The 112695-nt window shown below is 41.1% G+C and overlaps 3 protein-coding genes across 3 annotated transcripts; 2 read left to right on the forward strand and 1 right to left on the reverse strand.

The window, feature by feature from the left end:
- Positions 1-7555: 7555 nt before the first annotated feature.
- On the forward strand, positions 7556-32526 carry LOC100926452 (lipase member N). Its single transcript, XM_012540646.2, has 10 exons — positions 7556-7653; positions 13712-13827; positions 14535-14652; positions 20721-20919; positions 22388-22497; positions 23766-23902; positions 28832-28978; positions 30084-30155; positions 31276-31347; positions 31771-32526. The coding sequence occupies exons 2-10, from the start codon at positions 13723-13725 to the stop codon at positions 32002-32004; spliced, it is 1194 nt and encodes a 397-aa protein (XP_012396100.1). The 5' UTR covers positions 7556-7653; positions 13712-13722; the 3' UTR covers positions 32005-32526.
- An 18959-nt stretch (positions 32527-51485) lies between these two features.
- LOC100926714 (lipase member M) lies at positions 51486-75373 on the forward strand. The gene is made up of 9 exons (XM_003758796.4): positions 51486-51830; positions 54887-55004; positions 56032-56230; positions 58079-58188; positions 61131-61267; positions 61776-61922; positions 66334-66405; positions 70410-70481; positions 71771-75373. The coding sequence occupies exons 1-9, from the start codon at positions 51708-51710 to the stop codon at positions 72050-72052; spliced, it is 1260 nt and encodes a 419-aa protein (XP_003758844.2). The 5' UTR covers positions 51486-51707; the 3' UTR covers positions 72053-75373.
- Positions 75374-77364: 1991 nt separating this feature from the next.
- ANKRD22 (ankyrin repeat domain 22) lies at positions 77365-105642 on the reverse strand. The gene is made up of 6 exons (XM_012540647.3): positions 105399-105642; positions 83401-83592; positions 81776-81883; positions 80630-80707; positions 78016-78114; positions 77365-77618 (listed from the first exon to the last, which is right to left on the reverse strand). Exons 1-6 carry the CDS (start codon positions 105417-105419, stop codon positions 77541-77543), a joined length of 576 nt encoding a protein of 191 aa, XP_012396101.1. The 5' UTR covers positions 105420-105642; the 3' UTR covers positions 77365-77540.
- Positions 105643-112695: the final 7053 nt, after the last annotated feature.

Consider the following 112695-nt stretch of genomic DNA (forward strand, 5'->3'; position numbering starts at 1 on the left):
TCCCCAAAATTGGCAACAGGAATGGTAGAGAGCCCCCAGTTAATGGCATATGAGGATCAGTTGCCTTTATTGAAGACTGAGAAGATTCAGGGAGGAACATGACAATTGCTTCAAAATTATTTGAAAGGGTACCTCATGGAAGAAAGATCAGACTTGTTCTGTTTGACCTCAAAGGTAGAAACAAAAATTAAGGTAAAAGTTATGATAAAAAATGTTTTTATCTTGATTCAAAGGAGACTTTTCTTACCTTGAGAGGAATCTACCTCAGGTAGTATTTGACTCTCTTCCTGGGGGTCTTCAAGTAGAGGCTGGATGACACATACTGAGTAAGTTGTAGGATGGCATTCTTGTTAGGTGCTGGTTGGCCTGGATGGTCCCTCTGTTCCTTTCCAGATCTGTGATTTGGTAAACTCCACCTAGGAAAGCAAATCAGAGGATAATCCAGCTAGGAAAAAAAGATTATCTCCCTGTCCAGTTAGAATGCTGGCACAAATCCTCAAGACACTGAAAACCTTTGGTCCTCCATCACTTAAAGAGTCCCTCTTGGAGATTCTGATGCAATCCTTTGTATTTAGGCTGCTATATCTTCTGGAATCAGGAGAAGGGCCATGTTACTTCTCAGAATCCTAGGTAGGAGCCAGATCTCCAAATGACTCAATTGGTCCTCAGAATGATGTTGTTTTAAAACCAGAATTTTCAATGTTAACATAAAATAAATGAGTTTCTTGGTATCCCTTGAGTGAAGCCCACTGGCCAATGTCATGTCCTCAGCTCATGTCCAAGTTAGGTATTGCAGACTTCTCTTATAAGTCATTAATATCCGCTACAAACCGTCCATTCTTATGAATTAGTTCTCCCAGAGAAAGCAGCCTTTTGAGTATTTGGAGACTTGATTTTCTTCTATAGAAATACTTCTTCCATAAACGTGCTTCTTGTTGGAAACATTTCCTCCCTTAATTGTATCCAACCCATCTCTCCCTTTTACCATGTGGAAGCCATCATGGCAGCCACTGTGTGGAACAAAGGACTTGAGCACCTGGCCAACCCCAAAGATGTGGATATTTTGCCCTCCAAAACCTCATTTTCCACAAGAGTATTTCATACTATGCTCGTGGATTTTTCCTCAGCAAATTAACTATGAAATCATTAACAGGATAGAGTGAAATATGTAAATGTCAAGACTTTTTCCTTTCCCCTTTCTAAAAAAAGGGAAATCCTGGAGGGCTGGGAGGGGGCAATTCTACCCCACCTCTAGTTCTAGTGTAGAGTCTAGAAAAGGTGGCCATTGAGTATAATTCCTCTGGTTATTTTGGGCCTCTGAGAAAGGAAGGGACAGCTTCTGCTTTTGGCCAGGGGTGAGAAGCAGACAGCCCAGATGTGGTGAGTTCTAGGACCTGGAAGGAGAGGCAGTAACTATGGGGAGTGTCTATAGCCCAAAAGAGTGAGCTGATGGTGAATGCATGGCCTGGAAGAGGGTATCCCACAAGGAAAGCCCTGTGTAGTCCTAGCTGGGCCTGGGCTTGTGTGTGTAAGAAGGAGCTTTGGTCTGGATGCTACTCCCTTCCCCACCTCCCATCTACATCCTCCCAGTAGAGCCAGCCATAATCAGGATCTGCCCTGGTACATTGACTGAATCTGGGACCCAGCCAGGCTCCCTCCAGATCTGTGTTTCTCTGGAACCCAATTGTGCTCCTCTCTGGGTCTGTGTTTTTCTAAGACCCAGCTGAACTCCACTCCATGTTTATTTCTGGAAGAGTCTGGAAGAAATGACATCTTCATTTCTATGCTCACAAGACTGCAGGGCATCCCTATTACCTCTAGGAAAGAACACAGAATCCTTTCCTGACTTTTAAGGCTCTCTGTGGGCTAGCTCTAGCCTTTTATCACATCACTCTCCTTCTTATAATACTCATGTAATCTACCTTCTGGGAAAATCACATTTCTAGTAGTGCATCTTCTCCCTTGTCAAAGATACAGAAACCAACAGGACCCGGGGAGAACTGGGGCTAAAAATGGGAAATCTGTGAGTTCTGGCAGTCCTGCTCTCACCCACCATCACTCCAAAAGCAGCCTGTCAGTCAATAAATATTTATTAAGCACCTACTATATGCCAGCCACTGGGCTAAGCGCAAGAGAACCAAAAAGAAGCAAAATATAGTCCCTGCCTTCAAGAGCTCACAGTTTATTGGAGGATGCTACAAGCAAACAAATTATATAAAGAGGAAATAAATATCAGAGGAAAGGCACAGAATCCCTCAGAAATTCTGAGGGATTAAGTGAAACTTCCTGTAGAAGTTGAGATTTTACTTGAGATTTAAAGTAAATCAGAGAAGTCAGAATTTGGAACAAAGGAAGAAGAATATCCCAGATCAGGGGGATATCCAGAAAAAAAAAAGTGTCCAGAGCTAAAAGAGAGACTGTCTTGTTTGGGAAGCAGTCAGGAAGGGTAGAAGTTCATAGGCATTGCCTTGGCTCACTGATGTGGCTGAACTTAGCTCATTCATTCATAAATCCATTAATTCACTCACTCCCTTATCTATTCAACAAGATTTATTAAGTATCCTTGGATGTTCAATAATCTGCTAAGTGCTAAGGATACAGCAAAAAAGAGGCAGGCCCTGCTTTGGCAAAAGTGCCATTCTAGTGGAACAAGTGAGATCAAGCAGAACAACATGATTAACATGGAAATGTGTTTATACAATCGTGTTCAACATGTTCAAATCATGTTTAACATGATTGTACTTGGATAATCCATATCAGATTGCTTAATGTCTTAGGGAGGGAAGGGGAGAGGGAGAAAAATTTGGAATTCTAAATTTTGTAAAAATTAATATTGAAAATTATCTTCACATATGACTAGAAAAAAATAAAATACTTGTAAATGGGAAAAACGAACATTACATTTTTAACTGAAAAAAAAATGGAATTCTAAAAGGGGATGGGGATATTCCTAAGCACTGTGCCTCTTGGAAACAGTCTCTTAGAGCTTGAGGGACAGCAAAATGGGGATTAAAGCCATGGTAAGGAAAACCAAGAGATCAAGGCCAAGATACTCCCGCCCCCACTATTGTGAGCTATTCAGTTAGTGTGACTCCTGTGAGAGAGAACTTGCCAGCTCAACAGCTACACATTATGCTTATCATCTGATCATGGTCCAAACCACATGGTGTCACTACAATTCTTCGGGTGATTGTGTGGGACTGTGGGAAAGATGGAAGGAGATTGCCCATGTAGACTGCCAAACTGTGCTTGCCTTCTCTTGGAGACTCCAAACCACAGTGAGGGGCAGGGACGGACATATTACCAGAGATTGTAGGATGATAGGACAGATTGGGTTGGATTTAGTGAGAGAAAAGGATTTCACAAGAATATTAGACTATCATCAAAATCCTTTTATCATTATTACCAATTACCAAGTTCCTCTATTCTTTTTTTTTAACAGAAATCAAATAGAAATAGTCCCAGAATAAGTTATTATCCTACTATTGTACTTTTATATTTAATTTTCTGTAGACTCTTGTATAGATAGATAGAATTGCTAAGATGGAAGGAAGTAATTACTGAACAGAAGCCTTGAAGAATAAGTCACCCCTATTTAGGTTTACTGAAAGTATCCTCCATAATTTTCCAGTAGCCCATAGGATAATAGGGGTAACATATATTTTATCTAATTCTAAAGAAACACACACACACACATACACACACATACCTTTTGACCCCTCTCTTAGAGCTCTACATCCAAAAAACCTTTATTTCACATTTTTTAATATTTCGCTTGGCAACATCTATGAGAAAAGTGTTGTCTAAGTTCTCCTCCCTCCTCCTATTGCTGTATGCTATCCTCCTGGTTTAATTTACTTTCGTTTCTAGATGCTCCCATTTAGGACAGTCTGTCCTGTGATAATCTTGTTGTTCTTAAGTTTTTAGGGCTCAGTATCATGTTCACTTGAGTCTATGACTGTGTTTGGCTCCAGTGTGATTTATTGAGTGAATTCTCTGGGATATTTTGAGCTCTTTATCTGTGGTAGAGGGAAAGGTCTTTTTCAGAAGGTGACACTTGGGTTAAATCTTGACAGAAAAAAAAGGATTCCAAGAGGAAAGGAAGGAGCACAGCTTTGTAGAGGATTTACATACATCCATTTGTATTTTTAGAAATTCTAAAAAAGACACAGAAGAGACATTTTTTGGTCAAAAGTGCATATTTAAAACCAAAAGCTAGTATCATCTGTAATGGTAAAACCCAAGAGGCTTTCTTATAAAGTGCAGGAAAAAGCAAGGGAATCCCCCCTCCTGATTCATTATCAGAGTCATAAATTCTCCCTACAGCATGAGAAAAATTAAAAGCATCATTTTTTCAGAGAGGTTATAAAACTGTCCATATCATAGAAACATGTCAATTTACTTAGAAAGCCTCTTATAATCAACAAAGATACTGAAATGATTAATAGCATCAGTAAAGTAAGAAAATGAAAAATAAAATTTAAAAATAGCATTTCTATATAATACCAAAGATTTAAAAAAGAAATAGAAAAAATATTAGAAATGGTTACAAAATGCGTAAAGCATCAAGGAGTTTGCCTACCTTCTGCTGATTAGTTCTTGCATAAATACAACCATAATACACTCTTGGCAGAAATAAATGACAACAAATAATTGGAGAAAGATTCATTATTTATTACAGGCATATTCAAACATAGCAAAAATGATCATATTACTTAATTTACATATTAATACATATTAATTAAACTTCCATAGAGTTACTTTATAAAATTATTCCACTCCCCAAATAATTCAACCATCAAAGTTAATAAAGGTCTTCAATCTCAAAGAAAACAGGAAGAAAAAGTAGGAATGAGATAAAGAGGGTATATTGTTAGCAAATTTAAACTGTATTATGAAGCACTAATAATTAAATTTTTTGGTGTAGGTTTTGTAAAAATGGAAAAGTAGATTAGTGAAATATTAGATAAGCAAGAGGCCGAAGCAATCAAGGACTGCAGTCAATCAACAAACATTCCTTGACTTATTATATTCCCTCCAACACATTGAAGTTCTGGGAAGACAAAGAAACACAATAACACTGGACCTCACCCAGGGAGTCATCTCCTAATAGAGGAGATGCCAACATGTCAATAATTATATATCTTCAACTTAGATACAGAGTAAATGAAAAGCAATCTCAAATAGAAGGCAGGGGTCCATAAAAGTCTCCTGGAAAAGATGGGATTTGAGCTCAGTCTCAAAGGAAGCTAATGGAGCTAAGGTAGAGGTTGGGAAGTCACCCATAATATTGTAAATTGCCTACTTTGATAGAAGGAATCCCCTCCTCTGGGAGTTCCTCATATCAATGAAATAATCATAGGTCCAATTCCTTTCTTATACCTTTAGATTCCACCATAAATCATGTACCTCAAGGACATAAAATATAGTAATTAAGACCTTCTATAAGCCAAAATGCCATTATGCTCACTGCAGCAATTATTGTGGTGGCAAAAAAAAAGCCTGGCCACAAAGATGGTGCCCATCAATTGGGAAACTGATGAACAAACTGTGGGATAGGAACTTAATAAATTATTATTTTGTAATAAGAAAGGATAGTTGTGAGAAACAGTAAGATTTCTATAAAAGGATGTTGAACGAAATTAAATTAAACCAGGAAAATAACACACTTGACTAATATAAATAACACTTAACGACAGTTGAATTCAGATTGGTTATAATGAGCAATCGCTATCCTAGCAAAGTGATGATATTTCATCTCCCTTTCTCAGTAAGGAGGTGGGGGACTACAGCTATAAAATATGGCTTACATCAGAGGTGGCAAGTTCATATGTACATCTGAAGCCACATTTAAATGTAATTTGGGGATAACTTAAGAAAATTAACAACAGTATAATAGCGCATAGATAACGTTAACATGTGGTTTTCTAAGTCAATATACCGCTGCAATGATCCCCACGTATGGTTCAGTGACTACATTTCTATTGGAGTCTGACATCACTGCTTTCCAGACATATTTAGTCAGACATATTTACTGTCTTTTGAGTTTCCTTAAATATTTTGCTCTATTTTAGGGTTAAATGAAAAAGGGTTAGATGAGAGGCAAGGAGGCAGGGATCCCAATCAATGTTGCTGACCTGGAGGCAGGAGTAACTGGGTTACTTAACATTTTTGAGCCCATTGACTCATCTATCAAATGGGGATAATAATAGCACTTAGCTCACAGAGCTGTGATGGAGATAAACCGAGATAATGTACAGAAATCACTTTGCAAACCTTACTGTACTACACGTTATTGTTCTTATTATGGGAATAGCTGTCATATAAAAATTACAATTAAGAAAAGATAAATGTAAGGTTGCTTGCCATCTCAAGGGGAAGGACAAGAGGGAGGAACAGAATTTGGAATTCAAAACTTTAGAAAAAATATTGAGAATTTGTTTTAACATGTAATTGGGGGAAATTTTAAAAAATTACAAAGAAAATTAATTAAATGAAATGAGGGGGTTAAAGTAAATGAATCAGCTTCTAGAGCTAAGTCTTATGAAGTAAACTATCTTTTCCTTTGCAGCATTTCTATGTCCCAAATGCATAGCTGATGTGCCATCGGTTTTGGAATTCCAGCTCCACCTGAGTTATAAATGTCAGATCTAATAACTCCCACACAGACAAATGACCATTTAAAAATGATCCCTCCCTTTGCCCCTGTGCCCAGATATTCCCCTCCATTTTTCTGTTTTTCACTGAAATGTATTTTAATATTGATGGTTTAAAAAACTGTTGGGGAACTAAGGGCTGATGGATCTTGTGATCTCCATAGCTTGACACATCCAAGAATGCCAATCATGACCTTTGTAAAAATATACATCAAGAAGCTACAATTTAGGACAATCTGCATTGCGATCGTGTTCCTCGGTTGTTTTAGTTACATCCAACTCTCTGTGACCTCATTTGGGATTTCCTTGACAAAGATACTGGAGGAATTTGCCATTTCCCTCTCCAGATCATTTTACAGAAAAGAAAACTGGGGCAATAGGGTTAAGAGACTTGCCCAGGGTCACTCAGCTAGTAAGTGTCTGAGGCTGAATGTGAACTCAGGTCTCCTATAGGGTTGGATAGTTATTTTATTAAAATGGGAGAAATCCACCCAGAAAGAACCAAAGGAAAATTATGGGATGTTGGAGCAATTCCTATAGGGTTGGATAGTTATTTTATTGAAATGAATTGAAGAATTACATTGTAAAACATATGCAAAAAGAGGTGACATCATCCCATGAGCAAAGGGCACACTCAGTTGGCCAGGGCCAGTGGGTGAGGCGGTAATGGAGAACAAGCTCCAACTTGAATTTCTGGCTACTAGTTTCACATGCCTAGGAGAAAAAAAAGTCACCATATGAATCTGCCCCTTGCAAGCATTCAAAGACAGGAAGATTCGGAAGTGGACTAACCCCACTTAAAGTGGGCCCATTGAGCAAGCGGTGAGACAGGTATGTATATCGCTGATGATCATTGGCTGAAATAAAGAGGTCATTTTCCTGCTTCCCTTCCTCTTATTCAGAAAGCATTAAGCTCTGTCACTATCCCTGGTCCTGCCGTCACTAAGACTAGATCTCATCGTGTGAAGCTGTCGGTACCTCCAGCTTTGGGAAACTGGTAATTATGATTCGTTGGCTTCTAGGAGACTTGCCTCTGAGTTAGTCAAAAAGGGGAGCCCTTCTAAAGAGCTTTGACGGCCTCGTTGCCAGAACCTTTGCTGGGTGGAGGGGGCCCTCTTAGAATTGAGAATGCAAGATGAAGTTCACCAGCTCCCACTTTTTTATTAAACTTCCCCATCTCGATGAGTAACTTAAAAGGAATCAAAGAGAAAGAAACAGACTAGAACTCAGGGTAATATTCTCCATTACAGTGGTTGACCCGTGAATGATAATGGTTTGTAATAATGACATGATGCTTCAGAGAGTCGATGCTTTTGTTGAATTGCATAATGGACAAAGAAATTAGTTTTTAAACATTAATGAAAATTCTTCTCTTCTGGGCATAAATATTATAAACAACCCTTTCCCCTCATGATCTGATATATGTTGAGTCTTACCGAGATTATGAAATTATCTTCCTTGCTTTCCAAAGAACTGAAAACATAATTTGTATTTATCTGGGGTATGTGGAGGAGAAGAAATTTTTAAAAACTATTATGTCAAATCTCTTCTGTTGTTGAATATAGAACATGAAAGCTCTCGCAAGTGTTTCTTTGTTCTTACTTGTACAATATAAGATTTTAAGTTTTATTTGAAAAGATGTGGGACTAGAAGATAAATTTCCTATTTTTTCATCCACAAAATTATCTGGAATTTGACTTCCACATAAGACGTGTTTATTAAGTAGCTATTATATGCAGAGTGCTGTGCTAAGCGATGGGGATAGAAACATCCCTACCCCCAGCAAACAGTCCCAGAACTCAAGAAGCTTATTTTATGCTGGTGAACAGGTGAGTACATGTGTGATAATCTGAGAAGGGAGAGAGAATACTAATGATTAAGGGCATCAGGGAAGGCAGCCTGTACCAGGTGGCACATGGTTTGAAACGTGAATGAAGAGATGCAAGTGAGGAAGGAGGATATTCCAAGCTTGAGGGCAGAGGAAGCATGGTCTGGTGAAGAGAGTACTGTACTCGAAGTCAGCGAGTCTTGGGTCTGGCTCTTATGTGACATACTTGCAAGCAGTGAGCTACTGGACAAGTCATCTCACTTTCCTGGGGCCTCAGTTCCTTCTTTTGTAAAGAGAATGACTAGATTTGATGACCTCGAAGATCCCTTTAGTCTCTAAATCTAACCATGATCTTTTGAAGTCCAGTGAGTAGGTGGTTGGACTGAAACACAGAATTCATGGAGATGAGGAATGATGCATAATCATGTACAACCATTGGATTAAAGTCAGATTGAGAAGGACTTTAAATTTAAAGCTGAATAATTTGTATTTTATCTTAAAGACATTAGAAAGTCAGAGATGGTTCATGAGTCAGAAATTAATATGGTCAGGCTTGTGCTTTAAGAATATTGGCAGAGGGGCAGCTAGGTGGTGTAGTGGATAGAGCACCAGCCGTGAAGTCAGGAGGACCAGAGTTCAAATCTGGCCTCAGACACTTAACCCTTCCTGTGTGACCTTGGGCAGGTCACTTAACCCCAATTGCTTCAGCAAAAAAAAAAAAAAAAAAAAAAAAAAAAAGATATATGAGATGATTGATAGATAGATAGATATAGATGGATGGATGGATGATGGATAGATGAATAGATAGACAGAGAAAGAGAAGATGGGGAGAGGAGACATTGAAAGTGGAAACCAGACATCCAAATGAGAGGCTGTTTCAATAGTTCAGGAGGAGTTATACATATCTGATGGAAGGTAGAGGCTACCTAGGTGGAGAGAAGGATATGGATGTGAAATGTCATGTTTTGGAGGAAGATTTGACAAGTGACCAGCTCTGAAGGAATAGAGGTTTCAAGTCTTTGTCCAAAGCTTTCATGGTAAAGACTCCCAATACTTTTAATTTAGCTGTCTTTGCCCCATTCGATACAGCATTTCAAGGAACCAAGTATATGTGGTAAGAACCTAGGCACTCCAAGAGACAACCCAAGGGAAGAAAGTATAAAAGGCAACAGAAAAGTTGATTTCCTCACGTATTTCTCCGAGTAGTTCCTTATGGCATCTGCTTCCAATGAGGGGGAGAAGACAAAAGCCTGTCTTTTAATCTTCAGAATATGAGAATGGGAGGATCAGAGATGTAGTTTTTTTTCAGTCATCTCATTCACCTCCTTTATTTGACAGATTAACAACTGGGCCCAGAGAGACTAAATGTTACCTCAGATTCCAAAGGGATAAGAGGCAGAGCTTGGTTTCAAACCCGAGTCTTTTACTTCTAAACCAGCGCCATACTGTGTCCAACTGAGCCCTTTCCAAGGAGTTGATGAGTCCAGCATTAGAAAGGGATGATCTGATTGAGTGAGAAGGACTCTGTTGGGTACTGAGGGAGTACGACATGAGTGGGATGTGGGGGGATTTCTGGACAAAAGAAACCTCAGAAGAGAGAGAATAGGGAAGTTAGGGCAACATGTTGTTCTACTTTCTTGGATGATTTTTAGTATTTGACAGTAGCAGAGGTCTTGCTCAGATTAGGAGTTTAATAAGTGCTTGTTATTGCATTGGATTGCATTGGAGTGCATTGAAGTGAGTTGAACTGAAATGAAATGAGAGCTGACAGAACTGGTCCTTTTTAACAACAAGATATCTAGTGCAGGAAAATGAATCTGGCCTTTTGCTTTGCAAGTTTGGTTGCCCCTCTATGCTCTCATCTGTAAAATGGGCACAAAACAGCTGCAGTATAGCTTTCACTGGGCTATTGTGGGTCTCAAAGGTATAAGTCAGGTAAAGAGTTTTGTAAATCTTAAGACAAAATTATTGTTTTTATTAAAACTTCTATTGAGCCTGTGTATGTGTGAGATAGTGTGCTCACCTATACACTGTATCAACTCAAGTCTCCATATCAGGAAAGCTTTAGCTCAGAGAATCATGGGGTTGGAGCTTTAATGGACCTTGATAGCCTTCTAGTCCAAGCCTTTCATCTTACAGTTAAAGAAACTGAGGGCACCCAAATGGTTCAGTACTTGGAAATGCTGCCTCTCTTCCCCATCCCTGGAATGAGTCCCATTCTTGCCTCTAGTTTTTGAATTCTCTGGTTGTCTTAGAGTCTCAAATCAGATTCTGCAGGAGGTCTTGCTGGTCCTCCAGTTGTTCTACTGGTACCATGTCACTTCCTCCATTCTGCATTTCCTCTCCCCATTCCAGTGTAGAGTCCCTGAAGGCAGAACCTGTTTCAGTTTCATCGTTGAATTCCCAGAATTCAGCAGAGACCCTGGCCCACAGAGGTGACTGAATGAAGACTTATTTGTCAGCTGATTGGCTAATTAATTGCCACTGTCATTTCCTACTCGGGTGACCTTGGCCATATCTCCTATCTTAGATATACTTTTCCAGGATTCCTGGGATTGCTTAGGGCTGGGCATGAAAAACCTTTCACAAAAGTACTTGCTAACTGATGTCATGTGATCACAGATTTAGAGCTAAAAGGCTTCAGACATCATCCATTTCAACCTCCCATTTTCCAGATGATCACACTGAGACCCAGGAAGGGGAAATAAGAAGAGCTCTGTGTGTTTCAAGTTCTGAATGTTTGTTTTCAAGATAAGATGGAGAAAACTTTGTGATGAGGGCAGGGAGAGCCCTACCAGGCATTTTCCCTTCTTTTCTCTTAGAATGAGAAGTAAATAGAAAAATAGATCACCAAACTTCTCAAGTGTAAGGAACCATTGACTTCTCTCTTCCTTTCTCCAAATTAGGCAATGAGAGACTTTATGAGGTAAATTTAATAATTGTCTAATGAATGTGATAACTACACACAAAAGGAATCAAAAAATTTAGACACGTTATGCTTCAAATTTCTATAATTATTGTGGAGATGTCTTGGCCCAATCCCCTGTATGAATCTATGAATCTTAATTTCTTCACCTGCAGGATGTACATTATTCCTTCATCACAGGGTTGATGTAAGATTGTAGATGACAAGTACTTTAGTAACATTAGGGCGGCTTATAAATGTCAGCTCTCACCTTCACATCCTCTAGAAATCAAAGAGACTTGGAGAGCATCAAATCTAACCCCCTTATTTTAGGGATGGGGGAACTAAATCTCAGGGAAAGGAAAGGGCTTCTCCAAAGTCACATACAGGTAACCAAAATCCCTTTCAACTGAAAGACACCTGGAGGTATTTGGGACTAATCACTTAAGCTTTGCCCTCAATCATGTTTGCTTAAGGTTGGGTTTCTACCTTGCAGTGCTAAGCTAATTTGGGGTGGAGGAAGAGCACACTAGCTAAAAATGGGTGACAGTTCTCTCTCTGTTCCTCTTCCTTCTCTTCTACATTGTTTCTAAGAACTGTTCTAGACACAAGACTAAGTGCTCACAACCTGATTATCTCCTTGTTCATTCTCCCTTTGAAATTAGATACTAACTGAGGCAGGGAGTGGCGCAGTGGGTAGAGCACCACAGTCAGGATGCTTACTAGCAATGTGGCTCTGGCCAAATCTCTTGATTTCACTGACCTTCCCCCCTAAAAGGAAAGAAATTACATACCAACCCCTCAGAAAGAAGAACATGATGGAGGGGTAGAGACAGCAGGGAGGTGGAACTGCAAGCTGAGCATCTTTGCAAACTTGATAAGTTTTGGCATCTGGCACAGCACTTGCAAAATATTGTTCCTTTGGCTACACAATATCAAACGTCTAGAAAAAAAATACCCAAACTGTTTATTTCCAACCATGGTGACCACCATTTTTTTAATATTGTGCATTATTATTCTTGGGGCATCCGGAGTAGACTCTGGCTGTGTTCTGTCTAGGCAAGCAGCAAAGGTGGACTAAAAATCACACCCTATCTGAAATCTAAAGAATTTATATTGAAATTCCAACTTTCTTTTTGCTATATTTGTGATCTTTGCCAGGATTTCTGAGGCCCTCAGTTTTCTTTATTTTAAATAATTTGAAAGGTTAAATTAGATCATCTCTAAGATCATCCGCCCTCAACATTTTCCTTCCCAATATCATTGGCTTGTAAATGTCCCTACTTTGTTATTTGTAGGTTGTTGCTGTTCAATTGTCATTTATTTTCTGTGATCCCATTTGGGATTTTCTTAGCAAATGTTTTAACATTTTCTTCTCCAGTTCATTTTCAAGATGAGAAAACTGAGGTTAACAGGGTTAGGAGACTTGCCCAAGGACATACAAATAGTGTCAGAGACTGGATTTGCACTCATAAAGATGAGTTTTCCTGATTCCAGGTCCATAACCCTAGGCACTGCCCTATCTAGTTGCCCAACTATCCCCATACCCACCTTCCTACCCTATAGGAAACAATGCAGGTTACAGTAGCAATGATTTGGTAATCCTTTGATCATTTAGAATAAACAAGTTTATGATATTAGGAAGACATTGGCTGAGCAAACAAAAGTCATCCATTGTTCTACATAAGTCCTCAGAATCATAACCAAAACCACAAACATTAGATGGAAAATAACTTTTGCTGCCCATGCATATCAATGATCCTATTTGCTCTTTATGGCTAAAATTTATTATAAAATCATTTTCTTTGCCCCCTATGGTGGAGATGCTACTTTTAACAACTAGATAAGGGCAAAAAGAACATATTTAGATGGCACAAGAGAAATCTTTTGCTTTCCGTGGCAGAGAGCATTTTGTCCCCAAAAGTGGCTTGGTTGGGTTCTGGGTGCAAACGCCAATTCCCAGCTGGCATCAAAGCCGGCTTCTTGGTGTGTCGATATCACCCACAACTTCTGGGATGTTTCCTGATGTGTCATCAACTGAAAGAGGTTGAGTCACACTGATGTAAGGTATGACATGAACCTGGTTAAACCACTGAATTCAGCATCTAATTTTCTTTTTTTCTAATTGAAAGAAGTCACACTAGTTCTTGTTCAGACAGATATCTCAGTGGGCCAACCTTTTCTAGCTCCCACCTCCATCTTGAGCAATATCTCTTTTCACAGTGTCTGCCACCAAAAACTTGGGTTAATTTTTGAAGGGTACCAGCCACTTCTGAAGAGTAACCATTCTAACCGATGTTAACAATCAGTATCTTGTTCTAGGTGACTGTGAGATGTGGCTCTTTGCAGTAATGATCTATTTCCTCTATGGAATTCTAAATGCCCAAGGATCATATGACTCAAAATATCCTGTGGAACCCGAAGTGTGGATGAATATCGTAAGTTATGGAAAGGGGAAGGAAATGTCAGGATTGGACTTCTAGTGCCTTCTCCCTCAGCAATCTTTTACCAAAGGCTGGGTGGTTGGATGGCCATTGATTCAGTGCGTTTCCAGAGGGAAATACTTGTACAAAGACGGCTGGGTCTGGATAGCTTCTCAGGTCTCCTTAGCACTCAGCTCCTATCTTTGATTGATTTCAAGGTGATGGATTTGGTGATGGATCTGATCGATCATCACAATAGGCTCAAGATTATGTACCAGATGAGTGAGGAGCTGAGAGAGGGGATCATGAAGAAGGACTCTAAACTGACATCCTAGAATTCAGGGGTCCTCAAACTTTTTAAATAGGAGGCCAGTTCACTGTCCCTCAGACTGTTGGAGGGCCAGACTATAGTAAAAACAAAAACTTTGTTTTGTGAGCCTTTAAATAAAAAAAACTTCATAGCCCTGGGTGAGGGGGCTGCATCTGGCCCTTGGGCCGTAGTTTGAGGACCCTGTAAGATGGTTCAAAGTGGTGATTAGGGACTACATCAGCTTGGAAACTAATGTAGTCCCTCCCATATCCTTTGTATTCCCCAGTGAATCCCAGTATGACTTTAACCAGAAAAGAAAGCCCAAGCCTGGGGACTTGTACCTCATTTCTGACTCCATCCAAGAAGGTAGGACCCAACTCCTCTCACTAAAACATTTTGTATTTTTGCACAGAGTGAGCTCATCAAGCACTGTGGCTATCCCAGTGAGGAATATGATGTCACAACTGAAGATGGTTACATACTCAGCGTCAATCGAATTCCCCATGGTCAAAGACCTCCTGAGAAAAAAGGTACACCTTGTTTCAGGATAGGAAGCAAGATTGGTGATCCAGGTGGGCAGGGCAAATTAAAGCAGGGATGAGTCGATCAATCTGCAAGTGTCCAAAGACAAATGTAAAGCAGCCTTTTCTTTCAGGGAGCTTACAACCTAGGCAAAGCAGACATGAGTCTATAGAGGTCTACACAAATAATTTGGTACTAACAACTTAATAAGGAGCATTAGCAGGTGACATGGTGGATGAGGAAAGGTTAAATTGAATTAAGGCTGCCCTTTCTGCTCCCGTGTGAACAGCTCCTGATGTTTAGGGGACTTTTCTTTTCTGAAAAACAAGGGGATTGGATTCAGTAGCCTCCAAGACACCTTCAAACTCTATAACTTTGATACCTCAACTTCTAGGAAAGATTGGAAATAATCTTTAAGGGATAAAGAGAGTGGTTTGTTCTCTTTCTCTCAGAAAGGTTCTCAGAGACAGAACCACCTTTGTGGTGTCAAAGGACGAGAATATTGATAAATGATAATAGAGATTGAATATAGACAATTGATAATAATAGAGAGGATCTATTGATAATAGATAATTGATAATGGAGAGGATGTTTGTTCACCCAAACTGTCTTTGTGACATCTATAAGGTATAAGGACAAAGAAGAGGCCTTCAAAGATAAGGCATTCCTGCTTATTTCTCTTTATAGGAAAAAATCCAAAACCTTGTGTTTCTGGAAGATTTATTTCTTTACCACTACTAAAAAGAGATTAGCTAAATTAAGGATGTGGATGAATCTAGGATTTTCATGGTATCCAGGATCAGTATAGATTGCAGAGGATTTCCTCACCTCCAGAATTAGGCCTTTCCCTGCCTCAGAAATGATCAAGTCATAGCATCCTCCTAGGGTAATAAGAAGCCTTTTTGAAGTATTTGCCTGGACCTTGAGGACTGAGGAAAACCAAAATAGTAAAAGCCTCCAAGTGGAGGAAGTGGAAAAATACTTCCATTTGAGTTTCCATCCTTCACAATCTCACTCCAGTCTACTTTACTAGTATCACTGCACATTATTCCCTATTATACACCTTCATTTTTTTTTTTTTAAGATTCAGCTATTAGTTGTTTTTGTCGTCATTTGTCCTTTGTTCTGGAAAAAGGCCATGACATCAGGCAGGTGATACCATGATGTGCAAATGAATTGGATTTAAGTGAGGGAGGGCTGGGAAAGATTATCCACCTCATTTTCCCCTCCAAAGCCATCTGAGTCCAGTGGCAAGACATAGATCAAAGACAGTTGGAAAAGCTCCTGGATGAAATGAGAGACTTTGGCCTTTTTTAGCTAAGATCTTCAATAGTTTGACTGAGGCTACATCTATTCAATAATTAAAGCTAGGTTGCAATTGAGGCAAAAAATTTTTAACCTAGTCAGAAAGAAATCTTGAATGTAAATAGCATCATTTCTACTTTGATCAGAAACCCTGAGGGTCTTCCCCTCCCAGATTCATTCTTTCATTTATTTATTTATTAGTGTACTGATTTTCCTTTAACCCTTTCATTTGTTATTTGTCATTTTTGATAGCTGTGAGATTTGTTTTAATTTACATCTCTCTAATCAATGTGATTTTAGAGCACTTTTTTCATATGACTATAAATAGCTTTGATTTCTTCTGAAAGCTGCCTGTTCATATCTTTTACTCTTTTACTAATTGAGGAATGGCTCTTGTTTTTATAAATTTGGCTGAGTTCCCTGTATATTTGAGAAGTGAGGGCTTTATCAGAGAAACTTACTAACATTTTTTATGTCACTTCATATTCTATGCTACTTTTGTCAATGCAGTTTACCTGCTTATCTCTTTTAATTAGGTTTCTTTTAGCTTTTTTTTGTCTGAGTTTATGATTGCTACCCCTGCCATTTTAAGATTTGCTCCAGCCTTTTATTTTTAATTCTTTGTGTTTCTTTCTATGTCAAATGTGTATCTTGAAAACAACATATTATTGATTCTGATTCCTAATCCTTTTTACTATCTGCTTCTAGTGATGGGTGAATTAATATTATTCACATTTACAATTATGTTTACTAATTATATATTTCCTTTTATCATATATTCCTCTTTTCACCCTTCTCTCTCTCTTTTTTATTCTGTACCTCCTCAAAAGTTCATTTTGCTTCTGAACACTGCCTCCGTTAATCTGTCCTTTATTTTATCCTCCCCCCTCCAAAAATGATTATCCCCTTCTATTTCCTTACTGAGTCAGAAAGATTTCTCTAGTACTTTTTCACCTTTGAACCAATTCCCATGAAAGTGAGATTCAAGCATTGACTACTACATACACCTCTTTTCTCCTCCCTTCAAAAGCTCTTTGTTGCATGTTTCTTTATGAAAGATAAACTTCCCCTTTCTACTTCTCCTTTCTCCCTTCTCCTGGTGCATCCTTTTTTCATGCTTTTTTTTTGGGGGGGGGGGGAGGAGATATCATATTGCTGTGTTTTGTATATTTGAATATTACACATCTTCTTGTTAATATTTTACTTAAAAATTGTATCAATATTCATTATCAATCTAGTTTTTTTCTCTGTTTTTGCTCTTTCTGTTTCAGATATTAGCACCATATTTATGTCACAAATTTATTACCTCTTTTTTCAGCTGGTTTGTGTTATATTAGAATTGATTGCTCTTTAAATGTGTGGTAGAATTCACTTGTGAATCCATCTGTTCCTAGGTTTATTTGTTTTCTTTAGGGAGTTCACTGATGATTTGTTCATTTTCTTCCTCTAAGATAGAGGATATTTTGTTTTTTCTCCATTTACATGTAAAAAAAACAATTTGTGATTTTTAAAAAAATTTTGAGTAGAAATTATTTTTCTCCCTCCCCTGTACTTGAGATGGTAAGCAATTTTACATAGGTTATACATGTTTAAACACATGCAAAGTGTATTTCCATTTTATTCATGTTGTAAAAGAAAATATAGACAAAAATTAAGAAAATAATGAAAGTGAAAAGTAGTGTGTTTCAAGTTACATTCAGACTACATCAGTTCTTTTTCTGAGAGTGGATAGTATTTTTTATCTTGGATTTTCATATTGCTGATTTTAGAAGAACTCTTTGCAGTTTTGTTGAGGATAGATAACCCATACAGAGCTGATAATCATACAACATTGTTGTTATTATATACAGTGCTCTCCTGAGTCTGCTCACTTCATTTTGTATGAATTCCTATTAGACTTTCCAGATTTTTCTGAAAGCATGCTGCTTGTTATTTCTTATAGCCTAGTATTTCATTAGAATCATATACCACAACTTGTGTGGCCATTCACCAGCTGGTGCAAATCCCCTCAATTTCACATTCTTTGATTCCACAAAAAAAGCTTTTAAAAATATTTTTAAATAGGTTCTTTCCCTTGTTGTTTAATCTCTTTGGGACACAAAACTAGTAGTGCCATTGCTGGATCAAAGAGTAAGCACAATATTACAGATTTGGGGGACATAGTTGCAATTTTTTCTATAGAATGGTTGGATCAGTTTATAATTCCATCAACGCATTAGTTCCCCAAATTTCCCACATGCCCTCCAACATTTATCATTTTCCTTTTTTGTTATGGTAGCCAATTTGATAGGTGTGAGATGATACCTCAGAGTTGTTTTAATTTGCAATTTTCTAATCAATAGTGATTTAGAATTTTTTCATTAGCTTTGATTTCTTCTTCTGAAAATTTCCTGTTCATATCCTTTGACCATTTATCAATTGACTTGATTCTCTATACATTTGAGAAATATGGCTGTAATCAGAGAAATTTGCTTAAAAATTTTTTTCCCAGGGACAGCTAGGATGCAGTGGATAAGACCAGCTCTGAAGTCAGGAGGACCTGAGTTCAAATCTGGTCTCAGACACTTAACACTTCCTATTTGTGTGACCCTGGGCACTTAACACCAATTAATTGCCTCAGCAAAAAAAAAACAAAACAAAACAAAACAAAAAAGCAAAGATTTCTGCAGTTTTCTGCATTTCTTCTGGTGTTGGTTGCATTAATTTTGTTTGTGTAAAACCTTTTTAATGTAATATAATTAAAATTATATGTTTAACAATCTGCAATATTCTATGTCTTCTATTTAGTCATAAATACTTCCTTTTTCCATAGATCTGACAGGTAAATTATTCCATGCTCCCCAAATTTGCTGATGGTATCACTCCTTTATGTCCAAAGCATGTACTTATTATGCTCTAATCTTGGTGTTATGTTGTAAGATGTTTGTCCATGCTTAATTCTGCCATACTGTTCTTAACTTTTCACTTTCCCAAACATTTTTGTCAAATAATGAGTTGGTATCCCAAAAGCTTGGGTCTTTGAGTTTGTTAAACAATAGATTACCATGATCATATTCTACAAAGTATTGTGTACTTAATCTATTCCATGGATCTATCACTTTATTTTTTAAACAGTACTATATTATTTTATAATTACTATTTTATAATACATTTTGAGATATGATATGACTAAGCCACTTTCTTTCATTTTTCCCCCCATCAGTTCCCTTGATAGTCTCAATCTTTTGTTCTTCCAGATGAATTTTGTTATATTTTTTCCAGCTTCATAAATTAATTTTTGATCGTTTAATTGGTATGGTACTGGAAAAAGTACATAATTTAGGTAGAATTATCATTTTTATCATATTGGTTCAGCTTATCCATGAGCAACTGATATTTTCCCAAATGTTTGGATCTACTTTTGTGTACAAAATGTTTTGGAAGTGTGAGGTTTGTCTTGGCAGATAGTCTCCCAAGTATTTTAGATTGTCTATAGAAATGGAATTTATCTTTTATCTCATGCTGCTGGACTTTGTTGGTAATAGACATGCTTGTGAGTTTTTTTATATAGTGTTGCTTTGATAAAGTTAATTATTTCAATTATTTTTATTTGATTCTCTAGGATTATCTAAGCTTATCTTGATCTTAATTTTTAAGGAATTTAAGGAATTTTTTTCTTTTATGATCTTTTTATCTTCTTTACAATTTGTCTAATTCAACTTTTTTTTTTCCACGAATTTTTGTATCTCTTTTCCCATTTGGGCAATTATGCTTTTTATTAAGTTCTTTTCTTCAATGAATTTTTATACAACCTTTTCCATTTGACCAATATTGGTTTTTAAGGTGTTTGCCTCTTCAGTGTATTTTTATGTCTCTTTTACCATTTGCCTATTTTGTTTATTAAGGTGTTTTTTTCTTCAGTATTTTTGGCACCTCCTTTACCAACCTGTTGACTCTTTTTTTATCATTGTCATTTCTTTCCCCAAATTTTCTGCCATCTCTCCTTTATTTGATTGTCAAAATCTTTTTTTTTTTTTTTAGCTTTCCCAGAGTCTTAGCCTAATTCACATTTTTCTTTGAGGCTTTGCATGTATCTACTTTTATTTCATGTCTTTGTGTTTTGATCTTTGCTGTCTTCATTATAACTTTCTACGTCAGGTTCTTATTTTGTAATTTATCTATTTTTCCAGTCTATTTCTTAATTTTTAACTTTATGCTAAAGTTAGACTTTACTCCATGGATGGAGAGAGCACTGTTCCAAGCTTCAGAATTTTTATGCTGTTGTTTACAAAGCTAATTCTAGGAGTGTGTAAATTGTCAGTTCTTTTAAGATCATATGATCTAAGGAGAGGTGTGATCACTGCTCTCCTGACCTGTGCTCTGTCTATGATAGACTAAGCCATCAAGACCAATTTTTCCATTGGTTTGGGATTTCATTCCATGTCAGTGAAGTTACACTAGGGACAGGCCAGATAGATCCTTCCTCTGCTACACTTTAAACTTCTTTTGTCCTTGTAACTTGAAATAAATGTGCTTGATTTTTCTGGCATGAAGGATTCACTTAACCCCTGTGGCCTTGAATGAGTTGTTTTCCACTTTAAAGCTTCACCTACTCCTGAGGGTGGGTGGGTGGGAGGATATATTTAAATTAGAAGAGCTCCAAAGTTCCTTCCAGCCTTGCATCCCATGCTTTTCCAAACTACCATTTGCCTTACTTTGTCCCTGGGATAATTCTCTCTGTACATTTCTCTTTCTCTTGTTTTATCTCTCTCTCTCTCTTGCAACATTTCAGGTCCAAGGTCTGTGGTGTATTTGCAACATGCCCTGTTTGCAGATAATGCCTCCTGGCTCCTGAACAAGCCGAATATGAGCTTAGGTTTTCTTCTAGCGGATGCTGGGTATGATGTGTGGATGGGCAACAGCCGGGGCAACACTTGGTCCAGAAGACACAAGACCCTTTCAGTAGAGCAAGAAGAATTCTGGGCTTTCAGGTAAATTAGGCTTCAAGAAAAGATCAGCAATTAAAGCGTGTGAGAGAAGTGAGAAAAAAAAGGGGGAAGGTTTTGGAAATCAGACTGCATAGGTTCAAATCTCAGTTGTTCTGTCCCTAACCCTGGGCAAGGCATTTGCCCTCTGTAGGACTCAGTTTCTTCATCTATGATCTGAAGGCATTCAGGGTAATAGCTCTACATCTAAAGGGATCTCAGAGGCCATCCAATCCAATCTCATTTTACAGATGAGGAAACTGTGGTATAACACTTAACAGATTGCCCAAGCTCACATAGGAAAAGGATTTGGACTCAGCACTTCTAATGTACCATATGTCTCTTGAAAGTTCCTTTCAGCTCTAAATTTTAGGAGGCCAAGTCCCTCTCACTTCCCTATGCCTCAGTTTCCTTATCTGTAAAATGAGGTGGTTGAACTAGACAGCCACTATTTTCTTTTTTCCTTCTAAATTATGATCCATAGAGTGAAGAGATTCTTGCCTCTGACATTTCCTAGATATGTGACCCTGAAAAAGCTACTGAATATTGCTGAGCCACTTTCTTCAAAAATAAGGGCAAAAATCATAATAATTAAGGATGATGAACCTCTCTCACAGAGCTCTAAAGATCTCAAATGAGATGATTTATGTAAAGTCCTTTGCAAATCTCGAAGCACACTATAAATGTCAAGTATTAGTGTGGTTTCAGTAGTGCCTGAAATATAGTAATGGGTACTAAATGCTTTTTCATTCATTTGACCATTTATTGCATCTGTAACTTCCAACTCAGGGCATTCTGCTGATCTGATTATAATGAGTTCAATGAGTTTTCATGAATCCAATGAGGTTCTTTACCCATTGTACTACATAGCCTTTCGATAACACTGGGATGGTCAAACATTCCATTCAATCTCCTTATTTGAGAGATGTAAGAAACTCAAATGGAAGCCTTGGACAAAGTCACATAGTTAGCTAATAAGTGACTGAGGCAGAATTTGAATGCAGATCTTTTGACCTGTAGCATCCAACTTCAGAATGTACTCATCTATTTATTTGTTTGTTTATTTTCTTATTTATTTATTTGTCTGGCTATTCATTTATTCATTTGTTTGTCTGTTCATTCACTCATCTATCTGGTTATTCATCTATTTATTGTTTGTTGTTTATGGAGTTGGGAATATAGATACTGGGGCTGGCAGTTTTGCCTTCCTTCAAGAGTAACTGGTCCTTGTGAATGGCCAAACAATTCACCCCCTCGGGTTACTGTTCTCATAATGAGTTCTGACTCACCTAGGCTGGGACCCAGAAAATAGAAACTCATAATCTCTTCCTGGGTCTATTGCACTGAAATAGTTGAATAAATAATTAAAGAAAATCTGAGTAGGAAGGCCTATTTTAGTTTGGTTTTAACAAATGTTCAGCAATCAAGCGCTCTGGATTCAAACTACAACTTTTCTCTCCTTTCTTTTTTCTAGTTTTGATGAAATGGGAAAGTATGACCTCCCCAGCGTGATCAATTTCATCGTACAAAAGACTGGACAAGAGAAGCTGTATTTTGTTGGCCATTCACTGGGCACTACCATAGGTATGCTTAGAAAAGACTGAATGAAGATCTGTTGGATGCTTTAGAGAGTTCTTCCCACAGGTCGGGGGCTGCTGGGTAGCAGGCACCATGGAGCACAGAAGAGGAAGTCTTGGGATCATGGACACAGAGCTGCAGGTGACCATAAAGGTTCTCTAGATCAAACCCCTTGGTTTATATATTCAGAAAAGTGCTCTGTCCAAGGTCACATGGTAATAGCAGCATCAGAATTCTAACCAAGGTCTTCTAACACCCGTGCATGATTCATTTGACTATGCTCTGTCATTTAGACAGTCAAAAATCATTGATTATGTGCCATATGTGCCAACCCCTGTGCTAATCACTGAAGCACAAAAAGAAGCAGGTAACAGTCCCACCCTCAGGAGCTCCCAGTGGAATAGGAGAGAAGATGTGGAAACAAGTTAGATAAACACAAAGTGTTTAAGAGAAGAAAGTAGAATAATGAGACTGGGAAAGGCTTCCTGAGAAAAGGTCTTGGGTAGGACTTAAAGGAAACCAGGGAGATCAAGAGGCAAGGATGAGGACGGAGAGCATTCTAACGATAAGGGAGCCACCCTGGAAGAATCCTCAGAGGCAGAGGCTCCAAGCTCCTGTTTGTGGATGAGGTGATTTTTCATTCATCTTTTGGGCCATTCCCCCCAAGAGAGTCTTATGTGAATATGTATTTGTCAAATATAATAGATATTTTCTTATTTATTTATCCATCTATTTATTTATTTGTCTGGCTATTTATTTATTCACTTTGTTTATCCACTTGTATAGATAGATATACCAATAGAAATAGAAATATATACATTTACCAAATATAAATATAAAATGACTTTATGAGGGGAAAGGATAAGGAATGACTATGAAGACCCCATGGCAAGGGCTGTGTCTAAGGTCCTGTGTTTAGGAAAGATCTCCCACAGACCAGCCCTGTGATCTGGAAGTAGTGAGTTCTTCTCTCAGCCCCTCATTTTCCTCTTCTATAAAATGAGGACTTGAGCTGATTTCTAGGAAGTGGGGTAAGGCAGGGAAGAGTGGGGAAAGGAAGACTTAGAGCATCTAAAGGATCCGCAAGAAAAGAGTCCCCCCCTTTAAAAATGAGGGGTTAGGCCAAATGACCAGGGTCCTGCCAGCTCCACACTTGCTGAATTATAGCTCATCAGTGTGTACCTTTCCCTTAGGGCCTAGACACCCAGTTATCTCCCCACGGATGAGACCTCAGGGCCCCTCCCTTCAGAAGGCTGTCTTTCCCTTTTTTCCAGGGTTTATTGCTTTCAGCACTAGACCAGAAATAGCTCGAAGAATCAAGATGAATTTTGCCCTGGGTCCGGTGGCATCCCTCAAACATCCCAAGAGCATCTTTACCAGTTTCTTTTTCCTTCCACAGTCGGTCATCAAGGTAGGCAGCTCCTCCATTCCCACCGCACCAAGGACCCCAAGTCTTGGAAGGTTTAAATTCTGTTAAGAACCATAAGAAAAAGATGAAAATAAAGCGACAAAGCTTTTGCATGACTGCTGGTATGTGTGCGAACATATTTAATCAATCATTCATTATATATGTACATGTACCCATACATGCATGTGCATCTTTATATGATGGCTGTGTGCATGTGTATATGCATTGCACTCATGTATGTGTATGCACGTGTGTGATTGACACGTGTGCATGATGTATACATGGGAACAAATCTGCATACGTGTACATGTGTGTGCAGCTTTATACAATGGTTTGTGTGCGTGGTGTATTGCACAGTGTGTGTACATGTGTGTAATGGCATGTGTGAATGAAACCATGTGTGCATGCACATGTATGTGCATCTTTATATGATGGATTGTGTGCATGTGTATATATATTGCACCCATGTATGTGTGTGTGAAGGGCATGTGTACATGATCTGTGCTGTGCATGTGTGTGCATGTGTATTCCAATTTTGGATTTTCACTACTGTTGGTAGAGAAGGAACTTTTAATACTGGAAATGTAAATGATATGCCTAAGATTCTCATTAGTAATTAGATAGTTCAAAAGAAATATTGGGATAGATCTGAGTATGATCTGATCCTAAGAAATAAAATGGTAGAAGAAAAGGTTAAAAAAAGTAATTATCTCATAGAAATAAAGCATAAAAGGAAGAATTGATACAGAAGAATCAGGTGGGAGAGGAGAACTGGTAGTTCTGAAACTGTACTCACATCAGATATGAATTAAAGAGAGAACAACATATATTTAGAAAGGTATAAAAGTCTTCTAAATTTATAAAGAAATAAAAGCGTAAGGGAACAGGAAAAAGGGAAGGCATATAATGATACATAGATTCATGGGAAAGGCTCAAATCTGAAATAATAAGTAGGTGGATGAGAGAGAAAGAGAGAGAGGGGGGGTATTCTAAATTAATAAAGAAATAAGAGCACAAAGGGATAGGAGAGGAAAAGGAAGGGATTCTTGGAGGGGACTAGATTAAGAAATAGGAGGGCATGGAAGCAGGTAGAAATAAAACAGAGGAGTGAAGGATAAGAATGGGCTAAAAAGGATTATGAAGGGGAAAGGAAGGAGGAAAATAAGCAACAATTATAGTTTAGAATGTGAATGGAATGAATTTACTTATAAAATGATAGATTAAAAATTTGAAGATAACAATTTGTAGCTTTTAAAAAGTACTATATAAATGAGAGATACACACAAACATAAAGGTTAGAGTAACATCTATTATGTAAGAAAGCAAGACTATGATTTCAGACAAAGTTAAAGCTAATATAGATTTAATCAAAAAAGAAAAGAACTACACTGTGTGTCAGCCTCTCATTCAATATTGTTGTAGATCATGTAAAATAACTAGACAATATTAAAAAAAAAAAAAAACAAACAAAGAGTATAACTGCCAAAATAGATATAGGAACTATTTGAATACAAACAAAAGCACTTAAGAAATGCTAATTTACTTGACTTGTGTGATCACGGATGAAACATTCAACCTCTCAGGCTGAGACCTTCAGCAACAAAATTGGGCTAGATTCTCCAAGGTTCCTTCTAGTCCTGCTGTTGTGAGAATGAGGTCATCTCTTAAGTTTCTTTCTAGCTCTAAGTTCTATGATCCTTTTACAGATGAAGAAACTGAGGTCTAGAGGGAATGACTTGCCCATGACTATATAGCAAGTATCAAAGACGGGTTTTTCAGACATCCATATTTCCTAAATCTAAAAATAACACCGGCATCACTGTAGGCAAATGACGATCAAAGTCTACTGAAACAATCCCAGGATGTTACAATGAGGCTCTGAAAGAGGGAAGGCTTCAATTATAGAAAGAAATTCCAGATGTTATAGGCAAGGCTCCCTCCAGGGCATAGTGCCAGATGTTGTTTAGTTTCATTGCCCTGTTCTTCCAGTTCAAGACTGGAGATTAACATCAGTAATAAAACTTAAACATGTCTTTCTGGAAATGAACCAGTTTTCCCATACAGATTGTAGCATACAGGCAGGTAAGGATCAAGGCAAAGAATGTGCTTGGCTCTTCCAAGATCTCCCTTTCAAATACTCTTAATTAGGGTGACAAGTACCCCAAGTGTGGGGGACCATTCACTTCAGGGTCCTACCTCGCCATTCCTTCTGTAGGCAGCACTTCCCATCCCACAGTTCCTCTATCCCAACCTTCATCCATTTATTCTAACTCTCAATAAATGCTTGATGATTGATTCCTTACCCTTGAGTAAGGAAGAGTATAATGGAAAGAATGCAGCCTCTGGAGTCAGAGAACCTGATTTAGAATCCTTACTTGGTTTCTTAATTTCCATGTGACTGGAATAGTCATTAGTTTCTGGCCATCTACTATCTATCCCAGTTCCAAGTCTATAATCCCACATACACCTCTCTGTTTGCAAGACACAGAAGATCTGGGCCGCCTCTGCTTTTTGCCTCCAGAGTGATTTTGACCAATCATGTCCCTTCTCTCTGAATCTCAGTTTCCTCAGCTGTAAAATGGAATGACCTTTAGAGTCCCTTTTGGATCCAATCCTGTGATCTTAAAATCCAAAATCCTTCCCTTTTCTCAACTTCTTTCCTCATTTATAAAACGAAGGGGTTGCAGAAGATGGTCTCTAAGATCTCTTTTAGTCCCAACTCCAATCTTTTCACAGATTAATAAAGAAAGAATGATTTTCATACCCTTTCAAAATCAATTGGATGTATTATTCTATTATAAGTTAATTTTTACCAATATCTTTGTTCATGATACCAGAATTTCTCCCAGTAACCTTACCTTTCTCTCACCCAGAGAGCCATCCCCCCCAAAATTATATTTTTTAAAGCACAAAAGAGAAAAAAAGAGGAAAAAATGAGGAATACCAACCAATATATCCCAAAGGCCTAAAAATATATGCAATCAATTGGGGAATGACATTTGGTTACATGTGTGTGTATCTGTTAGTTGTCTTATCAAAGAAATACAATATAATTTTTCCCCCATTCAGCTCCTTCCTTATGTAAGATTCATAAATTTTGTTTTTGTAAAAGCTTTGCATTTTTCTTGTGATCAAAGGCGTTTATTTTATTTTTTATAATTGTTTCTATGATTTTGGGGAGTCTAAGAACACATATCCTTCCAATAGCTATGGATGGTTATATGAACTGTTCCTTTTCCAATTTTCTGATAGTATGATATTTAATATAAAGGTCACATATCCTTCTGGAATTTATTATGCAATATGATAGGAGATGTAAATCCAAGTCTAACTTTTCTCGGACTTCTTTTGAGTTTTTCCAGCAGTTTCTATGAAACAGAGTTCTTTCCTAAGCAATTTATGTATGAACACTGGGATGTTAATTTTCAAATTTTTCCTCATTTTTCTTTGCCTTGTCTATTCCATTGTTTTTCTCTATTTTAATCAACATCACATGTTTTTAATGACTTCTGTTTTTAATATAGTTTGAAGCCTGGAAGTACTTTCATCTCTTTAATAACCCCTTCACCCCTATAAGGTTAAATACAACACTGGGCCTGAGTCAGGAAGACTTGAATTCAAAACCAGCCTTAGACCTTAATAGCTGTGTGTTCTTTGACAAATCATTTAGTCTTTGTTTATCTCAAGTTCCCTCGTCTGTAAAATGGGGATGATAGTAACACTCTCCTCCCCAACAAAGTTGTGGTGAAATAATTATAAAGCACTTAGTACAGTATTTGGAACACAGTAAGTGCTATATAAATGCTGGTTATTACTGTTGTTGTTATTTTCCCCCTTGATATTCTAGAATGTTTTTTCTCCAAATGAACATTTTAACAAGGCATATAAAATACTCCATGGATAGTTTGATGGTTCAATCATTACAACTATAAATTCATTTCAGTAGAATTGTTTTTATTATATTGACATGTCCTAGTCATGAACACTAAATATTTTGTCAGCTATTCAAGTTTTTTTTTTTTATTTCTTCAAGGATCATTTTGTAATTGAATTTATACAAGTATTTTGTATGCTTTGGTAGACAAATATCAAAATATTTTATGCATCTCTTTGCTATTTGGAATGAAATTTCCCTTTAAATTATTGCCTTTTAGAATTTGCAATTAAATAGACAATCCATTGATAATAAGCCTTTATTAAGTCTTAACTGTATACCAGGCACTAAGCCTTGAAAATACAAATATGAGTAAAAAATATGATAGCTTACCCTTGGCTTCAAAGAGCTTATATTCTAATTGGAGGAGATCATATATCGAAGAAAGCTAAAAAGTCAGGGGGGACGGCGTGCCATGGCAGGAAGACTCCAGGCTTTGAGAGCTGCTTCATGAGATGGCAAGTAAGGTATGGTGGCAAGGTCTTGAGACAGATGATAGAAAGAGACAGAGAAAAAGAGAAACAGAGAAGAGACCATCGATCTCTCTCTATTCACATACATGTAAGTCTACATTTCAAATGTCTTAGTGTAATATAAAGCTATTAACCAAATTATAGTTCTAATCCTATTAAACTTCAGCCTGTACTAAGATCTTTGGGACACTATACAGTGTATCACACAACCATCCAAACCTGTTTCTGCTGGAAACTGTAAAATTAGGCCACAAAGCCCGTAAGGTCTCCTGTAATTCTAAATTTATGCTCCTCCTCTGCCTCTAAATGTTTCAACAACCACAACAAAATGGGGGCAATAACTCTTACTTGTCTTTCTCCTAGGATTTTTTAGTAGGATACCATCTTCATGTGTCCAGGGCTTTGCCAACATGTCTATAGTTATTCTCCTTTGTCTTGAGTGAAATTTGAATTGTTGCAAGTGAAATGTGACCCTAAAAGTTATGTACCTTCTTTTTCAAAGCAAACTGTTTGCTGTGTTCACAGAATCTATGGGGAAACAAAGGTTTCCTATTAGAAGATTCGGTAAAGAAAGTACCTTCTCTTGAATTGTGCAACCGGAAAATCCTTTCTTGGATATGTTCTGAGTTTCTCTTCTTATGGGCTGGACATGACGCTAAAAATCTGAATGTGGTACGTAAACCTGAGGGCCTTAAGGGATCTCTATTTCTTTGGTTTCCTGGATACTGTTTCTGCACACACCTAGTTTTTAGGGGTTTATAAGCCCATGTGATCCAGTCAGGCACTGACAAAAAAATCAGATTATTCTATGTATCCATATCTGATATCCCAATATATGACTTCTCCCTAAGGTTCCTGACCATACTGGAGGAGAGCAGGTACCTAGCATAGAAAAAGGAACCAGGGTGGGAAATGGAGAGGGGGCCACTGCACCATCTTGCCCCATGGGTCTATTCTCTATTTTGATTGTTTCCCTTTCTAGAAGTCATACCCCCAAACTCCCCCTCCCCAATATCTGTCTTTCCAGAATACAAAAATCCAAGTATATCCCTCGAATATGTTTCCTTCCCCCAGGTGCTACATCCCAACTGAGCCTCCTCCACTTCCACCTCCACTACTTTGTTCCAGGTGTAATTTCCTTGGACCCCTGATCCTTAGAATCCCCCATCCAAAAGTCAGACAGGACCCAAAATAACACCACACCCATAGAACACCTTCAGAACAGAATAGGAAAAAAGCTGGAAAACCCTCTTCCCAATGGATGAAGCTACATGAGCTCTTCAGCTTTTTCCTGTAATCCAGAATTGTCATGATGAAATCTGGAGGGTCCTGGGGTGTAGGCCCTGACCTTACATGACACAGTAGTAGTCCACAGTCCTGAATTTACAATCCAAAGAAATGGGTTCAATCCCAGCTCCATCATCTAGTAGTAGTGTGTCCTTGGGATCACCGAGCCCCTCTGGACTTCAGTATCTTCCTCTACAAACTGAGGTAGTTCCTTTCTATTCTAATTTAGGAAAGTCTCATTCTTGGGCAGACTTTCCTGAGATCAGTACAGGCAGATTTTCCCACTGCTCCTAGTTCTGTCCTCTGAAGTCAAGCAGAAAATGCTTTGTTCTTGTTCTGCTTGAATTCAGCTCTACTAGAAGTCAAAGGTAGCTCCCTGCTTTACGATCTCAGCTCTAAATCTTAAGATAATTGTTCTCTGTTGAACAATAGTTGAGAAGAGATTCTCATCTCTATAAATGGCATTTGCTGAATGACTTGTTTCTTTCAGAGCCGAACTTCCATTTACTTTTCCCATTCTCCCACTGGGACTTCCATTCAGAACATTCTGCATTTGAAGCAGGTAAGAGAGATGACCACTAAAGTTCTTCCTCTCTCTTTCCTCTCTTCTCTATTTCCTACCTCCTTTCTCTTTCTTATTTTCTTTCTTTCTTTTATCCTCTCTCCTCTGTCTCTTTGTGCTTTTGAGTTTTGCTTTGTCTCCATTTGTGTCTCATTTTCTCCCTTTTTTGTTGTCTTTATTTTTATTTGATTTCTCTCCCTCTTTCTCCTCCTCCTCCTATTTCTCCTTTTCATCCTCTTCTTCCTCCTTCTCCTCCTCCTGCTCCTCTTTCTTCTCTTCCTCTTCCTCCTTCTTCTTCATCTTCTTTTTCTTCTCCTCCTCTTCCTCTACCTTCTCTTCCTTCTCCTTCCCCCTCTCCTCCTCTTGCTCCTCCTCCTCTTGTTCCTCCTCCTTCTCCTCTTTTTTCTCTTCCTCTTCTTCCTCTTCCTCCTCTTCCTCCTTCTTCTTCATGTTCTTTTTCTTCTCTTCTTCTTCCTCCTCCTCCTCTACCTTCTCTTCCTTTTCTCTTCTCCTCCTCCTTCTCTTCCTTCTCATCCTCTTTCTCCTTCTTCTCTTCCTTCTCCTTCCCTCATCATCTTCTTTTTCTTCTCTTCTTCCTCCTCCTCTAGCTCCTCTTCCTTTACTTTTTCCTTCTCTTCCTCCTCATCCTCCTTCTCCTCCTCCTTCTCCTTCTTCTCTCCCTTCTCCTCCTCCTCCCTCATCATCTTCTTTTTCTTCTCCTCTTCTTCCTTCTTTCTCCTTCTCCTCCTTCTCCTTCTTTTCTTCCTCCTTCTCCTCCTCTACCTCCTCTTCCTTTACATTTTCCTTCTCCTTCTCTTCCTCCTCCTTCTCTACCTCCTCTTCCATTGCCTTTGCCTTCTCCTTCTCCCTTTCATGCGCCTCTGTGTCTCTTCCCTGTGCATCTCTCTTTTTGTCCCTCTTTTTCTCTCTCCCCGTTCTCCGAGTATCTATGTGTGTGAGCCTCGATGCCTCTGTGTGCCTTCTAAGACCCCGCCACACACCACTGGAAGCCTGGGTTCTTCTTGAAGTGAAGTCATGAGCGTGCGCGGTGCTCTCTCCTATAGAATGCTTGCCTCTGAAGCTCCTCCACCGGGTACTTTATCATGTTTGTCCATTTCAGCTTTTGCAATCAGACGAGTTCCGAGCTTACGACTGGGGCAGCGAGGCCGAGAACAGGCATCATTACAACCAGGTTAGCTCCTCCGCAGAGCAGACAGTCATAACCCAAGGGGTCAGAGTTCGTCTGCGGGAAGATCGTGTCTCAGGGAGGCGAGGGTTGGGCTCCTCCAAGTGGATTTTCTCGTCGGTCAGGAGGATAGATTCCAATGAGCAATTAGCCCCCAGTGCCAGACCAATGTGGCTTGGTGAAAGATGAGAGAGTAAGGCAAAACATAATGAATACTCTCAGCAGAATGAATCCTTAATGGTTAAAAAGGGGGCTTGGGTTCAAGAGCAAGTGATGTTATGAGCCATGGAAAGATCTTAGCCTCAGTTTTTTCCTCTGTAAAGTTAGGGGGTCCCCATCAAGTCCCTTTCAGTCCTAAAAATGTTCAGCTTTGGATGGTTATGATACCAACTTTCTTCTGAAAAAAACCCCTTGTTTCCTCCTCCACAGAGCCTCCCCCCACTCTATGACCTGACTACCATGAAGGTGCCCACCGCCATCTGGGCTGGTGGGAAAGACCTGCTTGTCGACCCTATTAACATGGTCAAGCTGCTCCCCCAAATCAAGAATCTCCGTTTCTACGAGATGCTGCCAGACTGGAACCACATAGACTTCATCTGGGCCCTTGATGCACCCCAACGGGTTTACAGTAAAATCCTCTCTCTGATGAGACAGAACCTATGAAAAAGGGTCAGTCATCTTGGAGGTTCAGAACTGATGAGCCCATCAGGCACACACTCTATCAGCAAAGAGGCAGACTTTCCTTTCAGCCCCCTCACCTCTTGCACAGTACCCATTGGGCTAGCCCAGTGGTGCCCAAGCCTCCTGGAGGCCCCGTAGCCTCCTTTCCCTTCCTCTGAACTTTTGTTGGCTTGAATCTCATGTAAGATGCTCCATGAGATAGCAGAATTGGTGATCAGAGAGAAGTCATGTAGCCTCCCCAGTGAAAGAGGAAGGAAGGAAACAAACACTTCCACAGCACCTAAATGGCAGGGTTGAATCAAAAGTCAGGAAGACCTGGTTTAAACCTCTCCTCTCTACACCTGGCTGTGTGATCCTGGGCAAGTGACCTAACCTCTCTGTGGCCCTCTCTCTAAGATTTTAAAAGAGTTGCAGGATTAACATTGGTAAAAAGATCTCTGATGAAAGCACAGGAGGGAGTGAGACAGAGACAGAGAGAGAAAGAGAGACAGACAGGGGTGGGGAAAGAGAAAGAAGATGGGAGGGAGGGATTAATAGTAATTACTAAGGGAAGAAAATAAGCATTTATATAGCACCTACTATGTGTTGGGAACTGTGAGGAAGTTTACAAATATTATCTCACCTGATTTTCACAGCAACCCTGAAAGGTAGGAGCTATTATTATATTTGGATAGCACAGTGTCCCACTGGATAGACCACTGAGCCTGGATTCAGGAAAACTCATCTTCCTAAGTTCAGATCTGGCCTCGGACACTTGCTAATTGTATGATCCTGAACAGGTCACTTAAACCCTGTTTGTGTCAGTTTCCCCATCTGAAGAAACATCTGGAGAATGAAATGGGAAACAACTCTAATATCTTTGTGAAGAAAACCTCAAATAGGGTTACAAAGCATCAAGAGTATCTGAAAACAACTGAACAAGATTATCTTCATTTTACAGATGAGGAAACTGAGGCAAGTAGAAGTCACACAAATAATAAATGTCTGAGGCTGGATTTGAACTCAGGTCTTTTACTGAATCATCAGCTGCATCCTCCTCATCCTCCTATAATTTTATCAAACTCTTTTCTCCAGTGCTAATTCTTGTTGTCATCCAATCATTCAATCACGTCCAACTCTCCGTAACTCTGCAGACCATAACACAGCAGGTCCTTCTATTCTCTTCTATCTCTCAAAGTCCCTTCATATTTATGTTCATTTTTTGCATGACATTCTCTGTCTATTTCATCCTCTGCCATCCCCTTCTCCTTTTGCCTTCAATCTTTTCCAACATCAGGGTCTTTACCAATGAGTCTTCTCATTGTGTGACCCAAGTATTTAAGCTTCAGCTTCAGTATTTTACCTTTTAGTGAATAACTTGATTTAAATTTAATTAAAATTTAATTATCAACTGATTTGATCTCCTTGCTGTCCTAGGAATGCTCAAAAGTCTTCTTCAGCACCACAACTCAGAAGCATCGATTCTGTGGCACTCAGCTCTCTTTATAGTAAGATTCTTGGGGCAGTTAGATGGCACAGTGGATAGAGCATTGGTCTTGGAGTCATGAGAACTTGATTTCAGATCTGATCTCAGACATTTGACACTAGTTGTGTGATCCTGGGCAAGTCACTTAACCCCAATTGTCTCATCAAAAAATAAGACTCTTACATCTATGCACTGCTCCAGGAAAAATGATAGTCTTGATTATATGGCCCTTTGTCAGCAAGGTGATGTCTCTGCTTTTTAGTCTGCTGTCCAGATTTGCCATTGCTTTCTCTGCAGATACAGAGTCTTTTAATTTCATGGCTTCAGTCACTGTCTGCAGTGATTTTTGAGTCCAAGAACATGAAATCTAACTCTGCATCCATTTCTTCTTAATTTATTTTCCAGGAAGTGATCTTAGATCACTCTGACAAGTTCTTAGCTTTTTTATGTTGAGCCTTGACAACTTTCACATTCTCTTCTTTTACCTTCATCAAGAGACTTCTTAAATCTTCATTTTCAACCATTAGACAATATAATTAGCTGATTTGATAATTTTGTCCTAAATTTCTAAAGGATAGAGGAGATGTCCCCTTTTGCTCCTCTTTCATAGTGATCAGGAAACAAACCCCAACTTCTGCTGCTTCAGTCAAAAGGATGACTCTTTGGAACATTTCATACCATATAAGAGGTCACACAAATAAAAAATGTCTGAGCCATTAGAATCCATGTTCTAGACATTGGAGGCCTTTCCATCATATACTGGAAAACATTGGATCTGGAGCCAGGAAATTCAGGACAGATTGCTTCCTCACTCATTCACTCTCTGTGTGAACTGTAACAAGCAACTTCACTTCAGTCTTCGGTTTCCTCATCTGTAAAACCATTTCTCACTTTCTGATGTCATGATAAAAGTGGCTCTTTTCAAGGCAGCTGTCTTCTGTATGCATGAGTAGGGATGGCTCTGCCTTTCAGAGTCCTGTAATTTGTCTTCAGTAATAAACCAGTATTTCTATTTTCAGTGAAGGGTGATGATTCATAGGTTACATACCTCATTTCCCTGTTTATCATGGGGCCCTGGGAGGAGAGCTAGATTTGTAACCAAAGGTTGTTATTGAACCATTTTGGTCATGTCCAACTTTTGATGGTTCCATTTGAGATTTTCTTGGAAAAGACACTGAAGGGGATTGCCATTTCCTTCTCTAGCTCATTTTATAGATGAGGAAACTGAGGCAAATAGGGTGAAGGGACTTGTCCAGGATCACACAGCTAGCAAATATCCAAAGTCAGATTTGAACTATCTCCTAACTCTGGGGTCAATACTCCATCCACTATGCCAAAGACTTGGGTTCAGATCCCCAATTTGTTATTTACTGTGTGACTTGGAGAAGTCTCAGTTTCTTCAAGTGTTGAATGAGGGATTGAACTCAGTGGTCTCCGAGGTCCCTTCCAGCTCTAGATCTATGATACTCTGGTGCTTTTTTATCCATGTTCTCTGTGTCTATTTTACAAGTTTCCACAATAGTTGTGTGAGGGGATGAAGAAAAATCCAAATTGTGAATAACTGGTGGGTCCATGCAGACTCACCTCCTACCTTTCCACAGGTATCTATGTATTCAGCTGTAACCAGCAATTGCCACCCTTTGAGGGGACTCAAAAATGGCAAGAAAAGAAAGCATAGTCCCCAACTCTAGCAAGTTGGTCCTCTTTCTCCCAGAATCCTTTGTGGATTGTGGTCCCTGTTCAACTTTCTCTTGTCTCTCATAAGTCACTCTTTTCTAGAATGCATTTTCCTTACAAGGTAATGTGTCACAAGATGTTTAGTGTCTTGGATTCCTACTGCACGGTGACCTCCACGAAGGCCGGATCTCTTCATCTCTCAATTCTGTGTCTCCCAGAGCATCCACATGATTTTATAGATTGTAACCCCAGGAAGGCAAGGACTGTTTGCTTTTTGTCCTTGGTAATGGGGGTCTGCAACCTGCATCCCCTATCTCTGGGGAGAAGGGAAGGAGTCTGCTTCTGGAAAAGTTGGGGCTCAGTCCTATCTGCCAACCACATTGCAAATGAGAGGTTTTAGGGCTGCCTATGTGACTATCCAAAAGGCTTTGATGGACCTCGGCCATCTCTCTTGTCTCTTTGTTCATCGTAATTGAGCTCTGGGTGTCCAGTGAGACGCCATGCTAAGGAAGGAGAATTCTTCCTTCGGGTCCCCCAAAACCGAACTTCAGTCTTTGGCCTCTGTGTTTGCCCTTTTCTGTTTTAGGTGAAGGAGATTTAGTTGAAGGGCAGAAGAGGAATCCAGGGACAGGAGTCCAGGCTTGTATTTGCAGCCTGATGCACGTGGGCTTGTCAAGAAAGCTTGACAGATAATGTGGGAACAAGAGGGGCCCCAAGCTGAGAGCAGAGACAACCCCACACTTGGGAAGGTATCTCTGCATTAGCATGGTTCTTGTCTGCTATTCCAGTTCTGGCAAGCAAGTGCTCTCTCCCAGGAAACTCCCAAATGGGATCACAAAAAGAGGGACGTGACTGAAATGACTAAACAGCATTCTCTGTCGTTAGGCGATATTAGCCTTTAGTCCCTCAGATTTAACTTTAATTTTTCTACAGGGGCAACTAGGTGGTGCAGTGGATAGCACCAGCCCTAAAGTCAGGAGGACCTGAATTCAAATTTGACCTCAGACACTTAACACTGCCTGGCTGTGTGACTCTGGGCAAGTCACTTAACCCCAATTGCCTCAGCAAAAAAGCAAAAAAAAAAAAAAAAAAAAAAGATTTCTACAGGTGCCTGGGTTGCTCTACACTCAGATCCCACTGACTAAGGATGTATACACAATAAGGAATAAACAAAATGTCTATTTTGTCTACACTGATGTAGATAATTAGAACCAAGCCAAAAGAAAAGAACATTAAAATTGCAGAATAGCGTTGAAAGACAATGCCCTCTTGTGGTAAAAGTGAACTTCCAAAATTCTTATCAATGGGGTTATAAATCCAGTCTCCTTAATTTTATATGCAATCAGTGCATGGCATGCTCTTTTGAAAGAAACCAGGGCTGGGAATCAGATCCTTTTGATTCCTAATTCTGACACAATGCATTCCCATTATTTCTCTAAGCCTCACATGATTCATCTGGGAATGGGAATAAATCAAGTCAATCAATTCAATATAATTGTGTGCCAGGGGCTGTGCATTGTGGAGAACACACAGACACGTAAAAAGAATTCAAAATAGAAACAAAATAATCCACACCAAGCTGAGAGTTGCTGGAGCGCTGCAGTGAAAGCCCATGGTATCCAGAATGGCCCACATGCAGCAGGTGTAGCCTGTGGAATCTGAAATGACTGAGGAAAGAAAGGACTGAGCTTCTGAGAACAGGGATTTATTAAGCAACATATTGTATGCCCAACTGCCAGACTTTGCAAAGCAAGGCACCAGGCCTCCTTAACTTGACACTGGACTCTGGATACAGGAGAGAGAGATTTTGATGGATTAAAACAATTCATCAAATAAGATCAATTATTTTGGATAAATATTTTGGTTTTTTAATAAACCATAAAGCAGCAAAATGTACAACATGCACTTTGCTTGTGCCTCCTTCTCCCCCAAGTGGTGATCATAGTAAGAAATTTATGTACAGTGAAATTGTTTTTGACATCAAACATTAGATAAATCAAAGAGTGATTGTTGGGCACCAACTTTCATATAAAAACAAAGTTTTTCATCAATTGTTGGAATTACATTAGTTAAGACTCAATAAAACCTAGAAAAAACTTTGAAAACAAAAGTGCTGCAATTGTTTCCATCCATTTCCCTAAAATGGATCTGTTTTTTCCCTTTGTGGCTAAATGCACAGAAGAAAAAAAAGAAGCAAAAATAGATTTTGCCTCTAATGTGTAAAGTATATACAATTCTGGTCCAACCTTCAAATATACCAGGAAGATAATAACTCTTCAAGACAACTATAGTCTGAGACAGATTAGAATAAGCTCTGTATTTCATTAAAATTGGTGGCAATATTGTTTGGTTTGGGGAAATTAATTGCTTATCTAAAGCCGCATGAAAGGTGTGAAAAGAAGGGAAATTAGGATTGTTTGATACTGTCATATAGTTAAAATAAGTGTTCTCTAGTGCTCTGCTTGTCTGCTACTGAAGACCACCAAAGTAATATCATAGAAATGCTATTTCCTCTGGAGACTCAGAAAAGTTGAGAGAATCTAGGGAGAAAAATATTAGGAAGAAAATTGGTAGCTATTGCAATCTGTTCTTCCTAGGAGAACTCAGTTTCTTTCTGAACCCTGGGGTTGATGCTAATGGACAAGGAATTATTCTGATGACCTAATATGGTATTTAATCATCATTATAAAAGGTCGATATCCACACTCCCTAAAGCATTGGTTGTTTCTTTTTTAAATGTTTTTGAGTATTGTTCTGTTCTTTTTTTGTTTAAGTTTTTAAATTTATTTTAAATTTAAGTACAAAATAAGAAAAGGGAAAAAATGCCCTGAATATAGCAGAATACAAAAGAGGATTCACTATAAAGTCATAAATTTCCAATTCATGAAAATCTACATAATAAAGACTATACATTGTTTTCAAAGATGTCCAGTTTTCCTTGCTTCATATAGGTTTTCTTTTATTCTCTGCTGTACATTTTTTATTTTATTTTTCCCTCCCTTTCCCACCCCCCAAAGAAGATTGCAATTAGGCACAGACATATGTATGTGTCTGTATACATATGTATGTTTATATGTTTACATATATACATTTACATACACATGTGTGTAAGATCAGACTATGATTATTCCCATTTGTCATCTATTTCTCTGGAAATAGATAGCACCTTCTTTCATAAGTCTAAGTCTTTCTAAATCAATCAGCTCAATGTTAATTAGACACAGCAATATTCTAACCCAATCACATTCTGAGAGATGGTCCATGAAAGTTCTTTTTTCCATTTGTCTGCATCCCTTCTATTCTTGGCTGCATAGGTTTTATTTATACAAGAAAAAATTTAATTTAAAATAATCAAAATTATCCATTTTACACTTCAACAACGTTTTCACCTTATAATATGGTTTGAAGTCTGATACTACTGAATCTGCTTCATTTACATCTTTTTTCCCGTTTTTTTTTTTTGAAGTTCTTGACCTTTTGTTCTTCTAAATAAACTTTGTTATTATTTTTTCTGTCAGTAAGATAACTTTTAGTAAATTGATCGACATAACATTATAGAGCTATGTTAGTTTGGTAAAATTGTCATTTTTTATTTTATTGGCTTTTATTTACCCATAAACAAATATTATTGCAATTGTTTAGATCTTACTTTATTTGTATAAAAAGTGTTCCATGCTTATATTCATATAGTTTCTGTGTCTATTTTGACAAGAATGTACTAGATTTTTATTAATACTGTGTAGTTATTCTAACTGGTCTAAAACAATATTGAATAATATGCCTGACACACAATATAGCTTCCCTATTTTTCTCTTTTGATTAAATCTGTTTTAGCTTTAACTTTGTCCAAAATTATGATTACTATCCCTGCTTTTATATAATGAATTTGACTCTTGACCTTTATTTTATGTTCATGTGAATCTCTCATTTTTATAACATTTCCTGAAAGCAGCATATCTTTAAATTTAAATTTTTAATCTATCAGTTTCCATTTTATGGGTAAATTCATTCCATTCACATTCTAATTTGCTGTTACATATTTTTCTCCTTCCTATTTTTCTCGCTATTTTTCTCACCCTATTCCCATCTCTCTTCATTCCTCTGTTTTATTTTTACCTGCTACCATTCCCTCCTATTTCTTAACCTACCCATCCCTCCAAGAATCCCTGCCTTCTTCTCTCCCCCCACCTTATCCCCTTAATCTCTTAGTTCTTTCTGAATTTAGAAGGCTTTTATGCTCCTCTAGATTCATATGTTCCCTCTTTCACCCATTTCCTATGACAGTAAATTTTTAGCACTACCTACCCCCCCCACTAGCTTCTTTTGTATCTACTTTTCCTTTTTTGCCTCATTTGTATGAGATGATTGTTCCTTTTTATCTCTTTCTCTGCCCAGTTATGAATATAGATATAGACAGATAGGTATAGAATCACCCCATTGTACTCATTTTAGTCCAAGCCTTTCTTTCAAATTACCCAAATAAAAGTGACAGTCTTAAAAGAATTGATATATAAGAAGTAATTATTTGACTGAATTGTTGATGAATTAATATATAAGAAGTAAGTCATCTGATCATATCAAATCCCTTATAAGTGGTTTTAAATGTTTACTTTATATTTCTCCTCAATGTTATACATTGAATTTTCCCTTAAGTTCTGCTGTTTTTGTCAGAAATGTCCCACAGTTTTTCAGTTTGTCAAATATCCTTTTTATCCCATTTAGGGTTATATTTAACTCTCCAGGGTAAGTTACCCTTGGTCATAATAACACCTCTTTTGCTCTGTGGAATATAGTACTCCAAGACCTACAGTCCTTGAAAACAGTAAGTGCTAGGTCTTCACAATATTTAAAAGATTTTTTTCCCTTGGTGTTGCCAATATTTTCTCCTTAACCTGAAATCTGGCTATGATATTCCTGTAAATTTTCTTCCTGAGATCTCGTTCAGGTGGTGATAAGTGGATTTTTTTTTTCTCTATTTCTGCTTTGCCTTCTTGTTCTAGAACAAGTTAAATTCTAATTAATACTGTATCAAAATTCCTTTTTTTTTAATCATAATTTTCAGGCAGTTAAATTGTTCATGTTACTTCTTGATCTGTCCTCTAGATTGTCCATTTTCTGATGAGTTGTTTCACATTCTCCTATTTTTTTTCATTCTTTTGATTTTATTTTATTTCTTGGTAACTTAGAATGTCATTAACTTCCCTTTGCCCAATTCTAGTTTCCAAGGAATTATTTTCTTAAGTTTTTGGTTTTCTATTCAAGTTAGTTGACTTTCTTTTTATAATTTTCTTGGATTGTTTTTGGTTTTTTTTCTAATTTTTTCTCAATCTCTTTTATTTGATATTTAAAGGTTTTTTTTATTTCTCTAAGAAATTTCTTTATATTTGGGGCATGTGATGTTTCTCATTGAAAAAAGGAACAGTCTTTTTAGCTCCATTATCTTCCTCTGAATATGAACCCTGATCTTCTCTATCTCCATATTAGGTACATATGGTACAATTTTTATTTATTTATTTTTGCTTTATTTTATTTGTAGCAGCTATTAGTGTGATCAAGTTCCAGTCTGGAGGGATGGGAAATGATTCCTTAAGCCTCAGGTCCTTCTTATTTTTATTCTCTGAATTCTGTCCCAGGGTTCAGAAACCTTGGCTAATCCTCTCCACTCCTAAGTCATGGCTAGGGCCCCCAGCCACACTATCCAGATGATGATCTTACTCTCTGTGGTCCTCATGTGGCTGCAAACTACAATTGTCCTCTCTTCCCTAAACTGAAACCAGGGACTCTGCTTACCTGCAAGTGCCCACAGACTACCCCCTGCTCCTGTAATCACACGCAGTGGTACTGTGTAGGATACAGTACAGCAGTAACTCCTTCTCCCCCACATTGGCCACCCAACCCAGGACCTGTTTGGTCAGCACAGATGTGCGTGGTGTCCCTTGACAGTGGAAGTCCTTCAATCTTCAGCTCTATTGTCTGGCCCCGATACTGTCCCTGAGATGAAAGTTTCTAAGACTGAGGTTACCTCCCAAATCCTCTTCCCCCAGGGCTTGTTGTTTGCTGAGTCTGCAGAATTGAGCTGAAAGTGTCTGCGCTTCACTCAGGCTAAACCCCTGCCCCTGGAAATCTTTCCTAAGGTCTTCTTAACTTATTTTATAAAAACAACTGCTTAGCCTGACTTTTGTTTTTTCCAATGCACTGCATTCCCTCTGGGGCAATGTTCTGGCTTTCTGTGGAGGAAATTTGGAGAGTGGAAAGTTGTCTGAGCCCCTCTACCAGCTTTCTAGAATCCTTTCCAAGATCAATTAATTAAAAGAAAATGATTAACATGGTACAAATGAGATAATCTGATTTCTAATTGAGGGAAAAAACAAAGGTTTTTTGATTTGGGAGGGAGAAAGTCAATAGGTACAATTCCCTAAAATCAGAAAGAAGAGGCTTTCCCCTCTCCTTCAAAGGCACATGATCAGTATGGAGCAAGTTTTCAAATAAATTGTATAGATATTGTATTTGACATATATACTTTAACATATTTAACATGTATTGGACTACCTGCCATCTAAGGCAGGGGGTGGAAGGAAGCAGGGGAAAAGTTGGAACAGAAGGTTTGACAAGGGTCAATGTTGAAAAATTCCCCATGCATATGTTTTGTTAAAAAAAAAAAAACACTATTAAAAATAAATTTTATAGGTTGCTTGAGATGTGTAATTTCTGGTCAGCATAACTCAGATCCCTAGTTAAGGGTCTCTAAACTATGGGTAAAGATAGTCCAGCTTCCCAGCCATGCAGGTCTAGGTTCAAACAATGCAATAAAATTATACTAAAGATAAAGTAACAAATTTCCATTATTGAATAAAATTTTATCACAAGGCAGAGATTGGACTAGATTCCTAATTGCATAGAAAAGAAATCAAGCTAGATTCAGAATTGAGTCATTCAATGGTGTCAGCGTGGTTGGCTCAGTTCCTCCTTTTGACTGATGAGGGAGGGGCCAGCCCACTCCCTCTATGGATAACTTATCTATAAACCAATATATCAGTTTTTTTCATAGATTCATTATCCAAATTATGCAAGTCAGGCTGCAATCAAATGAACTAATCAGAGGGCTCATTTTGAGAGGGGAGATTCACACATCACCAAGGTAACCAAGAAAGCTTAGCAAATACAGTATAAACACCATGAAACAAAAGGTCAAAGCTAAATGACAGCAAATCTCCTTGTATCCTAGTAACCCACTCCCGACGTTCATTAATCAGGACATTTTGAGTCCTGGCTGTCTCGTAGACTCATCTGGTCCCGGAAAAGGTGTCCATTTGGACAGTCTGGAATAAGTTTTATTTTCAAGACAGTTCTGAAAGGAACTCTGCTTCTCTGCTTCCAAATCACTTGTAGAGATTCCTGGATAATTCTGATCAAAGTTGCCGATGATCAAAACAATGCAATTTTGGACAAGTATGTAAATTGCTTTCCAATAACTAATTCAGGTAGTGAAAATCAGGTCAAGCCTTATGGTTCTGAACCTATTAAGAATAGAATTATAAGAAAAATATCACATTCGGAATCGATAATGCACCTGCAGTTTCAAAGACTTTCAGTTCTTAAATATTCCATGCATGCTATGGTTATTTTTAGCTACACCTCCTTTCAGACAGGCAGGATACTGGATCCTTTTTTTTTTTTAGTGGAAAAGTCACTTCTTGGGACCAATTTTGGGACTCATTTGAATTTTTATAGATTTTATCACCATTTGAGAGCTCTATTAGTCTCCCCTTCCACTCCCAAATGGGAAATTCCAGGTCAATAAGAATTTCCTTAAGGGAGTGGGATATCAGTTTTAACAGCATGCTCTTCCCCTGGTCTCATGCCAAAAAGAATATTTTATCCCAAGGGGAAATTGTTCAGTATTTTACTATCACTGAAATCCATCCTTCCCTTAAAGGGAGTTATTCTTTCCCAGTCTTCAAGGTGGGAATAAAAAGTGCCCAGTAAAAAACCTTAGGTGTGAGAAAAAATTTGTGATCAAAAGCAGGAGTCTGGTCTCTGGGGGGAAAGTCCCTCGGTGAAAGATTAATGGAGTACTCTGGGGCAAAGCTCCTTAAACTGTGTCCCATATGGAGACATGCAACTGAGTGTTAGGGCCACAATAGGACCAGCCCTGGGGTAGGAGGGAATGGTTATCCTCATTTGACTTGTCCTAACTGTTGTGTTCACTGACCAGGGAAGCAATGAAGTGAGACATTGAGTCAGAAAACCTGAACACTGGTCCTACTGCTATACTTGCTCATTGGCTGACTTAGGGCAAGATTTTTTCTGGTCCTCAGTTTTCTCATCTGTAAAATGGAGAATCATCAGCGTTGTGTCTTTCTCTCAGACTTTTGAGAAATGAGGAGTCACTCCCAGAATGAAGAGTGAGAAGTCCCCTTCTGCTGCCCCAGACCATTCTAGGGCAGTGTGCAAAACATCTGACTCGCAGCAGCAGCAGCGCATTTATCTTGGGCTGGGGCTAGATTTCAGGCAGGTAGAACAGGCCAGATCAGCAGGAGTGGGCGAGGCAGCCATTCTTCCCACCTAGCTTGGTTATCAGTAGAAAAATGTCCTGGGTCAGCAAAAATGAGTCAATTCATTAATTAAGTGAAGTTTTTGGAATCAGGGCAGTTGGGTAAAAATCCCAGCATTTGCCTTCATGTAGTGAGGGTGAGTGGTGGATAGAGCCATTCGAACCCAACTCCAACACTAACTAGCTGTGTAACCCTGGGCAAGTGAATTATTCTGAGCCTCGGCTCCCTCCTCTGTGAATGAAGGCACTGAATGGAAGGAACTCCAAGGTTTCTTCCAGCTTAGGATATAGGATCTCACAACCTTGTTATCATTCACTCAGTTTGGTCATACCTGAATCTTCATGACCCGTTTGAAGTTTTCGTTCAGATACTGGAATGGTTTGCCATTTCCTTCTCTAGTTCATTTCACAGATGAGTAAACTGAGGCAAAATGAGTGAAGTGACTTGCCCAGGATCACTCCTCTAGTAAGTGTCTGAGGCTAGTTTTCAACTCAGAAGATTGTCTTCTTGATTCCAGATCTTGCATTCTCTCCATGATCTCAGAATTACCTGTGGCCTCTTCAACAATGAGATGAACCAAATCAGTTCCAATAGAGCCGTAATGAACTGAACCAGCTACACCCAGCGAAAGAACTCTGGGAGATGACTAAGAACCATTACATCGAACTCCCAATCCCTCTATTTTTGTCCGCCTGCATTTTTGATTTCCTTCACAGGCTAATTGTATACTATTTCAGAGTCTGACTCTTTTTGTACAGCAAAATCACTGTTAGGACATGTATACATTTATTGTATTTAATTTATACTTTAACATATTTAACATGTATTGGCCAACCTGACATCTGAGGGAGGGGGTGGGAGGAAGGAGGGGAAAAATTGGAACAAAAGGTTTGGCAATTGTCAATGCTGTAAAATTAGCCATGCATATAACTTGTAAATAAAAAAATTAAAAAAAAAAAAAAAGAATTACCTGTGGGACATTGAGCAGATGATTTCTCTTTGATTCTTAATATCTTATGTACCAAAAAAAGGAGATTGGACTGGAGAACTTCCAACATGTTCTCCTCCATCTAGAGAGAGATCGAGGATCTTACTATAGGTATAAATGGAACTTCCTTCAGTTCTGATTCAAAATTTAAATTATACAAATACAAAATTTTTGACTTGCCTTGAGAGTCATCCAATGAACAAAAATCCAGGACTTTTAGTTGACCACAAGCTTCACATGAGCCAATAGTATGATCCCGAATGACTTCTGAAAGCCAGTGAACAGTATCATAAGTAGGGGCACTTTCTCTGGCTCTACCCCCGGCGCTTTAATGCCTCCCCACATTTTGTTTCTTATAATCCTTGTCATATTTCCCCACAAATACCCTACTCGGTCAATACACTAATATTACCCCAAGGTACTGGAGGTTTTCTTGGGGTCTTTTCACTTTCTTTGTATGTTATGGAAGCTCTGGGGCTGCTTAATGTTACCTATTACTCCTCCTGTGGGATCAGCCCCCCTCCTTTTCTGCTTCTTTGGATCTTGATGATAACCTATGCTATTTGTCATCCAAATCATTTTGGCAATCTAGCTGCCAAAACACTGGCTGCTAAGACAAAGCTGCACTCAGAGAAGTTCGAACCCTGGGGGCCTGTGGGAAATAACTGTACAGCTTTCCAGCCTTCTCTAGAGCACATCTCAGATCCCATTGAGAGTAATGTCTCCAGTTTACAAGACCTTAGGGTTCTAAGCTTGGAGCTGGATGTTGTCAGAGGCCATCTAGACTAAGCTCTCGTTTTCACAGATGTAAAATATAAGAGCTGACTGATGCTAGTCATTTTGATGTAGGGAGTAGATGGCCCAAAGACCACCTCCCCCACCCAACCCATAATGTTTTATTATGTCATAAGGATGTGGTCAAGTTCAGAAATTCAGAATTGGCAGAATAATGACATCACGATCTACCTTGTCCATAGCTAGAAGGCTTTGTTATAAGGCACAGAGGGATATACACACATGCTTTATAAAAGTAAATTAGAGTTAATCTTGTTTTGAGACTTCTCAAGATACTTAAGATAGCTTGGAAGGGGGACAACTAGATGGCGCAGTGGATAGAGCACCAGCCCTGAAGTCAGGAGGACCTGAGTTCGATCTGCTCTAGACACTTAATACTTCCTAGCTGTGTGACTCTGGGCAAGTCACTTAACCCCAAGTACCTCAGCAAAAAAAAAATAATAATAATAATAATAATAGTAAGAAAAAATATCTTGGAAGGTTTCAAAATTAAAGGTAACAAGGATGAATGAAACCAGAAGTTGGTAGGGAACATGGGCCTCTTGGTCCTACTTTCTCCTTCTGGTTGACAGCCTTTGATGATCTCTATCCTCCCCATAGCACATTCCCTCATTCCAATTCTGTCTTCTGGGTGCACATCTGGCTCCCTTCCATCCGACAATTCCCTTAAGGATCCCAAGGGAATTCTCAAGTGTGCCTTGATTCTTCTCACCTCCCGTTCCCACAAATGCCGAGCCTCCCATTATCCGGCTGCCTCTGTGGTCATTCTTCTTCCTCAGTGTTTTTCAAAAAGCTGTAGAGCTTAGATTTGTAGGTCAGTGCAGTGAAAACCCATTAGATTTGCTGTCAGAGACCCGGCTCTTTTCATCTGTGAAAACGAGAGCTTAGTCTAGATGGCCTCTGACAACATCCAGCTCCAAGCTTAGAACCCTAAGGTCTTGTAAACTGGAGACATTACTCTCAATGGGATCTGAGATGTGCTCTAGAGAAGGCTGGAAAGCTGTAAGGTTTTCCCCCTTAGGCACCCGGGGTTTGAACTTCTTTGAACGCAGCTGTCTGAAAACAGCAAAAAGCTCATGAAACCTTCTTCTTCCTTCCTCTTCCTTGGCTACTATTAAAACCATCTCAATTTACTAATGGCTGGATTTCTCTGAATGCCAAAGTCTGTGTCCAGCTGAACTAAATGAAGGAATTGGGGGTCCTTGGACTGAAGGGAAAACGTGAGAGTGTCTCCAATGACTGAAGGGTAGGTGCATGCAAGAGGGATTGTTCTGTTTGGCCCAAGAGGACAGAACACCCCAGAGGGCCACCCCCCAATGGGCAGAAGCTAAAGAGGGGCAGACTTGAGTTTGAGGGCAGGAGAAACTTCCTAACACTGAGCTGGAATGGGACTGTCTCTGGAGACATTGGATTCTTCCTTCACAGGAAACTACTGCTAAGCTACCATCCAACTCTCAGCTTCGGTGACAGGCTCCAGGTAGACTCAGACAGACCTTGGCATCCCATCTGCCTCTATATCTTATCTTTAATCACTGTGGCAAAGTTCACTTGTCTGTGACCCGATGAGAACTTATTATCAACTATCTAAATGCATCAGCACCTGTTAAATAATCAGCAAGGAGTCAGATTTAGGCAGTGTGACAAGGGACACGACGACAACGAGCATCGCTCAGCAGCCATGTATTAGGTACCGTCCAGGTCCCAGGCACTCTGCTGGGCACTGGGGACACAGAAGTATAGGGAAAAGAGTCTCTGCCCTCAAGGAGACTGCATCTGCTGGGAACGCTGCAAGCAAAGAGATAAGTAAATATGAAATAATTCTAGGAGGCTGGGAATGGTATGCTTGGGGAAATAATGAAATCACTGAGAATATCTCAAGTTTTGAATCCTGGGTAATACTTTACAATGTTTGCTTCAGAAGAGTTTCTTTCATTGAGTAATTATCTGCTTTTTGGTGAGTTCTTGCCTGGAAGGGAAACATGAAATCATTATTAGTTTTAGATTTCCTATCACGAGGAGATTGCCTAGTGCAAGGTAAATATCACTCACTTGCCCGGGATGCCTGGGTTCAAATTCTAACTCTGTTATAATGAGCTTTGTGTCCTTGGGTAAATCATTGCCCCACCCCAAGTCACAATCGTCTCATTATCATATAGGGTCTGGGGATTGGGATTGTCTCTAAAGTCTCCTCCATCTCTGACATTATGTGCTCAACATTCTATGTCTTGGAGAGGCACGAATAGCATGCTGGCCTTGGAATGAGGAAAATGGTTATTTGAAGTCACTTTTCGTGCATATTATCCACGTGGTCATGGGTGGGTTATTTAATTTCTTCAAACCTCAGTTTCTTCAACTGTAAAATGGGATTAATAACCCACACTAACTACTTCACAGTTGCTTGTGAAGCTCAAAAAATGTACGTGAAGCATTTTTCCAATCTTAGATCACTTCAAAAGTTGGTGTAATCTCTTAATGAGGAAAAAATATGCAAGATAGAGACAGAGTAAATACAAAGTCATCTTATAGGGCAAGAAATCAATAATCCCAAAAGAGGTCTATGTAACTTAGGTTCAGATCTGCTGGATGAAAGTGACTAATATTTTATTGTATTTGTCCGATCTGAGGGAAGTCCCAAGCAAAGGTCAGCTCCCCCCACAGTACAGTAATTAATTGTAATTAAATACAATATAAGTGTACATGTCCTAACAGTTATTTTGCTGTACAAAAAGAATCAGATTCTGAAATAGTGTACAATGAGCCTGTGAAGGAAATCAAAAATGCAGGTGGGCAAAAATAGAGAGACTGGGAATTCTATGTTGTGGTTCATTAACCTGCTATTTTGTTACCCAAACATCCCCAGTGAACTGAAGTCTGCCTCAAGCACAAAGAAGCTAAATGTAGCTAAAGATAGTTACAAATTAAAATGAGGTAGGAAGGCCTATCCTCTGCCAAATGATTTTCCTAACTGGGGGCTCAGAGCTATTGTGACTATGTATATAACTGCTTGTCTAAATAAAGTCCCATGTATACAGATATTGTATTTAACTTATACTTTAACATATTTAACATGTATTGGTCACCCTGCCATCTGGGGGAAGGGATGGAGGAAAGGAGGGGAAAAGTTGGAACAGAAGGTTTGCAGTTGTCAATACTGAAAAATTACCCATGCATATAACTTGTAAATAAAAAGTTAGAATTAAAAATAAATAAAATGAAGTCCCTAGAATCAAAGAGTAGGCAAGCACATGGACATTAAGGACCATTCCATTGCTCATTCCTTTAGTCTTAAAATGGGCTAATTATCATTATAGGGCGTTGAATTACTGATTACTAGTGACAAACAAAATTGTGGGATCATATGGTCATGGAGCTGGAGCTAAAGCACATGTGATTCAATCTCTTCATTTCATTGATGAAAAAAAAAACTGAGTTTTGGATGGAGTTGACTTCCCCATTGTCACACAGGCAGGATTCGCACCAGGTCCTCTGGCTCCCCAGCAAGTACACCCCCTTCTCTTTCTCCCCATCATATTCCTTGGCTTCCTGACCACACGGATGTTCCAAGGATTGGACCCTTGAGGATTTGGGTCCCCATGAAAGCAGTTCAGAAAGAGGCACAACTGGGTTATTCAGTTGGCAAGAACAAGTACTCTGGCAAGGCTTCTGATCATTCCAGTTTCAGGCTGGCCCCTTCCAGAGCAGCATTCCAGAGGCAGGGCTAGCATGTCAGCACACCTGCTCCTGGCCCGGGCTTGTCGACAAGATGTCCTCCCAGATTGTTGTAAGATAAATGCACCCCGAATGGGAGATGCTTCAAGGAGCTGTCTCTCCTGTTTGGTATTGACTACCGAAAGCACACACACACACACACATATACACAATCACACACACACAATCACATACACACTCACACACACAACCACACACATTCACACATACACACACATACAATCACACACAATCACATACACACTCACACACACAATCACACACATTCATACACACACACTCACACACACACTCACACACACACTCACACATACACACACACCATCTATAATTTAGTCCATGATCTTTGAAAGTTATTCCACAAAAGCATTTCCCAGGGACTAATTGTGGAGAGGTGGCCCAGAGATTACCCAGAATGCTCTTCAGAGGATCAACACTCGACCCTGTCCCCTACTTTCCAGCTTGCTAGTCCCAACATGGTACTGGCAGAGAGGCCTGATAAGGCATTGAAAGTGGTCTCTATATAGTATCAGCATTTTGTCTTCCCTCTTCAAATTTAAGCTCCCGGAAGGCAGGAGCTCTTTTTGCCTTTCTGGGTATTTTAATCACTTAGAATGGCTGTGTATAGTAGGAACTTAATAAATGCTCATTGATTGATTTATTGATTGGATTAATTTTACCTGTCTTGATCAGTTCATGGAGCATTTATTAAGAATCTACAATGTATCAAAGGTCTGCTGGGTAGTGTAGTGGATGCAGTGCCAGGTTTTGAGTCAGGAAGACTCATCTTCTTGAGTTCAACTATGATCTCAGACACTGACTAGTTGTGTGACCCTGGACAAGGGCTTCGAAGAGGTGGAAGGGAAGAGGGAAAGCATTCTCAGTATGGGGGTGAATCTCAGGGTTAGAAGCTGCCTCCATGGATAGCATCTTACTGTGACTGAGCCCCTCAGGAACCTGGCTGCTCTGAGTGACTCATTCAGGATCATGTAAGGAACGTGTGTCAGTGGTCAGATTGCAGTCTCGGTGTCTTGCCGGAGATTGGAAACCTAGCCCGTCTGGTAGAGGACTACTCCAGGAGCATTCCATTAAATGTACTCAGGTGTAAAGGACTCTGGGCCGAGAGAATTCTCCCGCTGCCCACTGCCTCGGATGGTTCGGATGCTTGAAATCGTCAGCATCCCAACGGGCTGACCTAGTTATCCCAGGCTCCCTAATGATCAAGTAGCCTCCAGCTGATTCTTCTGACACAGGTCAGCCAGTTCAGCTGTCCCATTTTTCAGCGAGGTAAACTGAGGCCCCAAGATGAGGGATGACTTGACCAACATCTGGCATATGGGTAGATCAAAGACAAGGTTCGAACATGGATTCCCTGTCCCTAGACTCTCCAGGAGTCCATGAAAGGTCACAGAAGATCAGAATGTAAACAGCTGGTCAATAAACATTAATTAAGCATTTACAGTGTGACTGTGCTAATAGTGAGGGCTGCAAAGAAAGGAAAAACAACAATGACTAGTGGCTGATGGGAGATGATGGTGGAATTAAGCTGAACCATAGACTGAGGGAGAAGGCATCAACAGCTGGGGTGGGGGCAGGAAAAATCTGCCTGTAGAGGGTGAGGTGTGAGCTGAGCATTTTTCCTTCGGCAAGCTATGTGGTCTAGTGAGGTGTTGGACTTCATCAGCAAGACCTGAGTTTGAATCCTATCCTCAGACACATGATAAACAGCCCAGAGTCTTAGTTTCCAAATCTGTGAAATGGGAATTAGAATAGTGCTGACTCTTCCGAACTGTTGTGAGGCTGAAATGAGAGTATAAGAATATAGAAAAAGCTGTAAGGGACTTCAGGGGTCATTTAATCCAATCCCCTTAGTCATACCTGGGGAAACTGAGACCAAACTCAAGTGATTCATTCAAAACCACAAAGATCAGAGGTCTTGGAACTCCCACTTAGAGTTGTACACCCCCCTTCTCCTGCCTAAGCTGCTCAAAGTGTGCTGCAGAACCTTAAGGTGTCCTACAATATCAGTGTCAATCTGTTGTCCCTCATGAGCCCTGGATTTCCAGAAGGGACAATAAGATAGGGGAGGTTAGTGTGAGGGAACCAGCTCTGCCCAGAAGGAGAGGGGAGGGCCAGGCACCGGCTTTATGGGTTGGGTACCAAACCAGGACTCCAGGTGACATCAAAGCTGCTCTCTCCGCCCACCCACTGATGGCTTGGGGACTGCGGGGGAGACAGCCAAGCCTGACCTAGAAAAGCCTCTGACTCACTCTGCTTCTCACTCCCTTCAGCTCGGTTTCTCCTGACGCGAGCAGCACCGGCACGAGTTTTGTCTCCAAGATCTGGCTCTGGAAGCCTGCTGAGCTGCCATCTCTCCCCAAGAAGAATCAGTTGGTGCTTTAGGAAAAGATCTCTCTTTAAAGACAAGAGTGGGGTCAGATGCTGCGCTAGCCTGGAGCTCTGCGCTGGACAGTGGATGACTTGGCTCTCTGGGACTAAGATGTGGAGGCTTATTGCCGTGGCCTGGCTGCTCCAAGGCCATGCAGATGCCAGGCTCATCGGGCCCAAGGCCGTGGACCCCGAGGCTTTCATGAACATCGTGAGTTGGACTTGTCCATGATAATCGGGGTGGAGTGAGGGATCTGGGGGCCTTTCTATGTATCTCTGTCTTCTTTGATGTTTGTGAATGAGTGTGTGTGTGCGTGTATGTGTGTGTGTGTGTGTGTGTGTGTGTGCGTGAGAGAGAGAGAAGAAGAAGAAGAAGAAGAAGAAGAAGAAGAAGAAGAAGAAGAAAGAAGAAAGAAGAAGAAGAAATAACAAGGAAAAGAACAAGAACAAGAAGAAAGAAGAAGAAGAAAAAGAAAGAAGAAAAACAAGAAGAAGAAGAAGAAGAAGAAGAAGAAGGAAGAAGAAGAAGAGAAAGAAGAAGAACAAGAAGAAGAAGAAAAAGAAGAAGAAGAAAAAGAAGAAGAAGAACAAGAACAAGAACAAGAACAAGAACAAGAAGAACAAGAACAAGAACAAGAACAAGAACAAGAAAAGAAAGGGGTCCTTCCTGACTCTTCTCAACAATAAGCTACTCAGGTCAGTTCCAATGGTCTTGTGATGGAGAGCACCATCTGCACAGAGAGAGAGCTGTGAGGGTTGAGTATGGATCACAACATAGTATTTTTGCTTGCATTTTGTTTTCTTTCTCATTTTTTCCCTTTCGGATCTAATTTTTCTTGTGCAACATGATAATTGTGAAAAAATTTATATATAGAAAAATCACACATATATTGGAGTAGTTGCTATCTAGGAGAGGGGGTGGGGGAAGAGGGGGGAAATTTGGAACATAAGGTTTTGCAAGGGTCAATATTAAAAAATTATCTATGCATATGTTATGAAAATAAAAGGCTTTAATTAAAAAAAAAAAAAAAGAAAGGCAACCTTGTTCATATAAAGACATTTTCCAAGGGCACCAGGCCTTTTAAAAGTTTTTAACTATTTCCCTCATCATGTTTCACTCAGTCCTCTGCCTTCCTGCTTGGTCAGTGCTCTCCAGTCTCACTAGAAATCAGATGTGGGTTGGGATACTGGCTATCTCTGCAACCCTGGGCAGGCGACATGTCTTCTCCAAGCCCTTGTTCCCCTCTTTCAAAACCTGTTAGACTAGAGGATCCCCAAGGTCCCTCCTGCTCCAGGATCCTCCACTTCAGCTAATCTTTTAGGCACGTTTGCTATTTCCAGGTCCACATGGGCTAAGCCCAGGCAGGTGATGCTTATTTCATAACCAGAGTTACTCTAGAATGGTCCAACAGGAAGATACTGGTTTTGTGGACACAGCCCTGGGGCTAAAGCCCTGACTGTTAATCAACACTGCTTTGACTTGTTATTGAGTGACTCTCTGAGTATTATTGTGAGCTCCTTGAGAGCAGGGAGCAGAATGGTTCCCCCCCCCCTTTTTTTTTGTTCCCAGCAAATAGCAAAGTGCTTGGCAAATGTTGCTATTCAGTCTTTTTAGTCATATATTATTCTTTTTAATTTTATTACTTTTTATTACAGCTTTTTATTTTCAAAACATATGCACGGATAATTTTTTAATATTGACCCTTGCAAAACCTTGTGTGCCAAATTTTTCCCTTCCTTCCCCACCCCCTCCCCTAGATGGCAGGTAGTCCAATATATGTTAAACATTTTTTAAATGTCATATCTTATTCTTCATGACCCCACTTGGAGATACGGGAGGGGTTGGTCATTTTCTTCACCAGCTCATTTTAAGGTGAGGAAAGTGAGGCAAACAGGGTAAAGTGACTTAACCCACAGTTAGGAAGTCACACAGCTAACATGTGTCCGAGGCCAGATTTGAACTTTGGATAATGAGTCTTCCTGCCTCCAGGCCCAGCACTGTATCCACTATGTCAACTAATTGCCTTGGCAAATAACAATAATAAACACTTTTTATTCATTCCCTCTCTTTTAGTGGATAAAGCTCTGGACATGGAGGCAAAAAGACCTCAGTTCAGATCCAATGTGTGTGTGTGTGTGTGTGTGTGTGTGTGTGTGTGTGTGTGTCTCAGAGAGAGGAGAAGAAAAAGAAAGAGGAGGAGGAGGAGGAGAAGCAGGAAGAGAAGGAGGAAGAGGATGTGGTAAAAGAGAAGGAGGAGGAGGAGGAAGAGGAGGAGGAGCAGAAGCAGGAGGACAAGAAGGAGGAGATAGAAGAGGGGGAGGAGGAGGTGATGGAGGAGGAGGAGGAAGAGGAGGAGGAGGAGAAGAAGCAGCAGCAAACTGGGAGCAATAGTAATAATAATTTCATAGCACTCCTGTATTGCCCAGTTTATTAATGTATGCATAGTGCTCCGCAGACCTTATGGTGCCATAGAATGTAAGCTGTAATTATTAGCTGGGAAATAGAGAGCTGGCCTACGTGATCTCTACAGCTCCCTCAAGGTCTGTCCCAGGACCCGTCTTCTTCCTCCTATTTCTATAAAATTTTACGTTTAATAACCCGTGGGTGATCTGATGGTTAAGATGGTTAGAAGATTGTCTAAAAGCATTGTGCAGGTTTCTAACAGTCTGCAATCCCACAGGGAACAGATGGACAAAGAAACTCGAGTCCACATCCACCGGCTCTAACGCCAACACACTTTCCACCTGGCCGGGCTTCATCCACAATGGAGACTCGGCCCCAGTTAGAAATGCTGGTGGGGGTTGAAACAAATGCACATGCACACACACTCACACACTCACACACACACACACACACACACACACACACACACTCACACACACACCAGTGTTGGAGCTGGAATGCTACCTGCCACATACAAGCTTCCTATTTTAACTAATCACTGTTGCTATGTTGCCAACCTTGGGGTTTTTAAACACTGACAGTCTCCTAAATCTAGGACCCTTAAGACAAAGTGCAGATCACTCAACCTTAGTTACAATTCTGAAAAAAGGAAGTCAGTTTAATAGCCAGAAAGGAACACAGAGATATAGTTTAACTTTCCCATTTTGCAGAAGGGGAAACTGAGGCCCAAGAAAGGAAAAGAGTTTCCATAACATGGGCAATTCTACCTGGCAAAAGGCAGACCTGTGTCCTCTGCCTTTGAAGGGGATGGGAAATGTTATTTACAACAAGCCTGAGTGGAAAGTCCTGCTTTCTTTCCGCAGAGCGAGATCATCCAGCACCATGGCTACCCCTGGGAGGAGTATGAGGTAGCCACAGAAGATGGCTACATCCTGACGGTCAACAGGATTCCTTGGGGCAAAGACACTCATGAGGACCCAGGTAGGAGACGCCTCAGATGGTGCTGCTGGGGACGCTGGAGGGAACCCAGCTGAGTGAACCAGATGTGCTCTCAGAATTCTATAGAACCAGAGAACCAGACTCTCGATGGAGGACATCCAGTCACTGGTCACTCTTGCTAAGTAGTATCCTAGTGGAGACAGGCCTGGGTCTGGAGGCAGGAAAACCTGAATTCAAATCCAACTTCAGTGTGTCCTGGGGGGAGAGGGAGAATTCACCTAACTCCTCTCTACCTCAGTTTCCCCATCTGTATAAAAGGAGATAGCACCTACCTCCCAAAGTTGTTGTGAGGATCAAAGTATACATTTGTAAAATGTGTAGCAAAATGCCTGACACCAGCAGGTGTTGAACAAATTCTTTTTCTTTGCTTCCTCCATACTAGGCAGACACCCTTTAATCATTTTGAATATGTTTGAAAAATACACTTGTGCCCTTTATGTTGGGCTCATGATAGTTTAAAAAAAAAAAGGCAGCATTATTTTCAAGTATTTCAAGAAATTTACAATTTCTAGGGTTGGGTTTTGGGGGTTTTTAAGATTTGTCTGGCCAATCTAAGATTATAAATATCAAAGTCCCCCTTCCTACATTTGATGTCACTCCAGTGTCCAGTAGTCATATATATATTTGAAATCAAATTTCACGGGAGTAAATTTAGGTCTCAATCAAGTTCAAAGTCCCAAGTTGGGCTACAATGCCCCTGGAACAGATAAGAAAAATCAGCTGGATTCAGTTAGAAGTTGTTATTCTCTTATTATTTTTTTTTTTGGTTTGTCCCACAAAGACACAATCTTGGTTTATTTCCCTAAGATTTAAGAGGATGACCCGAATTGCCTGGCAAAGGGCACGACAGGCTAAACTTGCTGGGCTTTCAAGCCGCAAATTCTAGAGTCACTTGTCTTGTGGCCCAGCATCATTTCTCAGTTCTCTCGTGAGACTGTGAGACTCAACCCTCCCTTACGTCCTCCATTATGGTGGCCATTGGTGACGTCTGAACTTCTTTCCCTTCTAGGGCCGAGGCCCATCGTCTTACTGCAACATGGTTTGCTTGGTGATGCAAGCAACTGGATCCTGAATCTCCCCAACAACAGCCTGGGCTTCATCCTGGCGGATGCCGGATATGACGTGTGGATGGGGAACAGCCGAGGAAACACCTGGTCTTGCAAGCACAAGACCCTCTCGGTCGAGCAAGATGAGTTTTGGGCTTTCAGGTAGATGGGGATGTTGGGAATAATGGTGGAACACTGGGAATAATGGCAGAATATTGGGAGTAATGGCAGAACATTGGGAATAATGACACAACAACCTACTGTGGAAGGAGCCGGCTAGCTAGCTAAGAGTCAAGAGTCAAGAGAGTCAAGCAAAGATCGTTGACTTCTCACTCATTTGAAACATTTATATGGGTAGTCCTCCCAACCCCACATCAACTATAATGACTATTAACTTCTATTACCATCCTCTGCCCTCAAGGAGTGTGCATTCTAATGGGGTAATGGTATGCAAATAACTATACAAATTATGCATGTTCAAAATGAGAAGTCATCCCAGAGGGAAGTGAGGGAGGGGCAGTGGAGAGGGTCTCCCCAAGAAAGCGGAATTTGAAGGAGCCAGGGAAGCAGAAGATGAAGCTGAAAATGTTCTAGATATGGAGGACTCTATGGCAAGCGTCCTCGACCCAGACAAAATAAGTCATCCTAGTTCTAACCTTCAAGTGCTCTAAGAACTTGGTGAGGCTGGAAATTACAGAGAATTTATAAGACCGGGGATCATAACATAAGGTCTGTGAATTTATTTATTTTTGATATTTTGATAACATCTTTAATAGAATTGATTTCCTTTCCAACTCTATATATTTTATTTTATGCATTTAAAAATGCTGTTCAAAGATGGGGTTTCACATGCTTTTCTAGAGTAGGACTTCTTAGGCAGCTAGATGGTGCATTGGATAGAGTGCTGGTCCTGAAATCAGGAGGATCTGAGTCCAAATCTGGTCTCAGACACTTAACACTCCCTAGCTGTGTGACCCAGGCAAGTCACTTAACCCCAATTGCTTCCACACACACACACACACAAAAAAAAATTAAAATAGGACTTCTTAAACTTTGTCCACTTAGGACCCCATCTTGAATCTTAGCCATGGTGTTTCTGGCAGTGTTCATGCATGCACAGTGCAAAGTGCTCAGGTTGTGTATTCAGAACTAAGGCTACAATGAAGTTGTGCAATGCAACATGGGCAAGCACTGTCAAAACCACTTTGGATTCATTTGGGGGAGTTGCATTATGAAACCTTTTGTTGTTGCTAAATTTTCCGTTCACATTCAGTTACACAAACCGATATGTTTAAGACGCCCATGCTGCGTCTTTAATTTAATAATTTAAGAAGCTTCATTGTAAAATACCAAAGGACTTCCCGACAGCCATGTGAAAAGCTAAGAACTCCGGGTATATGGAATGTCCTCACCTGTAAACCAAGGAAATTGGTGACCCAGATCCTAGCCCCAGCCCTTATAACAGTCACTATGATGATGCTTTTAGTGAGTCTACAGAAGACTCAAAAAAATAGTCATTTCATCTCAGCACCAAAGTTTGTAGAAAATTAAATAATTCTTCATAGTAAGAATTCTGTGACTTGTCTTCAGGCTATTTCTCTCCGGATGCCTCCAAAAAGACAGGAAAGACAGGACAACAATAACAGCATCTATTTGACGCTTTAAGACAATAATGTCAAACTCCAGTAGAAATAAGAGCCACAGTAAGAGGTGCTTCCTACCTCAATGGGGTATGGTGTGTGCTGTATAAAATAGTCTCACTGACAATTCATGATGAGAAGATGAGACAAGTTGGGGTCTGGGTCAGTTCTGTAGATGTAGCCAGATGCCCGTTCACTTGAGCCATCAGTTGAGATGCTTCAGTGACTAAGAGCCAGGTCCAGTCCATGAGAACTGACCTGTTCTCCCGTCAATACGCCTGTAAATATCGCTTGTGTTTTGTTTTTAATGATGCTCTGTTCCCAATGCAGGAATGGTAATCTTTACATAAAACTTTCTTTCCCCTTGTAGTTATGATGAGATGGCTAGGTTTGACCTTCCAGCAGTGATAAACTTTATTTTGCAGAAAACGGGCCAGGAAAAAATATTTTATGTCGGCTATTCACAAGGAACCACAATGGGTACGTTGAATGGGGTGCCGGTCTGTAAGTTAATCACCTCCATAGACACGTGAACCTATCTCTTCTCCCGTCTCATCTCTCCAGCCCTTCCTTATGCTCCCCCATCCATCCTACACAACCTGTAATTCCTTAAATAAAAGAGGGAGGATGACAACTTTGTGCAATTCTGCCTCACTTTAATGCAATTCATACACAAGTCAAGGTAGCAACCAGTGATATCATCGATCCTCTTAAAAATGAAGAACGAACAAACAAACAAACAAAAAAAGAAGAAACAAAAAAAATATTCTTTAAATATAAATCTGAATTGCCATGCTCCTTACTCAGAAACAATCAGCACATCCCAGGGGCCTCTAGGTTGAAATGCAAACCTGGAATTAAAAATCCTCTGCTGTCTAGTTCCCATCTGCTTTTACTGACTTAGATCACTTTACTATAATCTTTCACACACTCTCCGTTCCAGTCAGTCTGACCTACTGAATGTTCATAAATGACCTCCTGTTCCTGGACTGTGCTCATTCCTTAAGGACCCATTGGCTTCTTTGGAAGTACAAACAGCTCAGATACGTGTTTATGTCAATATAAATCATTGGTGGTTCTCTATATTTTGTCTATACTTTTTAAAAATTATTTTGAGAAGGAGTCCATAGAATTCAGCAGACCAGAAGGGGGCCTTGCTTACCTAGACCATCACTGCCCCCATTTGACAGATCTACAAACTGAAGCTCTGTATTTTAATAAGTCTTTGGTGGCTCCCCATGGCTTATTAAATGAAGTCCAGACTCCTACATTGATTCTCGGGGGCCTTTGATGATCTGGCGCTTCTGAGGCTTTCTGTTCTGACCTCATATTCTCTTGCCAACACCTTCATTTTACCATGGACAGCGTATCTCAGAAAGGGGAATTGGCTTGCCTAAGGTCATGTCTCCATCATGGAGTAACAACAGCTGAGGCAAGATTTCCCAATCTCACCTCCCCTTTCTTCAAGCATCAGGACTGGCACAGCCTCCTGGTGGTCTGTACCCCTACCCCCCACCCCTCTGGGCTGCCCATCCCAGTTGGGGAGGATTTGATGTCGAGAGCCCAGAAGCAGTCAGCCCCCCAGGGTAGGCCCCATTCAAAGCCTCTGCAGCTTGGTCAGATTGTCAAGATACTGGCTCATCCGGCCAATGCTTCCTGGCCCTGAGTCATCTGGGTGCCAGGATGAGGCATCGAGGGTTTAGAAAACCCATTACACAGGAGCTGCCTAAAGCCACAGAAGGAGGCTGCCTGAGCTGGGGCTAAAATTTAAGCCTGAGAGCTTCACAAATCAGGAAACAAATCATTTTTATAGAAGACATAGCCCCGGGTGCCTCAAGCAGAGCCAAGTGTGGGATCCTCTTCTAATTAGCCCTTTTCCCCAAACTCAAAAGTGAGTCAAGGTTTTAATCTTCTCTAAATAGATTTGTGCCTCAGTTTCACAGCCAGAATGATGGGATCACCTGCAGGCTTTGCTCAGGTGGGCACAGGACCCTTAACCAGGGCACTGTCCCTGCAAGGGATGGTGAGCATCCAACACAGCTGTCTCAAAAAGACAGGAAATCATTAGGTCACCAATATGGAACTGGCAAAATATCCTTAGAAACCATCCAGTTCCTACATTCCCATTTTACAGATGAGCAAAGTGAGGCCCAAATTGGGAAAGGGGCCTGCCCAGGACCACATAACTGGTATTTGAGGCAAGATTCAAAGGGAGAATTTCCTCTTTCTAAGCACTGACCTCCATCTACCCTCCGCCATTCCGTGGGACTTTCTTGGAGCTTAGAAGGGACAGTTGGGTTTTGTCTTTGTTCTTTGTCGTTTTCTCTGTCTTGGTTTGTATAAAATGAAGTGGGCAAGAGATCCTGGCGAAGGTATAGGAGCCACTTGTCAAAGGTATGGGCCCTTGGCAGATTTCCATTAAGATCCTAAGCCCACCATTCCTTTTCATTAAAGGGGATTTTAGAAGCTAATAATTGGTAGGAGGCATCACACAGTGGCTGGGGAGTTGGCCTTAGAGTTGGGAAAACTTGGATTTGAGTTTCCTTTCTACCATATCCCAGCCATGGGAAAGAGACCACCTCCCATAGTTCTAGATCTTCGCAAAGTGTCTGGCACTTGATAGGTGCCTAATAAATGCTTCTTGACTGAGGGGGTAACTCTAAGATGAGAAGTTGCAAAGGAGTTTCTCTATTTGATAGGGAAAATTATTTCTTGGGAGTTCCCATAGTAACAAAAATCATGTGTCCAATAAAAAATAAAAAGATAAAAAGTTAAAAACCTGAAGAATTTAGGGCATCTAGACGGTGCAGTGGATAGAGCACCAACTCTGAAGTCAGGAGAACTTGAGTTCAAATCTGCTCTCAGACACTTAATATTTCCTCGCTCTGTGACCTTGGGCAAGTCACTTAACGCCAATTGCTTCAGCAAAAGAAAAAAAATTGTTAAATAAACTACTAAAGTATTTCCATCTGAGTCTCATTGATGATGCATCTATGATAGAAATTCTACAGATATTCTGAACCCTCTTTTACAGATGAGGAAACTGAGGCTCAGTGAAATGTGAACTCGGGTCTTCTGGACTCTTAAATAGAGTTTTTACTCTCTACCCTACACTGCCTCTCAATATCTGACAGAAGATTGGCTAAAACCTTTATTCTAATTTGTGTCCAATTCCAGCCCAGAATCCTTTGTGAAACCCACCCTTTCATCCCAGACAATTGATCAAGACAGAGAATGGAGGGGATGCAGGCTAGTTCATCACCTTGGGCCCTACCTGTGAGGGAGGGAGGGGAGAGTGGGAGCTCCCAGTGCAGACGGGCTAACCAACCTGGTGCTCCAGGGGCACTGAGCCTGAGAGGTGGGACGGGGGTGGGGGGTGGGATCCCCTCGCTCCTCCTCACTTCTCTCTTCTGCCCCCTCAGCCTTCATAGCCTTTTCCACGATGCCTGAGCTGGCCCAGAGAATCAAAATGTATTTTGCTTTAGCTCCGATCGCCTCCGTCAAGCACTCGAAAAGCCCTGGGACCAAATTCTTGCTCCTGCCAGAGATAATGATCAAGGTGAGCAATAACTCGGCCCATGGTCCTTAGCAGGGAATTCAGGCAGAAGCAGGGAGTGTCCCTCATGGGGACAAGTGTCTTCACAGCTGCTGAGACCTGCCCAACTAGAAGCAAGAGGGCGGGCGGGTCTGTCAGGCTCTCTCTTCTCCAGCCTAGCTCCCCGTCCACCAATGTCAAGCTGATGTTCTTAACACACCCAGCTAGCTCCAGCTGGGTTACTCCCCTCCTCAACAACATCAGTGACTCTTTGTGACCCCCTAGCAAAAAGCTGAAAATCCTCAGGCCTCCACAATCTCTTTCCAGGCTCGCTTTATTATTTTCCCCTTCATCTGCCCTCCATTTCCCTTAGCTGTTCTCCAGGAAGGATATCCCTTCCTTCCCTGCTAGGTCTTTCTCTGTCCCTCCCATCTAGAAGGAGTCCCTTTTTGTCTCCCTGGCTTAGTGCAGTAGCAGGCACACAGTAGGTGCTTAATAAATGTTTACTGATGGGTTGATTGACTTGTCCCAGAGCGTGTTTGGCAAGAAGGAGTTTCTTCATCAGCACAAGTTTCTCCGGCAGTTTTTCATCCACTTCTGTGGCCAGATCATTCTGGACCAGCTCTGCAGCAACATCATCCTGTCCCTGGGAGGATTCAACATCAACAATCTGAACATGGTAGGAGACTGGGCTGTCCCGATTGGTCCCCTGAAGCTCAGGTGGGAGGTCACCAAATGGAGGGGTGGGGTTTTCAATGGTAGGAGGCTGGGCTGTCCCGACTGGTTCCCTGAAGCTTAGGCAGGAGCTTAGGCAGGAGATCACCAAATTGGGGGGGGGGGAGGGTTTTACCCTCTGTGTCCCACCCAGACACGATGAGCTAATCTCCATCCCAAATCTGCATGTAAAGATCCATCCCTGATAACACACTGCAGGGGACAGTACCTCATTCGTTCAGCCAATATTGACTCCAGTGATGGGGAGTGGGATGTGGGGCCAGAGGGGGAGAGACAGAGATGGAAATATCATGAGTATTACTTCAAATGAAATAATAGCTCAGTGCCTGGTATACAGTTGGTGCTTAGTAAATGCTTAATCCCCTTTCCTCTACTAGAACTAGAAAGGTGGGCTTAGAATCAGGATGTTATTTGGTCGTTTTTCAATGATATCCAACTCCTCTCGACTCTATTGGGGTTTTCTTGACAAAGACACAAAATTGGTTTATTTCCTTCTCCAGTTCATTTTATAGATGAGGAATGGAAGTACACAGGATAAAGTGACTTGATCAAGGTCACACAGCTAATCAGTGTCTGAAGCTGGATTTGAATTCAGATTTTCTTAACTCTAGGTCTGGGGCTCTATCTACAGCACCACCTAGCTGCCCCTTGAATGGGGAAAAACTGGGCTCAAATCACAACTTTGACATTTGCTGTGTGATCTAAGCCTCCTCCTGCTGTGCTCTGTTGGAGGAAAACATTTCCTAAATAAGTGAAGATGAGTACATGTTAGGGGAGGGGGGTAGCTGGGTCTGGAGTCAAAAAAACTCAAATTCAGATTCGACCTCTAACCCCTTATGGCCAGGTATCAGTTTTCTCATCTGCAAAATGGGACAATATCATCTTCTGGCCCTACACTGCCCATGGCCAGATATCCTTTTCTCAGGGTGCACTCCCTGCCTCCCTGTAATGAGACATCAAAGGAAAAGAGGCTGAGGAAATCTTGGAGAGCTGGGGGCTCAACACCCACCAGCCTCAGGCCTCTTCCTCCTAGCTCTAGCCCCAAGCATTTCTTAAGCACTTGCTTTATGCCAAATACATATGAGAGAGGGGAGAGACAAGGATTCCTGATAAACCGTCTGCACTCAAAGAGCTTTCATTCTGTTAGAGGAAACTTAAAAAGATTTTACAGAGACAGAGAGAGAGACAGAGAGAGAGACAGAGAGAGACAGAGACAGAGACAGAGAAACAGAGACAGAGAAAGACACAGAGAGAGAATGTACACACACACAAACACACACACACACACATATATATATATATATATATATATATATACACACATACATACATACAATCACACACAAGCCATATTGATTTGGGCTGGAGTCAGGAGAGGGGAAGAATGATTAGGAAAAAATTTCCTACAAGAGGAAACTGGTACAAATTATTTAGGTCGAGCTAGATTTCATTTGCACCCTCAGAATGTAATCTAGTGTCTGGCACACAGTAGGTGCTTACTCAATTCTTGCCAATTGATCATTTGGGGAGCAAATGGGAATGGGAAAGCAGCTAAGCTCCTTTCTCCTGGTCTCCCATGCTGCTTCCTTCCTAAACCAGAGCAATCGTGACCCCCGGGGGACCAGCGAAGTCACTAAATCATAATGTCCAGGATTTGGGTCACTAAGGGGAATTATCCTTTTTTTTCCTTTTCTTTTTCTTTTTATTTAATAGCCTTTTGTTTACAGGTTATATGCATGGGTAACTTTACAGTATTAACAATTGCCAAACCTCTTGTTCCAATTTTTCACCTCTTACCCCCCACCCCCTCCCCTAGATGGCAGGATTACCAGTAGATGTTAAGTACATTAAAATATAAATTAGATACACAATAAGTATACATGACCAAACCGTTATTTTGCTGTACAAAAAGAATCAGACTCTGAATTATTGTACAATTAGCTTGTGAAGGAAATCAAAAATGCAGGTGGGAATAAATATAGGGATTGGGAATTCAATGTAATGGTTCTTAGTCATCACCCAGAGTTCTTTCTCTGGGCATAGCTGGTTCAGTTCATTACTGCTCCATTGGAAATGAAGGGGAATTATCCTTGCAGCTAGATCAGCCAAGTATCCTTCTTGAGGCTCAGAGAATCCCTGCTTGAGTCTCTTGGTCAACATGGTGGGAATTGGCCTGTGGCTCGTCCCACTGTCCTCACTCCCTGGGACCTGGAAAGATGGAGGGTGATTCTCCTATATGGTGCCTACATTTACAGAGGCTGGGAGATGGCTTTTATCCCAGTTGGGGCAGGTGAGGGGTTTCCACAACCTTTTCCGTGGCACTTTTTCCAACTGAGCCAAAATTTCTCTGACAATTTAAAAATGGCTCTTTTAATAAAGAACTCTATGAATGCCATTATTTAAATCATGAATAGTACAGCATTCAATAATTAATAGCATTGTTATTCTAGTATTCAATAATTAATAGTATTATTTAAATATGATTTTCAGTGGATCATTCTAGATAGGAAATGGATAGAAGATAGGAAATGTAATAAGAAGAGAGAGAAAGAAGAAAAAAGATCTCATCCTCACTGGCTGTGTGCCCCCGGGCTAGTGCCTTAATTCCTCAACCCTTTGGAGAGCTCTGTGGGATTTTGAATAGAAGAGGCCCCATCCGCTTGCTTGGGGAAAGGAGTTTCTCAATCTGGGAGTTGCCTCTATTGATGAAGTCATAAATCTGGTCTCTAATCCAATCCTATTTAAGGTATTTACATATTAAGGCATTAACACTCATTATCTAGTTTGTTCTTCTTACATCCCTGCCATTCCCTATGAGGACTGGGCTACGGATGTTATTCTCCCCATTTCATAGATGAGAAAGCTGAATTTCAAAGAATGAGATGCCTTGCTCCGGGTAAACCAGCCAGCTCTTGTTGGGGGTAGACTTTGATTGGAGGTCCTTCCAGATTCCAAATCTAGGGCCTTTCCCACTATGTTACACCATTAGGCAGCTGGGAGGTGCCACAATGTGCAAAGTACTTGGCTTAGGAAGACCTGAGTTCAAATCTTACCTCTGACCGTTGCTAGCTATGTGACTTTGGGCAAGAGATTTAAGATCCTTGACAAACGAGCACTGGAGGACCTCCCCATCTTCGGGGGATGGCTTCTCCATGTGGATCCTGCCCAGGGTATTCCCAATAGAGTGGCAAACCCCTCAGATCATCACATGATCAGACTTTGGAGATGTTTGACATCATGGTGGAGACAAGGAGGCTCAGAGGAAGGACTCTATACATACACACAATCTGGAGCAAATCAATCCAAAAAGCCTTCTTGAAAGGCTTGCTGTGCTGTACTAGGCACTAATGCTATAAAAACACCAATTAAGTTATCCTTATGCTCAAGCACTTGGATTCTATCAGGAGTTACCGCATTGTGGAGAGATGTGTCTAAAAGTCTAGTCATTCCAGATCTCCGGGGTCTATTCCAACAGCCTCCTGCAGCTGGCATGTCCATGCAGAATGGCTGTTGTGAATCAAAACATCCACATCTGCTCATTAAGGATCACAGATTCAGGGCACGAAGGAACCTCAAAATCCTTCCAGCTCAAATATCATATTTTCCATATGAGGAAACCAAGGCACATGGAGAATAAGGGACCGGTCCAAAGTCACACACACAGTAGCACCACATTTCAGGCTGACCCTGAATTCTCTCATCTCATTTACACAAAATCATGATCAGGGACCCAGAAATGGTCAAAGGAAGCAAGAATCAAAACATTAAGAACAAAAAGTTTTCATCATCAAAAGTCAGAGAAAGTGAAATGACAATTGTGAAATCGTTAAATTTCTTTTCCCTTAGGCTATAAAATAGAGGTTCTTTAGCCTGAGGTCCAGAAACATGTTGTTCAAAACTATTCTGACAACTGTATTTCAGTGTAATTGATTTCCTTCATAATCCTTTGCATTTATCATATGCAACATGTATGTAATATGTGAAAAGTATTATATATTTATTATACTTCGGACCATTATTCCATGAAGATTTCCTGAGACTCCAGTGCCTAAGATCCCCAGGGGTCCAGGACATACCAAAAAAAAAAAAAAGGTTAAAAAGCCCTTTGCTTTAGGGGGCCTCTTTTACTAATGATCTTCCTCATTCTTCTTTTTGTTTTCCTCTCCTTTGATCGGTTGCTTCTATTCCTTACCTGGGGAGAACCTTTTCATACACCAAGATCCTCCTAAGGAGAAAAGAGTAGCCCCAGAGATCTATGCGGCAGGGCCCCTGGCAGAGAGGATCCAGCCCAGCTCCCTGTGCTTGTAGCCAATTAGTCACTTGATGATCTAGCCTTCCTTCCTGCTTCCTTGCAGAGTCGAGCCAATGTCTATGTTGCCCATACTCCGGCTGGAACATCGGTACAGAACATACTGCACTGGAGCCAGGTAAGACTCCATTACTGCCCCAGGGCTCTGGATAGGCTCTGGTGAATGTGTAGGGGATTGAATCAAATGATGGCCTTTGGAGAGCCTGAATACTTTCGTATTTCTGTGGATGTATGTGTAGATATATGCCTATGAATATCCAAAGGAGACTGAGGACACACTCACCATCACATGGCATTACCTTCAAGTTTTGCTTACTAAATGCTTGTTGACGTGACTTAATCCGCATTAAGGGAAGCCTTGTGCTCAGGATGAGGGATGTGTCAATCCATCAGACCCTGCCCTCCGCAGATCCCATCTGGGCCATGATGACCACTTTTGGGTGCCATAGTTTTAGGACATTCTTAAGTCAGAGTATCCAAATGACAGTAGCCATATTGTGGAAAGACCTTGAATTCAGGTTGTACAACACATCGTGGGCATTTAATAAAAACTTGTTAGTTGACTAATGGGCTGATTAACCAGTGGTTGGAGCTGGGGCTTTGAGCCCAGAAAAAAAAAAGTCTCAAGAGAGATGTGGTCTCTGTCTATTTGAAAAGCAGGTACATGGGAAGAAGGTTCGACTGGTTCTGTTTGAACCCCAAATGAGGGACTCAGGAGCAGCAATGGAAGGAAGCTTTAGAGCAGTCCAAGCAGAGGGGGATGGACTATTTGGAGAGGCAGTGGGTCCCCCGATTGGAATCTTCACACAAAAACTGGCTCACCAGACAACTGGGTTCCTTTAAGCTGGAGGAGTATTTTTGACAGATGGGTCGGCTATTCAGCTTCTATGTGCAAGGAGAGTGAGCTGGACATGGTGGATATGGCCCATGAAGTGATCCGTACATTGGTCTAGAATGGGGATATTCTCTTAGTGCCCAGCCCTGGTTCCCTTTCCTTGAATACATTCGTGTGAGCTCCCTAAGAGTGCCTTGGGAGCCAGCCAGCCATCAAGTACAGCCCAGGGCAGTGTGAGGGCCTTATGGGGGAAGCAATTGTGTGTGTTTCCAGTTCCCATAGAGATGCTAACAAGTACACAATAGTTTTGTACTGGAGCTCCTTTTTGAAATTGCTTTTGCTTCTCAAGATTCATTGTTCTCAGTGGTCACTTTGGGTGGTTTCCTCAGCTCAGATTAAGATCTCATGGAGCAACAATAGCCTTTCCTTGAATTCCCTTCCAAAATCAGTGAGAGCCATCAGACCCCCTGACATCACTGCCTCTCCAGCTTGTCTTTAAGACTAAAAACATTATTTAACAACAGTAAGTTATTAGATACTCTCAATGTCCCTTTCAGCCATGAAAAAAAGTTGAAATTCCAGCAGATTGTCCATGCAGGTCCCAGCCTGGAACAGGGGGGCAGGGAGGGCTCTGGGACCAAGAGGAGCCCAGGAAGCCCATCCTTTTTGGTCCACTCTAGAATGGTGACCACTGTCAAATTGCATCTCACTACCTTCTGAAGCATAGTAGGCTTTCTTAAAAAAAAATAAGTAAATATCCACGCAGTGGATAGAGCACTAGCCCTGAAGTCAGGAGGACCTGAGTTCAAATCAAATTCAGATACTTAATACTTCGTAGCTATGTCACCCTGGGCAAGTCACTTAACTCCAATAGTCTCAGCAGAGAGAGAGAGAGAGAGAGAGAGAGAGAGAGAGAGAGAGAAAGAAGGAAGGAAGGAAGGAAGGAAGGAAGGAAGGAAGGAAGGAAGGAAGGAAGGAAGGAAGGAAGGAAGGAAAGAAAGAAAGAAAGGAAGAAAGAAAGAAAGAAAGAAAGAAAGAAAGAAAGAAAGAAAGAAAGAAAGAAAGAAAGAAAGAAAGAAAGAAAGAAAGGAAGGAAGGAAGGAAGGAAGGAAGGAAGGAAGGAAGGAAGGAAGGAAGGAAGAAAGAAAGAAAGGAAGGAAGGATTGTGACAAGGCTTCTGGGAGCTCAAGTAGTTACCATTCTACTAAACTTCACTAACAAGTGATGGAGAGAGCTCCAGTTTGCAGAGGGTTCTATGTTTGTATATTTTGTTCTGTTTTGTTTTCACTTGAGCCTCAGAAAGGAGAAACTGTGTGGCCTAGGGGATGGAGAGTCAACCTCGGGAGCAGGAAGAGCAGGATTCACGACCCATCACTGATACATACTGACTGAGTGGGCCTGGACAAGCCATTTGATGTCTCTGCGGTCCCAGACAGCTCTGTAGTTGCAGAGAAGGAGCTGACTTGCATTGCTAAAGAGAGCATCTTTACAATTCCCTAAATCAATAAAATCAAAGGTCAAGTCCCTAGTTGTTAAAGCTCTGGATGTTGGTACTGAGGATGTCATTTTGCCCAAAGACAAAGAAATCGAGGACCATAAAGGTTCCATCCAAGTCACCAAAAGTTTCTTTAACCTTATTACCTGTAGAAGCAAATATAAATGCCTGTGTTTGGAGAATGTAATGCCCTTTATGACTTTGGAGCTTCTTCCCTTTCCAGACTTAGTATATGTCACTCACCTGACCCCACTGAAGATCCGAGGCACTGGCCTCCTTGCAGTTCCTTACAACTGACATCTCATCTCCGGTCTCCATGCCTTTGCCTGGCTATCTTACATGCCTGGAATGCCCTTGCTCCTTGTCTCTGCTCCTTAGAATTGGGAGGTGTCTTTAAGATTTAGCTTAAGTACCATTACCTACAGGAAAATTTTTGATTTTATAGGCTACCTCCTCTATAAAATGGAAGCTAGTGCAGGAATATTTCAGCCCCTACTAATTAGATGGAAGAGTAACTTCATCAAGTTACTTTAATAAGATTTTGGTTTCCATTCCCTCCCCCCCCCCTTTCCAAGACAAACTTGGAAATGAATACGATTGTACAAATGTAACCTCTATCAGATTGCTTGCCATCTTGGGGAAGGAGGAAAGGAAGGAAGGGGGGAAATGGAAATCAAGATCTTATAAAAGTCAATGTTGAATATCATCTTTACATGTAACTGGAAAAAATAAAATATTTAGTGGTTAAAATAATTTTAAGAATTTAAAAAGTCAAAGAATCATAGAATCTAGGAGCTGGAGGCAACCTCGGAGGGCATCTGGCTCCATCTATAGGTGAACAAGAATTCCACCCATCACACACTGTTCTGCCTTTGTTCCCAAGATCAGGTCAGGACACTTGGGGACCATGATGAGAAGCCCTACCGTTGTTTTCATATCTTATACCCATTGTCTCTAGTTTCTTCAGTCAGTCCTCAGGTGGTGTGAGTTGGAGGCTCTTTATCATCTCACTTGAAGCCCAGAAAATCAATATCCTTCCTACATGTGGTCAGCCCAGAATGTAACAATTCGGGTGTGACTCAAGCAGGACACAGTGCAGGGGGCCCTATCACCATTCGATTCTGGACCCCATGACTCTCTAGCAGGGTTAAGTTTTCTAGCTGCCATCTCACACCACAGACTTTCTTTGAGCTTGCAGTCCGCTGAATTGCTCAGATCCTTTTGATCATCATGCTTCCTCCATCTTGCCTTTGGGAACTTGCCATTTTTTGAACTAAAGAATAGAGTTTAGATTTTCCCCAGTAGATTTCACCTAATTAAATTCAGCCTGTCAAATTCTTTATCCATCCTGTGGCTCACTGTGTTGTCTAGCTTTCACAGCTTAGCATCATCTGTAGATCTGAGAAAGAGTTGTTAGAAAAAGTGTAGTACAAGACCAATGCCAGATCCTTGAGACACTCCACTGGAGACCACTCTACAAGCTGATAGCAAATCATCAAGGGAAATGGCATTTATGATGCACCTGTTATGCCCTGGCCACTACACTGAATAAACTAACATTTCCATTCATCCACTGTTTCATCTATTCAATGTCAGGTACTGACAGAGGAACATAGCTGAAAAAACTCACGTCTCTCACCTTCAAGGAGCTTGTAACTAGGAAAGGAAATTAGATCTTGGTTTCCTTATTTGTTTTCTCTCTCGATCTATGCCTATCTTATAGGGAACAGATTGTACCCCATTTCCAATCAAGCATTTTGTGCTGATGTTACCTCCTTCTTCTTCCTCAAAGGCAATGAATTCTGGAGAGCTCCAAGGATATGATTGGGGAAGTGAAACCAAAAATCTAGAGAAATGCAATCAGGTAAGAAAAAAATACCACTTCCTGAAAGGATGTCAGTCATCTTTGGAAAGTTATCCAATTGCAAGATCTTAAAGAGAGGAATGGAGCCCGAAGGAGTAGGGATACTTTGTGTTTGACTCTAGTGGAACCAGCTCAGATAGATCCATTCATCTGGGCTAACCGGTCTCTGTACCCCATCACCAAGATAGACGAGAAGGCTTTGCTGCACTTGGAGGAGGCAATAAAAAGTAGTATCTGAGGTCAGGCTCTTCCACTGTCCAAACTGGAGGGAACATTGGAGTCTACTGAATCCAACCCCATCTTTTACAGAGGAAGAAAATAAGGAACAGACAATTAGAATAATCAGGACTGAAGTGAAGTTCCATCCTGGTTCCAGATTCAGGGTTCTACTCTTCCACACTACCCATTTTGAATGAATCTCTCCTGTTCATTTTGCTTTATTTAAATGGGGGGAAAGTCATCCCATAACTTGAATACAAGTAAGAAATTCCAGGTAATTGAAGAATCTGACTAATTGAATTCCTACCAATTAATTTGTTAGTCAATCAACTAACATTTATTAAGCTCCAATCAAACACCAGCTAAGCATTTGGGATAAAAAAAAAAAGCAAAACAACAACAACAACAATAGTGCCTGCTCTCAAAAGAGCTCATTCTATAGCTTTAGTTATAATGATTTCTGGAGAAAGCTGATGAGATAGAAAAATGGGAGAAGGAAAAAAAATTGATGTCTCATGAGTTCAAAAATATTTTTTAAAGAAAGAAGAATCCATACCCAAAATTATTTTTCATGTAATTTTTTTTTGTTACGGGTGGATAATTTATGGTCATTTACAAAGAAGTGTGTGATGGGAATGAACAGAATAAAGCATGGGGTAAATGGAGAATTATAGAGGAGCTTTGGTGTAAATGATGTTGTCAGAGGAACAGTTGATTTGGGAAACTCTGAACTGATCATGGGATAACAGTTGGACAGTCTTTATGTTGATGGTTTTCCTTCAATGAAAAGAGAATGCAAAGACTAACACTAGCACCTTGGTCAGCAGCCAAGTAAATTTATGGTAAGACATGGACAAGAGTTGGATGGTACAGGTAGGTATGAATGGATTGTGACTTACATTATTGGAGGGAAATGTCTACATCGATATCGGAGTATTGGACAATAATTTTTTAAACTAATTAATAAATTTTAAATAATTTTAAATATAAATTTGCTAAGCTTTATTACTGTTCTTTGATTACTTTTATAGTTTGTAAATGTAATTTGAGAATTTTTTTTTTTTGCCTAGCCAACCCCTATGAGGTACCAGATTAAAGACATGACTGTCCCAATAGCAATGTGGTCTGGAGGCCAGGACTGGCTTGCGGATCCTGATGATGTCAGCATCTTGCTCCCTCAAATGACCAATCTTGTCTACCATAAGAACATCCCAGAATGGGCTCACGCAGACTTCATCTGGGGACTGGATGCACCCCAGCAGTTGTACAAGGAGATCATCGAGATGATGAAGCAGAAAGAAATGAGCCTTTCCCTGGAAAATTCTGGGACGACCCCGATGATGATGCTCTGACCTGGGGAAGCCCAGGTCCATGGGAAACTACGGATGGGAATGGTGGGGGGAGGGAGCTATAAGAAAAGAGAGGAAAGAGGACTTAGTCTATCTACTTTCCTTGATGATTTTCTCAATTTGATACTCGAACTGACATGAGCATGGTTCTGGTGATAATAAAATTATGATTCGGCTTGGGGGGAAAATATAGCAATCCTTGAACTTTGTTATATTCACATGCCTGAAAAATGTGGATGTTCAAAGTAGCCTGAGGGAAGAATCAAACAAAACAACAAGTAGATCATGTGTGAGGAAGGCTGTGTTGTTGCCTCAATTATCCTGATGTTTTAGGGTGAAAGTGTCTGGGGGGCCTGAACCAAGGGCAGATAGGAACTGTTTAAAAAATCTGTCTCTCTAGAAAAATGATCATTCTTACTAAATCTATTCATTGAAAAGATCAGATCAAGAGAAGCAAGTTCAGAGGTCATCTCCTCAGGGAATACTTAGGCTTCTGACCTCAAGAGGCCTCAGAGATCAACCCATACCTGAACGAGCCCCATATCACACCCAACCCAATGGCCATCTACCTCAAGGCAGAGAATTCTCAGAATCCTGAGGCAGCCTGTTCCATTCTGGGATAGCTCTGGATGTCTGGTGGATTTGGTATCTATGCCAACTTTGGGCAAAAAGGGCAGTTGGGGGCACAGAGAGCTGGACTTGGCATCAGGATGCTTCATTGTCCTAAGTTCAAATCTGGCCTCAGACATTTACCAGCTGTATGACCCTAGAAAAGTCCTTCACCCTATTTGTCTCAGTTTCCTCTTGTATAAAATCATAGGGTATAAAATAGGGTCATAAAGGGTCAGACATGACTGAAAAAACAAAACAAAACACTGAACAACAGTCCAAATTTGTCTTTGCTGCTATTCCTCCCTACTGTTCCTATCCTGGTCTACTGGGGCCATCCAGAACAGGCTGTTACAATCTCCTCATTTTATAGATGAAGAAACTGAGACCCAGGGATAATGTGATTTGGCTCAAGACCCAAATATGGCTTCCCTGACTCCATCTTTTCTGTTCTTACTTTGCAATGAGGCTTAAGCTCTCAAGGATGATTGTTAATACAATAAGCAAAGCAGATTAATCATTGGAGATAGAAGCAACCTCTGAAAATGGAACTGACAGTAATGATAATCATGCTTTAAAAAAGTAAAGTCAATTTTTGATTTGCAACTAGATTGTAAAGCTCTGAATACAAGGGTCTCCTGCCGCAGATATTTAACAGATATTTGTTTATCTAACCCACAGAGAGGTCATATGGTATAGGACAGAAGTTGTTGGATACCTCAAGTTTAAACTCCATATCGATGCTAGTTGTCTGGGGTTTCTGGAAATTAGACAGCTCCCTAAGATTGTCTCCTGAAGTTAAAGACCGGTCACGATCTGTGTCAGCAAAGACTATACAGTAACTTCCACATGAACAAAGCGAAGAATGGAAGCCAATGGTCAAACCTCTCTCCTCTCTGGTCAAGTTTGGCACCGTTATCCAGAAATTTCAAGTGTATGTGTGTGAGAGAGAGAGAGAGAGAGAGAGAGAGAGAGATACAGAGACAAAGAGACAGAGAGATGGGGAAGGGGCAGAAGAGAGAGATATGGTTGACATTATTCAGGTTAAATATATCATTTCTTTATGTGGAACCATCTGAAGAGGTGAAATTACAAAGATATATTAAAACATGGAAGATAAAAACCTTATAATTTTCTGAGATTTTGTTCAAGGCGTAGAGACACAGGAAGTACATTGGTAAGAGCCCTTGCTCTGAAGTCAGAGGATCTAGATTCAAATTCCACCTCCCCTAGCTGCCTATGTACACCAGACATATACTAAGAATTGGACATACAAAGAAAGACTAACAATAATAATTGACTCTGCCTTTGAGGAATGTCAATAGGAACAAAGGGACCATTCAGACAGTATCCAGGGGAAACGAGAAAGGGAAAAGACTTCAGCTGTAAAGATCTGGAAAGGACAGAGGGAGAAAGTGACCTAAGTAAAATCCTGAAGGAAGAGAGTGATGAGAAAGGAGGTGGAACCAGGAATCCGGGATGGCCCTGAGCCAATGCCCATGTGCCAGGAACATCAGGACACAAACAGGAAGATGCCAGACAGCCTCGTTTGGTTGAAATCTAAAGTGCAAAAGGAGGGGGAACATGAAATCAACCTGATTGGGGATGATAAAGCAACTGGTGGAGTGCCTTCCACAACACTAAAAACTTCCTATTTATCCAAGTACAATCAGGAGTCAACAGATAGTTTGAGTAGGAAAGAAGGTCAGACCTGGAGACCACTTTTGACAGTTGCCTCACTCTCCCTTCCAGCCACACTGGACTTCTCACTCTTAGCTACGCTGATCCTGTCAATTCTCCCCTTTGTACAGGCTCCTCCACCTCCTAGCACCCCTCGTTTCCTTGGCAGCTTCCATGTATCTCCCACAGGACACTTTCCCTATAGCTTTAATAATCACTACTCTCTCCCTAATTGTCAGGTATATACTTGTCTGTCTTATCTACCTCAGCCCGCCCCAATAGAATTCAAACTCCTTGGATCAGGGACAGATTTTCTTGTTTTTTTTAGCCTTGGTAATTGAGCAGGAACTTCAGATATTATAGTGCTTGGATTGGAGTCAAGGAAAGCCATTACAAGGACACTGGTACTAGGGAGAGGTGATGGAGGCCAGCCCCAGGATGGTAGCTCCAAGCACAGGGCTGGGAAGAGCATAGTAGAGGGAGAATGGTTAGAACTTGGCAGCCGCCTGAATGGGGGGTGGTGTGAAAGGAGCACAGGTGGTTCCTGGAAAGCTGGGAGAGTCTGGAGATGGTGGGTTTTGCTCCAGTTCCACCATAAAAAAATAAGAACCCAGTGGCTTCTTGTGAACATGGAGCCCAACAGTGGAGTTAGTTTGTGACAGATCATTGTGAGCGGGTCAAAATCAGTCAGCCACTTGTTTCACACATCTCAATTTATTTCATTAAAAAATGCTGTCCAGCATTTACACTCAGAACTTCCAAGATGACAAAGTAATAAATTAAGTGAACTGTGGGAATCTGGGAATCTGGGAACCGCACATCAATCGGCTAAGAGGAGGATGCGTCTCTGTGACTCCCACAGAAGTCCTCCAGGGACTGCCAGTTGCCATGGCAACATCATCATCTAACAAAGAACTAGCAGTTAGAGCTGGAAGAGGCCTGTGAGAACTTCTTGTCCTATCCTCTCTTTTATTTTTTATTTTTTGCTGATGCCATTGGGGTCAAATGACTTGCCCAGGGTCAAACAGCTAGGAAGTGTTAAGTGTCTGAGGCCAAATTTGAACTCAGGTCCTCCTAACTTCAGAGCTGGTACCCTATCCACTGCACCACCTACCTGCAGAAGGAAACTGAGGTACATAAAAGGGAAGTGACGTGGCTAAGGTTGCCCAGTTTGCAAGTGATTAAGCTCAGAATCAAAACCAGGGCTTCTGATGCCAAATCAAACGCTCCTTTTTTTTTTAAATATCAACTACTACTCAACAGAAATAGTAGTAGGCATTTATATAGAGAAGTTTTTCCAAGGGCTTTACATATATTAACTTTGAATCCTCACAACAGCCATGAGAGGTAATTGCTATGATTATCCCCATTTTATAGATGAGAAACTGCTCCACTAATCAGTGTTAATGCAAGGGTAGCCACACTGATGTAATCAGGGAAGAATCTCGGACTCAGGGTCAGAGGATCACAAACTTCTATCAGTAAGGGTATCCATCCCTCTCAGTTTATAAAGGAAATTGAGTCCCAAGGGAAAGGAAGTTGCTCAAAGTCACACAGATTTTACAAGGCCCAAAGTTCTAGCCTAGGTTCTCGCTCTCCCAATCTAGCATTTCCCTCCTGGCTCAGACACTTCCAGCTAGGCATCTTTGGGCAAGTGACAGTTCCCAATTTGCTCATCTATATTCCTTATAGCAGCTTCTCTGACCCCCAACAGAAAGTACTTTGTAACCTTTGATAGATAGAAAACTGTGTCCTGAGATCATTAACATGCCCCCTTTTCCTTCCTTTGACAAATAAACTCAAGGCCCATCTGGAACTTCAGCCAAGAATGGAGATCTGATTAACAACTAGGGCCAAGGGCATGATGGGTAATCGGGATGCTGGCTTCTCAGGGATCCCCTCTGACTCATGTCATGGACTGATGAGCGTTTGTTTGTTCCTAGAGGTTGAGCAGACCATCCGTGATTCTTCTGGCCTAGTCTGAGGCTGCAGCTGGAGTAAGAGCAGAAACTATAAATTTGTGTACCTGGAGCAACCACCAGGAATGTGCTGGACAAGAATCTCTTAAATGGAAAAAGGACAAAAGACACTCCCCTCATCCTATGGTGTAAGACAAGAAGCCAGAAATCTTAAGACACTAGCATCAGGCCAGTGCTGGAGAGGCTATACAAGGGAGAGTAATGGAGAGCATTTAATGGGGCAAACTAGGGGAGAAACTCACCCTGGTTTCCCATAGAGGTAGCTTCTTATTTTAGCTACTTATTCTTGCCAATCAGGCACCAAGCTCTGTTTTTTCCATGTGCTGGGGAGCTGGAAATGCATATGGCACCTTTACAATTCAGTGTCCTCTAAATTAAATACAGTTAAAGCTAAGGTCCAGTTGCCCCAGCCTAGTTACAGCTCTGGCTGGTGTACCTTTGTGGCAGTTTGACACTACACTGTGCTCGCCCTTCTCATAACTTGGTTGACTGTTACTGGGTCTAAAAGACCAGGAAAAGCTACCCCCAAGCCAGGTGGATGTCAGACAATTTTAATACTTCTCTTGTATGACATTTTTTAAAGAAAAGCTCTTAGGAAGCCATAGATTTGTAAGCTGCCCCAGCTGCCCCCGCCACAAACGACCTCTTTGGAAGACCCTCAGTCTCCTGACAGTGTTCTAGGGCTTTGAGTCACAACCTCCCACGAGCACTGATGAACCCAACCTGTGGGAAATCCAGAAGACAGAGGTAGGTGGGAATGACTACAGCACCACCACAAAGGGTGGCATGTGAAGGGGTGGCTCAAAGGGCATCACTGGGGACTTGCTGGGGCTGAATGGTCATGGAGGCAGGCAGGCAGGCAGGGGATGTACCATGAGGGAAAACAGATGCTAGTCCCTTTGTTTGGTCTGTTCCTTTTAGAACAGCTGAGTGAGTAAAACTGAGAAGCCAGCTTCATCAGGTAAAATGTGACTTGGGAAGAGTTTGACATTAGTCTTGGAAAGAGGATGGTCACAATGAATCCTTCAGGGTGAACCATCCGTATGAATAGCAAACATATTATGTTCATCATCCCTGGTGACAAAATATCCCCTTTGTACAGATGGAGAAACTGAAGCACACACACTGAGGTCTGACATCAGATGGTGGAACCAGAGATGAACACAGGGAACCAGCCAGAGTCCTTGATCTTAGTCCAGTGCTCCACAATGACGCCAGGAGAGTTAGGATGCTTTCCGTAACATGGTTTCAATCTGAGAAAACTTTAATCTCTGCACAATGTCCAAAGCACTCTCGCCGTGCTGGGAAAGGGGGAAAAGGCAAGCGTTACTTCCTCTGACTGAATCATACAGACTCATCAGCAAAGCTACGGTTACTCCTTACAACAGACATGTACTAAATACCTGCTGTGTGGAGGGATGTGTCAAGGGAGGAGGGAAGGGGCACTGTGCCAGGTCCAAGGGATATACAAAGGAAAAGTGACCCAGAAGCCTCCCTCCAGCAGTTTGCATCCTTCAGGGGATGGAGGAAAGGTATTCAGAAGACAATAAGTAACTGCCCTGTGAGCTGTCCTAGGTGCTGCCCTTGCCAATATAAATATGTCCCTCCTGGGAATTTCCAAACTACCAAGCATCAGCCCTAAGTTCTAAGAGAGCCATTGATGGTGGGACTCGTGGATAGTCTATGATGTGATCTCACCTTGTTCTTTATGGTGGGGTCTGCATGGGCATCCAGAAGCAAGGGGACGATGCTTTGGTTTTTCATTTCACACGCATAGTGAAGAGCTGTGCAGCCAACCTGAAATGGATCCAAGCCATCAGTTGGCAGCATTCATCAAATGTGCACAAGACATTTTCTTGGTAACACAAAGAGAATAATCAAAAGGCATAGTCTTTTAAATATACGCTCTCCTTAGAGCTTCCCTGAGAGATAAAGCTTGCAGACATTTTAACAGCATTTTACTGGAGAAAGAACTGAGGCTCTAGGCAGGGAAAGGGCTCATCCACTTTTTCATTTGCCAAGAAGTGTGAGGCAGGATATGAATCCAACTTTTTCCCATTTCCAGTCCAGCCACCTCTTTATCTGGTCACATGTGGCTCTTTATATGCCAGCCTCTCCCTTCTTAATCCCCCCTTTATATGAGAGGGCTCCAAGAGCTTCCAAGGGCCTGGGATCCCCGACTCAATACGTTAGGCAAGCAACAATCCTTTCTGAAGCTCTCACGCTGGGCATCGGAATCCAAAACCAGAAAACAGAGCCTCCCTACTTCCAAGGAATTTACTTTCAACCAAAAAGCCCTTGTTTTCTCTTCTGAAAACAAAGAGCAAATGCTCTAATTAATTCAACTCAATTCAATTGATCAAATGCTTAATAAATACCTATTATGTGCCAGAAGCATTCAGAACATGGTCTGTGGATATCAGAATGATTTATTACCTGTCAATATTGTTCTCTGAAGACAGGTTGGCTGGCCAGAAATCCAGAACGGCTCTTCCTATACTTGGATTGTATTAGCTTTTATGTGAAAATTCACAATTTGTTTTTGAAATGTCAGCTTATTGGTTGTAAGGATTCCAAATTCATCTTTATTCTGAATGACTAGTCTACGTTTTATACATTTGCTTTGGGTTTTAGATCACAGGATCATAGATCAAAGCTGGAAGAGACCTTAGAGGCTTTGGAATTCAATTCTTTTATTTTGAGGATACTGAGGCACAGGTAGGGAAGTGACTTGCCCAGGACTGAACAGCCAGGAGGTGTCTTGGGCATAATTTGGACTTGGATTTTCCTTGACTCCAAGTTCACCACACCATCTAATTGATTTCAGTGAGTCACCGGCCATTCGTGTATCCTTCTAATCCTCCTCCATCCACGATAAATCAGTCAGTTATTATTTATCAGGTCACATCTTAGAGGGAAGGATCTAAAGTTGGAATCCAAAGTAACAACCAAAATAAAAAACCATAAAACCCTAAGTCTAAAAGCCTTCAGGACTAAATGAACTAATAATAACTGTTCAGAGCTCTTCAGTTAGCTTTTAATTAAGTCTTCCAATGCTCTGGTCTGTTTGGGATAATTGTGGCTACCTAGTGATGGGATAAGAGGCTTCAGGCTAATATACTGCACCCAGAGCTCTATTAACTCAAAAGCCGATTGCTTCAGGCTGGATGAAAGGAAAGGAAGGTCCATTCCTCATCCCTGGACTACAAAGGAGCCCAAGTAAAACCAAGTGAAAGGTTTTTTCTTCTTTGATCTCCCCACATCTGAGTCATTCTAAGTCCTGCCTAAATGTGCCCATTGCTGTGAGTTCAGAGCTCAAGCACACCCCAAAGTGCAAGAACAGAGAGGTCTTCAATGCACGGAAGTTTGCTGGCTTCTGCTCTAACGTGCATAAGGGCTCCCTCACCTGAATTTAAAACATTACAACTTTATGGCTTGTCAGAATGACCTGGGAGTTAGCACATCCTGCTGGGTGACTCTAAATGACACTTACCTACCCACTGTCCTGGGACACCACCAAAGACTAAGCATCAGAGCAAGGGAGGATTGCCATTGGTCAAGAGTTTCCTCCTTGGGAGTTCTCCAAAATCCATAAAATCTCCAATTTAGTCCAAAGCCTTGTTTTTTACTTAAATAAAAGCAGGTGAATGATTTGGAAGTCAGAAGGTAATCTTTGTGTACAAAAATGATGCTTTTGTCAAACTAAAATACTAGACATATGAGTTCTTCCTATCTATAGCCAATCAGCTTGTGCCAGAAGACCCCTTTATTGTGGGCTTCAGGCACTAGCTAGAGGCTTCTCCATTGGAGTTGCCATAGAAGGTGTTCTTTTGGAGGGATGGGCTAGACTTCTAGCACAGCCTCTAAAGTCCCTCCTTCCTCTGGATCTTTGTGATTATGAACTACAGAGGGGCAGTTTCAGTCCTGACATCAAACAGCAGAAAGCTACCTAACAACAGGAGCTTCCCAGGGACCCGGCTGTCTTCCAGGTGCTGGTCATCCCGCCCAGAGACATCCCCAAGGGAAGGCAGGATAACCCTTGTCTGGGATGCTCCAGAGGGAGGGGCTTCCTACTCTGTCTCGATGGTTCCAAGGCACCCCCAGCTCTAAGATTCCATAACAAGGGCTCCCAGCCTTCTGGGGAAGGCTTTTGGCTATTCTCACTCTATTAAAATACTCTCATTAAATACTTGAAACAAGCTGTGTCCTCTGGGTCACTCTGGTTAGCCTCCTTTAGTTCCTGTCAATTCCTAATTGCTCCCTCGGATCATTTCAGGGGTAGTTGCCTTCCATTTGGGGAACGTACACTTACATAGTCTGTGGCATTAACATCCGCGCCGGCCCGGAGTAACATCCTGACGAGATTCTCGTTCTGTTTTGTCTTTGATATCTGAGTAACAAAGGATGAGTCAGTAGATATTAATTTAAATGTTTTCCCAGCACACAGATCTGGGAGGGGGACGCTGTGGTGTGACATTAAGACATATTTGTTTATAGAAACAATTTAAATAATAAGTTACATCTTCTCATGCACAGTGGAAAGAGCTTTGGGGATGGAGTCAAGAAGACCTGAATTCTAATTCAGCCTCAGACATTTACTAGCTTGTGTGACCTGTTTTTCTCAGTTTCCCCACCTATAAAATGGAGATAATAATGGAACTTCCCCTAGGGTTGTGAAGATCAAATGAGATTGTCTATGTAAAATGCTTAGTAATCCTTAAAATATTATAGAAATGTTCATTGTTATAGTTCCCATTCTATCTCTCACCATCCCTCCTATTTCTCTTTCCCCACTTTTTGGTTGTCATAAACACTAATCTCCATATTTAAATGGAGTTCAGATTAACCAAGCATTTTCCCCTCAAGGAGGAGTATTATTATCTCCATTATACAGATAAGAAAACTGAGGCACAGGCCCTTTGAGTAAGCTGCCCAGCATCACCCAGCTAATTGGTCCAGAGGTGGGATTCAGAGAATTCCTGATCCTGCATCTTCTAGCTACACCAGGAAGAAAAACCAGATCCGTAAAATGGAGGGAGGGGTGAATCACTCCTCAAATAGCATTGAGACATCAAGTATGTGTAGGGGACAGCGCACACCAAAGCAAATGAAAAGTCCTGGAGCTCGGACAAAGGCTCAGGGTCTTAGAAAGCTTCACTGATGGGCCAACACAAGGCCACGAGGAGCTTCATAAATGTCGTTCCATTTGAAAACAGAATCATCACCTTGTCTCCCTGGCTCACCCAACAGATGTAAGCTTGCAAATGGAATAAATAGCCATAGTAAACTGCGGGCTCTGTCCGGAACAGAGATGTGCCCATCCCCCTTTGGCCGAAGTTGTCACAACTGGCGGGGAAGTGGGGCGGGGTAAAGCATCCTGCTCGAGCTCCCACCACCAGCCCAAAGCCAGCAGGGGTCTGGAGAGCCCCCAACTCTGCCTTCTTTCTCCTCTACTCACCATCAGGAAATAGCCAATCAGAAGCACGGGCATCAAGAGAATGATGAGCAGATAGTCAAGGAAGGTGAACCTTTTCCTCACTGCATAATGGAGGCTTGTTCTCTCTTTCTAGGAATAAAATACATTTAAAGAAGAAAGTCATCTTCTTGCCATTTAGGGATACACATTTTCTTCTCATATTTTACAGTTTCTAAAGAACAGATATGGACGCTCTTCACACTATCGGAAGGTCATTGGGCAGCTTTCTGATCTCTGAGCTACGTCTGTTAGCCATTTTTGGCCTTAATTGCAAAAAAGTTTCAATCCCAGGGCCATTTCCCCCTGTTCCCAAGCAGTCGGGCCCTTCTCCAGCTTGTATCCTTAGCAAATGAAAAGCCAAAGCAGACCCCAATTAGGGAGGTAAACCTGTACTCCCCAAATGGACGCTCCTGAGGGCAACTCAAAGCCTGGGAGGCTAGTTGCAGCCCCATGCACATCCCAAGAGCAGGATGCAGAGGAAGCCATCGATCTCACTCTTTCAGCTTGGATTCAGATCTTTGTTCTGGTTCATTGACATATGACACACAAAGAGACTCAGGGGTGGGAAGCCGAGAACAGTATAAGTGTTCATGCTGTCTCCTAATGGAGTGTGCACTTGTGGAAGTGGGCTCCCAGCCTTCTGGGGAAGGCTTTTGGCTATTCTCACTCTACTAACTCTCATTAAATACTTGGAACAAGCTGTGTCCTCTGGGTCACTATGGTTAGCCTCCTTTAGTTCCTGTCAATTCCTAATTGCTCCCTCGGATCATTTCAGGGGTTGCTGCCTTCCAACAAACCACAAGTACTTGTTTGGGTCTGAGGCACTGATGTCCGCCACAGCCCCCAGGATCCTCGGGGCTCCCGTGGAAATGAACCAGAGCAGACATATGATTGAAGTCAAGAGGGCAAAATCATTGTCTCTCTCCTGGCCCACTTTCCTGGCTGTGTAATGAATAGATGGCTGGTAACCAGCCTTCAGGCTTGGCAACCCCTTAGACTTTAGCATCTGCTTTTTGGGGGAGGGGGCAAGTTTCCAAATCTCAGCCTGCTGCTCTTCTCCATCCCAGTCATCATGATCTACAACAGATCAGAAATGATCATGGCACTCATTCTGCTTTACGGCAGACCAGAAACCCATGGTGCTAGAACCGGAGGGGACTTAATCCACCTTCATTTTAGAGAAGAGGAAACGGAGGAATGGAGAAATGATCAGAATTTGCTCATGGGGAATAAAAGGAAGAGCCAGGATTGTTCCCCATGTCCCCTGACCATAAAACCAGTGTCATTTCCACTTTAGTATAGGAAGCCATGTGGTGATCACGAAAGGGCCCTGACTCTGGAGCCAGCAGGACCTGGGTTCAAATCTCACTTTTGATGCTCACTCCCTTTGCATAATTCACTTGGCCTTTGTGGGCCCCAGATCTATAAAAGGAGGAGGAGGAGAATCATAAACAAGGACTTTGGCCAGAGGACCTCGGGGGTTCCCCTTAATTCCAATGGACAATCCCTTCAGCCTAGAGGAGATGAGCCATTCATCCAGTGACCTTCATCGGGTCCGAAGTGAGACAAACTTCCTCTACCCTGCCCACTCTGCTAGACATTCTCACCTTATTTTTGGCATTCACGTTGGCATTTCTTCGTAAAAGGAACGCAACGATCTTCAGGTGTCCCCGTCGGCAAGCGCAGATCAGAGGGGTGTCCCCGTTGAAGCTGTCTTGAATGTTCACATAGCTGTTATCTTCTCTCACCCACCTCCAGACTTCAGCAAAGTCATTCTGATAAGCTGCTTGGCAGATGGGCTGAGGAAAAAGGTGGGGAAAGCACATTTTAAAGATTTTGATCCCAGTGCAGTGCCCTAGATTCCATTTGGAGCCAGAAATCCTGGGTTCAAGCCAGAGCTCTCCACTACTACATTCTGGGGCTAGAAAGAAAGGCAAAAATCACCCCTGGATTGAAGAAGTTTTCATTCTATTTAAGGAGACAATATTTAATACATATGTACATACGAGATGCCTGCAGAACAGGAGAAAGGTAGCCTTAAAGGAGAAAGCTCCAGAAAGACTTGGGAAATGCCTCTTCCAGACTGTAAACCATGAAGAAAGCCAAAGATTCAATATTTAGAGTTTGCAAACCTTGAGGCCATCCAGCCCAACCCCTTACTTTACAGATGAGGAAACTGAGGTGCCATAGGTTTTCCTACTCAACAACTTCCAAAAGAAAATGGACTTATGGGGAAAACAAAAACAACAACAAAGTTGGAAAATTTTAATATGCATTTAAGAATTGAAAGGAGGCAATGGTTTGTAAACTATTCAGAAGGTTTATGTCTGTGAATCATGAGTATTTTCTTCAAGAAAAGTCATGGAAGGCACGAGGAAAGCTGAGAACTGACTAGTATCATCTAAAGCAAATTAATACTGTACCAATGCACAGGAACTAACTTAGGAATCATTTCAGAATCAGGAGGAATTGTTTTCAGAATCAGCAGTTTGACTATATAAAAACTCATCATTGATTAGTTGGAGCAAGGGTCAAAATCAATGCCAATTTACATGGCATTAAACTATAGTAGGCAGAGAAAATGGCATCATGAGCAACTAAAAAGGAATCAACCTGACTTAGATAAGTAAGTATTTGACTATGAAAAGATGAAGAAAGGGTTCAAATAAATTGATTCTCTCTATCACCATTTTTCAAGAAGTTTAATCAGTTGCTACAGCAAGGAGGCAAAGTAAACCAAAGATCATACCAACCTTCAAAGACTCAGTCATTACAAGGAGAGAAACATGTCAATCCAAGGACAATCTAAGGTTTAGCAGATAAGGCCATTGGTAGGACAATGTGTTATACAGTATTGACTCACAAAACAACCTAAAGCTGCTGAGGTGAAGGATGCTATAGGAGTTATGATGTAAGATTCAACTAAGCCACATCATGCAAAGAACATTTAGAGACGAAACTAAAAGGAGGAAAACAATTAAATGGAAAGAGGAACAGACTGCCCAACATTTTTTGGGAGGGCTATTCTCATCATCGACAGCAATGGCACCAACCCATCTGAATTCTGATCTCCATAATTGCAGTAGGAAGAACTAAGAATGGTGTGTAAGAAGATAAATAAGGCAGAATGATGGACCCCAATACAGAATGAACCTATTTGAAAGTGCTGCAATTTCAACGTGCTCAAGGATCAACTTTTCAAGCTATCTCAGAGGCAGATTCCTTTTTCAGATCAAAAGAATGGAGGAAAAACTCATAGATGCTATCAACTAAAAGAAGGGATCAAAGAGATATTTATAATTAGCAAGTCATATGTCTGATTTTTTTATTTTTCTAAAACATATGAGAATGATGTCTGTCTAGGAGAACTGATAAAAATATGAGAAGGGTCAAAGAAGGTGTTTTTTTTAAGACAATTCACTACAGTAGGCAGTGAAATTGTGATACAAAGATTGAATGAAATACTCTTTTCACTCGTTGAGAAAGGGCAACTGAGAAGAATCCAGAGGAACATAGGGAAGTGTATATTATCTGAGATTTAAGTAGAGATGTGAAGGGGGAACTATGGGCATTGAATGTTGATATACTTTTAGACATAATCACTGTGCTCTTTGACTTCATTTAATTGCTTCTCTTTTAGAAGGGGGAATATTAGGAAATAAGTTATATAAAAATCAAAACCATCAATGAAACTTTTTAAAAAAGGGAGCAAGAGGAAAAATACAAAGGAGAGGCAGTCCAATTCAGGTTTTCTGTACTGACCAGCAATGAAACACACTTTCTGACTATCAACAAAGATGTGGGGCAAGGCAGCTGTGAGTGAAGAACTGTGTAAGGAAATTCTAGATATGGTTACTGTGTTGATTGGATTTGATTCCCTGGCTTTTTTAAGGCTCAGTAGAGGTGGGGGTCTATGAGGAATTGACTGTGATGTGAGAAACAAAGGCATCAATAATATTTTTAATAGAACACATTGGTAAGGAAACACACTCACTACTTTTTAGAGTATGAATCACCAGCCACAATTGTTTCCTGTGACTTTCTCAAAAGTAACCTTTGAACTTACTTGGTCATGTATTCTAGGAAATGGAATCCATATCCCACAGTCCTTTTTTTTCTGATGATTGTCAGACCTCATTCTTTTACTCTGGAAGTTTATTTATTTCTTTATCAGACTATCAGTGACAGTCATATAAGATCTCAAGAGGAGGTCTGCTTGTTGGGTATTATACTGGACAACTATGGCCCGTGCACTTGACTCTGGGGCCTAAAGAGATGGAAGGTGGGAAGAGCTAATGAGAACTGGAGAAGAAAAGAGGAAGATTAGGGAAGGCAATGGGGCTCATCTTTTGAATGGATGAAGGGGACAATTGACTTGGATAGGGGTGCCAGTACCCTAGGATGTTGGTCATCAATGTCCCTTCCTCATGATTATGGATAGTGTGTTTGGAGCTAGAAAGACCTTAGAAATCACCTCAAAGGAAGGTGCAAAAGAAGAGACCAAGGACCTGAAGGAGGGAAGTAGCTTGTGGAAAGCCCCCTCCCCAGCTGTTGGCGAGCCCTCTGGGGCCAAAGCCGGCACCCTTTCCTCTGCTTGCCATGGGCTCCCATGGGCTTCCTGGCCCCATGACCTCTGCCATAACTCACGAAATATAAGAAATGACTTGTCACAGTCTAAATGAGAAATGTCCGTGACTTGTTTCCCCCTTGCAAGCTCTGCTACAAAGGGGTTGGACTATCGTCTCTGTGCTCCAACTCTGACATCCGGGTGCTTGTGACAAGCCATGCAAGAATTACAGATGGCCACCAGGGAGCGCCCAGCTCTAAGAGTTGGTCCTCTGTGTGTCTGGCTCTGGAAGAGCCACCACATCAGCAAGCTGACGCTAATGAATTGGATGTGAGGGAGGGAGGGCTGTGCGAGGGCGCCTGCCTCATTTTCCCCTCCAGAGCCTGGGTCCAGGGGCCAGAGAGAGATCAAGATGACTAAAAATAGCGCTGGATGCAGTGAGAGGCTAAGATCGTCAACAGGTCTCACAGTGACTGAGGGCAATGTCCACTCAGTGGCTAAGGCTAAGTAAGAAATGAGGCAGAGAATGACCACTTTTACCTCGAGAAAAAAAGGGAAATAAAATCAATCTAGGAGGGGAACATCTGCAGGGTTCGGGCCAAAGCATAAACAATTACTATTTGCTTTCACTCTGAGGCAACTGGAGCCCAAAGACCAAGTAAGGCTTGACTGGGACGTTTTCTAGTCAGCCAGAGCCAGAGTAATTTGGTTTTAAGGCTGGGTCTTTAAGAAAGAAAACTCCAAAATGTCTTATGAGGCTTCGGCAGTCAAAAGTTACATCCCTTTGGGCAGAGCACTTGAAGAAAAAGGGGAGACAGAAAGAAGAGGGAGGGAGAGAGGAGAGAGGAGAGAGAGAGAGAGAGAGAGAGAGAGAGAGAGAGAGAGAGAGAGAGAAGCTGATCACCACCAGGGGGCAACCTAGCCCTAGAACTGGTACTTCTACATTCTAACTAGAACACCATCTGCAGGACAGATAAAGTGGTTCTTTGCTAGAGAGAGAGGGAAGGCCAGTACCAGCAATGACTTGCCCTGATCAGTCTCCAGTTTCTGACAACTAGAGGGATTTGATGTTTAAAAGGCAGCAAGTCAAGAAATCATTATAATATTAACTGTTGTTGAATTGAATTGTTGAACTGATACACTGTCTGCCATCTTCACTTGCTCTGCTCCCATTTCTTTCTTAATCTATTATAATCTAGGTTCTGCCAGATCTATTCAATGAGATCAACTCTATTCAGGGTTATCAGTGATTTCTGGCCTCTTTAACAGCTGATACAGTTGTTGGACAATCCCCTTCCTCTAGATAATCTTGTAGGAAGCAAAGAGGTGTGAGTGTTGAGTATGTGTGTGTGAAAGAATATGTGTGTGTGTGTGTGAGTGTGAGAATATGTGTGTGAGAATGTGTGTGAGTGTGAGAATGTGTATGAGTGAGTGTGTGTGTGAGAACATGTGTGTGAGTGTGTGTGTGTGAGAATAGGTGTGTGAGTGTGAGTGTGTGACTGAGTGTGTGTGTGAGAATATGTGTGTGAGTGTATGTGTGCATATGAGTGTGTGTGTGTGAGTGTGATAATGTGTATGAGTGTGTGTGAGAACGTGTGTGAGTGTGTGAGAATATGTGTGTGAATGTGAGTGTGTGACTGAGTGTGTGAGTGTGTGTGTGTGTGTGTGTGTGTGTGTGAGTATGTGTGTATTTTTACCAAGATAGATAATGGAGGGCTGTTCTTGTTTGAAATAACTCTCTGGCCTCCATTGGGATGAAAATGTTCCTATCTGTGGATGACATTGCTCAAGTTTCCCAAGCCCCAGAACACTCTATCATCTCTTGGAAGATGCTATAACCACTTGGAAAAAGTCTTCTAGTTTAATCATTCACATGGAGGGACCAAGTGGATTAAGAATATCTGTTATTCCGATTATGAAATGCATTTAAATGGAAATCTTTAGAGCCCATCGAGCAGGGTTTACATGAGGGACAGATAATACAAGTGGACAGCAGGTTAGGCTGGGACTTGAAGAGAAGGAGTTGGAGAAATTACAAACTTCCTTAACTAATAATTCCCAGAAGAACAGACTCTTTTTTTCAAGTTTGCCTCTCTTTATGTTGCTGTATGACAATAAGATGTGGAACACAATCGACTCCAAAGAATTAGCCTGAGTATCACTTTGACAGCAATGAAGAGACCCAGTGGAAGGGACACAGAACCAAGACTATACTTCAGAAAGCAAGATGTCGTCAAGGGGGGAAGAGATCATTTGTGAAGAATTTCCTTTTTCCCCTCCTTCATCTCACCTCACTCAGATGTCTTTCCCATGATCTTCTACTTCACCTCGATGCACATGAAGAGAGAGTGCTTCTCATCAGGTCAGTCCTGTAAATGCATCCTTCACCTCATTCCCTCCCTGCTTTTCAAGAAAATTGTCCTACCATTCTCAACTTATTCAACACTCTTCGATGGCTCCCTATTAGGGAAGATTAAATATAAAATCTTCCTTTGGCTTAAAGCCTTTGGCTCCTTCCTTCATTTCTCATCTTCTAAATTCCAGCCATACTGAGCTCCCAAGGTGCCAGTCCTCCCACAAGACACCCTGGCATCTGACTCCATGCTTTTTTGGGACCCTGGTCATTCCAATATCTGGAACCGATTCCTCATCGCTACCTTCTGGTACCCTTCAAGCCAGTTAAAAGCTCATCTTCAGCAAGAAGTCTTTCCTGTCCCTCTGATTGCTGGTGCCTTCTCTCTGCTGATTATTTCCAGTTAATCCTGTCTGTACCTTGTGGGTATAAGACAGACACTGTTTAAAAGACTGTGAGCTCCCTGAGGGCAGGGACCATGTTTTTTATTTTGTGTCTCCCAGAACTTAACACTGTGGTACAGAGTACATAGTAAGTGCTTAATAAAAGCTTGTTGACTGACTCTACTCAATACTCCAGGGGTTTGCCAAGAGAATATAATAATCCAGATATAGAGATACAGTAGGACATGAGAGTCCCATGCCCAAAAGCTGAGTCAAATATTGCCTCAGATATTTGAGAGCTATATGTCCACAGAGAAATAATTTCACCTCTCTGGATCTCAGTTTGCTCACCTCTAAAAGGAAAATCATAATATCTATAGTACCAACCTCCCAGCACTGGCTAAAGATCAAATATTAAACCAAGATAGAGGCAGGGCAGATGGGAGATCTTTTTAACATTGGGTGCTGTGGGTCCAGCCCTGTAGGGGAGGAGTCTTATGACTTTTGAGAAATAGTTTGAAGGAGAAGGTGGGGAGTTAGGTGGGGAAAAGGGTTAAGGAGGGAGCTGGCAGTAAGGAGAGGGAACAATGGGTAGAGCTACTTGTTGGAAAAGTCTGGCAGGGAAACATGAAAAGGAAGGAGGAAGGGAGGGAAAGAATGAGTCAAGCAAAAGTGTGTGTGTGTGTGTGTGTGTGTGTGTGTGTGTGTTCACCAAAATAATGAAGGGCTGCTCTTGTTTGAAGGCAAGAGGGCTGAGTCACTGGAGAGAGCCACGAATGGTGAGAATTCAGCAAAGTCTAAGAGGTAGTTTTAGGAAGAAGCAGAATCCAGAGGGTGAGGGGAGCAAATAAGTGTAGACCAAAAAAAGAAAAAAAGAGGAGAGAAGTTTTTTCTTCCAAATCTCTGAGGAAGTAGGAGAGAACATTCGAGGCAGAGGAAAGATTAGCTCAGCAATGGCCAGAGAGACTGTCTCCAGAGGGCAGGTGGTCTGCTGAGAACCCACTCTCCAAATCTCTATTAATGGCCAGCCCTGCCCACTGTGCCATATTCAGCCCTAGAGATGCAAAGGAAGTCTGCCCACAGAATGAGGCCTCGGTGGAAATAGGGTGGGTAATACTGGGACTTTTAGCCCAGAGAGAAGAATACTTGGAGAGAAGTGAAGTTATCTTCAAATTTCTATGAAAAAAAAACTTAGTCTTATTTTGCTTGGGACCAAAACATCTGGGAGGAATGGGGGGAAAGAGGTAGATCTGGGCCATGGTTCCCCAAAACAAGGGCTGTTCAGGCAGGGGGTAGGTTCCCCCACTTGGGTTCCAATGTCACATTTACTTAGTGACACTATTTACAAGGCCTTTACCCCCATGATCCTGCTTGGTCCTCACAGCAGTCCCATGAAGTCTTAGATTGTCCATACAAGCATTACTGTTTCTGTTTGATTAATGAAGAATCTGAGCTTGCATTGGCTAAAACACATGCCCCCTGCAAGCAGCTCCCAAGTACCTGAGATGGTTCCTTCTCGCTCCAGAACCAGACCTCTCAGCACCACACAAAAGCCAGGTTTGCTCTAAGGCAGAGACTTTTTCCTGCTGAGTCCAGAGTAGATGGACTTTTAAACTCTGAGATTCAGATTGAGGTGACTGACCATGGCATCCAAAGTGGACAAAGTCCAGTGTAGACAACCAGTGGACTGGATGAAGAGATGGGAGTCTGGGATACAGAGGTTCCAGGGCAGCACTGATAGATGCCAAAGTGTGGCATATGGGGGGCTGGTGAGAATACCAAGTTTTAGGTCTTAGAGATAGAATCTAAGGCCCAGATACGGTTATTCAGGGGCAGCTAGGAAGACTCATCTTCCTGAGTTAAATCTGGCCTCTGACACTTATGGCCTGTTTAACTCAGAGCAAGTCACTTAGCCCTGTTTGCCTCAGTTCCCTCATCTGTGAAATGAGCAGGAGAAGGAAATGGTAAACTGTTATGTGTCAGAACTCTAAACTTGAAACAAGGATTTATATACGGTGTTAAGTCAGTGGAATTGATAAATACAGTGGTTATCTAGTTTAGCATGGTGCTTAATAATTCTCTAAGTTCATTATGATTGATTTAATCTTACAACAAATGGTTTCCTAGTGATATAATGATTGGTTTATACTCAGTGTTGAGCATATAAGCTGAGACAAACTCAGCCAAGGGAAGCAGAGATAGATTAATTCCATTGTCCACCTTTGTGATGTCTGGAGGCTAAAGCAAAAATCTCTCGGAGCCAAGGAGAGCCAGATTCACTTACTCCATCTCACATCACCATAGTGGCAGGTCTGGCTTCCTGCACTTCCCACTGAAACCAAGACTTCTGAAAGGTTCTCAAGAAAGGTAGCTGTGCCCCAGGCAAAGAAACTAGATTGTAAAGAAGACAATAAAGACTTTTTGACTTTAACATCTGGCTATTCTTGTGGTGATTACTGAACTGAAACGAAGGCTGCTCCAAGACCTCCAGAAAACAACTGACAACACTACATTTTGGCGCCCAACGTGGGGCTGAGAACCTACATCTGTGACCCAGAAATCAGGGTAAGTACAAAAATAGACAAGAAGGAAGCTTTGTAAAGGACTAAACTAGTATTTCAGCTGAAATGGGATAAATATTTAGAAAGGAGCCTTCTCCACTGCAAGAAAAATGTGTAGAAAGCATGGTTAGACTGATAAAAAAAAATAAGATTTGATTGTAACTTGGATGCAGATCATTGAACTCTTTGAAATATTAAAATACACATCTCTTTGGTTCTCTAAGAAAAAATAATTGGATCCAGATGAGTAGAAATTAGTAGGCGAGCAACTATGTGAATATTACAATGATAACGGCCCTGATTCTATTCCTAAAGAAACCATCTATACATATAACTTAACACAATTGACTTTAAGGAATTATATAAGTATTAGAATAAGGAAAAAGAAGAAAGTGAAGGAGGGGGACAATCTAAGTGAAAAGGATGAAGAATTAGACAAGAAAGGAGTTAAGTACGATTCTTATGCAATTAAGGAGTGTGGTGTTTCACAGCAGGAGCCATTAGGGCATTCCCCTACCTCTGACCTCTGACCTACCCCCCTCAATTAACCCTTCATGGGTGGAGGGAGAAGGAGTAAGAGCAGGGACAGTGACACAATCAGGACCACTTATGAAGCAGCCTCTGACAAGATTACAAAAAGCATTAGTTAAAGCTAAAAACGAAGGACAGGATATATGTGATTTAATAGAAGCATTCCCTGTGATTGAAGAATTTGATTCTTCAGGTCAAGCCAGGAGAAGATGTACTTCTTTTGATCTGGAAATTATCAAAGATTTGAAAAGGGGTTGCACTCTTTATGGGGCTACATCATCTTATGTTAAGATGGTATTAGATAATTTGACTTATGAAATTTTAACTCCTAGTGATTGGAAATCTATAGCAAAGACATGTTCAGAATCTGGACAAAACTTATTGTGGCTTTCGGAGTATAGTGAATTATGAAGGATACGAGCCACCGAAATAGGCAAACCTGAGTTAATATGCAAATCACCTTTGACCAACTAGGAGGTAAAGGTCAGTATGCAGACACTTCAGTACAGATTAATTAGCCTTTGATAGCATATGAGCAAATTGCTTCTGCTGCTATAAAAGCTTGGGGCTCCCTCCAGGACAAAAAGATGGAGGGGAAACCTTGACAAAAATAGAGCAAGGTCCAAATGAACCCTTTGCTGATTCTGTGGGATGTCTGCAAACAGCCGTCACAAGAACAATTGGTGAAAATTCAGCAATAGGAATTATGATCAAATAACTTGCTAAGGAAATGCTAATGAGGTTTGTAGAAGAATTATATGGGGACTACACAAGGATGCTCCTTTAGAGGAGATCATAAGATGCTGTGCCCCAGTGGGCACAAATGCCTTTAATAGTAAGGCTATGATGCAGAATATGGGAAGATAGGGTCCCTCTTGGCAAGGGCCTTCCAGAGAGACTTGTAGGAGAACAAGACCCAAAACCCCATGTACAAAATGCAACAAGGGCTTCCACTGGGCCTCAGAATGTAGACTGACCCAGAGAAATGAGAGGCGGGGCCCACCTCCAAGACCTCAAACAAAAGACAGATGGGGTATGATGGCAGCTGAGTTTACATCCAGAGAGTCTTTAGAAGTTCAATACTCTGATATGCTCAATCAGCAGAGAAGCAATGTGATGGAAGAAAGGGATGACAATTGTGGAGAATATAGGCTTTTTAACCCAACAGAAGTGCAGTGTTCAGTGCAAGTAGCTCCAATGTAATCTCCAGGAGATATGGAGAGATCCCGAAAGTGGTGAATGGAAGGGACTAGATAGGTTAACTGCTTGAGGGAGAGGGTTTGCTTGTATTTCTACAGATGGAGAAGGAATCAGATGAGTGCCAACGAGCACTTGAAAAGAGAGAGAAAAAGAGAAAACCCCTAAACAAACAACCCCAAAATGAGAAGACCTAAAAAACATCTGACACTGAAAGATCATGGTTGATAACAAGACTGTTGCAAAACTTCAAAACCCGCATGAATCATTGGATTCCTTGAGATGAAAAATTGTTGATAAGACTGTTGCAGAATTTCAAAACCAGTAGGAATCATTGGATTCCCTGAGACATGATAAGACTGATGCAGGCCTTCAAAACTTGCAGGAATCATTTGATTCCCAGACACATGAAGTAATGAACAATAGATTGGTTTTGGACTATTTCTAGGACTTATTCACATGTATAATTCCTCATGTTGATTCATATTGTTTGTAATACCTCCCATGTTGATGGATTTTTGTATACCTGTTTCAAAGCAAGACCCTTCAGAAATCTGCTAATCTGGTTTGATTCCCCATTTTCCTTTGGTTTTCATCTCCCTTTCTAAGATGTCAGGGAAGACATGATTGCCTCCTTTTTTGGTGTTTTCATCCCTTTTGTAACAGTCATGGAAAGTGTGATCGCCTCCTTTTTAGGGTTCTCACCTCCTTGAGAAGTCAGGGATGATATGACCACCTATGTTCTAAAACAAAAGAAAGCGGGAGATATTATGGGCCAGAACTCTGAACTTGAAACAAGGATTCTTACAAGTTGTTAAGTCAGTGGAATTGATAAATACAATGGTTATCTAGTTTAGCATGGTGCTTAATAGTTCTCTAGTTCATTACATGTACTTAGTACTTAATATAGTTCCACAAGATTTGCACCTATGATAATGGAGTGTATAACAGCCAGCAGAGACTGGGTGAGATTCATTCCATCCTTGGTCAGGCTCTTGGTGGCTCTCTTGAGGGACCGAGAGGCTCAGAGACAGAGACAGAGAAGAGAAGAGGACTGGCAGTGGGAGCTCAGTTTCTTAGAGCTAAGGAAAGTGATTTATTCCATCTTCATTAGCCTTGTGGTAGCTAACCTGTCCTCCTGCACTTCTCCACTGAAATCAAGACTCCTGAAAAGCTCTCAAAGCTAGCTGGGCCCCAGGTAAGGAAACTAGATTGTGAAAGCGACAATAAAGACTTTTGGACTTTAACACCTGGCTATTCTTATGGTGATTACTGAGCTGAAACAAGGCTGCTCCAAGACCTCCAGATAACAACAGAGAACACTACAGTAAGCCTCTCCAGTCTCTGGCAAGAAAAAGCCAGATGGGGTCATGAAGAGTTGGTCAGGACTGAAACAAGTGAAGAATTGGTTATGCAATGAGCGGGATGAGGATCACTGAATGGGAGAGGTAAGACTGAGGGCCAATGAGTCATTACTATAAATGCTGATGTCAAAAGAGATTAGAGCAGGCAAAAATAGAAGCTTTTTGAGAAGATAATTACAGCCAGTTCCAGCAGGGTGGAGGGGGGAAATGCAGCCTGGTGCTGAAGTCACTGGCACAGGTAGATATGGGCTTGGGAAGTCAGAAAGGAACCAGTGGGAAGGATCCCCAGCTTGGGGAGGGGGGTGCAAAGGAGCTGAGAATAAGGAAGAGAGTAAAAGGCACAGAGAAATGGACCCAAGTCACAGTCACTCAGGCAGGAGCTGGAAGGAACCTTAGAGGACATTGAGTCTTCCCTGACAGGATTTACTGCTCCAGCAGGCTTGACAAGTGGCCAGCTGTCACTTACAGCTCTTCTCAGACCATCCCTTCCTATCTCTCCAGGCTCCTATCCACATACCCGATGGTGACCCATGATGCTTCCTTGCTGAGTCTTAAACATGATGCTTCATTTCTGGGCTTGCACAGGCTGTCCCCACCTCTGGAACTCTATGCCTCCTAGAAACTCTAGCTTCCTTTAGGACTCAAGTCAAAAGTCACTTTTTCAGGTGGTGTTACCTGGTCCTGCCCAGGTGTCCATGATTTCCCCTGGTATCAACTTGTTTATATATTTTATATATACTAGGAGAGTAAGGTGGGGAGGGGGAGGCTGGGAGGACTATTCAAAGGGCCCCAGGCCTTGGAGCTTCTGCCAACCTCAGAGATTCCTGCTGATTGCCTGCTAATTCAAGTCCACAAGCATACCCACCAGACTCTCCTTGATTCTGGCACCATAGGGTCACTGTGGATGTCCAGGAAACCCCCAATGATTGATCATTGTCTTCTTTCCTATAGTATCCAAGTCCTGTTGTATTTTCTATGATAAAGGGATCTGAGGGAAGGGTGCTGGGGTGAGGGTGGATGATGAGGTAATCATTTCCAGGTACAAGTCTCTTCTAGAGAGGCTTGGTCTTTCATTTGACTCAAATGCAAATTCTGAAGTTGCTCCTCTCCCTGTGTTGAGGAGATGCCTTCTAGGGATGTGCAGAAATTTTGTGCTTGTTTTTGCCCAGAAGACCATAAGTGAGCTCCTCATTGCAAACAGTGGAGGAAAGGAGGGATCTTCTGAATCTGACCGCAAGATCTAACATGGCCTGGGTGGTCAAAGGCTTCAGGCTGGGGAAAAGCTTATTTTCTAGAATTGTGGTCTTGATGTCACAAGGCCAAGAACTTTTCCTGAAGGTCCTTCTACAAAATGTCTAAAGATAGAGCTCTTCAATGTGGAACCTGCCTTGGAAAGGCCCTCAGAGGCTTCTTGTCTCCTCAGTAGAATGTGAGCTACTTGAAGGCAGAAACTATCACTCTTAGAAGAACCAGTTTTTACCACAATGCCTGGTATATAATAGGTGCTTAATAAATGCTCATTTATGAATTGATTGGTATTGTCCAGCTTGTACTTGACAAGAGACTTCTCTACAATATGCTGACAAGAAGAGACTTCTCTACAATATGTCCGACAAAGTATCAATTAGCTTTGGCTTAAGAATCTTCAGAGGTCCAATAAAAATCAAGTTTAAAAGAAATAGAGAGGGAGAAAGAGAAAATGCTTCAATCTGTCAGACACAATCAGTTTCTTCTCTAGGCATGGATAGGACTTTTCCTCATAAGTCTTTCAGAATAGACACAGATGATTGTCCTAGTGATTGTAGCTGATCATCCCAGAACATTTCTTTTGCTTTGTATACTTTGCTTGAGTTCATTAGAACACTTTCCAGGTTGCTGGGTTATTTTTTTTTCTTTTCTGAGAATATCCTGGTCTTCACTTTCCATAAAACAATAATATCCCATCACAAACACATAACACAATTTATTGAGTCATTCCCTAATTGATGGGTATGCCCACATTTTACAATATTTTTGCCCTGAAAGCTTCCCTGAATATTTTTGGTACATATAGGTCATTTTCCTTTTTTTTTTTTTTTTTTTAAATCCTTTTTGGTGTTCATGCCTAGTAATAGTGTTGTTATGTCAAAGGATATGCATGAATGTATAGCCTTGGGGCATAAATCAAATCTTTTGATCATTGATCAATTGGGGCTCTCACTTTTTATAAATTTGCCTCTCTCTTTGAGAAATGAGGCCTTATCAGAGAAACTTGCTTCAAGATTCTTTTTACAATTACTATTTCTACTATGTATTCTCTCCTTTCACTCTGTCCCTCCTCAAAAATGTTTTATACTGATTACTCTCTTCCCTGATATGGTAGATAATTTTTTATGGCAGATAATTTTCACCAATCTGGGGCTAGGGGTGTGGATGCACTGGTATAAGTTGTACCAAGACTGTGGGCTGGAACCTCACCTCCCCCCCTCCTCCGTATCCCTCCCCGACCTTTACTGCTGACATTCTAAGTTGCTTTCAGCTGGAAAATATTCTACTCTTTCTTTTGAGATATTTTGACACTCTGAAATTTGTTAGGGTCATTATTTAAAGGAATTTGAAATGGTTTGGGGGAGAGGTTGGGAGAGTTCCTGTTTTTACCATCTTGTCTTTAGTTCCCCTTAATAAGAATTTGATTGATTGATTCATATGAAATTGAGGTTCAGTGTATTTAAATAACTTGATCAAAGTGATATAATAAATAATTTAGACGCAAAAAAAAAAAAAAAAGAATCTTCAGAGGTCGAGAAGGATTCTGGGAAGGTGACAGAATAGGTCAGTAAATTCCAAACTCTCCAGATTTCCCCCACAAACAGAACAAATTTGTGCCTCAGGGGAACATGGACTGGTGAAACGCAAAGAAGACTTGAATAGAACAAGGGTCCTCTCGCATCTTTGAAAATGTATAAAGAAATAAGGGAGAGGGGAGAGAAAAGGGCGGGGGAAGAAGACAAAGGAGGGATGCATGAGTAGAGGGAGGTTAAGTAATAGGAAGGCAAGTTAAGGAGCAGAATTAAAGTAGAAGAGTTAGCAGGGATAGGAAAAAAGAAATACACAAAGACTGCAACAAAGATCAGGAGGAGAATTTAGTAGGAAAAAAGAATGTCTAGTAATCATTGATCTTAGATAAAATCAGTCTTAAGGATTCAATTACGAGAGAAATCATGGAGATTTCCATTATATGTCAGCCATCCTAATACTGTTTTGGCTGCATGTTGACATGTGGGTAAGTGCCTATGTCTGAGAATATGTAAATACGTATGCATGTTGCTCTATGAATGTATGCAAACAGATATATGCATACGTGAGTGGGTCTACGGGGCTGTGTGAATATATATGTTTAACTGTGTATATATCTATGTATGTATAAAAATATCTTATGGCTTGCTTGGGAGAGCTAGAGGGGAATGAAAGGGGAAAAAATAAAGGTTTTAAAAAGTACACAGCAGAAAACAAAAGAATAACCTATAAGGAAACTAAAAAAAAGGGATACTCATAAATATAATTTCTTCTACTATTATATAGCCTTTCTTGAACTGGTAATTTGTTGTTATAGATTGTGAATCCTCCCTGATGTTCTGCTGGGCACGGGACAATGTCCTATTTTGTTTTGTTTTATTTTCCTTTTCTGTTTTTCTTTTTTCTATTGTTTTTTTATAAACAGAAAACAAAAAAAATAGAAACAAATTAAAAGGGGGGGGGGAAGCTAAATGGTGAGTGGATAGAGCACCGGCTCTGAAATCAGGTGAACCTGAGTTCAAATCCAGCCTCTGACAATACTTCTTAGCCAACAATTGAAATATATAAACATTCATTTTTTTAAAATAATAAAATGAAGGATTTTAGTTACTTGTTACTTCCCAGATTTAAATCTGGGCCAAATCAGAGCTTTCTAAGCTGGCCAGGAAGCTGTGTGACTAAGAGATCATCTGCATTCATGCTTTGGCAGACATTCATCAGCCCATGTTGCCTTCTAAGTTAGATGATTTCTCAGGAAAACAAAGCCAAGAGTATCAAGAAAAAACATCCTAAAAATGAGAATGAGCAGAAGGCAAGAAAGCCTTGGGAGATAGTGAGTTCCCCAGTCACCGAAGGTATTCAAGCAGAGGGCCTCCTATAGGACAGGATTCTGATTCAGGCCTAGGTTGGCCTTGCTGGTCCCTGCTTTTGCTCCTAAATAGGAAATTTTGAAATATTTGCTTATTACTGTGGATGGTTTTAAGAAGTGAGTCACTAGTGAGCAGCCCCAAGGGAGCACAGAATGAGTGTGGTGAGGCACTGGGTGGATTCCAGTGGATGGGAGAGGGAGGGATGCAACCAGAAATCCACTCAGGGCTCCTTTCCTCTTCTCTCAGATCCAATGGGCTTTCGAGGTGGCTGCAGAACAATGGAGACCCTTTCTAGTGAATAAATTTTTAAAACTCTACTCGTGTACATTTAAAACAGTGAATTGTGGGGGAGGATTTCAAATCCCACCTCAGACAATTACTCAGACACTGTTTGACCAATCATTTAACATCTGTTGCCTCAGTTTCTCCATCTTTAACATGGGGATAAAAACACCTGCCTCCCAAGGTTGCTGTGATGATATAGGAAAGAATCATGGGGAAGTGTACAGCACAGTGTCTGGCACAAAGTAAGTGCTATATAAATATTACTTTATTATTATTATTAATTCCATCAATATATACACCAGAGCATCACACACAGACACACACCCCCAGAAATGCACACTCACACACACAGAGAAACACACAGAATTGAATGGGACCATTCACCTGAGTGTGTTTCTACTTTGTCCCTGACTGGTTGTGTGATCTTGGGTAGGTCTTGAATCCTGTCCGAGCCTCAGTTTCTCCATATGTCAAAAAGGGTCCAGCTCTGACTTCTGTGATCCACGATCATTACAGCATAACAAGCATTATAAGCCCCCAAGCAAAGTTCGGCCAAAAGATTATGAGCCTGCCTGTGGCTCCTAAATCTAGTGAGGAGCTGAGAGACCATCTTGCCCAGCCCCCTTCCTCTAGAGATGAAAAGACTGAGAGCCAGGAGTCGGGTCCCACAAGCTGCAGCACAATTTGAATCCAGATCCAGAGTCAGGATTCTTCCACTACTGTACTCCACAGACGGCGGCACATGGGAACACGCACAGCCCCCGTTCTGGGGGGTTCACGTTCTTAGAGATCAGGAGCTGGAGAACTAACAGCCATCACTATGGGGGCGGGGAAGCCAGCTGGAGACAAAACTGGCATCAGAGAGGTCACTGATTCCATCCCTTGGCCTTTCTTATTCCTGCCTATTCCTAGCAACCCTGGCACTGCCCTGTCCAAACAACCTGTTCCTCCAGACCTTCTGGTCCCTCTCCTCCTTTCCTAATCCCTGGGATTGTCATCAACTCTCAGCTTTCTAGGGTGCTGACTCATATCTAATCAATTATACTACGGTGTTAATGACTGACAAGAGTTACTGCATTCGATTTGAGAGGAGGAAGGGATTATAGTTGTCTTCAAACACAATAATAGCTCTCCTTCATGTAGCACACTAAGATATGATCTCAAAACAACTCTGGGATAGGTGCAATTCTTATCCCCATTTTACATAGGAAAAACCGAGGCTGAGAGATTAAGTAATAATAAGAGCTAACATCACCCTTTCAGATTTCCAAAACCATTTACAAATATTATCTTGTTAAGTGTCTGCTGTTGGGATTTAAATCCAGGTGTCTCTGGGTCGAGGCACTGCCCCTTCCAGCTGATCCAAGGCTCTCGGAGGAAGTCATGATAAATTTGTTCTGTTCTGTCATAGAGGGTAGAATTGGGGGATGAGGTGGGAGGGCGTGTTAGGAGTAAGGGGCCAGGATAAGTTGTTAAGGGACAAATGTCCATTGAGAGAAGGGGAAAAACCAACTCAGCTTGAAGATCAGAATCCTCTAAAAATGGACCTGGTAGCTCCTTCCAGTCTTAAAGCTGAGTCGGATTTGCCGGGTGGGTGATGGAAGAGCTTTTCACTCAGATCCAGGTCCAGAAAACTGTATTATCTCCCCGGGGCTTTGACCCAAAGGGATGACAAGTTAATGGGACCGCTTCCAGACAGGCAACGGCCCTGCTGGCCAGGCCGCTGGCCAGCCTTCCTTTCCTGGAGGCTGATCCCTTCCCAAAGGGGCTCCATCTAATCTTCGGGTGGGACCGAAGGGCGACTTCTGGGACACAGTCCCCAGCGGGCAGAGGCAGGAAAAAGAAGTTGATCTCTATTACAGAGGTCACAATGCTCTGTCTCCTCCTTCTGGAGCAGGACACCCAAGAGTAAGTGGGGCAAGTACAGCCTTTTGGTTTCTCTTCCTTGTGAGAGCCTTGATCTGGCAAAGGGCCCCTCCAGCCCTGGGAGTGGCCCCAAATCGCCGGCCTGAGGCCAGAACTTAAGTCCTGACCCTTTCCTTCCATCAGCAAATCTTGCCAGGATTTTAATGCTCCAGCCTCAGGACCAAGGAGGCCGGGCACCTGCCCAGAGGGCCCCACAGGGTCCTGGCTCTCAGGAGGCCCCAGGTACCCCTTGGCCTTTGGCCTCTCTCTCAGCCAAGCAACCTCACAGGGACTTTGGGAGGGAAGTGCTTTGGAAGCCCCGTGAGTATGGTAGACTGTGATTGTGGGGTCCCCCCCATGTGTGGAGAAGGGAGCACACGCTGGATCAGCACCTCCTGCCCTCTTTTTCATTCCAGTATCTATCGCAATCCTGGATTTAGAGCTGGGGGGTGGGAAATGGGAAATGTCCAGCAGAGGAAGGGCAGGGTAAGAAGGGAAACAAACAGGGCAGCAAGATGGCGCAGTGGATAGAACATCAGTTCACAATACATTGGCAATGGGCAAGTCACTTAACCCTCATTGCTTCACACAAAAGAAAACATAAGTTGTTCCCCAGCGGTCACTGTGAGGTCCTCATTGACATCTTCCTCCCAAACACACCATCCTCCCTGCTCTCTTTCACCTGCCTCTCAGCTCCTGCTCTTAGTCTTTGGACTGTTTCCTTTTCCTCTTCCTAAGCAACAGCTTCTCTCAAGCGTCCAATAAATGGGTCTGTAGACCCAGCCCAGAGAGAAACAAAAGACTTTTGCTGGAAGTGAGTTCACAGGTCAGTGGCCCAACTTCCTCTTTATACAAGTGAGGAAACTGAAAGATCTTAAGGAGGAATTCAAACTCAAGACCTCTGCTTCCAGAAATGGAGCAAAGTCCACAGCTCTTCATATTATTTGGAGAATTAGGCTGGAAGTCAGGAAGGCAAAGTTCAAATATAGCCACAAACTCTCAGTAGCTGTGTGAACTTGGCCAATGCACTTAAGCTCTGCCTGTCTCAATTTCCTCATCTACATAATCATAATAATAGTAGCCTCTATCTCACAGAGGTATTGTAAGGATCAACCGAGGTAATACATATAAAATCCTTTGCAAAGTTTGAAATGTTATAGAAATGTGGGCTAAGAGAGGGATAAGTACTTGGATGTCCTGAGCTGGCCACTTTGGGGGTGTAAGACCCGTATTTGGATTGGAAGTAGTGAGCAGAGAAGCTATGGACAGTGGGCATTTTGCAGAGGCCAAAAAAAGTGAATTTTCCTCAGGGGGAAGAGAGAGAGACAGAGTCAGAGACAGAGAGACAGAGACAGAGAGAGACAGAGATGGTCTTGGAGGCAGGAAGACATAAGTTATAGAGAAAAGTGAAATGCACCAGTAGATGGAACTTTCTCAGTTACAAGTTGTTTCTACCAAAGGAATTATATACTCGGTCCTTATTCCTATCATTTTAGCAACTGGATCATCCATGGAACACACATGATCCAAAAGAACATCATGCTTCAATCTCTCCCTGTCTTCTTGAGAAGCGATTGTCAGCTGTATTTTATAAAGCTTCCTCAAAATAGGAATGGCCAAAGAACAGTTCTCTAAAGAAAAAATAGGAATTATCAACAACTATATTCGAGTGATCCAAATCACTAAACAAGAGAAATGCAAATTACAACAACCTTGAGTTTTTAATTCATGCCCAGAAAAATGGCAAGATGATAAAAGACTGAAACGGTCACTGCTCCACTAGGACAAGCATGCTAATACATTGTTGGTGGAACTGCTGATTTTTAAGAGATTATATGTTAAGAGTTTAGAGGAACATCAGAGGCTATATTGCTTTGTTTCACAGATAAGAAATTGAAATGCTATAAGAGTAGGTGATTAGGGAGATTGAATGAGATAATATCCATCAAATATTATGTATACCTTAAAGCATTATATTTTATAGTCTCTTCCTCTCTCTATAAGATATATGTATATATATATATATATATATATATATATATATATATATATATATGTGGGAGTAAAAGTAGGAGTAGTAATCGCAGCAGTGCTAATAGTAATAGCAGTAGTAATAATAGTGGTAACAGTAGTTGTAATAATAGTAGTAATATTATTGACTCAGCCATAAAGAAATAAATAAATAAAGAAGACCCCCCCCAAAAAAAATAAAAATAAAACACTTAGAGGATGTTTGGGAAGATAACACCACCAATGAAAGGGATTAGTGGGCTATATTCTGCATTTTGGATGCAGGACTCCCACTAAGAAGAATAAGGGAAATATTGAAGAGCAAATTTCTCCTCAGTGCTAATGAAGGAGAGATGTACCTTTCCCCAAATGGCCAAGCCAGGACCACACTTAGAATTCCTTGATTCCTCTGCTCACTTGCCCCCTACCCATGACCCCAAAGCAGCACCGGGTCTGCTGTTTCTATTGTTCAATGAACTGTACTAGAACGTACTAGAAAAGTATGGATAAAATAAGAAGAAAAATAAAAAATAAATAAGAATAAAATAAAAATAAATAAATAACAATAATCATGCAGCAGAGCACTGAAGAAAGACAAAGAGACTGGGGCCCCGGTGTGACCCAGATGGGATGAAAATACAGCCATAGAGAACAAGGCCCGGCCTCTGGAAGGAGGCCCAGAGCTCCGGGCCTTCTCTACGTATCTGCAATGCAATGTGGCCTGACTGGTTGGGGGACTAGCTCAGGCTGCAGGGAGGGAGGAAAGCCAAGCTGATAATTAGTACCAGGTGCCCTTTTTTGTTTATCTTTCTATCTTCTCATTCAGAGCTGTCCGGGAGATGTTATTTCTTTAGCTTCAATCCAGTTTTCTAAAAGTTAATTTGAATTTCAAGAAAAAGTCATTTGAATATGGTAATTGAATAATTCAAAGAGGAGATGCAGCTTTTTGTTTTTCAAGGAAGGATTGAGGATTCTGGCTCCTACTTAGTGAATTTCTGCATTTCCCCATGGACTCCCAGTGACCCTTTTTTTAAAGGCATTATAGGGAGATATAGAGGGTATGGACATTGAGGCACCCCCAAACTCGGACAATAGATAGTCCCAGTACTCAGAAGGAAGATGAAGAGTTCAGGCAAGCCTCCAGAAGACATGTCACTACTGTGTGAAATACCTCGATATTAGACAAAGTCCAGATGATCCCTTTCTTCCACTTCTGATAATGAGAGCAAACACCCTGGAATCTATGATTCCATAATGATTCAAAATGATCTCTATGATCAGAATGATTCTCAACTACTTTTAAGTAGCAAAACTTAGCAGGAGAAAGCTCACTGGGCAGGAGATACACACATCTCATCCAATATTTGTCAGATGAGGAAACTGAGATCCAAAAAGAGGTAAAGAGACTCCAAGGTCCAGCACCCCCATGGATAAATTTCAGGGAGATCTATAAACTTGGATAGAAGGGGGAAATTATTTCAGGATACTTTAATGAAAGTTCTGTGCTGGCACTTCATACACCAGATGACTTAATCTATATAGAATATATCAGATGGGAAATAGAAGGAAATTTAAGAGAAAAATAACTGAAGCAACAGGTAATAGGAACCTTTAATTAAACAGGAACCCCCATGAATAAATTTCAGGGAGATCTATAAACGTGGATAAGAAGGGGGAAAGTATCTTTCAATTTTCACTTACCTCTGAGCTAAATTTAGAATTTCTTTCAATTGTGAATATTCACAACAACCATTTTTCTAAGAGTTCCCCAAGTTTCACTGAAATACAAAACGGGTCCATCACACACACACATACACACACACACACCCACACACACACACGGTGAAGAACCTCAGTCTCCTTCAATATCCCTTTAGTTGACAGAGAAGGAAACTGAGACCCAGAGAGGTAAAAGTCACTCTGCCAATTTACAGAGGCAGTAATTGGCAAAGGTGAGATTGGAACCCAGCCCCGCTGGCTCCGGAACCAGTCTCTGCATCTGTCCCACTCTCGGAATAAACAGAAGAGGCGAGCTGACTTTCCCGGGAGACACACAGTAGGAGCTTGTGAGCTCCTAAACCCACAGCGCTTTTTTTCTTTGAGTGACACCAGCAGGAAGGGGTTGGGTAAATTTCTGCTGTAAAAAGTAACAAGATGAATAAAATTCAGAGACTTTTTGTCAAATCTGACGTTAATTTCCGAAGTAAGAGGAGAAAGGACAGAGCCTCCAGAAGAGAGACGGCCCCAGGGGCTCTGACGGACGGGGAGGGGGGGGGGGGGGAAAGAGGCTCGCTGGGGGCTTACCTCGGAATACAGGATGCCCATGGCGCGGGTCTCGGCGGCCGCCCGGAGAGTTCCCAGCTGCCCTCGGCTGCCTTCTCCCAGGAGCCTTTGGCTGGCTTCCCTGTTCTCCCAATTCACATTAAAATCCTCCGGCGGAGATCAGAGAGCAGAGGCCCAGGCTCCGTGCGCTCCCGGAGTGCTTTCCCAATACTTGCGCACAGCACAGCCCCACGCCCTCCTCCGCCCAGCCCAGCCAGCGAAAAGCCAGCGGTAGTTCAGCGCTCAGAGCCCCAGCCCGGGCCAGGTCCTGCCCAGAGGAGCCGGTTTCTGAGTCATCCTCAGCAGCAGGGATGGCTGCCTGCCTGAAGCCAAATACATTTAGTGGGAGGAGAAAAGTCTCCACAGTTATGGAGCATGGGAGAAAGGAGGCTAAGGGGCCGCAGCTGAATTGGCTCCCCGGGAAATGTACTTGTGACTGACTAGAATCTGCCCTGGCTCCCTAGTTCCTGGGAATAAAATGATAACTTGGATAAAGGGCAATAAATGAGAGGGCTTTGCAAACCATAAATGCCTTTGAGATGCTGCCTAGTGTTGTGATGATTACTGAAAACTAAAATACAAACTGGGGACTGGCATATTACACCCTACAAAATGCTTCAGCCTGGCTTTCTCCTGATCTTGCGTTAACCACATTAATATTTTACACGTAGCCCTTCTCAGGTACCTCTAGGTTCCTATTACCTGTTGCCTCATTTATTTTTCTTTTAAATCTCATTTTATTCCTCATCTGATAAATTTATATAGATTAATCATCTGGTGTATGAAGTGCCAGCACAGAACTTTAATTAAAGTGCCATGGAAGATGACTATAACAATTACATAAAAATCCCCAACAACAATAAAACAGTTTAATGGGAGTGCTTATAATGTTTGCAGAGAAAAAAATAAGGAGATGGTGCTCTCTTCTTTCTTTGGAAATAGTTCTCCCTTCTTTCATTAGAAAGATGGAGGATTCTGGGTATAGAGAGTTGCCTATTCAGTAAAACTAGAGTGATTTTGTTTAAATGTTTTTCCTCATCTTAAGGGAAGACTTACTGTTAGAAGGGTAGGGATTATAAGAAGCATTAAAATGTGACATTAAAATACATCAATAAAACTTTAAAATTAATTCATTAAAAATAGAATAGTAGGGTGATAATGGAACACTGAGTCAGATATTAAAAGCTCTTAGTGGCTTTTCACAGATGACTGTTACACTACATTGGTCTCCTGGAGAGAGCCTATGTCATCTTCCTATTAACCATTCTTGCTCTAAGAAGCTTGTAAAAAGTGATTCACAGGACAGAGTATTGGAGAAACTCTGTGTGGTTCTTAAGAGATGTTGTTCTCAATCTAGAAACCAAAGGTTAGGAAACACTGGTCATCTCAGCAAAAGACTGGGCTTCTTAGCCTGAGTTCCAGAGCATCCTGAGAATTCTGTGTAATGACTCTATTGACCTTCATGGTAAGAATCTGCACAAGATACCCGGTCTTCAGACATAACTACCATTTTCTGTTTCTTTATCTTCAGCTAGAGCTCATCCTTCTCTACCCTGACTCTTGACTTCTAACGACTGGCCCCAGGGTTTTTTCCAAACTGCTACATTTGGAAGCTTCTCATGTGACAGTTTCATAAGTGGTCTCCTGAAGGCTCCAAAATGAGCCTCTTTACATATTCATCCCAGCCAAACTGGACATTGAAAGCTTCCCAAAAGCCTGCCTAATTTCACCCTGCTCTCTCCTGCCTTGGAGCAATCACCTAAGTTCCTGGGGCCACTCTATACCTGGAATGTACATTTGCTTCATGTTTGCCTGTTAAAATATCAGCCTTCTCCAAGAAATCTCCAACTGAAAAGGCACTTTTTCCTTCTCAGATTTCCCTATTCCTCATATCTTTGCCCTCAATACACGTTGCCTTGAATTATACTCATCTATGAATAAGTCCTGTCTACTTCTTTTTACCAACCCACTCTCCCAGTAGATTATAAGTGCTTGAGGGGGAAAAAAGGAAAAGGACCTATTTGTACAAAAATATTTGTAACAGGATTTTTCTAATGGTAACTAAGAATTGGAAATCAAAGGGATGCCCATTAAATGGAGAATGGTTAAATGAACTATGATATATGATTTTAATAGATATCATTCTGCTCTAAGAAATGACAAATAGAATGATTTCTGAAAAACCTGGAAAGAATTACATAGTGAAGTGCACAGAACCAGGAGAACATTGTACACGGCAACAGCAATATTGTTTGATGAAGAATTATAAATGTCTTAGCCATTTTCAACAATACAGTGATTTAAGACAATTCCAAGGGACTGATGCTGAAGCATATTATCCACCTCCAGAAAAAGAACTGGTATTTATTGAATACAGACTGAAACATGATTATCTTTCACTTGCTTTCTTTTCTTCAAGTCTTATTATACAATCTGACTAATATGGAAATGTTTTATGTAATTTCATACTTAACAACCAATATTTGATTACTTATATAGGGTGGGGGGGGGGAGAGGAGAAGAAGGAAGGGATAGAATTTGGAACACAAAACATTAAATAACATTTAAATTATTTTTATTAATTAATTAAATTAAAATTTAATTTAAAAAGTTAAAATTTAAAAATAAATTAAAGTAATTAAAAATTAATTAATTAAATTTAAAGAAAACTTTTTAAAATAAGTACTTGGAAGTCAAGGGTTATGTTTATTCATCTTTGCATCCCCCCTAACACCTACTACAATGCCCAGAAGAGAGTAAATACTCTTTGGATATCTATTGGGTGAATGAACATATGAATGAATGGATAGACATGAGTTAGTTTTTTCCTCCATAAGACAAAAAAGACACATTTATTAAACCCATTTATGACATTTATTATGTGCACTGTGCTAAGTTCTGGAGATACAAAGAAAAGCAAGAATCCCTCAAGAAGCTTACAATCTAATGAGGGAGAGAAGATGCAAAAAATATATATACAGAATAAACAGGAGATAATTTAAAGAAGGAAGGCAGGAATTAAGAAGATTTGGAGAAGATTACCTCTAGAGTCTAGAAAGTAGAGTTTTAGTTGGGTCTTAAAGTATAATGCCTCAGTTTCCCCGAAATATATTACCTCAGTTTCCTTGCATTAGTTTTCCTGAATTATACTATCTCAGTTTCCCCGAGTTAGTACAATAGGTCCAAGCCCCTTTCCCTCTTTCCTGGCCATTAGGACCCAGAGAATTGGGCCTCAGACCTCTGGCTACTCTACATTCCAAAGAGCCATAAAACTCGAGATGGCTTATCTCTAATATTTAGATGATCCCTTCATCTTTTCTAGTCTCAGACTTCCTAACTCCAGCTTCTTCACTTAATAGAATTTATGATCCTTCCTCCATACCTCTGATGCTGTTTGAGTGGTCTAGATTCCTGGTGGTCTCGAGGTTAATGGCTATAAGAGAGTTGTTAAGAATCCCCTTTAAATCGGCCGCAAGTTTTAGGAGTGAAAGAGTTCCCTCATTCCCGAATATTAATTGCAAAATGAAAATTATTATTGGATAGAAATCAGTTTACCCAGAGACTGACTTCTAGAGCGGCAGATCTATGGAAAATGGAGTTTTGCTCTGAGAATACAGTTCTCAGCGGACAGAAGATCCTGGCAGAAAAGGGAGCTGCCAAGGCCCATCTGCCAAGACTTTAGTTGATGGAAGCTTATTATATTGGGTGTCTTGGTGGGGTCTGGGACAACTAGAGCAGATCAGAACCAGTGGGGGCTGGGAGGGCCCAAGTTGGCTCAGACCTAGTGGGGACTAGGACAAGCCCGGGCCTCCTGTTGGAATTCAAAGGGATGCTTTTTGACCAGGATTTGTAATTGAATCAAAGGCTCTGGCAAATTGGAAAGACAACTTGTCTGGGGAGGATATGCCTCAGTCAGGAGGGCCTGGGGATCTGAAAGGAATCACAGATCAATAGGAAATACAGTTTCTTAAAGGGACCACAACCTACTTCATCCCAACCTGTCTGAACTAAATTTATGGTCCTTTTCTGAAACTTTTATTCCGCCCCCCCCAATGCTCTGGCTTTGAGAAAAGAGTCCGAATCAGCCAAATAGTCCAATCTCTCCATTAATAAAGTATTAAAAAATTCTAACCTTTGCCTTGCCTCAGTTTCTCTGGCATTACAAAAGGAAGCTGGGAGACAGTAGCTGGAAACAAGGAAGGAAAGCATCCTAGGTCTGGGGGGACTGAAAACCAGATCTCTGAGTTTTTCCCCTTTACAACCTGTGGACAATGATGGACCTGCCTGGATTAGAGAATTCAGATCAGGAAATTGAGTTGGGGTTTTAGTCCTGGAAAGGAGCTGAGTATTTTGCATTGGTGTGACTCTGTGGGTAGAGCTGGTTCGATTTTTGACTTGTTTTGCCTGAAGAAAAGGCAAAGATTATAAAAAAAAAAAATTACACACAAAGGTAAAGTGTTGGAGGTTTTTCCTCAAGTTCCATTTAAGGAAGTTTGTTTGTGGAGGGCCAAAGCTATCAAGGCAAATGAAATAGTTCAAATAAAGGAGTCAAAGAGTGGAGAAAATGGAGTTCTGAAACAGTGCCACTTAGGGGAGAGTCTACTAGACTTGAAATAAAGATTGGGTTCAAATCTTGTCGTTAATGCTCAGAAACCGTCGATTTTTTTTCTTTTTTTTTTCTTTTTGCTGAGCCATTTGGGGTTAAGTGACTTGCCCAGGGTCACATAGCTAGGAAATGTTAAGTGTCTGAGACCAGATTTGAAACTCAGGTCCTCCTGAATTCAGGGCTGGTGTTCTATCTACTGCACCACCAGCTGCCCCAGAAACCGTCACTTATCTAAAATGGGGTAATGATGTGTTCTCTGGAAATAAAAGGCATTTTTAAGTTTATTTACATTTTCTCCATTTGTAAATGTAAACTATCAATGAATTAATCGATCAAGGCATGATTTGGAGCATTTTTTCATTTCTGAGGTGCAAATGCAAATTTAACAGTAGGCTTAGGAACACACCTTTGGCACCATAACCTTGCACTCTCAGCTCAAAGGATTCTGGGTTCATAAGTGAGCTTCCCCCTAATCTTGCCCAGAACCAGTCTTCCATATTATTTCCTCACCATTTGTTAAGCACGCCACTACATGTCAGCCCTGAATTTGATCCCCTTCCAGCTCTAGCTTTTAGACACAGTTTCCAGACATTAAAATGTGATTTCCTTGAGCCTACAGGCACAATTGAGTGATATGCTTGCATTTGGGTCTTTTCCCCCTTTGCTTGTATTTGTAATATCAGCTCTTGGCAAAGTGCCTGGAATTTATAGGTTCTTATTAAATGCTTTCTCCCTCCTTGTCTCCATCCATCTATCATCTATCTATCATCTATTCATCCATCCATCTATCTATCCATCTCTCTCTCTCTCTCTCTCTCTCTCTCTCATGAAATAATGAAATGGGGCCAGGCCTGCCTGTCTCCTTGAGTACTCTCTGGGAAAGACCATGATGGCAACAGGAAGTGAGGCTGTAATCACGCTTTCATAAGTCACAGAGGGTACAGGGGTGAACAGGAACAGAAAGTCTGAGCTGAAAGGTGTGTTTGTGGTGGGGGAGGATGCAGAAATAAGATGGGATGGGAATGAGGGACTCGATGGTGAAAGCAGGAAGGCAGTGATGGGAGTGGGGGAGGCATAGAATTTCCCTCACATAACCTTGGACTAGAGTTGGAGACGGCAAGAACTCAGACAGAGCAAGAGGACTTAGAGGATGGGGTTTGAAATCTTCTTTTCATAGAACTTTTGTGAGAGAACAGACTATTTTCTGTGCTGCTTAGAGGTTAGTTCATTAGCATATCCACATCCTCTCAAAATCACCAGTAACATTGGTTTTCAACTGGTCTCACTGCAGATAGCTGACATTTACCTGAGGTTTACAGAACCTTGAACCAAGACTTCCTGGCAGCAAGGGTTAAAAGCATCGATGATCAGGGTGTAATTTTTAATTAATACAAGATACAATCCTCTGATCTTTGAGACAGTCTCTGTGTGACTTCTAGGTTCCCCAATGGAATCTTACTTCTGGTCTATTGCCACTTTATACTGATCACTTCTCAACTTACTCCACTGACGAGAAAAGGGCAGGGCAATTGGGGAACCCAACAAGATACAATTGTAATCTTACTTATGCATCCATCCATTTGCCTAATTATTTATTATCTATGAATATATCTGCCTATCATTTGTTTATATTATTGACTTTTCTGTCTATTCATCTATTTATCTTTCTGTTTACCTATCTCAATTGCTTTCCAGAGCTCAACACAATCCCAGAGCAATCTCTCAATAAAAGTTTTCATGATTCATTCATTCAGGATCAAAGGAGATTCCCTGATCCCCCAAATCCTGTGTTACTTCTCTTTTCCCAGTGTTCCTTGTGCCACCCTTACCTGAGTAGCTGTTATGTCCCCTCATACAATATAAGTTCTTTTAAGTATTACCTTTATATTCCCAGCCCTTAACACAGTGCCTGGTATAGAGCAGACATCTTATGAATGCTTGTCAACTTGTCAAATTGAACTGAATTATCGAAAGCTCAGAGCTTCAGCTGGGGGGTTCCACCCCGCTCTGCCCAGATCTCAAAGAAGGTGATGGTCTCAGCAATGCACATGGTTAAATCTTAAGAGAAACACTCATTAATCCTTGGCAATTGCTACCAAGCCGTGTCCATCTTGTCTATATATGTTTCCCTTGAAGCAATTGGACATTTCTGAATTCCCTTGAGTTTTCTCTCAGCCTCACCTGGATCATTTATAGTTAGGTTTGGGGGCTGTATAAGTTAATGCCAAATTTGATTAGACTTAGAATGAAAAGTGCCATCCGCATCCAGGGGAAGAACTATAGAAACTGAACGTGAGTCAAAGCATAATATTTTGTAGCTTGTCTGTTTCTTTCTTTCTAGTGATTTTTTTCCCTTTTAGTCTGATTTTTCTTGCATAATATGATAATTATGGAAGTATGTTTAAGAGAATCGCACTTATTTAACTTGTATCGGGTAGCTTGCTGTCTTGGGGAAAGGAGAGGTAAGAGGGGAAGGAAGAAAATTTGGGACAAAAATGAATATTGAAAACGAGTTGTACATGTATTTGAAAAAGTAAAATACCAATGAAAAATCAATCAGTCAACTAATGCCAAACAAAAAAAGCAGAACATGGGGGTGATCATTGCAGTGCCAATAGCAGACATTAAAACAACTAAAACAGACTCATTAATTTCAATGGTCAGTCTTGGTGT

Source organism: Sarcophilus harrisii, chromosome 2 (assembly GCF_902635505.1).
Source record: "Sarcophilus harrisii chromosome 2, mSarHar1.11, whole genome shotgun sequence".
Lineage (NCBI taxonomy): Eukaryota > Metazoa > Chordata > Mammalia > Dasyuromorphia > Dasyuridae > Sarcophilus > Sarcophilus harrisii.

Coding starts and splice junctions, on each gene's coding strand:
- ANKRD22 (XM_012540647.3), bottom strand. CDS start 105,419: ATGGGCATCCTGTATTCCGAG. Junction 78,115..80,629: donor ATGTTAATGCCACAGACTAT/GTAAGTGTACGT, acceptor GATCCATTTCAG/GTTGGCTGCACAGCTCTTCA. Junction 77,619..78,015: donor ACCCCACCATAAAGAACAAG/GTGAGATCACAT, acceptor CCCCTTTCCCAG/CACGGCGAGAGTGCTTTGGA.
- LOC100926452 (XM_012540646.2), top strand. CDS start 13,723: ATGTGGCTCTTTGCAGTAATGATCTATTTCCTCTATGGAATTCTAAAT. Junction 13,828..14,534: donor CCGAAGTGTGGATGAATATC/GTAAGTTATGGA, acceptor ATTTTTGCACAG/AGTGAGCTCATCAAGCACTG. Junction 14,653..20,720: donor AAGACCTCCTGAGAAAAAAG/GTACACCTTGTT, acceptor GCAACATTTCAG/GTCCAAGGTCTGTGGTGTAT.
- LOC100926714 (XM_003758796.4), top strand. CDS start 51,708: ATGACTTGGCTCTCTGGGACTAAGATGTGGAGGCTTATTGCCGTGGCC. Junction 61,268..61,775: donor TGCCAGAGATAATGATCAAG/GTGAGCAATAAC, acceptor GACTTGTCCCAG/AGCGTGTTTGGCAAGAAGGA. Junction 61,923..66,333: donor ACATCAACAATCTGAACATG/GTAGGAGACTGG, acceptor GCTTCCTTGCAG/AGTCGAGCCAATGTCTATGT.